At 46.0% G+C, this 129,777-nt stretch overlaps 6 protein-coding genes across 9 annotated transcripts; 5 read left to right on the forward strand and 1 right to left on the reverse strand.

The window, feature by feature from the left end:
- The first annotated feature begins 12,422 nt into the window (after window positions 1–12,422).
- Window positions 12,423–15,588, forward strand: LOC122466559 (beta-microseminoprotein-like). Its single transcript, XM_043551126.1, has 4 exons — window positions 12,423–12,435; window positions 13,028–13,144; window positions 14,340–14,439; window positions 15,393–15,588. Exons 1-4 carry the CDS (start codon window positions 12,423–12,425, stop codon window positions 15,520–15,522), a joined length of 360 nt encoding a protein of 119 aa, XP_043407061.1. The 3' UTR covers window positions 15,523–15,588.
- Window positions 15,589–28,134: 12,546 nt separating this feature from the next.
- On the forward strand, window positions 28,135–42,568 carry LOC102936917 (beta-microseminoprotein J1-like). The gene is made up of 4 exons (XM_043552371.1): window positions 28,135–28,216; window positions 30,875–30,965; window positions 37,579–37,684; window positions 42,256–42,568. The coding sequence occupies exons 1-4, from the start codon at window positions 28,142–28,144 to the stop codon at window positions 42,383–42,385; spliced, it is 402 nt and encodes a 133-aa protein (XP_043408306.1). The 5' UTR covers window positions 28,135–28,141; the 3' UTR covers window positions 42,386–42,568.
- Window positions 42,569–44,587: 2,019 nt separating this feature from the next.
- On the forward strand, window positions 44,588–52,150 carry LOC122466560 (beta-microseminoprotein-like). Its single transcript, XM_043551127.1, has 4 exons — window positions 44,588–44,653; window positions 48,093–48,186; window positions 49,135–49,240; window positions 52,021–52,150. The coding sequence occupies exons 1-4, from the start codon at window positions 44,588–44,590 to the stop codon at window positions 52,148–52,150; spliced, it is 396 nt and encodes a 131-aa protein (XP_043407062.1).
- A 28,158-nt stretch (window positions 52,151–80,308) lies between these two features.
- Window positions 80,309–97,768, forward strand: LOC122466737 (beta-microseminoprotein-like). 2 transcript variants are annotated; one of them, XM_043552153.1, is made up of 4 exons: window positions 93,666–93,734; window positions 93,908–93,995; window positions 95,528–95,630; window positions 97,408–97,768. In XM_043552153.1, exons 1-4 carry the CDS (start codon window positions 93,666–93,668, stop codon window positions 97,535–97,537), a joined length of 390 nt encoding a protein of 129 aa, XP_043408088.1. In that variant the 3' UTR covers window positions 97,538–97,768. The 2 variants fall into 2 exon arrangements, 1 of the variants encoding a protein (XP_043408088.1); XR_006292492.1 differs by lacking the exons at window positions 93,666–93,734; window positions 95,528–95,630; window positions 97,408–97,768 and adding an exon at window positions 80,309–80,369 and having other exon boundaries at window positions 93,908–93,996.
- Window positions 83,192–90,321, reverse strand: LOC102936684 (elongin-B). Of its 3 annotated transcripts, none has more exons than XM_007069116.2 (2): window positions 90,238–90,321; window positions 83,192–83,758 (listed from the first exon to the last, which is right to left on the reverse strand). In XM_007069116.2, exon 2 carries the CDS (start codon window positions 83,685–83,687, stop codon window positions 83,322–83,324), a length of 366 nt encoding a protein of 121 aa, XP_007069178.1. In that variant the 5' UTR covers window positions 83,688–83,758; window positions 90,238–90,321; the 3' UTR covers window positions 83,192–83,321. The 3 variants fall into 3 exon arrangements, with proteins under 3 accessions (XP_007069178.1, XP_043408087.1, XP_043408086.1); XM_043552152.1 differs by having other exon boundaries at window positions 90,251–90,308; XM_043552151.1 differs by having other exon boundaries at window positions 90,223–90,294.
- A 12,142-nt stretch (window positions 97,769–109,910) lies between the features above and the next one.
- On the forward strand, window positions 109,911–121,578 carry LOC102936461 (neuropeptide Y receptor type 4-2). Its single transcript, XM_027831217.3, has 2 exons — window positions 109,911–110,117; window positions 116,279–121,578. The coding sequence occupies exon 2, from the start codon at window positions 116,390–116,392 to the stop codon at window positions 117,512–117,514; it is 1,125 nt and encodes a 374-aa protein (XP_027687018.1). The 5' UTR covers window positions 109,911–110,117; window positions 116,279–116,389; the 3' UTR covers window positions 117,515–121,578.
- Window positions 121,579–129,777: the final 8,199 nt, after the last annotated feature.

Consider the following 129,777-nt stretch of genomic DNA (forward strand, 5'->3'; position numbering starts at 1 on the left):
ATCAGATAGCAACTGTGAAAAAACGGGACAGGGGTTGGGCACTGTCGGCAGACAGGATACTGGGCTAGATGGACCTTTGGTCTGGCCCAGTATTGCTGTTCTTATGTTCTAAGTAGTAAACAAGGCTGAAATGTCATTCAGGTGCGCACAAGAGCGGAATTAACAGCACTCTGCCTGCATAGACCTGAAGTTTATTCGCAACATGCACAGATATGCTGAAGGGGGGTAATAGGCGCCTATATAAAAAAAAGTCCCAAAAAACAGGACTGTACCTTTAAAATGGGACATCTGGTCACTCTACCTTAATTGTCTTCTGAGGAGGAGGCCCGGTAGCCTCACCACCCAGTCTGTAGGGGACGCAGTGGTGCACTTCCTAGAGTCTCCGGGTGGCTGCTCCCCCATCTTGCAGAGTGTTGCAAAGAGTGGCAGCAGCAGACACATAGAGTCGGTGCTTTTCCAGGTCTCCCGGGGCTCAGGGAATAGTCTGACTTTCCTATCCCCAGCAGGGTGCGAGAGAGGGAAGTGTAGGAAAGCGGTCGGTCATGATAGGGGTTAACGGGGTTATCCAGAATATTGAGGAATGGAGCTATGCCCCAGCTCTCCTTTACTTCCTGTTCAGTCAGTGAGAGTTTGCCCCCCACTCTGTTGTGATGTAGTTAAAATGAAACAGAAAGGTCCCAGCCTGCAGCCCTGAGCGATCTCTGTACAAAAGGATCCTTCTGCATCTTCATCTCTGCTAGAATGATCTGCAGGAGCCCACGGCACCAACAAGAATTAGACCTGTAGCCAGGAAATCCCCCCTTGTAATCCTACTGTGCGTGATAAGGCTGGATTCATGGGTTGGCGTGGTACCTAGCCTCAGGGTCTGTCACCGGGGACCAGACATCCAGAGGGCATGAGTCAGGAGTGTGTCTTGCACATTGCCTCCAGTGTGTACACAGTGGGTGTGTACCATGTGCAACTGGCATATGCAGTATCACCGTCATAGGGGTTTATTGTTTCCAGAGAGCATTCAGAATAGAAAACAGCTGCTCGAGTGAAGTGCAAGGGCTGAAGTTTATTGAAGAAGGGGAACAATGGGGGGGTGGAATTATCATTAAGGCAACAAGATCCGACGTTATACAGAGCACAGAATGAGACAGATGGTTCCCAGAACTCCCTCAGTCCTGGCTGGCCTTCCCAGATCCCAAAGTCCTCATATCTTACAAGTGACCCTATGGTTCCTAGCAGAGGCTACATGTACATGCTGTGGTTCTTTTGGCCTAATGCTGGCAGAAGTACGGCCACTGTGGCAGCGACTGAGTTAAACAATAGCCCAAATCTGCCCAAGGGTGAAGAAGAAGTTGAAAGATCCTAAGGCTGCAAGTCTTGGGGTCAGATCCCCACCTCGTATAGACTAGCCCAGCACCATGCTGAGGATCTGGCCCTTCATTATCACTAGTGGGGAGCAAGGGGGCAGAAACTCATTTCCGATAAAGATCCATGAAACATTTTGCAACTTTTCATTGAGCCCTGGTTTCTTTTATGTCAATTTCCGCTGCCTGAATTCCGAGCCTGTCTGCACGCCTTTAACGGACACACAGATACAAGTTACACTGTGGAGGTAGGAGTGGAAAATATATTTTGGATGCAAAAATACTCCTCCAAATCCTAAACTGCCAAAGTTGCACCTGAATTTGTTTTCTGACATTCAGCTCAGTGCTGATTTTTTGCCAAGGTCTGCATGAGCAAGGGCCAGTCAGGAACACTGATAGGAGGGGTGGGTGCTGATTTACAGGGAGTCTCCACCAACAGCCAGAGGGGTGAGATAGGGGCTGGTGAGAAGTCCCCGATAGTCTTCATCCTTGCTGTGGGCTGATTTTGGAGTCAGGTGTAAGATGCCACGCCTCCATGTATAAGAACTGGGTTCAGTCCATCAGCAACTGTGTGTTTCTGGTCCATGCTTGGTGTCCAGAGGACAGAACCTCCCCCCAGACTCTCCAGTCAGACCCCTCCAGTCCATAGACTTCCTTACGCTGTTCCTTCGTGGGAGGGTAGAATGCCTGTATGCATCTGCTGAAGTTCTCCCTACAGATACACAGAACAAGCACCCACCAGCAATAGCACCAGGTACAGGCTATATGGAAGGGCCTGCCAACTCCCACGATCCCTCTGCTGAACCCAGAGGGATCTCCTGGGTCATCAGGGGTAGGAAACCCCCATCCAAAAGAGAAGGCGCAGCCACTGTTTGGGAGGGGCTTTGGCAGTCCCCTGGCATCCACGACTGTGACTCTCGGGCTCTGGATGAGTATTTCCCCTGCCGCATTTCCTGTATTGCCATTGGCTGTTGGGATGCTATTTACCCCACGCCCCTTCTACCACTGCACCCCACCCCATGCTCCCTATTGTGCTTAGCCTCCCTCACCCCACTACTCTCTCTACCTGCTTCTTCCTGTACCTCTCCTCTTACCCAAACAGCCCTCCCCAACCTCCCCCACCAGGCAAAACCCCAACATCTTTGACAGATAAATACAAACCAACATCTGTCTGCACCAACAGAGACATGGCAGTGCCGTCCCCCGTGCTGCCATCATCCCGATCTCCCTGCTGCTATGCTGTAACCCAATGCTGCACCCTGGGTCTGGCTTTGTCTTCTTAGGCAGTCAGCTCTTTGCAGCGGTGGCCATTCCTCCCTTGGTGTTTGCTCCAAGCACCAGAGGGGCAAGATCCAGACCGGAGCTCTGCCAAGTTATAAACGGTACCTCAGGAGCAGGGAAGGCAGGGGAGCATCCCCGGGTTAGCTTCTATAGGCAGGAATCCAATAGTAGAATGTGTTATCGTTGTATGGTACAGGTCCCAGCCAACACGGGCCAGGCTCTGTGCAAAGACAGAGAGAGAGACAGGCCCTGCCTCAAAGAGCTTACAATCCACAAAGACACTGGCCAGGAAGGCGAATGGAGGTATGAGAAGCACCGCAATTTGCCCAAGCTCTCCAGCAGGCCAGTGGCCAAGGCAGGAATAGAAGCCAGGTCTCCGGACTCCCAGGCCAGTGCCCTACCCCCTAGGTCGCACTGCCTCCCTGGCGCTATCTGGACTTTTGCTCCTGTGACCAGGAGCTGAGTCCTATGCAGGGCAGAGTCCCTGTTGCACTGCCTTGGGTGATGGTCACCTTGCAAGTGGTGGTCACATTGTACATGACTTGGCTCCTAAGCTACTGTGCTAAGCTTTGTGCAGCAGCATCTGTCCCTGCCATACTGGGCTGCAGCAAAAGATGGACTCTTTCCCCTCATCTACCTATGAAAGGGAGGGGAGGGTGTCAGGCCCTTGCTAGACCCTGCAGAAGACCTTGATGGAGAGAAGCTCTACATGGTGGCCTCCCAAAGCTAGAAGCCCGGGAACGTGGCCACTTGGCCCACTCTGAGGAGTTTGAGGAAGGGGCCAGCTAGGTTCCATACACAGAATCCACGCTTCCAAGGACCCACCCCATCTGCAACAGCCTTGCGTTTTCCACAAGGACCCACCCTCCCGCTAGGGGGAGCTGTTAGAGGGTAATAAGGACGGGAGTGATTTCTTGGAAGTTTGGCTTCTGCAATGCCTGAAGGTCTCTGCCACAGAAGAGGATGTAGGACCAATCCCTGTGAACTGAGCCTGCGGAGTCCACTCTGTAATGCCCTACTCTGCAGGGCTTCTCAGCTCTAGTGACAAGAAGTCCCCAGCAGCCCTAGCTGTTCTCAAGTGCTGAAAAGGACACATGGCTTTTGCAGTGCTAGACACTTCCAAACGATACCACTGGTATTACGAGCCAGATTCCTCCAGCAGCTCTCCGTCTCACTGATAACAGCCCAGAGACAGAAATGCCACCACTCGGCCCAGAGGTGAATCTGTTCCCTGCGTGCCAGGCTCCATGGCACTCTAATAAATACCAGGCTTGCGAATGTGAGCCCCGGACTACAGACAGACCAGGAGGATGGAAGTTTGGGGTGATCCTTTCATTCACTGAATATTGCCCCCAGAGGCTTTTCCTAGGGCTAACCATTTGGCTCAGCTTGCTCATAGTCGCTGTATGACTGGATTCCTGCACGCAACTGCTGCTGCTTGGGCTGAAAGGTTAGTGCTTCATACAAGCCTTGAGGCCAGCGAAGTCTTGGCAATAAAGTCTGATATGAATCCTTACCCACACTTGCTAGTCCTGATAACCCTTGACTCAAAACCCCACACAGCTGCTGTCTAGCTCCGGATAGGGTGCACAGAAGTCTTGCCCATTCATTTCCGAACTAAGCCTTCCGCTGATAATTGACTAAACATTTTAATGGTGTCCACCCATATAAGATCATTCTGCAGAAACCTCTATCAGAGCTATTTACATTCATTGTGTTTGCTCAAGGATTGGAACTGCAAACCACTTATCTTCACACTGCATATAAGTTTATATAAATACATTACAAACATCGACTTCCCACAGGCTATAGCTCCTTTGAGGCCGAGGACTTTGCAAGAATGGTAAGTTCTTGTGTTTCATATTTTAAAAGGTGGCCGCACATTGCTACTGATTTTAAAGTAGATATTTGGGGCCCGATTTGCAGAAGTCCCGGGTGCTGATAGCTCTAAATGACATAAATAGAAGATTGCAGGTACATAGGAACTTGGAAAAAAAATCAAACCCCAGATGATTTTACCTGCCAGGGTGCACAAAGAGACTAAAAGGTTTTGAATCAGGCTTTTTCATTATAACCTTGTTTTCACATGCTCATAACTTTTGGAAAAATTCTCTTTGCTGGATGAAATCATCACTGCTTACTCTCAGCCCAGAGTTGAATTTTGTGTGTTTATTGTAGAGAGTTTAGCCCAAAGCTATCCAGCTGTTTTAGAGTTAAGGAGAGGAGAACATTTTCCCATTTTAAGTGCATGTTACTCTGCATTTTTTTCGTCACCCTCAGCTCAAATATAGCTGAACTTTACCTCTGGACATTTCCAGTTCAACTCCAAGCTAGGCCCTTCCTTTGTTTAAAAAAAAACCCCAAACCCTTGAGCAACAGAGGCTTCGAGTCTTAATTTCACACTTGCTTAACAGTATCATCCATCCCAAATGTAGGGAAAGTTACCAGGGGCCTGTCCATATTTCACTGAAATCAACGGGAAGACTCCCATTGACTGTAGAGGGCTTTGACTCAAATGCTTAGGGCAGCAGTAAGGGATAAATCCTGTCTGCTGGCTGCATGGGGAGAACCCCACTGCCATTTTGCTGTGCAAGGAGACTTGGGGGTTCCATGCGGTGTATGTATGACCCATATACGGTGAGAATCCAAGCTCCTTGGGGGAGACTGGGGATGAGGCAGGGCAGTTAGTGCTTGATTAATATCCTGCCTGTGTAAAGATATCTTCAATATTATTCTCTATCCCTTTCCTAATACAGTCTAGCACCCTGTTTGCTCTGGTTGGACTGCTGCTGCCCACTGAGCAAATGGTTTACACTGGACTGTCCACAGCAGCACCCAGTTGATTACATTTAATTAGGGACTCTGTAGGGGTGTTGTGACATATCAGGGTGCAGTCCAGACCAGTGAGAGGCTGTTTTACCCCTGCCCTGCACCCTTGGGTGCTTTAAAATGCCTTGCAGTAGTAGCTCCCACCTGGACCACTCACACACAGCCTTCCAGCATGCAGGATACACCCGGAGTGTCAGTGCATAACTGCAGCCTACCAGCCACACTTGGGTTACACTCTGGCTCTCACCGGTCTGGGTTATGCTGCAGGGTGACCACAACACACCCCCAGTCACGGCATTCCCCCCCAAAATATATATCTTGTATTGCCAAGATGGGAACAGCACAGATATTTTAAGTCCATTATTCCTTTAATGGAATAATGTGCCACCTTATCATCTCAAATAGTTATTCAGACACTTCAGTTTAAACACTCTGACTAGATAAAACAGTAAAACAAGTGTATTAACTACAAGGAGATCGATTTTAAGTGAGTACATATAAGTCAGAAATGGTTACAAGGAAAACAAAGATCAGATGTTTACTAATGTCTAATTTAACAAACTATATTAGAGTCAAGCAAAGTTTCTCACCACATGCTCCAGCAGATTACTGACCAAACTCTTGGGTCAGGACCAGTGATGAGCTGCCAAAAGCTGAAGAACTGGTTCCTTCAGTCGCTCCGGGTCTTCGGTGGCACTTCGGCGGCGGGTCTTTCAGTCACTCAGGGTCTTTGGCAGCATCGAAGGACCCGCTGCCGAAGTGCTGCTGAAGACCTGGAGCGCCGCCGGGTGAGTAAAAATTAAAAAGGGATTCTCAGGGGAGCCTCCCCAGCCAAGAGCTCAGGCAGGCTGGACAGGATGGTTTGGCAGGAGTTTGCCCACCCCTTTAACAACTGGTTCTAAACCGGCTTCAAAATTTAACAACTGGTTTGCACGAACCGGTGCAAACTGGCTCCAGTTCATCACTGGTCAGGACCCCTCCCCCAATGGCTGCTTCCTTTGTCTCTTCAGGTGCAGTGAATGTAATGTCCCTCTTGTTTATAGCTTCAGTCCCCCTCTTGACAAATATTTCCAGCTGAGGACTAGAAGCCTAAAAGTCTATGTGGAAGGATATTTCATGATCACTTTTTCACCTGTTAGAACTTCCTTTGTCTTCCCTTTCCTGCTTGATGACTCTGTTTACTGCTTAAATGCAGAATAAGGAGAGCACACATTCCTTTGTTTAGAACAGACCTGTCTGCCAACTTCTGTTTGGGCAGGGCTGTGGGGTTTGGAACATGTGTTAATAACACAGTCTTACAACTTCACATTCAATGTTGCCACACATATTTTACCAGAAAATTATGAGTTTCCAAAAGATGCCTCACAAGACATCCTTTGTACAAAGATGATTACAATCACATGTAGGGTGTGAATACAGGGGTGCATTCCATCACATGAGGTGCGTATGTGTTTTGTTTTGTTCCTGCCAATGGGCACTGCACTGCAATGAATGTTTGCCATCTTTTTCGCTGCATTTACCAGCTCCACAACCAGAATCAGAGGAAAATATTATAGTCCTCCGGAGACTAAACTATTGTGTGCCAGAGGCAGAGAACAGAAGAAACCTAGGTGTCCAATGCCTGAGGACCTATATTATATGAAATACACCCAGATAATCCCAGGAAGGGACCCGTCCCCCATGCTATAGAGGAAGGTGAAAAGAACCCCAAGGTCCCTGCTGATCTGACCTAGGGAAAATTCCTTCCTCACCCCAGATTTGGGGATCTGTTTGACCCTGAGCATGTGAGCAAGAACCAGTCAGCCAAGCATCTGAGAGAATATTTGGTGCCACTTCAGAGCTCTGGGGCGTCCCTATCCAGTGTCCCATCTTCAGCCATTGCCATCCCTGATGCTTCAGAGGAAGGAAAGAGAAACCAAAATAAAAACACCCCTTCTCCCCAACACCATAATACACTGCAGGGGGAGGGTGGGGAGATTCCCTTCCTAGCCCTGACAGGTGACCAGCTGAAGCCCTGAAATATGACATTTTAGGAACATTAAGCATGAACTGGAAGGACCCCTTAGGTTGCTGAGCCCTGCCCTCCACCATTACAAGCAGCCCCATCGTACAATTCCACTCAGACATTTAGCAAGATCTTAAAGCTCATTAGGTTGTCTGCCTCCACCACTCCTTAACAACCTCTTGTGAGTGGTTTTGTCCAAGGATTTCTGAAAGTTCCAACTAAAATTAATCAGCCAGTTCCCCCGCATCCACTATTAGGCTGAAAGGCTCCTACCCTGCACTACGGCAGCCATCTTAGAATTGCGTTTGTGAGGTTATTGTAGGAACAGGGTAAGTGGCAGTGTAGTGAAAGTGAATGAAAGAGTGAAAAGGGAGGAAGATTAGTGGGGGAGACAAGACTCGGACTCACTTATCTGTGGCAATATCCAGGGTAGGGCTACTGCCCTTCCTCTCCAGATCCTGTCTTCCATAAGTGCGGTGTTGGGATGTGGTCTGACAGTGTACCACCATCATGAGCACTGGGAGAGGGAAACAGCCCTCTTCAGCTGTAGCAGACACTGGGCTAAGCCCACAAGGAAAGGTCACACTTTATAAGGGCGTGATACTGTAGCTGGGGGTACTGTGCTGAGGGTGTCCCCTACAGTTTTCTAACCAAAGAAGAGTCTGCCCCAAGAGGAACCATCCCTGGTTTTAGACTGTGCCAGGTGCATGCTGGGAAAGGATTTGGGGCATTTAAATCAATGCTGCAGGAACACACATGCAGGGCAAACATGATCAACAAAGCTCAGTTCAGTACCTCTCTATCACATCCCAGTGCCTTGGTTTAAGGAGCACACAACTACCATGAGACACGCTTTGTAACCCTATATCTCAAAGCAGTGCTATGCATTGCAGCTAAGCAACTTCATTTCATTGGCTGGCATGACATTAGCTTGGTATCATCAGTTCACTGGAAACAGGACACCCGTACAGCAGTTATTAGGCATCATTGCACCATTCACAATATATTGCACATCAACTCCTACTGTAGAGCACTAGGGGACAAAGTTGAGGTGAGGGGACAAGTTCATTTGAAGACAGTCCCTTTGTTGAAATAATCCCTTCTTTATCTCAAGTTTTCTCCTAGTGCTAAACTTTCAGCACCAGGCGGGAAGGGACTGGAACAACTGCATTCCTGCATGCAACCTCTGCTCATTGTGCTAACCTTAGCATTAGGGGCGAACAGAGAGGTCTTGGCAAGGATGCTTCTTATAAAATCCCTGTTACCTGTGAGACAGCAGCATGAGTGACAGAAGATTGCAGGTGAAATGAAAGAGTAGGAAGGGGGCAAGCAACAAATGCAGAGCTTTGCAAGTAACTTGGTTTGCTGGACGTTTGGGGGGTTTGGAGGGGAAATTGAAAGAATTTTTTTCAGGTGAAATGAAATGGGAGAATTTTTTTTTCCAAGTCAAATGAAACATTTGTTCAACCCTAAAGAAAATGTTCTGTTTCCGTTTCATGCTTGTTGAGTAAAAGGAGATGAAATTTAGAAACGAAGGGCTAGATTCATAGAATCGCGGAGGGGCTGGCCGGCACTCACGTGAGAGAGGACACCTGCGTTCCAGTCCCTGCTCCAATGACTATTTAAATATCAATACAAAGTGGGACAGCTTCAAACAGCAGAGAGTGAGAGAGACCCACCTGCCAGGAGTCTGGTGGTAAGAGGACTCACCTGGGAAGTGGAAGACCCGGGTTAACGTCTCTGCGCTAGAGCAGGGATTTAATACATGGTCTCTCATATCCCATATGAGTGTCATGGATGCTGTGTGGGGGTGGGGATGGAGATATCCAGTTAGCTGCCAGCACCAGTAATAATAGCTGAGTTAGCCTGGGTGCAACCGGCACAGCGTGACAGTCTATGGACCTCACTCCTACAAGGGCTGTTATGGTTGTGGGAAGAAGCAGCATATTTGTTCCATGTGATGGAAACATCATTCTAAAAATGAGCAATTCCTGGGGAAGCCCGTCACCTGTGGAAAGGATCACACACACCATCACAGTTACAGTCTAAGTAGCTGAAAGGGAAAAACAGATTGTGTCAGATGTGGACAGAAGTGTTACTTCTGCTGGGTTTCCAGGTAGTTTGAAGAAAAGTAGAGATGTTTATAAAGTATTCAAGCTTTTATTGTGACCTGAAGGTTAAGAGCTTTTCGGCAGGATTCTAGACATGAGGGTTTTTTTTATCTTCAGCATCCACTAGGTACAGCTCTCTTAGGTTTTTCTATAGCACTCGTTGCTGTAGCATCTAAGCACCAACATGATTCAGTTCAAGAGCTGGCAATGGATTTCAGAATGCCTCATCCCCTGTTTCATGCTCTAACCAGTAGGCCACAACCCATCCCTTAATTCAACAGCAACTCTGTGAAAGAGGCAATTCCTAGCAATGATGTCTCATGTGAAATCTTTGAGGTCTTTCAGACAGCACTGCCGCTGAAGCAATGGAATGCTGCCACTTTTCTTGTCATTATACCACATCTGTCTCCATCTCCATCTCCAAGACATGTAAGCTTGTCTTGAAGGCCTCACACTGCTAGCACAGCAGCAGAAATGGTGTTTGCTGATTTCCGGTGTGAGAAGCACTGGCCAAAACTCAGAATTTCTGATTCGGGGGACATTTCAACGTACTAAAATTTGGCTTCATTCTAAATTGGAACAAAACCAAATTAAAAAATTTCCTGCGAACCAGAAATTCCATAAAATATTGATTTTGGAAACACTGACAGGTGAAGTTTCTGAAATGAAACATGCTCCCCAGGCTGCCTCATGACTCTCACCAGCCACAGACCCTGGTGTGACGTTATTGACAAAACCTGGGACTGTATAGATCATAGTTGCAACCAAGGTCCTGTAGTGGCACCAAATCTTGTATAAAGGGGGTCAGATAAGGTGTCTAAGACAAGGTTATTGTTGGCTGGTTATGATTATGCTATCTGGATGCATGTATCATTTTTGTATTTAAAACTGTAACTATTGGATCTATACTGTCTGTATGTCAAACTTATGCCATGCTTCTGGGTGACACCCCAGACAAGTTGGCGTCAGCTCTGCCTAACCTGGTTGGTGGCCCATTAAGGACCATCAGCTATACAACTGACCCATTGAGAAAAGGCAGATACACCTTGTGACTCAGCAAGGCATGCAGGGACATGCCCATGGACAGAACTCTGAGGTTTTTCCCTGCCATGTGATGGACAGCTTGTCTTTGGGACAAAGAAAGCAGAGACCACATGGCAAGAGAATATAAAAAGCTTCTGCAGCTCTTCCATCTTGTCTTCAGTCCTGCTTCTTACCTCTGGAAGGACTTTGCTACAAACGGAAGCTCTGAACAAAGGACTGAATGACCCATCCAAACTGTGGATGTACTCCAGAGACTTGATTTGAACCTGCAGCTTATTCCATCATTGCCACTAGCCTGAAGCAAGAACTTTGCCACTACTGTGTGTAATCGATTCCAGTTCACCAGTTCTAGCTCTCATCTACATCTTTTTCCTTTTATGAATAAACCTTTAGATTTTAGATTCTAAAGGATTGGCAACAGCGTGATTTGTGGGTAAGATCTGATTTATATATTGACCTGTGTCTGGGGCTTGGTCCTTTGGGATCGAGAGAACCTTTTTCTTTTACTGGGGTATTGGTTTTCATAACCATTTGTCCCCATAATGAGTGGCACTGGTGATGTGTCTAAAGGAATTGGAGTGTCTAAGGGAATTGCTAACTGGAGTGTCTAAGGGAATTGCTTGTGTGACTTATGGTTAGCCAGTGGGGTAAAACCAAAGTCCTCTCTGTCTAGCTGGTTTGGGTTGCCTTAGAGATGAAAAAAAAAACCCAGCTTTGGGCTGTAACTGCCCTGCTTTAAGCAATTTGTGCTGAATTGTCACTCTCAGTTGGGTCCCACCAGAATCAGTTTCCCTGCTGCACATCAGTGACTAGAGAGCCTCCAGGGTTTCTCGCTCCGAGCTCCATGGCAGAGATGCTGGAATCACAGAGGATCCCACTTAAGTCAGAGCTCTCAGGGCTTCCTGCTCTGCAGAAGGGAGTTGGGGAGCCCTGAGATTCCCCAGCCCCGGGGCAATCTGCATGATGGGGATACTCCAGAGCCACAGACCCTGGAAAGGTGGGCTCCTATGCAATCCACCAGTCTGGTAGGAAACCAAACCATTTTCTGTCAGAGCCATGCCTGTGGTTTATCCAAAGTACATCAAACTCAGCGCTTAATTTGTGCTGTGGCTTGCCAGCACTGATCCTCGGCACCTCTAGGTTTGGCAGTTTGTAATCCCAGACCTCTGGCCTTGTTGCATCAGTTACAAACATAAAACATTGCTTGAGCCCCAGCACTCCATTGCTGAGCCCCAACACCTCTTTCATTTCAAATTAAGCACTGATCAAACCTGATATGTTTCCCCAGAAAATTTTGGGGTCAACTATTGGCAGTTTGATCAGAACATTCCCAACCAGCTCTAGGCGTGAGACCATCAGAGAGCTTCCAATCCAGCCAAACAAACAAAGTGAAACTTTATTTGGTGCCTTGCCGAGCCAAAACTTCCTATTACCAACTGGACAAATTTCAGGAACTTCTGCAAAATTCTCTCCAGAACAGACTTATATATATTAAAATTGCTCAATATTAGGCCTTGCAAAATACTTGTTTTCACACAGTGTATAATTTCACTGCAAAAAAATTCCCACCAGCTCTTTGGAAGCACAAATTTTACAATGGTAAATCAAAGATTCAGATTTCCAAAATTGATAGCCCTATCATGCACTATTTGTTTTAAACTTGCTATCTGGGTGCATTCCAGAGAACCACCTGACTAAATGTGGGTATATTTTATTGAATACCTGCAGAAATCCATCATGAGATTAAGACACCGGCTATAATTTTATGAAAATGACAATGAATTCTGTTTGTTAGCTATGAGCTACACAGGTAAATCTGTGGGTCTTTTGTCAATTGTTATTTTACTCTTGGGAAAAGTTACCTTTGTAAAAGCCTTTCCGATTCTGGAAATATTTAGAACCATGCGATCAGAAGTTACAGAGGGAAAATACATGAGGTTGTAAAAGCTGGCCAATGTTTAGGCATTCTGCAAAAGATGGATAAAGAACAGAGGCCAAATTCTGCTCTGCTTTGTACTGGTGCAAATTACAGGTGTAATGACAGGCAGAATTTCACAGGGTCTTGATGAGCACAGGTTTTGCAGGCCATGTGGCAGTTTCTGTGGTGTATGTAGATTTATAAATGAAGGGGAAAAGTTATGATTCAATTTTTTTGTGCACTGCATCTTTAAAGGGCACACATTTCTCTGCCTGCCTACTGGGGAGTGGAGGGCTGGGAGATCATTCAGAGTAACACTGATCATTTGCTTACTGACGTTTATATTATTATTATTTGTGTGTCCTCTTTGGAACTGTCTCCTTTTTGAATTTTGTTTTGTACCACGATTTTTCCTGTTTGTTTCTATAGAAATGAACCAGCTTTAGCTGGTAACCATTGAAAAGCCACCTAATCCTTGCCACAGGCCTTATCTCCCTCTTACAGAAGTGCTTCCTGGGTTTCCTTCTTGCCGTTGGCATCCTGGTGACACTATGTGATGCAGCCTGTTTTTATGAAGCTAGCCCACGGAAATCTACCAGAGGTGAGAACCACAACAACTCTAAGGATTGCTCTATATTAGCTCACTGCCACTGTGAATAGCCAGGAAGCGTATGAAAGAGGAGAATGTAGGGTACCCCACAAAATTATGTTTTTAGAATGGCAGGTAGCTGGCAAGAGGAGTGCACAGAAGGCATCACACATGGCCAATTTCTAATGGATTTAGCTCAAGCAAGTAGCTTGTGTGCATTCTGATTCTGCATAGTGACACCATCCATTCTAGCTGGAGTCTCCCAACTGTGTTCTGTCTCCCAGGAATCAAAGACACGAGCCCCCAGTGTGTTCCTTCCAAAGCTGTGGGTCTCCAGAGGGTTTCTGCTGATTTTGGAAAAGATGGAGCGATGCTGCCATCATTTTGCATGTGACAACTTCCATTGGAGTTGATCATAGAATCATAGAATATCAGGGTTGGAAGGGACCTCAGGAGGTCATCTAGTCCAACCCCCTGCTCAAAGCAGGGCCAATCCCCAACTAAATCATCCCAGCCAGGGCTTTGTCAAGCCTGACCTTAAAAACTTCTAAGGAAGGAGATTCCACCACCTCCCTAGGTAACGCATTCCAGTGTTTCACCACCCTCCTAGTGAAACCTAAACCTAAACCTAAACCTCCAACCTAAATCCAACCTAAACCTCCCCCACTGCAACTTCACTGTAGTTTTGAATGCACTACAATGGCAGGATATGATCCTAGCTAGTTGACTGCTTATTGTCACAAAAGATTCATCCCAGAAGTGCAGAAAATGGAGAAAACAAGCTCATGCTCTTAAAGATAGATAAATTCACAGAGGATAGGTCCATCAATGGCTATTAGCCAGGACAGGCAGGGATGGTGTTCCTAGCCTCTGTTTGCCAGAGGCTAGGAATGGGTGACAGGGGATGGATTAGTTGATGATTACCTGTTCTGTTCATTCCCTCTGAGGCACCTGTTATTGGGCACTGTCGGCAGACAGGCTACTGGGCTAGATGGACCTTTGGTCTGGCCCAGTATGGCTGTTCTTATGTTCTAAGTAGTAAACAAGGCTGAAATGTCATTCAGGCACAAGAGCGGAATTAACGGCACTCTACCTGCATAGACCTGAAGCTTATTTGCAACATGCACAGATATGCTGAAGTTTTTAGTCCAATGTTGAAGTTTAAGTGAAGGTTTGGGTTTTATTTTGTTTTATTTGTGTATTGTAGGTTGTATTCAAGATGGAAAACTATATCATTATGGTGCCACTTGGATTAAGAACTGCTACAGCTGCAGCTGTGACAAGGGAGGAATAGGGTGCTGCTCCATGTAAGTTCAACAGAACCCAGTAGCAATGTTTTCACCGTGAAAACGACAGTGACACGCTTGCCATCCATACTCAGAATAAACAAACTCCCCAAGTCACAACTCCACCAAGGGCTGTTTTCCTGGCCTTCATCATAGCCCTGGGGAAAGTCACTTGATCACTCCTAATCTTGTCTTGAGTGTTGGCTTTGCCACCCATTAGTCCTATGGCTGCATTCTCCTTAGCTTACATCTTACCACCTGGTGTTGGAGGCAGCCTCGCTGGACACTCATCTTGTTGCATGGCTGTATGTTACATGGCTTTTTTAGAACTTCTTGTGACACTGACAAATCCCTGGTTTACATTGGGGTAGAAGATAGTCACAGATGGCTAAAACCACACAGGAAGTATTGAGACATAATTTGTCCAGCTGAAATGATATGGGGCATTTAAGCTTGAAGATTGGAGTTAATTGAAATTGGGTCTAGTACTGCTCCCTCTGTGAAAAATGCCCATTGGATTTTTGATAATCAGAGGGGATGTAATACCTCAGTTTTTCAGAGAAGCAGGATGGTCCTGTAGTTAGCACGCTCGTGTAGTACTTTGGGAAACTCACATTCAATACCCTGCCCTGACGCAAATTTCATGTGTGACCTTGGGCAAAGTTGCTTGGGCCCAGATCCTCAAGAAGTCACCTAGGTTCCATTGAAATAATGGACTTTAAGAGCTTAAATACTCTTGAGGGTTTGGACCTAAGTCTCTGTGAGCCTCATTTCCCTAGCCATAAGATGAGGCTAGTAGCACTTCCCCAGCTCTCTGGGGTGTTGGGAAGATCAGAATGTTAAGCGGTTGTGAGGTTTTCAGATGCCATGGGGATGGAGGACATCTAGAGTTCCCACTGAAGTAAAACTCTTCTCTGCTGTTAGCCTGACATGTAACAACTCACACCAATGCTTGTTTTCCTTCCCAATGCTAGCTTTTTTCGTCCTCATGGCTTTGACGAAGAGAAATGTAAACTCACCTTCCATGAGGAGTCCTGCAGCTACTCGTTGGTGCAGAAGGCCAACCCCTCTAAAACTTGTCCATTCACGGGCATGGTGGGTTAAGAAATACCCTCCTTGGAAGAACTTTCCTTCCAGGTTTAAGTGACTCATGGAATAATTCCTTTCTTGAATCCTAGTAATTGTAGATGCTGTTTTAAGATTTGCCACAGCATGCTGTACTTTCCCTATCAACTGTGTAACCTTTATTCTCGTATCTCAGAGATCAGCATTGTTTTTATATTATTCTAGGTGTGTCATAGTAACTGAACTCTCCCCAGAGATCTTGGCTGATGAATCATTAAATAAAACAGACAGATAAAGCATCAAAAAAGTCTGAGTTTTTTCATTCTTAAGAAATGATGGGGTCCCTTCTTCTCCCTCCTTGCTATTAGACGGCCAGGGAGTGACAAGGGGAGCACCAGCATTCCTGGAACGCTTTTAATAATTGGTGAGCTGCTTAGGAAGATGATACTTAGAATTCCCCAGAAAACATCATCTGTACTGTTTGTCAAGTTCAGCTGCGACTGTAAAAGAACCAGAAGTGAAACCCAGCCTCCAGTGATGCCAACGCAAAGCGTCCATTGATTTCAACAGGGCCAGGGTTTCAGCCTGGGAGACATGGGCTCCTGATGTGACTATCGTGTCTACTGGTACTTACCCAACAAAAGGACAATATGAGGAACCTACCTCGGCCCACTTGGGTCCCAAGTAACCATATTTACTAGCTATATAGAAACGTGCAAGGTCCAGCTAGATACACACGGCTCTGATTGGGGTCTGGCAGCTTCTAAACCAGAACACAGTAAGCGCCATGAGAGGGCTCAAACAATTTAAAGGGATAGTTCTTGTCACAGGGTGACAAGCCTCTATGAGGGAGTAGGGCCAGTGCTCATGTGCTGCATCAGCTGACCCAGATTAGGTTTTATAAGACACTGAGTTAGAGCGAGGGAGCTGCAGGAAGCAGGACTGCCAGAGATCTCTGGGAGGGGAAAAATCCTCCATGTACTGTAGGCCAGACTGAGCTGAGGAACTGTCTGTTTTGCTCAAGACTGGGACAACAAAGCTGCCTAGAGGAGGCTTTGGGCATGGCTGCGGGTCTTTGTGGACTGGGAGAATGTCTATGTTGTTATACTGCCCTATTCCTGTACACTACGATGGCAGGCTCAGACGACTCCTTGCAGCCCCCCAAAGTCAAATCCTGCCCAGCTGCTTGCAAGAGCTGTACCTCTCCAGACCCAGCGCTTCTTGCCACTTGAACCTAGAAGATCTGAAGGAGCCTACAGTGGAGATAGCTGGGGCAGGTGCTTAGTCTGGAAGGCTGGAGGAGAACGATGGTGCCTTGTTGGGTGTTTATCTTTTGACAGTGACTAACAAACCCATTCTGCTTCCACAAGCATAAACTCGAAAGTTCACCAAATTTCAGCCCCTTTCCCCCTGACACTCATCCAATATCAAAGCATTGTAGCGTGGAAGAGGATAGCAAAGCCTGTGAAATGCCTGTAATGCAAATCACAATGTACACAGTGACATCCGTAACATACAGAACAAAGGTAAACACAAGGCACATACCAAACTGGGCAAAGAACAGAAATGCCACAACAGGCAGAAAAGATCAGAAGGTCCACGAACGTTTGCAGAGCGGGGCTCAGGTGTTTGCATGGCCCTTTCCCCCTTCTCCAACCATACTCCCTGAGCCCCCTCTCCCTCACTGCACTCACACACTAAGGTTACCTTAATTTAGGGTTATCAGATAGCAACTGTGAAAAAACGGGACAGGGGTTGGGCACTGTCGGCAGACAGGATACTGGGCTAGATGGACCTTTGGTCTGGCCCAGTATTGCTGTTCTTATGTTCTAAGTAGTAAACAAGGCTGAAATGTCATTCAGGTGCACACAAGAGCGGAATTAACGGCACTCTGCCTGCATAGACCTGAAGTTTATTCGCAACATGCACAGATATGCTGAAGGGGGGTAATAGGCGCCTATATAAAAAAAAGTCCCAAAAAACAGGACTGTACCTTTAAAAATGGGACATCTGGTCACTCTACCTTAATTGTCTTCTGAGGAGGAGGCCCGGTAGCCTCACCACCCAGTCTGTAGGGGACGCAGTGGTGCACTTCCTAGAGTCTCCGGGTGGCTGCTCCCCCATCTTGCAGAGTGTTGCAAAGAGTGGCAGCAGCAGACACATAGAGTCGGTGCTTTTCCAGGTCTCCCGGGGCTCAGGGAATAGTCTGACTTTCCTATCCCCAGCAGGGTGCGAGAGAGGGAAGTGTAGGAAAGCGGTCGGTCATGATAGGGGTTAACGGGGTTATCCAGAATATTGAGGAATGGAGCTATGCCCCAGCTCTCCTTTACTTCCTGTTCAGTCAGTGAGAGTTTGCCCCCCACTCTGTTGTGATGTAGTTAAAATGAAACAGAAAGGTCCCAGCCTGCAGCCCTGAGCGATCTCTGTACAAAAGGATCCTTCTGCATCTTCATCTCTGCTAGAATGATCTGCAGGAGCCCACGGCACCAACAAGAATTAGACCTGTAGCCAGGAAATCCCCCCTTGTAATCCTACTGTGCGTGATAAGGCTGGATTCATGGGTTGGCGTGGTACCTAGCCTCAGGGTCTGTCACCGGGGACCAGACATCCAGAGGGCATGAGTCAGGAGTGTGTCTTGCACATTGCCTCCAGTGTGTACACAGTGGGTGTGTACCATGTGCAACTGGCATATGCAGTATCACCGTCATAGGGGTTTATTGTTTCCAGAGAGCATTCAGAATAGAAAACAGCTGCTCGAGTGAAGTGCAAGGGCTGAAGTTTATTGAAGAAGGGGAACAATGGGGGGGTGGAATTATCAATAAGGCAACAAGATCCGACGTTATACAGAGCACAGAATGAGACAGATGGTTCCCAGAACTCCCTCAGTCCTGGCTGGCCTTCCCAGATCCCAAAGTCCTCATATCTTACAAGTGACCCTATGGTTCCTAGCAGAGGCTACATGTACATGCTGTGGTTCTTTTGGCCTAATGCTGGCAGAAGTACGGCCACTGTGGCAGCGACTGAGTTAAACAATAGCCCAAATCTGCCCAAGGGTGAAGAAGAAGTTGAAAGATCCTAAGGCTGCAAGTCTTGGGGTCAGATCCCCACCTCGTATAGACTAGCCCAGCACCATGCTGAGGATCTGGCCCTTCATTATCACTAGTGGGGAGCAAGGGGGCAGAAACTCATTTCCGATAAAGATCCATGAAACATTTTGCAACTTTTCATTGAGCCCTGGTTTCTTTTATGTCAATTTCCGCTGCCTGAATTCCGAGCCTGTCTGCACGCCTTTAACGGACACACAGATACAAGTTACACTGTGGAGGTAGGAGTGGAAAATATATTTTGGATGCAAAAATACTCCTCCAAATCCTAAACTGCCAAAGTTGCACCTGAATTTGTTTTCTGACATTCAGCTCAGTGCTGATTTTTTGCCAAGGTCTGCATGAGCAAGGGCCAGTCAGGAACACTGATAGGAGGGGTGGGTGCTGATTTACAGGGAGTCTCCACCAACAGCCAGAGGGGTGAGATAGGGGCTGGTGAGAAGTCCCCGATAGTCTTCATCCTTGCTGTGGGCTGATTTTGGAGTCAGGTGTAAGATGCCACGCCTCCATGTATAAGAACTGGGTTCAGTCCATCAGCAACTGTGTGTTTCTGGTCCATGCTTGGTGTCCAGAGGACAGAACCTCCCCCCAGACTCTCCAGTCAGACCCCTCCAGTCCATAGACTTCCTTACGCTGTTCCTTCGTGGGAGGGTAGAATGCCTGTATGCATCTGCTGAAGTTCTCCCTACAGATACACAGAACAAGCACCCACCAGCAATAGCACCAGGTACAGGCTATATGGAAGGGCCTGCCAACTCCCACGATCCCTCTGCTGAACCCAGAGGGATCTCCTGGGTCATCAGGGGTAGGAAACCCCCATCCAAAAGAGAAGGCGCAGCCACTGGTTGGGAGGGGCTTTGGCAGTCCCCTGGCATCCACGACTGTGACTCTCGGGCTCTGGATGAGTATTTCCCCTGCCGCATTTCCTGTATTGCCATTGGCTGTTGGGATGCTATTTACCCCACGCCCCTTCTACCACTGCACCCCACCCCATGCTCCCTATTGTGCTTAGCCTCCCTCACCCCACTACTCTCTCTACCTGCTTCTTCCTGTACCTCTCCTCTTACCCAAACAGCCCTCCCCAACCTCCCCCACCAGGCAAAACCCCAACATCTTTGACAGATAAATACAAACCAACATCTGTCTGCACCAACAGAGACATGGCAGTGCCGTCCCCCGTGCTGCCATCATCCCGATCTCCCTGCTGCTATGCTGTAACCCAATGCTGCACCCTGGGTCTGGCTTTGTCTTCTTAGGCAGTCAGCTCTTTGCAGCGGTGGCCATTCCTCCCTTGGTGTTTGCTCCAAGCACCAGAGGGGCAAGATCCAGACCGGAGCTCTGCCAAGTTATAAACGGTACCTCAGGAGCAGGGAAGGCAGGGGAGCATCCCCGGGTTAGCTTCTATAGGCAGGAATCCAATAGTAGAATGTGTTATCGTTGTATGGTACAGGTCCCAGCCAACACGGGCCAGGCTCTGTGCAAAGACAGAGAGAGAGACAGGCCCTGCCTCAAAGAGCTTACAATCCACAAAGACACTGGCCAGGAAGGCGAATGGAGGTATGAGAAGCACTGCAATTTGCCCAAGCTCTCCAGCAGGCCAGTGGCCAAGGCAGGAATAGAAGCCAGGTCTCCGGACTCACAGGCCAGTGCCCTACCCCATAGGCCGCACTGCCTCCCTGGCGCTATCTGGACTTTTGCTCCTGTGACCAGGAGCTGAGTCCCATGCAGGGCAGAGTCCCTGTTGCACTGCCTTGGGTGATGGTCACCTTGCAAGTGGTGGTCACATTGTACATGACTTGGCTCCTAAGCTACTGTGCTAAGCTTTGTGCAGCAGCATCTGTCCCTGCCATATTGGGCTGCAGCAAAAGATGGACTCTTTCCCCTCATCTACCTATGAAAGGGAGGGGAGGGTGTCAGGCCCTTGCTACACCCTGCAGAAGACCTTGATGGATAGAGGCTCTACATGGTGGCCTCCCAAAGCTAGAAGCCCGGGAACGTGGCCACTTGGCCCACTCTGAGAAGTTTGAGGAAGGGGCCAGCTAGGTTCCATACACAGAATCCACGCTTCCAAGGACCCACCCCATCTGCAACAGCCTTGCCTTTTCCACAAGGACCCACCCTCCCGCTAGGAGGAGCTGTTAGAGGGTAATAAGGAGGGGAGTGATTTCTTGGAAGTTTGGCTTCTGCAATGCCTGAAGGTCTCTGCCACAGAAGAGGATGTAGGACCAATCCCTGTGAACTGAGCCTGCGGAGTCCACTCTGTAATGCCCTACTCTGCAGGGCTTCTCAGCTCTAGTGACAAGAAGTCCCCAGCAGCCCTAGCTGTTCTCAAGTGCGGAAAAGGACACGTCGCTTTTGTAGTGCTAGACACTTCCAAACGATACCACTGCCATTACGAGCCAGATTCCTCCAGCGTCTCTCCCTCTCACTGATAACAGCCCAGAGATGCCACCATTGGGCCAAAGGTGAATCTGTTTCCTGTGTGTCAGGCTCCATGGCGCTCTGATAAATACCAGCCTTGCGAATGTGAGCCCCGGACGACAGACAGACCAGCAGGAGGGAAGTTTGGGGTGATCTCCGCAGAGGGGGGTAATCCGTCCTTCCACTTAATATCCCCCCCAGAGGCTTTAACCATTTGGCTCAGCTTGCGCATAGTCGCTGTATGACTGGATTCCTGCATGCAACTGCTGCTGCTTGGGCTGAAAGGTTAGTGCTTCATACAAGCCTTGAGGCCAGGGAAGTCTTGGCAACAAAGTCTGATATGAATCCTTACCCAAACTTGCTAGTCCTGATAACCCTTGACTCAAAACCCCACACAGCTGCCTCTGTGCCTGGTGTGCAGAAGTCTTGCCCTTTCATTTCTGAACTAAACCTTCCTGCTGGTAATTGACTAAACAATTTAATGGTATCCACCCACATAAAATCATTCTGCAGAATCCTGTATCAGAGCTATTTGCATTCATTCTGTGTATAGTACCAATCCTTGAGCAAACTACATGTCATAAAAAAAGCACACTGCGAACAAACAAGCTTCCCAAAGAAAGTCCACTCCTTCAAAGCCAGAATATTTGCAAGAATGGCAAATTCCTTTGTTTCCTATTTCAAAAGGTACATTGCTACTGATTTTAAAGTAGATATTAGGGGCCTGATTTGCATATGTGCTGGGAGTTCACAGCTTTAAATTGTGTCAATAGAACAGGAGTGGGCAAACTTTTTGGCCTGAGGGCCACATCTGAGTGGGGAAATTGTATGCAGAGCCATGAATGTAGGGCTGGGGTAGGGGGTAGGGGGGTGGGAGGGAGTGCAGTGTGCAGGAAGGGACTCAGGGCAAGCGGTTGCGGTGCAGGTTGCAGGAGGGGGCTCAGGGCAGGGGTTTGGGGTGCAGGAGGAGTGTGGCAGGGGGTTCAAGGTAGGGGGTTGTGGTGTGGGGTGCAGGAAGGGTTCAGGGTGCGGGATCCAGCCCAGTGCTGCTTACCTTGAATGGCTCCGTGGTGGCAGTGGTGCACAGCGGAGCTAAGGCAGTCCCCCTGCCTGCCCTGGCCCTGCACCGCTCCTGGAAGTGGCCAGCACATCCAGCAGTGGCTCCTGAGTGTGAGGTGGACAGGCAGCTCCACCCCGCGCTGCCCTTACCTGTGGGTACCAGCCCCAAAGCTCCCATTGGCCACGGTTCCCCATTCCCGGCCAATGGGAGCTGCGGGTGGCAGTGACTGCAGGCGAGGGCAGCGCACGGAGCCCTCTGCCCCCCTCTCCCCCAGGGGCTTCAGGGATGTGGTGCTGGTCTCTTCTGGGAGTGGTGCAGGGCCAGGGCATGCAGGGAGCCTGCCTTAGCCCCGCTGCGCCATGGGACTGGCAATCCCATGGGCCAGATTGAAAGCCCTGACGGGCCAGATCCAGCCCGCGGGCCGTAATTTGCCCTCCCCTGTAATAGAAGCTGCAAGTGCTTAGCACCTTTGGGGGAAAAAATCAGACCCCACTAGGATTTTACCTGCTGGGGTACACAAAGAAAATACAAGGGTTTGTATGACATTAGATTCCTGAAAAAAGAAAAGGAGTACTTGTGGCACCTTAGAGACTAACAAATTTATTTGAACATAAGCTTTCGTGAGCTACAGCTCACTTCATCGGATGCATTCAGTGGAAAATACAGTGGAAAATCTCCCCACTGTATTTTCCACTGAATGCATCCGATGAAGTGAGCTGTAGCTCCTGAAAGCTTATGCTCAAATAAATTTGTTAGTCTCTAAGGTGCCACAAGTCCTCCTTTTCTTTTTGCGAATACAGACTAACACGGCTGCTACTCTGAAACCTGTCATTAGATTCCTGGTAGCATTGGCTATAGGTAAAACCCTTTTCTTATAACCTCCTGTTTTCACACATTCATAATCTTTGGAGAAATTCTCTTTGCTGGCTGCAATCATTCCTGTTTACTCTCAGCCCAGAGTTGAATTTTATTTGTTCACTGTAGAGAGTTTAGGCAAAAATCTTTCCACCGGTTTCAGAGTTATGGAGGGGAGAAATTTTCCCAATGTAAGTAAATGTTACTCTGCTTTTTTTAGTCACCCTCAGCTCAAATATAGCTCAACTTTACCTCTGGACATTTTCAATGTCACTCAGAACTAGACACCCCCCCCCTTTTTTTTTTCTTATTAAAGGAAACAAAATCCTTGAGTGATACATGCTTAAAATTTTGATTTCCCATCTGCTTGACAGAGTCATCCATCCCAATGTTAGGAAAAGTTACTAATATGAAATTTGTAATCTAAAAACTTGTAATAACGTGAACAAACAAGTGTGTAAAAATCAAAGCCTGGGCACACAGAAAGTAGGGCTAAATTAATCCATTAGATTGTGTTTTAATTAGAGCTATTTGTAATGAACAATGTCTTTAGAAAATGAGGATTGCTTTCATCCTTGAGGACTACATACATGCATAACACACTTATGTGATGGTTGCCATCTTGACCAACACAACAGGGACTGAATCGGGGATCTCTAGAGCTAAAAGCATGAGCTGCTGCATCTTGAGTGAAGCCACTCTAGGCACTGATGAAACAGGCTCTCATCTTCTGCGGATAGAGGAGGACTTGTCTCTCATGCACATGCACAGAGATGGGCCTGGGATAAAAAGTAGATGGATCTATGGTAAGTCTGAGTTTTCAAAACACAGCTGGTTTGGATTTAGCTGAGCAAAAGCAAATACTTTTTATTAACCTTCAAGATCACATACAGGGATAGATCTAAAATAAGTCTCCTCTTTCTCATACAGAAGCATTTCTTGGTCTGCTTTCTTGATTATGTCATAAATGTGACATTATGCAATGCAGATTGCTACATGCAGCCAATGGAACCATTGGAACCAGGTGACCATTCTGCAGGCAAGAAATCCTGTTTTTCTTCAGCTTGGTGCATGCCCCTGAGAACAGATCAACCTGGTTTGACCCATTTTAAGGGATTTATGCTGACATGAGCCAGGAATGGATTTAGGTGGAGAAACAAGTTGTAGGAAAGTGGGATATTTGGAGAGTTGTGGATTTGTAGTTTAAAGCAGGAGAGAGCTAGCAAGGTGGAGCAGTGAGGGGAGGAGGAAGCATCACACATGCCAAACTGCAATTCGATTTGGTTCAAGGAAGTGGCTTGGGTTGATTTGTCCAATTGTGTGCATTGATGATGTCCATTTAAAGTGGAACCTACACACCCTATTATCTTCTCAGAGCCAAAAGGTATCAGGAATGCAAATATTTCCTTTGCCAAAAATTAGCTCATGTTCAAAAATCACAGCTTTAAGATTTAGGAGAAGAGTTAAGACTTCTGAAGTTCAATTTCCATTTTCCTAGCAGTGATGTCTCAGATAAGGACTGACACAAGTGACCTGGAAAGGGGAAGATATAATGTTCTAAACACTGCCCAAAGCTTCTGGCCTAAGTCCTCCTTTCTCCACAGATGGCACTGCCATCTTTCCAAAAGAGAGACACAAGGGCTCAGTGGTTTGACTATACTCTCCCCCTGAAGTGCAGTTCCATCCATCCACTCAGAGATGAGAAACAGCACCCTGTGACTCAAGTGACCAGACAATGGTGAGAATGAAAATCTTACAGTAAATAAACAAAACAGGCACATTTCAAGAACAAGCCATTGGGTGAAATTAGATTTCAGATTGTTTGTTGAACGACAAAGAATGAAACAACCTGCAAATGTCAGACTTTGTTCATGAGCAATAAAAGGGGCTCAATTAATCAAACTATTAATTTCAAATAGCTCGCCAGCTCAAATCACTCAACACCGTCTTTTCCTGTCAAAAATGCAGATACTATCTTTACTGGAGATTGTTTGCTTCCCACTCTCATGGCCTGGTATTTGCTTTTTTCTTTCCCAATGGCAGCTTTCCTTTGCCTGTGACAGAGAGAAACGTGAATGCATTTTCAACAAGGACACCTGCAACTTCAGTGGAGAAAGCCAACCCCTTGAAAGCTGGCAAGGATCATACTTGAGTGGGGTAACAACAAACCCACTCAGAAGTACTCTGCATAGTGCTTCCTCTTTCCCTTCTACAAGATGATCACCCATGGAACGAGTCTGTTCTTTGATTAGAGAGAGTCACGGTGGTGTTTTAAGCATCACTATTAACAGCTGGCTTTCCTGTGCCTTGCTGAGTAGCAATTCAATGTGTGAGACTACACTGTATCTGAGTCTGTATTGTTTCTGTTATTCTCTGCATTGATATAACTGAATATAATCAGTTGAGTAAAATAAACTCAGACAAAAGTCCTTCGGTGTCTTAATAAAAGCATGTTTTATACCCAAATAAATATGGGCCCTTTCTCTTTGTTTTGAAAGTACACAGATTTCTGCAGTTTTTCTAACTGGGATGGGTGAACCAGGTCAGGAAAACAGTAAGAAGCAGCCTGTATTTCCTGAACCACCTCTGTGCCCTTTATCCAGGATAATATCGGTTCATGAAGGACTCACACCCATCCTTCTCAGTTTGCAAAACAGTCATGCTTCCCTACAAAACCACTTCCATTCACCTAACTGCAAGAACTGTTAGGACCCGGCCCTGGCATTATCCTCTCTATGCACCCAGAGCACATGACAAAGCTGGCTTTGAAAAATTAATGGCAATTTTATTCTCATTCTCCAGTGAGAAACCAAACCAGCAAGCCGGCCCAGTGTCAGCAATGTGAACAGCTGGGCTATGACCCCAAACCTAGCCAGAACCAGGGCAGATCCTAGCCAAACCCATGCAGAGCCAGCCCCGGTGGGAACACAAGTCTTCCTGCCCACCATTACCTGAGTCATCTTCAGAGGTGATTGTACAGGGTGAGGGGGCAGAAGCCTGACTTACCAGCACCCACTGTGCATGGAACCCAGTTCCCTCATCTCCAGGGTATTCAGGTGACACTAGGTGACTTCCTTTCCTATTCTCAGTGGCCAGTGACCAGAGCAGGGCCACCACCCTTCCCTCTCACCTTCCCTCCCCCACAAAAACCAACCAAAGAAGCTTCTGCCCCAAGAGAATGCATCCCTGCTTTCCGACTGTGGCCAGTGCATGCTGGGAAAGGGCTTTGGAGTTTAAATCAATGCTGCATGAACAGACAAGCAGGGCAGGTGTGATCAGTACAGCTCAGGTCGGTACCTCCCTATCAAATCCCAGCGCCTGGGGTTCAGGATCAGCCCTGTTAGATGGGGACACAGCACAGCCACACTTTGTAACCCCTGTACTGAGGCGCTAGTCTTTGTAACTCAGTGGCCTCTGTTCACTGGCTGGCATGACATTGGCTTGGCATCATGTTCACGGATAATGGGACGTGAATACAGAAGTTCTTAGCAGGGACCAAATGACCTTTCCCCGGACATCTAGTGACGAACTGGGGGAAGAGACTTCAGGAGCAGCCCACACTAGCATGGATGCACCCTCAACTGAACCTCACTTGCTAAGCATGAGGTAGGGACGCCAAATCCCAGTGAAAGTCAAGGGGATGGGGACAGGTGTTCCTGCATAGCCAGTGGAGCTGCTGCTTAAAGAGTCCTAGACAGCCTTTGACCCTCCCCTCTCCAGTGATTAAAGACAGAGCTAACTGGACTCTGCTGAGATTCTTGTTTCTGTTGGGCTATTACCAGAGCTGAAATCACTGACAAGCAAGTCTAGGTGCTAAGCCTTAGATCTGGTGGCGGGGAGACAGTGTTGCGGTGAAAGACAATGCAGAGGCTGCACTAGCGGTGAGGTTCCGTACTATCCAGGAAATCGCTAAGAGCCGGGCTAAGCGGTGAAACCTCAGAGCATGGCATCACAGCAGTGCCAGTGTCAGTAGCGGAGCCAAGCAGCAGCAAACAAGAGCCACTTGCAGAGGTGGTAGCAGCAGTGGAATCACTGCTCAGTGAGCTTTCCCTGCGTTTTCCAGGGTAGGGGGGTGAACCCACCTCTGAACTCAGGATTCACTGATCAAGGACAATCAGCTGTGGGTGGGGAGCAGCGCAGGAAAAGGGGCGTGCCGTGTTGAAGGGACTTTCACAGTCCAAGGTGGGAAACTGAAGCAAAGGACACTGCCCAACATACCATAGGGTGGGTGTTTGCTTATGGTTACACGTTGTTGAGTCACGGTTGTGGTGTTTACCCACATTAATGCTGGATTCCCTTTCCCTTGTATTAAACATTTTCTTTTGTTACACACAGACTCAGTGCTTGCCAGTGGGAAGCGTTGCCTCTTAGAGGTGCCCAGGGGTGGGATTTACTTTTCCCAGATTGCTGGGTGGAGGCTCAAGCTAGTTCTGTTTCGTACTGTCAAGAGGAACCTCTAGATATTGTTGCTACCAACACCACTGACAGAAGGGTTACACACTCAAGTGACCATTTTGAACATACTATATCACAACTCCTACTGCAGGGAGCAAGGGGACAAAGCTGTTGGGGGAAAGGGACAAGTACATTTGAAGACAATCCATTTGTTGAAATAATCCTTCTTTAACTTAAGCTTTCTCCTGTGGCTAAACTTTCAGTACCAGGTAGGAAGTGACTGGTACAACTACATTGCTACATGCAACCTCTGCTCACTATGCTGAAATGTTAGCCCTTAATGCCAGCCTTTGCAACAGGGAGGTCTTGGCAAAGATGCTTCTTTTGAAACCCCAGTGACCTGTATGAAGGCAACAGGAACAATAGAACCCTTCCCTCTTCCTACTTTTTTGTTTCACCTGCAAGCAACCAAGTCATCCACCAGACCTCACCGTGCTGCTCCCCAGACCTGCCCACACACTTGCTCTGCAGGAACACAATAGGTCTGTACTGTTTGGATGCAGAGGAGCCTGGAGTCCTGCAAGGGCATCCCAAATCTTGTCTGTTTGCACCAATTCCACTACATCTGGGCTCTCTGCAGCCACCAAGAAGGGGCAGGACCAGTCCACTGGTTCTACTTTGAACCAAACCTTCTTCCTAAACGTTATCCAAATCTTAGTGATGCCTATATATGTGAGGTCTTTGCATAATAGGCAACTGAGCTGCTTCCGTGTGGTTTGTTTGTGCAGGGCTCAGCTAGTCTGTCTCTAGACTCCAGTGCTATATGATAATTCACTGCAGACAAAGGTGTTACTCAGGCTGGACGTGTGCTTTGGAAGGAAAACACTCTGGAATAATGGTGAGTCAACACACATCTTTCCTCTTGTAAGAACAGGAGGGACACATTGCAATTTTAAAGTACAGATTTTGGGTTTTCTTAGGGAAAGCTTCCCAGTTGCTACATAAAAGAACTTCTTGTCTGACTTGTATACTTCCTTATCTGAGGGGATTTCAAGTTTAAATCAATTATAAAATGACAATGAATTTAAAAGAAAACTGACAGGTGCTGGGAGTGAGAGACACAGAGAGGGAGACTCAGTGTTCGTTTGTTTTTTGCCAGCACTGTAAAAGTCTGTCTGATTGTAGGGATATTTAGAATCCCTCTCTTCTGTCTCATGTAAAGGGATCTAAAAGGCTGGCTGCTGGGAGATTAGCTCATATTATAAATGAAAGCAAAGAGCTAAACTCTGCAGCCTTGACATGCTTTTAAACACTCACAGACTTCCAATGAGAATTTTAGTTGATACAGCCTGTAGTTACAGGTTTCAGAGTAGCAGCCGTGATAGTCTGTATTCGCAAAAAGAAAAGGAGTACTTGTGGCACCTTAGAGACTAACCAATTTATTTGAGCATAAGCTTTCGTAGTGAGCTGTAGCTCACGAAAGCTTATGCTCAAATCAATTGGTTAGTCTCTAAGGTGCCACAAGTACTCCTTTTCTTTTTCCTGTAGTTACAGTGATTCAACTGAAGATTCCTCGAAAAACACCTAGCAGACTAGATACATTAAAATAAGACTCACTTACAAAAGTTACCATTGGGCTCTAATGCAGCAGCCGACATGTCACATCAGAAACGTGCATTTGTTCAGCTCTACATAAAGACATAGTGAAGACTCAGGTGGAGTTCTCTCTAGGTTGCTGATTTCGCTCCCTCCCAGGGAAGTTGGGAATCACAAATGGCTAATACCACCTAAAGGCTGTTTGCCGCCTGTGTGAATTGAGCTGGGAGTCTCTACTGGAATCATTCATTTGTAAAAAAAACCTGTTGGTGTGGGGGAAAATGCCCACATTTGTGCAGAATATTGTTTGCAGTGAATTATTAGGCCAGCTCTAGTCTCAATGCAGCTCCTAGTGGAAGAATGTCTGCACTATAACCACCACTGATTGTCACTCTTGGCAATTTCAGCAGAGGTCATGTATTCTTTGTTTGGCCAGCACTAAATTCACTCAGATGATGAGAGGTGACCCAGCCTCCAGCCCTCCACCTCTAAAATGGAACCAGAAGGAGCTCAGCCTAAAATGACCATCAAATTCAGCCTTCATGATTAAGGACACAAGAGGAAAAAACAATAGATATTGCTGTTCTAAATTCATTCAGACACACAAGGTCTCAGGGTCGGATTCTCCTCTGTGCCCAAGCTCTGGAGGGGGAGCACCAGGAAACCAGTTATGGCTCCCTGATTTGGATCAGTCTCAAAGCACAGAGCAACTGAGGGGGTGCTCAGGTTATGGCTCCATGCTAGTGGAAGACAAGTGTGACCATCCTGATATTTGCCCTACACTGGGGTTGGAAGGAAGCTCCTGCAGTACTTGGCTGCAGCATCTTTTTGCCAGCAGAAAGTTTGCCTGTTGCCAAGGGAATTCCCTGCTGCCTGTATACAGCCAGTTTCTGGCCCCTTTGTACCACCCTCAGTGATACGAAGAGGCTTAGAATCAGGTGACTTTTGCACAAGGGTGGTGTGAGTCACTGTGATTGTATAAAGAAAAGGAGTACTTGTGGCACATTAGAGACTAACAAATTTATTTGAGCATAAGCTTTCCTGAGCTACAGCTCACTTCATCGAATCTTATGCTCAAATAAATTTGTTAGTCTCTATGGTGCCACAAGTCCTCCTTTTCTTTTTGTGAATACAGACTAACACGGCTACTACTCTGAAACCTGTGATTGTATAGCAAGTAAAATGCTGACACAGGGACTGGGCCAAACAGAGACTAATGAGCTAAATTTCTCTCATGTAGACAGGCCAAAAGATGTATCTAGTTCTGGGACTAAACTGAAAGGCACTCATGCATGACTACATCAGACTATGATGAAAAGAACACACCCTCTAGGCAAGGTGGCAAGGTGCTATTATTCCTTTGACCGGCTGCAACGAGCTCTCTCTGACCCGAATGCAGTATAAATCATTTCTACAGCGCAACAGTATGGAGGGAGCGTTCCAAGTCTGATACTTTTTATTAGATGGTCAAGTGCTATCCCCTGGGGAATTCTGAAGCATTGCCAACTGCTGGAATATTAATAGGTGGAAATGAAGAGCACAGAAAGCTGATCTCCTGGTATGGGTGTCAAGAAAGGTGGGGCATAACTAAACAAAGAAATAGTGCGGGTGGAGTTAAATTCTCCAACTGGGCAGAATGAGATGTCACTATAATAAATGGACTACTTATATGAAGATAAGGTTCATACCCACAATTGCTCCCAGGGATTTCTACCCCTGTAGAAAAAGCCTCCACCTGATTCTAAGGCTTTGATCCAGCAGAGCAAGTAACCATAGGCTTAAATAGGTTAAGTAAGTTAAATTAAAATTAAGCACATGCTTAAGTGCTTTGCTAAGCAGTAGCTTCCCTCTGTGAATGTATTCATCAATAAGGAGATTTGTCCTGATGATTTCTATGCCAATAAGCGATTTTTGAGCTATGAACCTTCAAGTGACTAATTGAGCCGTCTATCTTTTACAGATGCACATGTTGGGCCTCCTTATCGTTGTCTTCTCAGTGACATTATGCGATGCACAATGCTGGCAGAAAATAATTGGATATGATGCACAAGGTAAGAAATCCTGCTGGCTGTGCCTAAGCTCTGGCGAGGGAACATCGCGGATCATAGAATCAAAGAATATCAGGGTTGGAAGGGACCTCAGGAGGTCATCTAGTCCAACCCCCTGCTCAAAGCAGGACCAATCCCCAACTAAATCATCTCAGCCAGGGCTTTGTCAAGCCTGACCTTTAAAACTTCTAAGGAAGGAGATTCCACCACCTCCTTAGGTAATGCATTCCAGTGTTTCACCACCCTCCTAGTGCAAAAGTTTTTCCTAATATCCAACCTAAATCTCCCCCACTGCAACTTGAGACCATTACTCCTCGTTCTGTCATCTGCTACCACTGAGAACAGTCTAGATCCATCCTCTTTGGAACCCTCTTTCAGGTAGTTGAAAGCAGCTATCAAATCCCCCTTCATTCTTCTCTTCTGCAGACTAAACAAGCCCAGTTCCCTCAGCCTCTCCTCATAAGTCATGTGTTCCAGTCCCCTAATCATTTTTGTTGCCCTCCGCTGGACTCTTTCCAGTTTTTCCACATCCTTCTTGTAGTGTGGGAACCAAAACTGGACACAGTACTCCAGATGAGGCCTCTCCAATGTCGAATAGAGGGGAACAATCACGTCCCCCGATCTGCTGGCAATGCCCCTACTTATACAACCCAAAATGCCATTGGCCTTCTTGGCAACAAGGGCACACTGTTGACTCATATCCAGCTTCTTGTCCACTGTAACCCCTAGGTCCTTTTCTGCAGAACTGCTGCCTAGCTATTCGGTCCCTAGTCTGTAGCTGTGCATGGGATTCTTCCGTCCTAAGAGCAGGACTCTGCACTTGTCCTTGTTGAACCTCATCAGATTTCTTTTGGCCCAGTCCTCTAATTTGTCTAGGGCCCTCTGTCTCCTATCCCTACCCTCCAGCGTATCTACCTCTCCTCCCAGTTTAGTGTCATCTGCAAACTTGCTGAGGGTGCAATCCACACCATCCTCCAGATCATTAATGAAGATATTGAACAAAACTGTCCCGAGGACCGAACCTTGGGGCACTCCACTTGATATCGGCTGCCAACTAGACATGGAGCCATTGATCACTACCCGTTCAGCCCGACAATCTAGCCAGCTTTCTATCCTCCTTATCGTCCATTCATCCAGCCCATACTTCTTTAACTTATTGGCAAGAATACTGTGGGAGACCGTGTCAAAGAAATTCAAGGAACAACACGTCCACTGCTTTTCCCTCATCCACAGATCCAGTTATCTTGTCATAGAAGGCAATTAGATTAGTCAGGCATGACTTGCCCTTGATGAATCCATGCTGACTGTTCCTGATCACTTTCCTCTCCTCTAAGTGCTTCAGAATTGATTCCTTGAGGACTTGCTCCACGATTTTTCCAGGGACTGAGGTGAGGCTGACTGGCATGTAGTTCCCAGGATCCTCCTTCTTTCCTTTTTTAAAGATGAGCATTACATTAGCCTTTTTCCAGTTGTCCGGGACCTCCCCCGATCACCATGAGTTTTCAAAGATAATGGCCAATGGCTCTGCAATCACATCCGCCAACTCCTTTAGCACTCTCGGATCCAGCGCATCCGGCCATATGGAGTTGTGCTCATCCAGCTTTTCTAAATAGTCCCGAATCACTTCTTTCTCCACAGAGGGCTGGTCACCTCCTCCCAATGCTGTGCTGCCCAGTGCAGCAGTCTGGGAGCTGACCTTGTTCGTGAAGACAGAGGCAAAAAAAGCATTGAGTACATTAGCTTTCTCCACATCCTCTGTCACTAGGTTGCCTCCCTCATTCAGTAAGGGGCCCCCCTTTCCTTGACTTTCTTCTTGTTGCTAACATACCTGAAGAAACCCTTCTTGTTACTCTTAACATCTCTTGCTAGCTGCACCTCCAGGTGTGATATGGCCTTCCTGATTTCCCTCCTGCATGCCTGAGCAATATCTTTATACTCTTCCCTGGTCATTTGTCCAATCTTCCACTTCTTGTAAGCTTCTTTTTTGTGTTTAAGATCAGCAAGGATTTCACTGTTAAGCCAAGTTGGTCGCCTGCCATATTTACTATTCTTTCTACACATCGGGATGGTTTGTCCCTGTAACCTCAATAAGGATTCTTTAAAATACAGCCAGCTCTCCTGGACTCCTTTCCCCCTCATATTATTCTCCCAGGGGATCCTGCCCATCAGCTCCCTGAGGTTGTCAAAATCTGCTTTTCTGAAGTACAGGGTCCGTATTCTGCTGCTTTCCTTTCTTCCTTGTGTCAGGATCCTGAACTCGACCATCTCATGGTCACTGCCTCCCAGGTTCCCATCCACTTTTGCTTCCTCTACTAATTCTTCCTGGTTTGTGAGCAGCAGGTCAAGAAGAGCTCTGCCCCTAGTTGGTTCCTCCTGCACTTGCACCAGGAAATTGTCCCCTACACTTTCCAAAAACTTCCTGGATTGTCTGTGCACTGCTGTATTGCTCTCCCAGCAGATATCAGGGTGATTGAAACCTCCCATGAGAACCAGGGCCTGCGATCTAGTAACTTCCGTTAGTTGCCGGAAGAAAGCCTCGTCCACCTCATCCCCCTGGTCCGGTGGTCTATAGCAGACTCCCACCACGACATCACCCTTGTTGCTCACGCTTCTAAACTTAATCCAGAGACACTCAGGTTTTTCTGCAGTTTCATACCGGCGCTCAGAGCAGTCATACTGCTCTCTTACATACAGTGCAACTCCCCCACCTTTTCTGCCCTGCCTGTCCTTCCTGAACAGTTTATATCCATCCATGACAGTGCTCAAGTCATGTGAGTTATCCCACCAAGTCTCTGTTATTCCAATCACATCATAATTCCTTGACTGTGCCAGGACTTCCAGTACCCTGCTTGTTTCCCAGGCTTCTTACATTTGTGTATAGGCACTTGAGATAACTTGCTGTTTGTCCTGCTTTCTTAGTATGAGGCTGGAGCCCTCCTCTTTCGGGTTCTCCTGCTTGTGCTTTCTCCCAGTATCCCACGTCCCCACTTACCTCAGGGCTTTGGCCTCCTTCCCCCGGTGAACCTAGTTTAAAGCCCTCCTCACTAGGTTAGCCAGCCTGCTTCCGAAGATGCTCTTCCCTCTCTTCGTTAGGTGAAGCCCGTCTCTGCCTAGCACTCCTCCTTCTAGGAACACCATCCCATGGTCAAAATCCAAAGCCTTCTCTCCGACACCACCTGCATAGCCATTCGTTGACTTCCACGATTTGACGGTCTCTACCCAGGCCTTTTCCTGAGGGCTCATTGGCCACTCCCAATAAAGCTCAGAGCAACTGAGACACTGCTCTAAGCCACTAGTGTAGCCACTGGTGGATAGGTGTCACAGTCCCCTGGGGAGGGAGGAGGCTGGTGCAAGCCAGCAAAAAGTTCCCCTATTCCAGGGGAATTCCCTGCTGGCTGTATGCAGCCCTTTCTGGCCCCTTTGCAGTATCTCAGGAGATTTCAGTGTGAGATTTCAGTGTGAAATCTGGCCTTTTCCATGCACATCACTGAGAACAGAGTTGTTCGCTAAATTTAACACCTGTCTGTTGAAACCTAACCAGGGACAAGAAACCAGGGAAGATGGGGAGGGACGTGGGATGGCTGGTGAGTCATGAATACAGATCTACTGTTGGAGGAAGGTGGTAAACTGAGGCCATGAGAGAAAGGGGGACTGGGAAGTGTTAGTGATGCCACACATTCCAGGACAGTTTTCTGAAAGCTTGCACAGCCAAAAGAGCCCTTACACATATGGATTTTGAGGCACAAATGGCATTTGTACAGAGATTTTCAAAGGAACAGCCAGACATGTGTTCATAAAAGGCACAAGTGGGCGAACGCTGTGGGGGGCTGGCTTCTGGGAGTTGTGCAGCTCTTATTTTCAGATCTGGATGGGATGAGATTACGGTAATTTACACAAACACGAGCCAGTCATGGGGCCAAGAAGGTTCAGGGCCCAACAGCCAATGGAGGGCTTCCGCTGCAGTTCAGAAGAGGCAGTCTCTGACACAAGGACTTTGATGGGTGTGGGGATGTGGGAGATGAAGGCTAGCAGGTTTCTTGGGGGACACCCAAGAACAAGCATCAGTTTGACAAGTTTTTGCACTCTGGTGGGTAAGGGAGAAGAGGCAGGAGAGGATGAGAGATGCAAGAGCACTGGGGACACCACAGAATCAGCCAGGCTGTAGCATGCACAAACCTTTTGCCTGGCGTGTCTTGCCCAGTGTACTGGTGGTGAACACTGTTCTAAAATGCACTGTGTCCAGGCTGTGTAGGGGTGAATTCCAGCAGCACCAAGGCCTGCCACATTGCACACTGGCTGCTCTCATGACTACCAGGAGCAGGCTGGGCAATGCCCCTGAACACGTACAGAGACAGCAGGGAAGCTAAACACATCAGGCAAGAGTCCACGGCTGGCAGGGCATTGGCAACAAGAAGGAGGGGTTTTAAAAGTATATCTGGAACAAAAGAAATCCAAACAATAGTACCGGTTCCTTAGTAGATGAAATGGTAAAGTTGCTGATAATGATACAAAGAAGGTGTTCAATACATATTTCTGTTCTGTATTTGGAAAGAAACAGGATAGCGTATTACTAGAGGAGGAACTACTTTCAAGGCCATTCATGATTTGTCCTCACCCTACCTCATATCTCTCATTATTCATGAAGATATCAACTCCGACCTCCAACTAGCCCATGATGCCAACCTCTATTGCTCACTTGTTAAATTTGCAAACAAGCCCCTTTGTGCTTACTCCCATGCTGGCCCACACACTTTGGAGGAACTCCCTGTAAACAGCCACAAAGCTACTTCATAATCCACTTTCAAATCCCTCCTCATAACTCTACTTTGCCATGATGCTTACAAAAAACTTGACATTGGGCTAGGGTGCTAGTGTGCTGAGACCACTGCCTATCATGTTGACCAATATTGTCTCATTGTTTCCTTATACTCCTGTCTGTATCTGCTGTCTCTTGTCTTATACTTAGATTGTAAGCTCTTCAGGGCAGAGGCAGTCTTTTTGTTCTTTGTTTGTACAGCGCCTAGCGCAATGGGGTAAGCACTATGGTAATACAAATGATAAACAGCAACAACTAAGGAGAATGTTAAACAGCATCTGCTAGGGATAAAAGTTTTAAGATCAGCAGGCCCAGATAACTTGCACCCAAGACCCGTAGGAGAGTTGGCTGAGAAGATCTGACCAATTTTTAATAAACCTTGGAATACTGGGGAAATTCCAGAGGACTGGAAGAGTGCAAGTGCTGTGCTAATATGCAAAAAGGGCAAGTGAGATGACCCTGATAATTATAGGCAGAGTGAGCCTGATATAAGTGCTGGGCAAAACAACAAAGCTGATGTGGGATTCCATCAATAAAGAATTAGAAGACAGAAATATAATTAATGCCACTCAATATTGTTTTATGGAAATAGGCCTTATCAAATAATTAACTCAGGTTTGAGATTACAAATTTGGTTGATAATGATTCAGAAACATCAAAACACTTCATTTCAGCTAGTTCAGCCTTAATCCGTGTCCTCCTGAGATGCTATTGAGCCTCAAACCTCCATCTGTAGTTCAGTCTCCCCAGATGGACTACATCTCCCATGATGCACCATGGCCATGTGCCACTGCAGTGGTTCAACCAATGGGAACACTACAGTGCAGCATGGGAGATATAGTCCAGCTGGGGCATCTGACTCAAAGAAGAATGGGAGGCATGAAGCATCCAAACTACAACTCCCATGAGGCACTGCAGAAGCTCAAGACAGACACAGATTTGGGTCAGTTTGACATTAAATGAAACATTTTGGTTTGGAAAACTAAATCATTTCTATTTGGCTTTGCCCAGCCTAATGGGAAAAGAAAATCAATTTTTTTTTTTGGCAAAGTTGAAATTTTTCCCATGGAAATTTTTGATTTTTTTTGGTGGGTTCATCCAAAAACCATGTTGATAGAGCTGCTAGAAAAATTTCTACTAGCTGGCTCCTATTATTTCAGTGCTTTGCAAACATGAATTATCTTCACAACTCCCCTGTGAGGTAAGGAAACTGACCCAAAATGAAACATTACCTCCCCGGTGATGAAGTAATTCCCATTTTCCAAATAAGGAATGGAGGCAGAGAGAGATTATTTGACCTACCCCGGGTCACACAAGGGATCTCTGGAAGAGCTGGGAATTGAACTCACATCTCCTGAGTCCCAAGCTAGGGCCTTAATCACAAGAATTTGAAATGTACTAGGGACTGAATCAAAGGCCACTGAAGTCAACAGGAGTTTGTCCATTGACTTCAATGGGCTTTAGGTCAGGCCTTAAAAATGTGTGCCAATAATGTGATTCAGTGGAATCTGAGCAGAGAATTAGCTTTCCAAGCAATCCCGCCTTATCTGCAATCCTCTCTGTCCCCTGAATTGTCCAGGGTCTTACATTGGTCTGTCTCCTCTTGTTTAGATTGTTACGTCCTTTGGGCAGGAAATGGGTCTTAGCAGGCTGAGAGTTTATGGTGCTATATAAAAAACTTAGAACAAACTACACTCCAGCCTCATATTAAATATACAAAGACCAAACCCAGATTTCATAAACAATTTTAAGTTAATTGTACTATTGGCATGTACCAGCAAGTTGGATATGTCCTTTCAGGTTGCACTGATGAGAAAGGAGTGCTACATGAATTTAACTCCAAATGGAAAACGAAGGATTGCCAGAGCTGTAGCTGTCACAAGAAAATAATGCGCTGCTGCAGCCTGTGAGTATAAAATATATGCACAGTGATTTTTCCTGCAGGGTTCAGGCCACACGCTCAGATTTCTCTGTGGGGAAAAAAATGCAAAGCTGTCGTGGGTGACGTCGCAGCCAGTCTATCCCCTTGCAGTCCTGAGTGGCATTGCAGCAACTCTGCCTCAGGTTTCCCCCACCAGACAGCTGTTTGGCCCTGCAACAGTCCACCTCACCTCATCATGCCAGCCCTCCAGTCAGGTCACTTATAATCACATCCCTTCCAGGGTAATAAAGAGTCCCACAGGCTGAAAGTCCAGTGTCCCTATATAGGGTCATCAGCCCCAGCCCTGCACCCTCTTCCTCAGGGAGGCTTTATGTCAAGGTTCCTTCCCCACTCTGAACTCTAGGGTACAGATGTGGGGACCTGCATGAAACACCCCCTAAGCTTATTCTTACCAGCTTAGGTTAAAACTTCCCCAAGGTACAAACTTTTACCTTTTGTCCTTGGACCTTATGCTGCCACCACCAAGTGTGTTAAACAAAGAACAGGGAAAGAGCCCACTTGGAGACGTCTTCCCCCGAAAATATCCCCCCAAGCTCTACACCCCCTTTCCTGGGGAAGGCTTGATAAAAATCCTCACCAATTTGCATAGGTGAACACAGACCCAAACCCTTGGATCTTAAGAACAATGAAAAAGCAATCAGGTTCTTAAAAGAGAATTTTAATTAAAGTAAAAGAATCACCCCCGTAAAATCACGATGGTAAATACCTTACAGAGTAATCAGATTCCAAACATAGAGAATCCCTCTAGGCAAAACCTTAAGTTGCAAAAAGACACAAAAACAGGAATATACATCCCATTCAGCACAACTTATTTTATCAGCCATTTAAACAAAAGAGAATCTAACGCATATCTAACTAGATTGCTTACTAACTCTTTACAGGAGTTCTGACCTGCATTCCTGCTCTGGTCCCGGCAAAAGCATCACACACACAAACAGAACCTTTGTTTCCCCCACCCTCCAGCTTTGAATGTAACTTGTCTCCTCATTGGTCATTTTGGTCAGGTGCCAGCGAGGTTATCCTAGCTTCGTAACCCTTTACGGGTGAAAGGGTTTTGCCTCTGGCCAGGAGGGATTTTATAGTTCTGTATACAGAAAGGTGGTTACCCTTCCCTTTATATTTATGACACTTTACTATCCCCATTTCTAGAGAACCCAGGCCCAGCCTTGTCTCTAGGGTTCCTGCCCAGGAACTCTGTGTTTAAGGAGCTAGGACCTGCTCCTTACAATCACTTGCTGCTTCCCTTGCTGTTGCCCTGCCTACTTCCTACCTGCTCCACCTGCCTACATCACTACGCTCTCCAGACCCCTCTCTGTCTCTCTCTGGAAGTCCAACTCCTGGTGCAGCATCTTGCCAGTCTGCTTGCTGAGAAGTCTCCTCTCCAGAGTTCCCAGCTTTTCTAGCAGCAACCCCTTGTCTTATCTGCTGCCTTCTTATTCCAGCTGTCCATGTCCCAGCAGTTAGCTGCAGCGGAGGAGGTAGCTAGCCTACTTGTTAAGCCCTTAGTGGCTATGGTAGGATGTGTTCTATACACTCCACTCAAATACCGCAAAGGCACAGCTCTCCTGAGAGAAATTTTTGCTGTTACATCGACTCAACAAGTCATTATACTAAAGAATAAATAAATGAAAAGTGGGTTTAAGCCACAACAATTTGGATTGAGAGTAAGATTTATAAACCCCCCCAAAATTTGAGGGGGATTCGGATCTCAGATTTGGGTTCAAAGATGGACCCCATGTACAAAATGTGCATCAATTGAGATTTCAAACACTCTGAGCATGAACAGTCCCCCTGCTCCAACTACTAGACTATCCTAATTTACTCATCTCACAGTAATTTACATCACAGTACTACTACACAGTAGTTGTAGCTGAGATAGAGAAGGCACTGCCATTCTAACTCCACACACCACCCATTTTTAACTGCCCACCTTTGAAATATGTTCCGTGTGAGTGTGCATGCGCATGTAATATTCTTTGCTTGGTCTCAGCCTAAAGGTAAAATTTAACCTGAAATAATTTGATCCAGAACTTTTTGAGTTATGGTCATAGAATTGTAGAAATCATAGAATCATAGAAGACTAGGGTTGGAAGAGACCTCAGGAGGTCACCTAGTCCAACTCCCTGCTCAAAGCAGGACCAATCCCAGCTAAATCATCCCAGCCAGGGCTTTATCAAGCCGGGCCTTAAAAACCTCTGTGCAGAGCTAGAAGGGACCTTGAGATAGCACAGAGGGCTGGACTTGATGATGAGGCAGGGCCAAGTAAAGCTAGATCATCCCTGGCATGTGTTTGTCCAACCTGTTCTTAACAACCTCCAATGATGGGGTTTCCACAACTTCCTTTGGAAGCCTATTCCAGAGCTTAACTATCCATATAGTTAGAAAGCTTTTTCTAATACCTAACCTAAAGCTCCCTTTCTGCAGATTAAACCCATTATTTCTTGTCCTACATTCAGTGGACATGGAGAACAATTGATCAATGTCCTCTTTGTAACAGCCCTTAAGGTATCTGAAGACTATCAGGTCCCCCCTCCCCCAGCCTTCTTTTCTCAAGTCTAGACACGCCCAGTTTTTTTAACCTTTCCTCATAGGTCAGGTTTCCTAAACCTTTTATCATTTTTTGTTGCTCTCCTCTGGACTCTCTCCTCTGCACTCTCTCCAATTTGCTTATATCTTTTGTAAAATGTAGCACCAAGAACTGGACACAATACTTCTGCGGAGGCCTCTCCAGTGCCGACTACAGAGGGACAGTTATCTTCGATGACTTACATACAACACTCCTCTTAATACAGCCCAGAATATTAGCCTTTTTTCCAATCACACTGGCGGCTCATATTCAATTTGTGATCTACCATAACCCCCAGATCTTTTTCAACCTTACTACCACCTACCCAGTTATTCCCTATTTTGTTACTGTGCATTCAATTTTTCCTTCTAAGTGTAGTACTTTGCACTTTTCTTTATTGAATTTCATGTTGTTGATTTTGGACCAATTCTCTAATTTGTCAAGGTCTTTTTGAATTCCAAAATTGTCCTCCAAAGTGCTTGCAGCCACTCCCAGCTTGGTGTCATCTGCAAGTTTTATAAGCGTACTCTCCACTCCATTATCTGAGTCATTAAAGAAAATACTGACTAGTACCGGACAAAGGACTGACCCCTGTGGGACCTCAGTAGATATGCCCTCCCCATTTGACAGCAAACTATTGATATCTACTCTTTGAGTATGGTCTTTCAACCAGTTGTGCACCCAACTTATAGTAATTTCATCTAGACCACATTTCCCCAGTTTGCTTATGAGAATCACATGGGACTGTGTCAAAAGCCTCACTAAAATGAAGGTATATCACATCTACTGCTTTTCCCCATCCCCTAGGCCAGTAACCCTTTCAAAGTAAAAAGTTCCAGTAGTCCATGTCTCACTGGGAGCTAATGAGGGTCCCCTAGAGATGCTTGTTTGTAGGAGAATCTGCTGTCAGAGAAGCTGTGAATGTTTTAAGGAGAAGTGTTTTTGCAGGTCACCTGTTTCAATACACCTTGGGGACACTCTTAATAACATATATGAGAATTTGGAGTGAGAAAAGCTCCTGAAATACACTTCTCTAAATAGAATCATAGACTTTAAGGTCAGAAGGGACCATTATGATCGTCTAGTCTGACCTCCTGCACAACGCAGGCCACAGAATCTCACCCACCCACTCCTGTAACAAACCCCTAACTTATGTCTGAGCTATTGAAGTCCTCAAATCGTGGTTTAAAGACTTCAAGGTGCAGAGAATCCTCCCTTTGAACCACTCGAAATGTCTAGTCACACCCAATATACATTTCCACACAGGGCATTTCTAAAAGCCCCTCTTAAATTCATTTCAGTGTGCTGACACATAGAGCTGCAGTTCTACCCCTAATAATAATAACCCCCTATTATGATTTATTTTTAAATTGATGATTAACCCTCACACAGTCCCAGTGAAGCTCAGTATGTATGTGTAACTAGCTCCCTTCCCCTGTTCAGTGGTGCATAGAAATTTGGCAGTGTTGATAGCAATGACGACTGCCTACCAACGTCCAAGGGAAGCACTGTAGGTGCTCCAAATGTCAGAACCTAACACTGGGTGGGTTTGCCCAGACATGACACTCGTACGCAGGGATCATAAAATAAAATGGACTTTTGCTCTTGGTTTGCCAGAGAGATGATAAAAAGACAAAATGTCTATCAGAATGTAGAGCAGCTCAATTCGAGTTCCACTAAGCATCATGAAATAGCGTTAGGCTAGGACACATAGCACAATGACAATTCTAATAACTGCCACTTGCCAACAGTTAAAGCTTTTGGCCTGCACACAGGTACATGACAATGTATTAAGGGCCTGATTCTCCACTCCACTACTTTAGCGTAAGTCCCCCCTGGCTTCAGTGAATTGACGCTGGCATAAACCCAGAGTAACCAAGTGGAGAGTCAGACCCCACATTTGCTGTCTCTCTGCAGTATCCTGACATATCTCACACACTTGTGTTTGCTTTGCCTTTCCCACTGACAGCGTTGCCACCCCTACTGACTACGATGAAGAGAAATGTGAAAGTATATTCTATGAGGAGACCTGTAGCTACGAAGTGGTGGAGAAGGCTGACCCCTCTAAGCTCTGTGAGGTCCATGGTCTCGTGGGTTAACAAACAACCCATTCAGAATCAAGACTGGCATCCAGGCAAATCTTTTTGGACCACAGTTGTTTTTAAGAATCCTTAAGCAATTCAGTGTGTGAGAATACCAGCCCTATATTTGATTCTAGGGTGTTTCTGTTACTATCTGCGGTGGCATAATCAAGCTATGAGCACAGGTCTTGTAAATTCTTTTCTGATGACCATTAGATTAAAATAAACTCTGATGCAGAATCAAAGGTCTGTCAGAGAATCTTCTTGATCTTTTCCCTCGCCATCACTGTTGCTGGAACCACTGGACGCACGTGGAGGAAGCACGCATGCTATAAAGGACTCTGAAAGAGCCTTTACTTTCTTTCCAGCAGGGAACTCAAGCTGCTGGAGGTTCATGAGTAATCAGGGGATATTTGATGGACAAGCTCGTCTTTCCCAAACCCTCCTTGAATGCATGGCCTGGTGTTGTCCAATGCCATAGCACCCTTTGTATCAGACTCAGCGAATGGTCTGTAAGTAGCAGCAGTCCATTACAATATCCAAAACACAGCACAATGCTGATGGAGGCCCCCCATGCCTGCTCTCACTTTCATCTGGGTAAGTGTCCAGTAAGAGGACGTCATGCATCCAGGAGGCCAGGCACCGTAGATCAATTCAACAGTGCTGCAGCAGATGTGCGCAGATGCAGGATGAGGAGGCAGCAGAAGAGTGCGCACATCTGTGAGGATCAGTACGTCTGGTGGTTGTGCTTTGTGCCAGGAAACTGTTCAACACAGGCAGAGTGCTGCACACCAAGAGATCACACTGATCCTTGGTATGCCAGGAGGGCAGCCTCCATTTCTCGGCTGGTACAACAACTGAGTTTGCATCATGGCTCCAATCCGGACACAGTGAGAGACAGAGTGTTCCCAGCCCCCAGGGCCTCCAGCAGTGTCTGGCTGCCTGGGTGACTTTAGCCAGCAGAATGTGCTCATGGCACCTTCAGCAGCCCCAAGCAAAGCACTCTGTGGGGTTCCAGAAAATCACTCCATGCATGGTGTAGGCAGCTGTCCCTGTCCCAAGTGGTGGGCCATGGTCCTTCTGGGCTTAGGAAAGCCCCCATGTGGGTGGGTAAGGTGACTTGGAAAGTGTACTGACATGTCAAATCTGTCCCTAAGTACTAGAGACAAAAATACCTGGGATAGTAGGTAGATGCTAAATGAACAAGTCATGCACTGCCACAGCAGCAAGATGCCAAACCATTATCCTAACTGTACACCTAACTTAGACATCCTCCTGGAAACTGGAGGGGGGCATGTACATCTGCAAGTAGATGTTGGTGACGTTCTCCTGAACCCTGCTCTCAGAGCCGGCCTGCCCCCCTGCAGCTAAAAGTTCAATGGTTTATTGGCAGGTGAGGTCACCTCATACACAACTACAAAATGGGGAATACGCGGATAGGCAGTAGAACTGCAGAAAACGATCTGGGGGTTTTAGCGGATCACAAATTGAACATCAATCAACAGTGTGATGCTGTTGCAAAAAAGGCTAATCTCATTCTGGGGTGTATTAAGAGGACAGAGGACACAGGAGGTAACTGTCCCACTTTATTTGGCATTGTTGAGACCTCAGCTGGAGTACTGGGGTTTTAGGAAAGATGTGGATAAACTGGAGAGAGTCCAGAGAAGAGCAACAAAAATGATGAACGGGTTTAGAAAACATGACCTATGAGAAAAGAACTGGGCATGCTTAGTCTAGAGAAGAGAAAGCTGAGGAGGGACCTGACAGTCTTCAAATACATTAAAGGTTGTTATAAAGAGGACAGCTCAATTGTTCTTCATGTCCACTGGAGGTAGGACAAGAAGTAATCGGCTTAGTTAGCAGCAAGGGAGATGCGGGTTAGATATTAGGAAAACCTTTCTAAGGCTAGTTAAGCACTGGAACAGGTTACCCAGGGAGATTGTGGCATCTCCATCATTGGAGGTTTTTAAGAACAGGTTAGCCATACATCTGTCAGGGATGGTCTACTATACTTGCTCCTGTCTCAGCACAGGGAGTGAGGATGGAGTAGACGATCTCTTGAGGTCCCTCCAGTCCTACATTTCTATTAGTTCGCTGATAGAATGGGACTGCTTGCCTTGTCAAAAAGAAGTGCTCTAACTTTCTTAGCAACGGGACTCTTCATTTAGGAAAAGGTGTGTGAAAAATATGCTGTGCACCAGAGGCTGGAAACACACCAGAATGTTACCTGGAAAAGGATCTGCGCACCACAGAGTGAAAAGCATCAAACATGGCCTGCCCTACAAGGTGAGAAGAGGCAATCCCAAGAGGTATCCAGATAGTTAATATTAGGCTTGCATTATCTGGCCAGATGAGGCTTGCTAATGCAAGGTCATCAGCAAGAGTAAAGGACAGTTACACAACATAGCTCTGGTAAGGAATGAGAAAACATTTAGTTTCAGATATGTGGACAGCACCATGCAGCCACAGGAAGACTTAACTGGATTTTATGGCCCCAAGCTAGCTGCGGGCAGGGGAATAGGGTGTGACTGGCAGCAGCACTAAATGCTTGGGTGGTGGTGCCCTCACTGTGAGATGAGCAGTTGTTCTGCCAGAGGTCATGGAGGAGAGAGAGGAAATGGTTTGCCACCCCATTTCCCTTGAAGGCTGACATACTTGCTGCTGAGAACTTTGGGTGGTCTCAACCCCCCACCCCCACCCCACTCCGCAGCATCTCCACTTCAGTAGGACTAATGCTATGTGCAATAATTAAGGATGACCCAGTAGGAAGAGGTAAGAAGCAGAGGTCGGGCAGAGGCAGAGGCAGGAAGAGCCTGTTCTGCTTCTGCATACAGAAGAGGAGGACTCATTTCCTGGTGTGATGAGCTCTCACCCCAGGGCACAGAGCTAGGACTGCTATGCAGTTATTAATTGTCCAAATCTTAGTAGCACCTATATATGTGAGGTCAGTCTGTATTAATAGGTAACTCAGCAGCTTCCATGTGGTCTGTTTGCTCAAGGTTTGGCTTTGTAACACATTTGCCTCTGCACTATATAAAAATTCACTGCAGCCAAAAGCTGCATCCTACAGGCTGGATACATACGCTGGAAGTGACACACTTTGTAGAAATGGTAAGTCAATACCCATTTTTCCAATGGTAAAAACAGGATGGACACATTGCTCTTTTAAAAATATAGAATTAGATTTTCTTAGTGAAAGCTTGCCAGGTGCCACAGAACTACTTGTTTCAGAGGAGCAGCCGTGGTAGTCTGTATCCGCAAAAAGAAAAGGAGGACTTGTGGCACCTTAGAGACTAACACATTTACAAACTACTTATGCAACTTGTATATTTCTTACCAAATACTGAGAGGAGTTTAAGGAGAATAAGAATCTATACATATTAAATTAATTATGCCATGAATATGAATTGAAAAGAAGGTTGCTAGATTCTCTCCCCCACTGTCTATGTATACAACTCAGTGGGTGTTTTGCCAAGTGATTGTTTACTGCTGGGAGAAGTCAGGGCTATAAAAGTGTCTCTGATTCTAGAGAAATTTAGACTCACTCTCTACGGATTGATGTAAAGGGTTCCAATGGACCAGTTCATCCACCTCAATGCTCTGATTTCGTGACCCCCAGATCAATAGTATTCAAGAATGGGAAGCTCTCTCATTCCATCAGCATTAGCCAATCGAAACACATTTTGGTGAGTTCAAGGATACACATTTCTTCTGGTTTCTAGAATCTTTTAGCTCATTGTCATGCCAACCCATAACTTTACCCAGACTCTTAAAGATCCCTTAGCACAGTTCTTTAACCTAAATAACCTAGGTTGTCCTGGTCTATTTGCCTTCAACCTTTGACAACTTTTATAAATAATTTGATGTAACAGGCTGAGTTGGATTTTTGTTACCTTGGACAACCTAAAGCTCAGGCCTCTGCACAACAAATCTAAGTGTTTCAAACCTGATGAGCAGACCAGCTACCAACAGCTGTGGTGGTGAAGACGGCAATGGAATAAGGGAGCAAGAGCAAGCCTTGGTTTGGCTGGATAGTGGCTGGTTCAAAAATACTTTGAAAAGCTATGAACAAATAAAAAGAGACGCCTTAGAATGGTAGTCCCATATCAACTTTAGCTACAGCATCGCTATCTCCAATGCTATGTCAGCAGAGTTCTGTCTAACATAGGCAGTTATTAAAAGTTCCCATGAATGGTCAGCTATTCTGTAACCTAGTATTAAAGCATGCCGAGCTAGGGTCTGCAGACTCTGGGAACCACACATTGCTAGTGTCACCATGTAATATTTCCTGTTCAGCAAATCAGCACTAGCAATAAGGTGAGAAACTCTAACGGTAGCTTAGAGAGGTCTTTTCAAATATAATTCACAGATTGTTCATGCAGAGATAACTCTTACATTTCAGATTACTATGCTAAGAAAAAGATATGCCACTATTTTTTTTTATAAATAGGCTATTAAATAAAAGCAGAATCCAAGTTCCTATATTTACAGGAACAGCAGAAGAAACCCAGACAAGGAAGAAATGATAATTTATTGTAATTCTAAATCACATTTACATGAAATTCTTTACTGTCAGGTGCCTGATTTTGCTCTGAATTTATGATCTCCACCCTGTTTTCATTTTGAGTGCCTCTCCTTTTGCTCTGTAACTATTTCTTGCATTGCCATTTCATTCAGGAAGGAGGGTAGCAGTCAGAACTTCTCACAAAGCGATCACTCTAGATCTGACCAATCAGTCCTCCTCCTCAAAGGAAACCTGCACAACAAAAGACGAACCCAGGTGCTTCAATTCATAGCTTTGCTAGACACTAAAAACCACGGGCTTAATAAAGACACTGGATTTAGGGTTTAATACAACAACCTATAACCCACTAACCCCCCTTTTTATCCTATGACTACAGGTGTATTAACAGGCCGCTTTACCTTGAATGGTTCCTTAGAATATGTGCCAACTACTTGCGCTCAACTATCTGTTCAAACTGATATTTAGCTGGGTACCTTTCCCAGACCTGAGGAAGAGCTCCGTATAGCTCGAAAGCTTGTCTCTCTCACCAACAGAAGCTGGTCTAATAAAAGATATTACCTCCCACACCTTGTCTCGCTAGTCACATTAGAACCTCCTAATGCCCACTGATGTGCCAAATTGCTGTGTTCCTCTTTACGTCCATCTTGCTGAGAATCTGAAAGCCAGCACCACGTGAGTGTTCCTCAAAAGATGGATTAAGCACCTGATTCTAGAATAATAAATCAGTCTGCACCCTGCTGCACTGTATGAATGACTTGTATTTGCATTCGGGTTGGAGAGAACTTGGTGTGGCAGGTCAAAGAAACAATAGCATATGGCCCTTTACTCACTGCTAGCATAGGCACCTTAGGTGGCTGTGCGAGTGTAAATGTTGCCTTTTAACTCCAGAACTAAAGTCACCTTTTTGGCCTTGTTTACACTAGAGAAACCTGTCAGGCTGACTGCTTGATCCTCTCGCATGCCTTTAATATCCAACCTGTCCACATACTAGATTGTTTCCAGTGGTGCACAGCTTTCAACACGATTACCATGGAAAAGGCAGCTGACTCCATGACTGGGTATTTGGCATGCTGGGGAACAGATTTCCCGTTTGAATTTATTCATGAGTAACAAGATTCCTCTTGATTATTTCTATGCAAGTCAACTATTTTAGCTATTAACTCTTTAGTTACCATGATGAGTCTTCTCCATGTTTCATAGAAGTGCTTCTTGAGTTTCCTCCTAGCCTTTGTCCTCTCCACGACATTATGCGATGCACAATGCTATGCAGAAATGATTGATCCAAAGGCAAAAGGTAAGAAAATCCTGTGGATGATTTTTGAGAAGCAGAACCAAAATGGTGGGGTTTATAGGACATTAAACTCTGGCTCTGAACAGATCTTTTCACAATGATAAAAATATGAGGCCCACATGGTAATTGATGGATTTAGCTTCACAACACCTGTGTGAGGTAGGGCGGGGCTATTATGTACAATGTGGAACTGAGGCACTGAGAGGCTAAGGCCCAGATCCTTAAAGCATAACAGCTGCCACACTGGGTCAGACCATGGTCCATCTTGCCCAGTTTCTGACAGTGGCCCATCCCAGAGTTTCTGTAGGAGTGTACAGAACAGGACAATTCTGGAGTGTTCCACCCCTGGCTTCCACTCCTGGCTTCCGGCAGTCAGAGGTTTAGGGCTGCCCTGAGCATGGGCATCCTATTGATTTCAATGGGAGTTAGATGCCTAAATACCTTTGAGGATTTGGGCCCAAGTGATTTGCCCAAGATCACACAAAGAAGTCTGTGAATTGAACCCAGGGCTCCTGACTCCCAGCCCAGTGCTTTAAAACCCCAAGAATTTAAGACATGCTAAATCCAGGGCCTGAACCAAAGGCCACTGAAGACAGGGGAACGTTTCCAGTGATTTCAGTGCCTTTGGATCAGCCCATGAAATACGTGCCTAAAATGTGATTCAGCTTGATCTGAGAGGAGAATTAACAATCCTCATCTGTAATCCCTCTGCTCCCTACCCTTTGGCTCATTCTCCTATGCCATATGTTTAGATTGTCAGCGGCTTTGGGCAGGGATTGGGTCTTATCCTTGTTTGTAAAGCAATGTGAGAGAATCTATGGGGAATATATAGAAATAAAAACAAACAAACACTTATCCTCCAACCTCACACCAAATCAAGACCGGGTAAGAGACATTTGAAAATAAATTGCACTATTGACATTTAACTCAACATTGCTTATGTGCTTATAGGCTGCAATGATAGGGATGGAGCCTTTCATAAATTTAATACGAGATGGAAGACCAAGGATTGCTTCCGCTGTACCTGTCGCAAGCAAACAATAGAGTGCTGCAGCCTGTGAGTACAAACTAAATACACAGAATTTTTTTCTGCAGGATTCAAAATCACAAATGTTAGATTTCTTTGGAAAATCCTAAATAATACCCTGAAAAAACAGCTGGCTCAAGAGACGTTTTCACTGCTATCCCGGTAGATGATCTACAGATCTTTAACACTAAACTAAACACTAAAAGATTTGGGGGTCATGACTGATAATCAGCTTAACATGAGCTCCCCGTGCAGGGCTGTGGGCAAAAGAGCCAATGCAATCCTGGGATGCATTGACAGGGGAATCTCAAGGAAGAGGAGAGAGGTTATTTTACCTCTGTATTTGGCACTGGGGCAATTGCTGCTGGAATTGTGTGTCCAGTTCTGGTGCTTACAATTCCAGAAGGATGTTAATAAATTTGAGAGGGCTAAGAGAAGAGCCATGAAAATGATTAAAGAATTAGAAAATGTGCTTTGTAGTGATAGGCTCAAAGAGAAGGCTAAGGGATGACTTGATTACAATCTAGAATATTTATTAACGGGCTCTTCAGTGTAACAGAGAAAGGTATGACACAATCCAATGGCTGGAAGTTGAAGCTAGACAAATTCAGACTGGAAATAAGACATACATTTTTAAGGGTGAGGGTAAGTAGCCATTGGAGCAGTTTACCAAGGGTCATAGTGGAGTCTTTATCATTGACAATGTTTAAATCAAGATGGGATGTTTTTCTAAAAGATCTGCTCTAGGAATCATTTGGGGGAAGTTCTATGAACTTTTGTGTTTTACAGGAGGTCAGACTAGATGATCAAAGATTCCAAGGCCGGAAGAGACCAATGAAGAAACAAATTAAAATGGTCTTTAAACAACAAACTTTGGAACCAGACCCAGATTTATAACACTCCAAACTTCATGAGGTGTTTACCTCTGGGATTTTGGTTCAAAGATGATCCAAATTTTGCAGTTGGCGCTAAGAATCAGATTTGAAACACTCTGACTTAAATAGTCTCTTGTGTCAGAACACTAGACTATTCTACCTTATCCATAATGCTCTAATTTACACTATATGGTAGTTACAGTTCATGGTAGCAATAGCTGAGATTGAGAATGCACCTCCATTTCCCTCCTCCCCTCCATACACTTTTTTTTTTAGTTGCCAGAGTTCTTTAAAATACTTTTCCTTTTGGGAGTGGAGTGAAACATTCTTTGTATGGTCTCAACCCAAATTTAATTTCTGCTAAATTGATCTAACCATCTTTGAATTACGGAATCAGGGCTGGGCAAATAACTGATGTTTTCAGGCGGGTATCAAACCAAAAATGACATTTGTTTGGGATTGAACAAAATATTTCTGAAATGAAGTTTTTTACTTTTTCATTTCATTTCTTTTTTGGGGTCTAACAGCCTTCTAAATTAAATGGAGGCAAATCCCCAAACAAAAAGATCTTTCTGGAACAGAAGATTTTGACATTTCCAATTTTTCTTCCCCCAACCTTTTTTTTTTCAGCTGAAATTATTTGCCAAATTTGACTGGAATTTGCAACAAGTTTCGGTTGATCTGAATCTGCATATTTCAGCAACATATCCTAAAAAAAAAAAATCCCAACAAAAAAACCTATTTGCATGAAAAAATTTGCTCATATCTTTGGGGAACCAGGAGGAGCCCTATGTTTCTAGGTGAAGCTGCCGCCTGTGCAAGCCATATTTTCAAAGGTCATTTCTTTAGGCATCCCTGGGAAACACTCTCGATAACAGACAAACATCTGGCACGAGCAGGACTTCTCAGACACAGTGCAGCAAATGAAATGTTTTAAACCTCTAATCACACAGAAGCATATGTGTAAATATACATTTCAATGCAGGTTGTTTTTTAAAAGCACACCTCACATTCATTTCAGTGGGTATCTAGTTATAATAATAATGGCTCCTACTTATAAAGTGCCTATTAACCCTCACAGCACCCAAGTGAAATATGAGATCTAAGTGACTATTGTAATTAGCCACCTTCCTGATGAAAGCACATGATCAGTGGTGTGCAGGAATTTACTTAAGAACGGCCAGACTGGGTCAGACCAATGGTCCATCTAGTCCAGAATCCTGTCTTCCGACAGTGGACAGTGCCAGGTACTTCAGAGGGAATGAACAGAACAGGGCAATGATCCATCCCGTCATCCAGTCCCAGCTTGGCATCACTGTTAGTTTCGACACCCATAGACCTGGAAGGGAAGCATTCTAGATACTCTGACCGTTAGAGACTTAAAGGAGCCTAACACTCAGCAAGGCACAGGAATAACACATACAAACTAAGATAATCAACTAAAGATCTATCTTTGCTCTTGCTCAAGCAGGTAGCGGGGACAGGACACATATTGGTTAGAATTTAAGTTAACAGCGCTCAGTAAGACTTGAAGAAGAGCCATTAGTGCAAAAGCTTGTCTTTTTCACCACCAGAAGTTGGTTCAATAAATCATATCACCTCACCCATCTTGTCTCTGATAGTTTAGTAAAAGTTACACCCAGGAACTTGGCATAGTATTAGGAGAGGACACAAGAGGAAGTGATTAGAATTCTTTTTGTGTTAACCATTAACTCATTTGGTCTGCAAATTGTTACACTGTTAAGGGCCTGATTCTCCACTCCGTTACATGAGTTTTCCACATGCATAGTCCCCCAACCCATTGATGTCAGTGAATCGACACTGGCACAAATCCAGAGTAACTGAGTTGAGAGCCAGGCTCTATATTTGTCTTCTGTGCATGTTAATGTGACTAATCTCACGCTCCTGTGTTTGGTCTGTCTTTCCCAATAACAGTTTCGCTATACCCACTTCCTACAATGAACAGAAGTGTAAACGTATTTTCCATGCGAAGACCTGCCGCTACACTGTGGTGGAGAAGGCTAACCCCTCCAAAACCTGTAAGGTCCAGGGTTGGGTGGCTTAACAGCCAGCCCATTCAGAATCAGTTCCCTGCTGATCTCTCCTCCTTTCAAAAACGTGACCAACCTCTGTGTGATTCCTTTTGGATCACACACATTCGTGGTGGCGTTTCAAGCAGCATTTTACTCCAGCTTCCTCCCTTTCCTCTCCATATTAATTGTGTAGCAACTGAATGTAGGAGAATACCAGGCCTGTGCTGGATTTGATTCTAGAGTGTTTCTATTACTATCTGTCAGCATCGTTCAGCTAGGAGCACAGATCTGGTCAATTCTTTTCTGATGATCAGTTGATCAAAATAAACTCAGATGAGGCATCTTAATAAGAATCTGTGTTTTTTAATCTCAAGAAATGGTGAGACCCCCTTCTCCCGCCTTCTATGCAATCACTGTCACTAAGAGCCCAGGGCTCACATCATGGGAACACACCTACTGTAAAGAACTCTACAAGAACCTTTATTTTCTTTCCAGCAGGGACTGTTATAATAATTGAGATGGAATATATGGGCCCAAAGAGTCAAAGGTATTAACATAACCCAGTCCCTGTCCAACATTAATCCATTTTCAACAAGGTTCAGGGTTTGAGATACAGGGAGCTCAGTCTGCTCAGTTCTGTGGCAAACACATGAGGAAATTCATGCTGAAGGTTAGAAATGTATTGACAAACACATAAAAGGAAAAGAATCAAAACGAGGCAAAGAACATTAAAACTGGAATTGAATCAAAACCTATCAAAGTCTCTTATCTTTTTGGAGACGTTGAATATTGGTTAAAATCTCTTATTGAGTCAACAGTCCTTCTCGGTGGGGAAGAAAGGGGTTAGCTCTGTTGATCTGGGAATTAGAGTCACTTTTCTGTTTAGACAAAACAGTCAGGCACTTAAGGGAGAGAAGAGATAGGATAGTAATGATGGGGAAATACTGCTTTTATTAAAAAGAAAAGGAGTACTTGTGGCACCTTAGAGACTAACCAATTTATTTGAGCATAAGCTTTCGTGAGCTACAGCTCATCACGAAAGCTTATGCTCAAATAAATTGGTTAGTCTCTAAGGTGCCACAAGTACTCCTTTTCTTTTTGCGAATACAGACTAACACTGCTGTTACTCTGAAACCTGCTTTTATTAATGTTCTCAGGGATACAGGGCATCTGGTCAATTATGGATTGATGCTTTGGGCTGGCAGGAGGCCACAACAGCTGTGGCTCTGGAACCCAGGTCACCTCCCTGGTCAGGAACATCATCTGGTTGGTCTGATCAGATCCCTCTCCATCATTGTTCCTTCTGAGGCCAAGCTGTGTGGGCAGTCTCATCTTGCTATGCTGGTGCCGTGCAGTACAGTTGATTTCAGAATCAGGTGAAAAACCAAGAGAGAGGATCAGAGGAAGATCGTGGGGGACAGAAAGGAGCACACGAGGGAGAGGAGGACAGAGCAGGATTTCACATGTATCAGGCTGGGGTTCTTACTGGTGCACTGATGTTAGTCAAGAACCCCCACGGGAGTATCACGGTCTGGTGTCATGGCAACAATCCTTCTGCCACAACTGTACTATTTCCTTCCCCAACATCTCTTTATAAAGGCCTCAACAAGGCAATGGGTGGAATGATCCATCCTCTCATTGTCTGCCATAAGAATGGCAATACTGGGTCAGACCAATGGTCCATCTGGCCCAGTATCTTGTCTTCCGACAGTGGCCAATGCCAGGTGCTTCAGAGGGAATGAACAGAACAGGCAATCATGGAGTGATCCATCCCCTGTCGTCCACTCCCAGCTTCTGGCAAACAATTAGGTCTAATTTCCAGTCTTCTACTCCTCTTGTTTACCAGCCATAATCTTAACATGGCCCTTGAGTGGTATCAGTCAATGCTTACTATTTAAATTAATGTGGTCTTTCTGTCTCCATTGTCCACCTTTTCTTAAACAGTTTTCTGTTACAGATCATTGAAACAATTCACAAACCTTCGTTCACTTTTCACTAGTTAAGCTAACAATTAAAATAGACCCATTTATTACAACACCTCTGAGCCGCGGCTGCACGTTCAGACCTGAAGAGGGGATATTTTATTGACAAGTCTGTCCTCTCCATAGGCTGCTGTTGTCTAATGCACCCTTTAGAACAGACTCAGCCAATGACTAAGTAGCAGCAGCCCATTGCTATGTCCAAGACACAGCACAATGCTGAGGGAAGCCTACCACACGGCTCGAGCCAGGAAATGAAGCCGAGTCTCTCTCACCAGCTCAGGGTTGTTAGGCTGGTTTTAAACAAGGCAGGAAGAGGGGAGGTTTTGTTTAACACTGCAGGAATTTCTGGGTGTAATTCTATGGCCTGCTTGCAATGGTTCCTTCTGGCCCATGACAGAGTGCTGGGCAACAGCAGCTGTACCAGCACTCTGATCACTGGCTCACCAATTAAATCTGTGGGGCAAAGCTGGGCCTAATTGATAGCTAGGGGACAGGCAGGAGGGAGCTGCCAGGCTAGTCAACCCATTAGCCTAGAAATTAGAAAAAAGGCACAGGAAGGAAGTGGTCGGGGGAAGAAAGAGGCTGGGGAGGCTCTTAGGAGTCAGAGCCAGGAGAGATCTCCCATGGGGAAGATACCTTCTGGCTCCCCACTCCTTGACTGAGTGAACTAAGGAGGATATGCTAGTGTAACTACAGAGCTGCATGAATTTGTAAAGGTGGTAGGGAGAACACTAAATAAATTGCACTAGGTGTTTGATCAGAATGAGGTCGCTGAGCAGTTTGTGGCTAGAAAAGACAGGAGCAGGATGCCACCTTGTCACATGGTCTTTAAATCTATGAACTCCAGTAAATTATAATGTTCTTTTAATATACAACAGAAGGCAGAAATGCAGTTTGTTGTGAAACGGAACATGAAGAATAAGAGGGCTTATGTATCAAAGCATCATTAATGCCTATTTTGCTTCACTCTTCACTAAAAAGGTTAATTAAAAAGGATATTAACAAGGGAGAAGGAATGAATGCCAAAATTAGGAAAAGAACAGGTTTAGGATATAGTCAAGTCAATAGGGCCTGATGAAATTCACCCTAGGGTATTTCAAGAACTAGCTGAAGCAATCTTGGAGCTGCTAGCAATTATCTTTTAGAACTCCTGGAGGACAGGTAAGGTTCCAGAGGACTAGAGAAGGTCAAACGTACCTATTTTTGAACAGGGGAACAAGGCGAACCTGAGGAATTATAGACCACTCAGCCTAACTCTGATGCCTAGAAAGATTCTGGAACAAATTATTAAACAATCAATTTGTAGAGGACATTAGGGTTATTAAGAATAGCCAGTATGGATTTGTTAAGAACAAATCATGTCCTAATTTCCTCCTTTGACAGGATTACCGGCCTAGTGGATAGGAAGAAAGCAGTAGATGTGGCATATCTTGATTTTATTAAGACTTTTGACACAGTCCCACCTGACATTCTCATAAGCAAACTAGGGAAATGAGATCTAAATGAAAAAACAACAAGGAGTCCTTGTGGCACCTTAGAGACTAACAAATTTATTTGGGCATAAGATTTTGTGGGCTAGAACCCACTTCATCAGATGCATCAAGTGGAAAAATACAGTAGCAGGTATAAATACACAGCACAAGAAAAGATGGGAGTTGCCTTACCAAGTGGGAGGTCAGTCTAATGAGACAATTCAATTAACGGTCGGATACCAAAGGAAGAAAAAATCACTTTTGTAGTGGTAAAGAGAGAGGCCCATTTCAAAAGGCTCCTCCATGACAGGCAGGTGTCCCAAGGCTGCTTTATCCTTGTCCCAGGGCATTGCACCTCTGGATAAGGCAGCCCTGGTTGGCAGATGTCCCGCCCTGGCTGTGGTTCCCAACACGCAGCTGGTGTCTCCGATCCAGATCATACTCAGAATAGTTATCAATGGTTTTCTGTCAAAATTGGGAGGATGTATCTAATGGGGTCTTGCTGGGATCAGTCCTGGGTCTGGCAACATTCAATATTTTCATTAATTACTTGAATAATGGAGTGGAGAGTATGTTTATAAAATTTGTGGATGACACCAAGCTGGGAGAGCTTGCAAACACTTTGGAGGACAGAATTAGAGTGCAAAACAATCTTGACAAATTGGAGAATTGATCGGAATTCAGCAAGATGAAATTCAGTAGAGACAGGTGCAAAGCACTTCACTTAGGAAGGAAAAATCAAATGCACAACTACAAATTGGGGAATAACTGGCTAAGCAGTAGTACTGCTGAAAAGGATCTGGGGGTTATAATGGATCACAAATTGAATATAGTCAACAGTGTGATACAACAGTATGATATTCTATGATCTGTGTGTGATACAATTGCAAAAAGGTTAATGTCTTTCTGGGGTATATTAACAGAAGTGTTGTATGTAAGACATGGGAAGTAATTGTCTCTCTCTACTCAGCACTGGTGAGGTCTCTGTTGGAGTAATGTGTCCATTCTGGGCCCCACACTTTAGGAAAGATGTGGGCCAATTGGAGAGAGTCCAGAGGAGAGCAACAAAAATGATAAAAGGTTTAGAAAACCTGACCAATGAGGAAAGGTTAAAAAAATTGGTCATGTTTAGTCTTGAGAAACAAAGACTGAGGGGTGACTTAACAGTTTTCAAACATGTTAAAGGCAGTTATAAAGAGGACTGATCAGTTGTTCTCAATGTCCACAGAATGTAGGGCAAGTTGTAATGGGCTTAATCTACAGCAAGAGAAATTTAGGTTAGCTATTAGGAAAATGTTCTAACTAGAAGGGTGGTTAAGCACTGAAACAGGCGTCCAAGGAAGGTTGCAAAATCTTTGGAGGTTTTTGAAAACAGGCTGGACAAAAACCTGTCAGGGATGGTTTAGGTTTACTTGGCCCTGGCTCAGTGCAAGGGACTTGACTTGATCACTTCTCAGGGTCTGTTCCAGCCCTACATTTCTATGATTCTACATGCAGTTCATCTTTTAAGATTGCAGGCATTATGTACCTGTCCCTCGAAGTTCTCTTTCTATTGTTCTCAAAGCAAAGAGAGTTTGTATTGAACAATTACATTCTTGTGCTACAAACAGCCACAGAAACACGCACAGAAATCAGAGCCCACCAGTAGTTGTAGCCTGCAGCTCTCTGTTCAGATCAGTAGCTGCTTGGCCCACATTCCAACACGGGGAGTGATCTTTCATCTATTCAGCCATTTTCCACAACCCCAGCTGCTTCTCAGGCTCATGGTTAGAGGCTCACAGGAGTATATGTACAGTATTGTATCACAGTGGATCTTAAGTGAACAGCAGGAGACAGCACGCCCCTCGCCCTTACATTGGCATTGCACAGAAATTTTAAAACCCTTCAGAGGGCTACATAAAGAAGGGGCAATATCTGCTCTCAGCTGCCAAAGCTTGGCCAGTTATCCAGTGGGTTCATGTGCTGGGGATTTAGTTGGAGCCCATGAGGAAAACCCAATAGCATCCAGAGCCAGTAAGGAAGCCAAATCTGAGCTGTCGGTAGAGGGACATGCATTTGGGGGATTTGGGGAGTATTATTCTGTCAGCTTGTCCATGGGCCTGCTGCTAAGCCAATATCTATCTCATGTACTCAGTGCCCATTGGGTTCTCACAGCCTTTTCTCTCAATACAAGGGTATTTTCCTGTGGGCATCCCAAGACATGGAGCTGCAAGGGGAATCAATGAAAATGACCTTTGAGGAGGCAGCTAGAGAGAGAAGTCCTGCATGTTGCCCATCCCAGCCTTGCGGCCCAAAGGAGACAGAGTAGCCTCCCTGGGGAAGCCTTTTTGCCAGAGAAGTATAGAACTAAACTAGACAATACAGTGATGGCAAAAGAACTGCGCTGGCTGCAGGGGTGGATTAAGGTTATGAGGGGCCTAAGGCTAATGGGAGGGAAGGGCCAAAGTATGAATTACATATTGCAAAAAAATTATGAAGTCATAGAATATCAGGGTTGGAAGGGACCACAGGAGGTCATCTAGTCCAACCCCCTGCTCAAAGCAGGACTGATCCCCAATTAAATCATCCCAGCCAGGGCTTTGTCAAGCCTGACCTTAAAAACTTCTAAGGAAGGAGATTCCACCACCTCCCTAGGTAACACATTCCAGTGTTTCACCACCCTCCTAGTGAAAAAGTTTTTCCTAATATCCAACCTAAATCTCCCCCACTGCAACTTAAGACCATTACTCCTCGTTCTGTCATCTCCTACCACTGAGAACAGTCTAGAGCCATCCTCTTTGGAACCCCCTTTCAGGTAGTTGAAAGCAGCTATCAAATCCCCCCTCATTCTTCTCTTCCGCAGACTAAACATCCCAAGTTCCCTCAGCCTCTCCTCATAAGTCATGTGTTCCAGTCCCCTAATCATTTTTGTTGCCCTCCGCTGGACTCTTTCCAATTTGTCCACATCCTTCTTGTAGTGTGGGAACCAAAACTGGACACAGTACTCCAGATGAGGCCTCACCAGTGTCGAATAGAGGGGAACGACCACATCCCTCGATCTGCTGGCAATGCCCCTACGTGTACATCCCAAAATGCCATTGGCCTTCTTGGCAACAAGGGCACACTGTTGACTCATATTCAGCTTCTCGTCCACTGTATCCCCTAGGTCCTTTTCTGCAGAACTGCTGCCGAGCCATTCGGTCCCTAGTCTGTAGCAGTGCATTGGATTCTTCCATCCTAAGTGCAGGACTCTGCACTTGTCCTTGTTGAACCTCATCAGATTTCTTTTGGCCCATTCCTCCAATATGTCTAGGTCCCTCTGTATCCTATCCCTACCCTCCAGCCTATCTACCTCTCCTCCCAGTTTAGTGTCATCTGCAAACTTGCTGAGGGTGCAATCCACACCATCCTCCAGATCATTTATGAAGATATTGAACAAAACCGGCCCCAGGACCGACCCCTGGGGCACTCCACTTGATACCGGCTGCCAACTAGACATGGAGCCATTGATCACTACCCGTTGAGCCCTACAATCTAGCCAGCTTTCTATCAACCTTATAGTCCATTCATCCAGCCCATACTTCTTTAACTTGCTGGCAAGAATACTGTGGGATACAGTGTCAAAAGCTTTGCTAAAGTCAAGGAACAACACTTCCACTGCTTTTCCTTCATCCACAGAGCCAGTTATCTCGTCATAGAAGGCAATTAGATTAGTCAGGCATGACTTTCACTTCGTGAATCCATGCTGACTGTTCCTGATCACTTTCCTCTCCTTTAAGTGCTTCAGAATTGATTCCTTGAGGACCTGCTCCATGATTTTTCCAGGGACTGAGGTGAGGCTGACTGGCCTGTAGTTCCCAGGATCCTCCTTCTTCCCTTTTTTATAGAATAGGCACTACATTAGCCTTTTTCCAGTCATCTGGGACATCACCTGATTGCCATGAGTTTTCCAAGATAATGGCCAATGGCTCTGCAATCACATACGCCAACTCCTTTAGCACTCTCGGATGCAGCGCATCTGACCATATGGAGTTGTGCTCGTCCAGCTTTTCTAAATAGTCCCGAACCACTTCTTTCTCCACAGAGGGCTGGTCACGTCCTCCCCATGCTGCGCTGCCCAGTGCAGCAGTCTGGGAGCTGACCTTGTTCGTGAAGACAGAGGCAAAAAAAGCACTGAGTACATTAGCTTTTTCCACACCCTCTGTCACTAGGTTGCTTCCCTCATTCAGTAAGGGGCCCATACTTTCCTTGACTTTCTTCTTGTTGCTAACATACCTGAAGAAACCCTTCTTGTTACTCTTAACATCGCTTGCTAGCTGCACCTCCAGGTGTGATTTGGCCTTCCTGATTTCACTCCTGCATGCCCGAGCAATATTTTTATACTTTTCCCTGGTCATTTGTCCAATCTTCCACTTCTTGTAAGCTTCTCTTTTGTATTTAAGATCAGCAAGGATTTCACTGTTAAGCCAAGCCGGTCGCCTGCCATATTTACTATTCTTTCTACACATTGGGATGGTTTGTCCCTGTAACCTCAATAAGGATTCTTTAAAATACAGCCAGCTCTCCTGGACTCCTTTCCCCCTCATGTTATTCTCCCAGGGGATCTTGCCCACCAGCTCCCTGAGGGAGTCAAAGTCCGCTTTTTTCTGAAGTCCAGGGTCCGTATTCTGCTGCTTTCCTTTCTTCCTTGTGTCAGGATCCTGAACTCGACCATCTCATGGTCACTGCCTCCCAGGTTCCCATCCACTTTAGCTTCCCCTACTAATTCTTCCCGGTTTGTGAGCAGCAGGTCAAGAAGAGCTCTGCCCCTAGTTGGTTCCTCCAGTACTTGTACCAGGAAATTGTCCCCTACATTTTCCAAAAAACTTCCTGGATTGTCTGTGCACCGCTGTATTGCTCTCCCAGCAGATATCAGGGTGATTGAAGTCTCCCATGAGAACCAGGGCGTGCGATCTAGTAACTTCTGTGAGTTGCCAGAAGAAAGCCTCATCTACCTCATCCCCCTCGTCCAGTGGTCTATAATAGACTCCCACCACGACATCACCCTTGTTGCTCACACTTCTAAACTTAATCCAGAGACACTCAGGTTTTTCTGCAGTTTCATACCGGAGCTCTGAGCAGTCACACTGCTCTCTTACATACAGTGCAACTCCCCCACCTTTTCTGCCCTGCCTGTCCTTCCTGAACAGCTTATATCCATCCATGACAGTACTCCAGTCATGAGAGTTATCCCACCAAGTCTCTGTTATTCCAATCACATAATAATTCCTTGACTTTGCCAGGACTTCCAGTTCTCCCTGCTTGTTTCCCAGGTTTCGTGCATTTGTGTATAGGCACTTGAGATAACCCACTGATCGCCCCTCTTTCTCAGTATGAGGCAGGGAGCCCTCCCCTCTCACGCACTCGTGCTTCCTCCCGGTATCCCACTTCCCCACTTACCTCAGGGCTTTGGTCTCCTTCCCCCGGTGAACTTAGTTTAAAGCCCTCCTCACTAGGTTAGCCAGCCTGCTTGCGAAGATGCTCTTCCCTCTCTTCGTTAGGTGGAGCCCGTCTCTGCCTAGCACTCCTCCTTCTTGGAACACCATCCCATGGTCAAAGAATCCAAAGCCTTCTCTCCAACACCACCTGTGTAGCCATTCATTGACTTCCACGATTCGATGGTCTCTACCCAGGCCTTTTCCTTCCACGGGGAGGATGGACGAGAACACCACTTGCGCCTCAAACTCCTTTATCCTTCTTCCCAGTGCCATGTAGTCTGCAGTGATCCGCTCAAGGTCATTCTTGGCAGTATCATTGGTGCCCACGTGGAGAAGTAGGAAGGGGTAGCAATCCGAGGGCCTGATGAGTCTCGGCAGTCTCTCTGTCACATCGCGAATCTTAGCTCCTGGAAAGCAGCAGACTTCTCGGTTTTCCCGGTCGGGGCGGCAGATAGATGACTCAGTCCCCCTGAGGAGAGAGTCCCCGACCACCACCACCCGCCTCCTTCTCTTGGGAGCGGTGGTCGTGGAACCCCCATCCCTAGGGCAGTGCATCTCATGCCTTCCAATCGGTGGAGTCTCCTTCTGCTCCCTTCCCTCAGACGTATCATCTGGTCCACTCTCCGCATTAGTACCTGTGGAGAGAACATGAAAACGGTTACTTACCCGTACTGGCGTTGCTGGTACATGGATGTTCCCTTTTTTTCTTCTGGAGGTCACATGATGCCAAATTTCTTCACCGTCCTCCTGTCCCCGATGTGCAGCCTGCTCTGAATCTTCAGAACCTTGTGCCCGTAGAAGCATATCCTGACGTCTCTCCAGGAAATCTTCAGTTTCTCTTATGCAACGCAGGGTCGATACCTGTTGCTCCAGACCTTGAACCTTCTCTTCCAATATGGAGACCAACTTGCACTTTGTACAGACAAAGTCGCTTCTGTTGGAGACCCCAGGGCATGGCCACTAGTTAAGTCGAGGGGATGGAAGGCCATAAGGGTTGAGGAGGTCTCCCTGCTGAAGGCCTAAGGGCTTCTTCTTAACCCCCCTTAATAGAATTCAGGCCTGGCTGGTTTGAATAAGCTCTTTTGCTCTTAAAACAATGTTGCAGCTGCAGATAATGCCTTATAGTGTAAGGTTTGCTGACGCCAAGTTAAAGATAATAGGAGATAGTTACAAGGCCAGACAGAATGTGCTGGTTGTTTAAGTTGCTAGGAATGCTTGTTAGAGGTTGCAGGAAATAAACATTGTTGTAACCCATATAAGGAAGGCAGAGTATTTTTGTAAAGTTTTGATTGGCTAATGTGTAGTGCAGTAGCATTAAGGAATATAAAAGTGTGTGTAATGACCTGCTCTGGTGTGCAGGATTTGAGATTCTATTCTCCCTGTACCTTGTTTGCAGCTGCAAATAAACTTTTCTGCTTCTCCACCCCGTTGTGATTATTAAGTAAAACACACCGGGTAACAAACCCCTGCTGTTGTTTTGCCTCTCGGCACTGGGTGCCGGCAACACCTCTGTCCAGTGGAAGAAAGACAAACATAGCACATCCAGTGCAGGTCACAACAGCTGAACACCCCCCATCCATATTACCTTCCTTCTACGAGCTTCCTCAGGAGTTGTAGTAATTACTCAGAGAATCCAGCAAGATGTAAGCCTCAGTGGGCTCTCCCCAGGCGAACTCCTTCTGTTCGCTGCTGAGCTGGTTCACAGCTGACTGGCTTTTTATACAGTCAGGCCCACTTAAGGCTCACCTGGAACAAAGCACTCCCAGTTCCCGCCCTTTTCAAACAACCAATCAAGCACACAGTCAAACTGTCCTCACAACAAACACTCAGATACTCACCAACACAGCCTCCTTAATGCAGCCTTTAGCGTACCTCCTCTCAGGCAGATCCCAGGCAAACTCCTTCTGTTAGCTGCTGTGCTGTTCGCTGTTCAAACATTTCTCTACATACGTATTTACATATTATTTATTTATGTAAAATTAACAAGTTTATTCCACTCTCACGACACTCAATTCTTTAAGCAGATACTTCTGAGTCAGAGGTAGCACAAGGAATGCTACACTGTCCTTCTCTTAGGCCTCCCTCCTCCTAGGTAGTGGAGTGCTCATCTGCATGAGGGTGAACACTGCAACATTCCCCATCCTGCTCACCTCTTCCAACCTTGTGCTTCTACCCTCAGCTCTCCACACGGCACAGTGCAAAGCCAAGACCTGTTTCCCCCAAGCTATGGCCTCTACACCACATACCCTATCTCACTCTGACTGCAGTCTAGGAGGCAGCCAGCTTTTATTATGCAAAAAAAAAACCCCCAAAAAAACCCCAAAACACCCCCCTCAGGTGTAAAATCCACTGAAGTAGAGGAAGTAGTAGTAGGAAAATTACATTGGGTGGCATTGTATTTTAGGCTGTCTTACTCTGAAAGCTGCCTCCCAAAGTTGCACTGGCTGAGGACAATGAATTACTGTTTTCACATTTAACCCAAATATTACTTGTGGGATGATACCCAGTTTGTGTAGTTAATCTCCAGTGATTCACCACATCAGGCCATTCTGTCAGCAAGCTCTTCCACAATTAGAATAATAGAATAGAATCACAGGACTGGAAGGGATCTCGAGAGGTTATCTAGTCCGGTCCCCTGCACTCATGGCAGGACTAAGTGTTATCTAGTCTAGAATGTGTGATCAGCAGCTCTGACATGAGGTTTTTTAAGCATGAGTTCTGTGTGCACCAGCCCCCTACAGTTTGCATTTGTTTGTTTTGAGCTTTCTGTAAGAAAAAGGTAACAGCTAGAAGGGACACAGATCTTTAGATGGGATGGTTGCCCAGTCATAATATTTAGCACTTCTGTACTATGTTAGCTCTTCAAAATCACTGCACAAACATTAAACAAACTGAATCTAAAGCCTTTCAGCTTTTGAATGACTAGGAGTTGACAAAACAGAGCTATTCCCTGTTGTGGTCTCTGCCCCCCTGAACAAAAAGACTTAACTGAAAATCAGCATCTTAAAAGAACCATTAAGGGTCTTTCAGAAGAACAGTCCAACCAGAGCTGCTATAGTGACACTCTTGTTACACCAAGTCTGGTGTTTGTTTAAGGCTGGTGTAGAATGAAGGGAGAGCTTCCTGTTTTGTTTGCATGTATAAATCAAACAGACCTTGCTTATTTTTTTCCCTTAAGTGCTCAGAGTTTAGGGGAGGAAAGTGAATGAGATTTTGCTTGTATCAGGTGTGAAAAAGCAGAAGAGACCAAAATCTATTCTTGTGCAAAAATCTATTCTCTCTGAAGTCAGTAAGGCTACACAGGTGTAACTGTCGGCAGGAATTGGCCTAGGTTCTCATTTCCTTCTCGAATCACACACATTCCATGCTCACCCAACATTTTCCACTCGGGAAAGAAGTTAGTTTGAGTTGGGGCAGAAAAATGACGACTAACTTCAGATGTATTTAGTTTTAAGTTTTTGGAATGAAACACAAAAGAAATCAAATGTGAGGCACTTTTATGATGGATTGAACTGCTAGAGAACCAGCAACTGGACAGAACCTGCCTTTAGCCTATTCAGCCAGTCTTTCTATCACAGCCTGCTAAGAAGTGGATTTAAAATCCTTGAGGGAGAGGGGAGGGAGAAATCTACAACATTGTGTGTTGGGCTTCCTCCAGTGCTTTGCCAACCCCTTACAAGTACAAAGATGTGTTGGCCTGTGGAACTAGGCTGAGCATAAGGAAAGAACTTGGTTGCCTTTGCATCCTAGTACAGAAAAATACATCAAAGAAAAATTGTTTTGCAGTGATGACTATAGACCGCTACAGGCATAAGTAAATTACACTTTCTCACTAACAGGATCAGTCACTTGATCATTAAGGTTGTAACTAGTTTCCCATTACAAGCTATTTTTGGGTCCTCCTCTTAATTCTTCACCGATGTCATTTGTGCTTAAACGTTTTCACGTGTTGCTTGCAACCCCAGAGTACTTTGGGGGCAAAGCTGGAGGCCAGACAGACAAGCCACTTCTGAGGTTTACGAAAAATAGGTGTAATTCTCTATGTCATTCTTGTTTGTCATTACTGAGGTCTTGCTGGAGCCCTAAGCATAAATCCCACTATGATCAAAAGACTGTGAACCAAAGTAGGCCTGGCTTTGGCAAAGTAGCAATCTATCAGGGGAGGGATAGCTCAGTGGTTTGAGCATTGGCCTGCTAAACCCAGGGTTGTGAGTTCAATCCTTGAGGGGGCATTTAGGGATCTGGGGCAAAAATTGGGGATTGGCCCTGCTTTGAGCAGGGGTTGGACTAGATGACCTCCTGAGGTCCCTTCCAACCCTGATATTCTATGATTCTATAAGCAAGCACATTCCTGAGCTGAGAGGATGGTACAGGAACAGCCAGAGTTCTCAAGTAACTGCATAAACACATTCCTAGGAGATGGTAAAGGGACACACAGACCCATTTTAAGATAAGGAGCAGATGACTAGATAAGGGATGAGGAAGTTTTGTTCAAACTAGCAGGTACAAGGCACAGGATAGTAACAAAAAGTTACGGAATGTAATATGACAGGTTTCAGAGTAGTAGCTGTGTTAGTCTGTATTCGTAAAAAGAAAAGGAGTACTTGGGGGACCTTAGAGACTAACAAATTTATTTGAGCATAAGCTTTTGTGAGCTACAGCTCACTTCATTGGATGCATTCAATGGAAAATACAGTGTGGAGATTTATATACATAGAGAACATGAAACAATGGGTGTTACCATTCACTCTGTAACGAGAGTGATCACTTAAGGTGAGCTTTCCTCAGACGTTCTTGTCAACTGCTGGAAATGGCCCACCTTGATTATCACTACAAAAGGTTCCCACCCCCGCTCTCCTGCTGGTAATAGCTCACCTTAAGTGATCACTCTTGTTACAGTGTGTATGGTAACACTCATTGTTTCATGTTCTCTATGTATATAAATCCCCCCACTGTATTTTCCACTGAATGCATCCGATGAAGTGGAATGTAATATGTAAGTTGCTTGTATCGATGTATAAAAGAAGTCATAAGAGGGGTATCTTTGCACTCACCGAGGGAGCAGCATCCTGGTGCACTGACTGAACGGGTACCATTGTTGCGGGCGTATGTATGTTAGTGTACCTTAGGGTGACCAGATAGCAAATGTGAAAAATGGGGATGGGGGTGGTAATAGGCATCTATAGAAGACAAAGCCCTGAATATCGGGACTGTCCCTATAAAAATCGGGACATCTGGTCACCCTAGTGCAGTGCTTCTCAATCTTTCCAGACTATTGTATCCCTTTCAGGAATCTGATTTGTCTTGCGTACCCCAAGTTTCACCTCACTTAAAAACTACCTGCTTACAAAATCAGACATAAAAATACAAAAGTGTCACAGTGCATTGTTACTGAAAAAATGCTGACTTTCTCACTTTCTGTGTATGAAATTGTAGTTTGTACTGACTTCGCATGTGCTTTTTGTGTAGCCTGCTTTAAAACTAGGCAAGTATCTAGTATCTTGAGTCGGTGTACCCCCTGAAAGACCTCTACGTGCCCCCAGGGGGAACACGTACCCTGGGTGAGAACCACTTCCCTAGTCTACCTGTAACCACAGAGCCAGGGCGCTAAGACCATGCTTCATAGACCATAAACCTGGCCAAGTGCCTCTGCCACTAAACCGAGCCCCTGTGGTCTTTCTAAATGAACAACATCGAGTCAGCCGTTGCACCCGCCGCTAGCACAGCTGACATCGGCGCACCAGAAACTGAGCAGCCATAGCAACGTTGCAGCAATAACAACATTCCGCAGCGTGAACAACAGTTATGGTTCTCAAAAATGCTGAGGCCTAGAAATGTCAAACATGTATCAGTCGAGAGTCTTTGATGAGATGTAGTGCATGGGGCTAGCTCGAGCAAGCCTGGATACCTGTTTAGAAGTTCTGCCTTCTGAATCTTTGAATGCTTCATCAGGTTTTGGCAGACTTTACACAGTTCACCAGTCCCCCACTCCAAAAAAGGACTAAGTGTATATTTAAGCCCATGATTAACAGTTGAAGTCAACAGGACTCCTCTGCTGGTTAAAGTTATGTGCTTTGCTGTGTCTGGTTAACTTTATTGAGTTCACCAAACATCTGATGGCATTTATAAAGGTCTTTCTAAGTCTAGCAGACTAACACACAGGAGTCCAGGTTATTAAATTCCTTAACTGTGCTAAAGTCATTGGTCCCAGAGCAGAAAAGTAATTAATGAAAAACTCAATTGATTAAATAAAACAATATATACAGGGTAAACGACACGCTGCAGGATATGGTATGTCTCAGAGGTTCCACTGGACCTACAGCTCTGCATCCACTGACTTGTAAGGTACATTGGTGGGCTGGTAATAACATGTTTCAGAGTAGCAGCCGTGTTAGTCTGTATTCGCAAAAAGAAAAGGAGTACTAGTGGCACCTTAGAGACTAATCAATTTATTTGAGCATAAGCTTTCGTGAGCTACAGCTCACTTCATCGGATGCATAAAGTGGAAAATACAGTGAGGAGATTTATATACACACAGACCATGAAAAAATGGGTGTTTATCATACACATTGTAAGGAGAGTGATCACTTAAGATGAGCTATTACCAGCAGGAGAGTGGGGTGGGGGGAGAGAAAACCTTTTGAAGTGATAATCAAGGTGGGCCATTTCCAGCACATTTCCAGGAGTTAACAAGAACATCTGAGGAACAGTGGGGGGGGGGGGGGGAGGAATAAACAAGGGGAAATAGTTTTACTTTGTATAATGACTCAACCACTCCCAGTCTCTATTCAAGCCTAAGTTAATTGTATCCAATTTGCAAATTAATTCCAATTCAGCAGTCTCTCGTTGGAGTCTGGTTCTGAAGTTTTTTTGTTGAAGAATTGCCACTTTTAGGTCAGAAATCGAGTGACCAGAGAGATTGAAGTGTTCTCCGGCTGGTTTATGAATGTTATAATTCTTGACATCTGATTTGTGTCCATTTATTCTTTTACGTAGAGACTGTCCAGTTTGTAACTCTTACAAAATCCTATTGAAAAAGTTAAGGAAATTCCTCCTTAAAAAATAAAAAAATATTGACATGCTTTTTTGGCACCTAGATACCATAGTGATGGAAGCATTTGAAAAGCACTAGCCTGGCACACAAAAACAGATGATGAATGGGAAGACAGATACATTTGTAAGTTAGTAATAATACCATGAGGACAAAAGTATTAAAACCTTTTCTCAGAAAGCCAAACAATTCTGAATTCAAAGTATGCTTACAAGACTGCAGGACCATCAATCCATCAAGACAGAGAACAAACAGACACCTGAAAACTTATAGTCTAGCAGAAATTCTGCCTTAGCTGTGTACAGACTTAAAGGGGGAGACAAAGAAAGACCTTTTCAGTGGGTTGTATGAACAAAAATTCTTCTTCCAGAACCCAGGGAAGAGGGTCAATTTAGGTGTGTCAGTGGACACAAAAGCCAAGAAATTGATTAAAGGGAACCCTTTAAACTCAAAATTCAGATTCTTAAAAGGACAACCCAGTTTATAATTGCCACAGACCAAAAAGTGGAAGCTTAGCCCTACTACTGAATGGGAAGAGCTGATAGCATAAAACTGCTCCAGATGACTGATAGGACAAAACATCAAAGGGAAAATATTCCGTCCACCTGAGACATGTCATAGGATGGCAAGCTAGACAACAGGATCAGGACAGGACCGTCTGGTATTTGCAGCGAGATCATTTGATGACTGGTGCCTGGTGGGAAAGAGAACATTTCCTGAACACACAGATTGTAACTGAAGGAGTTTTACGCTCTGATGGTGGGCTGGCCTTACGGCTATGGATACAGAAGGGTGTGGTCAGATGTTTGGCTGTGTGTGTGTGCGTGTGTTCTTTCTGCATGCTGTACTGCCTCTGCCCAGATAGCCTGTACAGCAGGCTCCAATCAAACTGCCCAGTAAATCCACAGACTCGGTTCATAGCAAAGGAACTTGGTCCGTTTCGTCATCAATGAAGCAGGGTCCTAATGTCCTGGCTCAATGGTTACAGTTACACTAACACATGTATGCCTGTTGCAATGGACTAGCTCAGTTAATCGTGGGACTTTCCATTATCCCCGAGGCCAGCCAAAGACACTCCCTCTGAGATACATATTTATACACAAAAACAAACAAGTTACATATCACCCTGGACATCTCTAGGTGCCACCCTCTGATGTATTTGTTGGTTTGATCAAAACATCCCTATCCATCATGCTGTCATCCTGACCTTATTAGGATGGGTCAATGTGTTCCTGTTATCTTTGGGGAATGTGCTGGTATCGAGGTGTTCTGGTGCCACCCTTCTGGAATGTGCTTGTATGAGTGCTCTGTGCCCAGCACCTCTCAGGAATATGTGTTTTTGCAGTATCAGCCCTGTGCTCACCAAATTCTGTGAGCAGGGCCTGCCTCTTGCTCACAACTTGACTTTGCTTCAGCAAAGTTTTGACCACTGCTTTAGTTCAGGCCTCATACCAGGCCTCTGATACAAGGCCTTACGTTTCAGGCCCTCTTCTTACTACAAAGGGTATGAATGAACTGATCATTTGAAGTGCAAGCAAGTGGGAGAGGGTGTACCTCTCTACTGCTTACATTGCTGGGGGTTGTCGGATTTTGGTGAAATGACAGGAAGTGACAGTCAGAAGTCCAAGATCGGGGCAGAGAAAGTTGAGCAATGATGAATAAAAGGGACACTGGCTTTTGTTAAAGCCTAATCCAAAGCCCAGACCCAAACTCAGAAAGTGCAAGTGGGGATGGTTCAGAAAACAGGCCAGGATTTGAAATTCACAGCTGGTCTCTAGCTCAGTGAGTCCCCAACTCCATACACCCTTTATACATGGGAGATTCCAGACCTCATTTTGAATTTGGCAACAGTGACCCACCTCTATTCTTGCTCTAGGTTTGGGAGCTAACATCTAATTGAATGTTGTATCAAGCCATGAAACAGCCACCTCTGATTGTTTTCCGCCTCGATTCTGACTTTCAGCTGCTGTTCTTGGTGGATGTGAATGTGGAAACAAATAGAAAGAGTTATCGGTTTAAGGCTTTTCCCCTCACTACAGTTACTAGAGACCCTGAAATTGTCCCTGAATCCTGGAGCAAAGTGGTGTCCCTAGGGACTAGTTGCTACACTTCTGAGCACAAAGATAAGTGATTTTGTGCAAGCGTGGATTAATATTCAGGTGGCTCAAAACGAGTGGGGGGGGTGGGAAGAAGGGAAGTCCTTGAAATAGACTCTGCAAACACAACTGTGTGCTCTTTGGAAGAGATGCACTTCGCAGAGGGAAGTCAAAGTGTGCACTCCAGATTTTAAAGGTATGATGGGAGGCATATGCTGTTATTTATTTGAATGTTGCAATACGGATTGATTAGTGAAAGCTAATGTATTTAATATCTTACCAATGAGTTTAAAAAGTGTTTGCTGAAGTAGATACATTATATGTGTGTAACTTGATGGGTTTTAGGAGACTTTAGGCTGCTGAAAGTATCTCTTATTCTAAAAAAACAGATCTAGAAGGCTATGGAAGCTAATTACAGGCTGGCTACTGTAACATTAGCCTATATTGATCTAGGGCATATTCACTCCAAGTCAATGCAGCTGGGTCTGATGGAGGACAAAGGGTCAAAGTCTGCCTTTGATAATACATGTACAACTTTCACTGTCTTTGGTGGAAATTATACACACATAAGTGGAGGGAGAATTTGGCCCTGAATATGAATGTGAGTGTGTGTGCACGCACGCACGCACACTTACCAAATATTCAGGATGTCACTAAGCTTTCTATCTCTTGGTTACTGGTTTAAATTCAATTCTGGATGAGATGGTACGATGAAAAATCACTACCCCCTGATCAGCAGTTTATTTGTCTCTATGTTGGGTGATCTCTGTCCATTTCTTAGTACACAGGGATCCACATAACTAAAAGACACCATCATGATTGGCAGTCTCAACAGCAAGGCTAAGTTTACTTCTTTCACCATGATTCATTTATAGCCTGAATTCAGAGGTGCTGAGAATTTGTAATGGAAGTCAAGGGAAATGCAGATGCCACGCACCAGGAAAAATCAGACTTTTCTTTTTGCTTTAAGCATCTATTATGTGCAACAGCTATTAAGCATATGGTCTGTAGGACTTCTGTGTCTGCCTGAACTTTTCCCCAGTACTGACTGCTATGGACCCTTTCACACAAGCACTGTAACATCAGGGTTGAGAATTTAACTCTTAAATTTAAAAGGTAGGAAGTTCAAAGCTACAAGCACACCAGCTTCACCAGCAGTAATTCAGTACCACGCCTTGCACATATTGGGCCAAATTCAGCCCTGGCTGTAAGTAGGAACAACTCCATTTACTTCAATAGGAGCTGCAGGGGCACTCAGCACTTAAAAAAAATCAGAACACTGACTTAGGACCCCAACTATAAGTTTAGGAGCCTAACTTTAGATTTGAAAATCTTAGGCATGAAATTTTATCTGTCTTAGGTACTACCATTCCCATGGTATCTGAGCACCTCACCACCTTTAAAGTATTTATCCTCACAACACCCCTGCGATGTGGGGATGTGCTATTATTCTCATTTTACAGATGGGAAACTGAGGCACAGAAAGACTAAATGACATGCCCACAGTCATGAAGGAATTCTATGGTGGAGAAGGAAATTCAACTCAGGTCTCCCAAATCCCAGGGTAGAGCCCTAACCATTAAACTATCCTTCCCTCTTTATGCCTTAATAAAGTTCTGTCGTGTAGTACTGTGGCTGCTAAATGCTTATAATTTTAAATTCCTGTCCCTTATGCATTTACATCCTCAGTTGTATCAGTGCATTAGCATCACTGGATGCCCTTGTTTTCTTTTTAATGGTGTTTGTACTGACTTGGGATTCCACAACTGTACTGAAGGGGTCTGTTTTTGATCTTAGTTTGACACCAGTGTAATTCCTTTGGGCCAGATTCTCATCTCCATAACATTGACTTCAGTGGAGCCAGTCCAGATTTGCACCAGCAAAATGAAAAGCAAAATCTGAGCCCACTGAACTTGAATCTGCTCTCAGTCACCCTGAGGCACATGAGGAGGAGCTCCCTCAGGTAACAAGACCTCTTCCAGGAGGATCCAAACATGCAGACCTGCAGCTGTGATGGGGCACTTCTTTGTTTAAGCTGCAGTTGTTAGCAATGCCACGCCTCACCTAAGGCTTCACCCTGCCTGCAAATGGACTCACTTTGGCTGTGCTCTCATCCTGCCTGGGTTCACTGTCCCCGAACAGCTGGGCCGTTGAATTTAACTGGCAGGAACGTTCAGGGAAAGGGAAGGTCAGAATCACACAAACTGGATTTTAAAGCCATACACCTATATTCCCAGTGCTTGTGCTGCCCCCATATGAGTGTGACTCACCACCTGGCACTCCCCCTTGTGGCTGAGCACACCAGAGTGGGTGCTCCTCCTTTTGCATCCACGCTGACAGCCATTCCAGCCCTGCAGTCACCCACCTCTTCTTGCAGCTCAGCCTTCTGGCCAGGTCACATGTAGCGTCCCACCCCTCCCAGGGTAAACAAATAGCCCAACAAACAATAGTCTGTCTGCCTCAGGCTGGGTCCTCCGTCAACTCACTAGTCCTTACCCCTGCTATAAGGGGTTTCAATAGTCCATGCCCCTTGCCAAGAGGATCTGCTTCACCTTCCTTGGTGGACGCATAGGTGAACCCAGGCCTTCCCTCTCCTCTGTGTTCCTATCCAGGGACCGTTTCACAGGCCGTCGAGGCCTGGCTCCGCTGCCTCTTGCTGCATCTCTGGACCGCTTCCTACTTTGCTCTGTCTTGGCATCATGTGACAGCCAGCCATCTGCTCTCCTTTCTAGTCAGCCCCTGACCTGAGCCAGTTAATCCCTTTTAACTCCTTGGTCCAGACACCAGGTGTAACAGGGAGGATTGTGTTCTCAGGCACTCATTAACCCCTTCTGAACATAAGAACAGCCATACTGAGTCTGACCAATGGTCCAGCTAACCCAATAACCTGTCTGCCAGGAGTGGCCAATGCCAGGTGCATTCATCTATTCCCAGCATCTGGCAGTCAGAGGCGAAGGACATGCAAAGCATGGGGTTGCATCCCTGACCACCTTCGCTAATAGCTTTTGATGGACCTATCCTTCATGAACTTATCTAGTTCTTTTTTGATCCCCCTTAGAGTTTTACCCTTCACAACATCCCCTGGCAATGAGTTCCACTGGCCCAACGTGGGGTTCGCCTATGCCATCGCACACACCCTTCCTCCACTGAGCTGTAGGAAAAGGGCCTGGTCAGACTGGGACACCTTGCACCATAGGTGCCAACTTCTTCTGGTGCTTAACCCCCCTCTGCCCCCTGCCCCGCCCCGCCCCCATGCCAACCCTTTCCCTAAAGTCCCTGCCCCAACTCCACCCCATTCGACTCCTTCCCCAAATCCCCACCCCCTCCCCTGAGCACACCACATTCCTGCTCCTCCCCCCTCCCTCCCAGCGCTTGCTATAGCTGTTTGGTGATGACAAGCACTAGGAGGGAGGGTGGAGTGGAGATGCGGTGCTCTGGAAGGAGGCAGAGGAGAAGGCGAGGTGGTGGTGAGCTTGGTTGCTGGTGGGTGCAGAGCACCCACGGGCTGGAGCACCCATGGAGTTGATGCCTATGCCTTGCACTAGTGCGCACATGTAGAAGGCACATGCTCATCTGAGTGCAGTTGAGATCCTGTGTCAGCTTCTTAGTTGACACTAAGGCTACTGATTGGTCAGTGCAGAGCCACTGAATGCGTTATGTGCCTCTGTGATTGGTCTGAAGCCAAATCTGACAAGTTACAGGTAGGATGCCGGTTAGATAGAAAATGGATTGTAATTCACCTTGAATTTGTACCATGTGTGTAGCAGTTGTAGGAGGGGGTAACTATCGGTGAGAGGAAGATCTCTGCTGACACTGGCTCTGAGCAATGGGATTTTAGTGGCAGTCTTACAACCTACTGTCTTGCTCCTGTGACTGCCCAAGATGTCTTCAGCTTTGTCTCACTAGAGATGGTCACTGGAAAGAGTTGGGAGTTCCTTTTCCCTACATGGAGTCACAAGGACTCAGGAACAGTGGGTTTCAGCATGATATCACTGTTTTGTTTTCCCCACAATGAACTCTCTAAGAAACCATGTTAAATGTCTTTAAAAAAAACAAAACAAAAAAAACCACACTCATAGTTCTTCTTTGAGTTCAGTGGGTGTGATCCTTTAATTAAAGAGTTTGTCATTTTGGCTGATCAGTTTTACCCAGCACAGTGGGATTGGAGGGATTCACTATGCCAGTGATTAGTGAAATTCAATGCAGTTGTGTACAGCAACCTGCTCCTCTGCTATACTTTCTGGCTCAGGGACCAGAAACAAGATCAAGCAACTTATCTAGCCAGCCTTGACTAGCCAATGCAGATCAAACAGAGAATAAATTCAGCGAGCTCCTAGAGATAAATCACCAAACCCATTGTTGGATAGTTTCATAACAAGTACATTTGAGGAAATTGAGATCTGGTCATGGATACATTGCTGGCAGAAAGAGGTTATGTTAAGCGGACAAATTATTCATTGCAGGTTACTCAACTTTACTACTAATTATCATTGTTAGCTTCTGCCTAATTATTATGATGCTGCTGCTTCTCTCTCTTATACAGATGCACTTCTTGAGCTTCCTTCTTACCTTTGTCATTGCAATGACTTTATCCAGTGCCCAGTGTTTTTATGAACCCATCCCAGACAGCAAGTATCCAACAAAAAAGGTAGGAACTGCAAACCCTCAACTATTCCATGTTCAGCATTGTAGAAGGCACTTACAATAGAATACAAGGCCAGGCTGGTTTTGTCCATTTTAGACACTGTCCATTCACTGTAGGTGGGGAGGGAAGGAGGGGCATGAAACAATGGGATGGAATGAGGGTAGGGTAATAAATTCAACCTGGCAGGGAAAAAAAAAAAGGGAGCAACAGGACAAGCATTCAGAAAGGTTCCTCCCCCCACCCACACTCCAGTTTAATGAAGGCTCTCAGGGGGGTCAGAATCTCAGGGGGGTCTGGTTCAGGATCCTAGCTTTGGTTCACTGGCAGTAATGGTCTCCAGATTACCTGGAGTCAATCCCCTGTGTTGCATTTTCCTAGAGACAGAAAACAACCTTAGAAACAAAATCTTCAGGTCCATCCATAGAGCTCCTGGCGCTGCTCAGGCTGGATAGGGGCAAAGGTGAGCTATTAGCCACCTGTGCCATAGGGTCATCTTGTCTTGGGCTATGCCTGAAGGCTGCCCCAATTTGTGTAGGCTGCCTATAACTGCTGTTCTGGCAACCAAGGGATCCGGAAACACAGGGAAACTGGTGGCCCAGAAGGGGCTGGTGTAGGAGCCACTATGCAAGCTGAGGATTCCATTAGGCAATTAACAAATGTCTGTGCCAGTAGGTGGGGAAAACTGGACTAGTAGGTTTACCACGATATACATTGGATCATAGGTATGCCATGTCATGTCACACTTTAGTAAACTTATTTGCTGCTAAATGGTCAGGTGTGCAACACCTGCAGCGGGAGCCCTTTGAAGAAGGTAGTTGGGGCTAGGACGGAGGGTGAAATTTCCAGGTAGGTTATTCTTATTTATGCACCAGTCTGCATGCAGATTTTGGCACAAAATTCAAGCTCAAGGGATATGCACACTAATATACATTTTTAATTCTGTATTTTCACAAGTTGTATTATGTTTCATCTATCCAGGTTGCTTTAGGGATGGAGAGATGCATGATTTTGGTGTCTACTGGTACACCAAGGATTGCTTACGCTGTTTTTGCACCCAAGAAGTAGTGTCCTGTTGCAACATGTGAGTGCAAAAAAATTACTGGGTTATTTGGTTTGGACAAATACTCTTCATGTAAGTGTAACTTTAGTGCCCTTGTGGCCAAGATGGAGTCTGCTCTGCAGGCAGCTCTGGCCAAGAGATGGTACATGCAGGAATGCAGCAGGAAAAATTCCTTCCACCCCAGGGGCACCTGTTCCAAATCCCCCTACAGTGAACACACACACACACACACACAGGAAAAGTGCAATGGATATAACAAAGGGAGATATTTATTTACAGAGGGATGAGAGGAGAAAACCAACAAGGGGAAATGTAGGGGGAGCAGTAGAACAGGGTTGCATCCAAACCAAGGCTCCACAGACCCAGTGGTAGCATAGTCTGAAAGGGCAGACACCGAGCAATGTGTCTGCACAGAGAGTTCAGGAGTCCTGAGCAGAGTTCCAGTTCAATGGCGAGTCTTGGGTGCTCCTGGTAGTCTTCGGCGACAGTGAACTTTCCCCAACAAGCCCCTCTGGTGCCCTCTTCTGCCACTCTCTGCAAAGTCACAAGGTACGGCAACCTCCCCACTTAACTAACTAGCAGCCTCCCTCCTTATTCCCAAAGCAGAGTCACAAGCCCCAGTACTCACAGTCCCATGCAGCTCTGGGCAGCAGTGATACTGGGTCCAGCTCTGGCCTGTCCTCAGGCAATTCCTCCCTGGCACAGTGCTCCTCGTGGCTCCTGTGCTGGGGTGTCCCCGATCGGCCGCCCTGTCCTTCCCAGGCTTCAGGCAGGTTCTCTCTCTCCTTCACTTTGTCCAGCGCTTCCCGGCTGAAGTCCTTTCCCTGGGCTCCAGAGCCACACCTGCAATTTTCCCTCCTTTCTCCCACTGCTCACCCTCCCCAGAAGGAAAAAGATTTAAAGGGGCCATGCTCTCTACACCCGAAGGGGTTACATACACACCCCAGAACCCTGCCCCCCCCCAAATACAGCTCTACTGCTTAACATACTGTATTTATCTGGTCCTATTACCGTAGTATCTGAACACCTCACAATCTTTAGTATATATCTTCAGCTACCTTTCACTCCTGGTGAGGTAGGAAAATACTATTATCCCCATTTTACAGATGGGGAATGGTGGCACAGACAGACAAAGTCACAGAGGCTAGCCCTTCCCAATCCTAGCCCTAGCCCCTGGACTGTCCTTCCTCTCTGCCCTCACAGAGTAGAAATGAGGCTGAACCAACCCTGAACTTTTGCAGGAGCAGGCTTCAGGCTCAGAAGCAAACTCCAGATCAGAATTTCACAACTGGCTTCTTTCTTCATAAGAGGCTGAGCCAAAACCCAGGATCAGAACAGCCATAAACATCGGGGGTTCAAAACCCAGAACTGGGTCCAGATCCAGCTTTTATGGCTCAGATCCATCTCTAGTGAAGAACATGGAAAGACACTTCAAAAAAGAAGTCATGAGGGGCCAGCAGACTGAAATATGCTCAGAGTCCTGCATGATTCTGGCTGTCCCCCACACCTTCGAGAATCACAATCTGGTCAGAACAGCAAGACCTGAACCATTGTTGTTTGGCATTTGTATTACCATAGCTCTAAGAGGCCCTAGGTAAGACCAGGCTTCTTTGCACAAGGTGGTGTACATACATAATCACATGGCCTATCGCCCTGATAATAAATGCCATCCCAGAGTTTGCCTAGACTTGTTAATCCCTCATGGGGAATGATTACCTGCAAGGGGTTTCAGCTACATTCTCAAGCCCTAGGCTCTTCATCCTGCATGGGCCTGGCTGGCTGAGGAAGGATGGTTAAAACTGAGAGATCCCCCATCTCAACTCAGAGCCATGATTTCCATCTATAGTCCCCTGATTCTCATATGCAGGGTCAACGTCCAGGATCTGAAACCAGAGGATAGCCTCTACATCATGGGAGGGGAGATGTTGCAAACGGCCCTCCAACTGTCAAGTTGGGGCCTTCTCCTGTGATGCTGTCCCCCAGTCACAGCATGGAGAGAAAGCCAGGCCGCTCCAGTGCATAGTTACAGAAACTCCATGAGCCAAAGAGAAGTCTGTTGAGTCTGGTCCAGGATCTACGCTCAAGTTGACAATGAGGCAGGATTTCAGAGCCCAGTCTCCACCTGAGTGGGAACATCTACACTGCTATTTTTAGCTCTGCAGCCCAAGCCCCACAAGCCTGAGTCAACTGACCTTGGCTCAGACTCAGCAACACAGGTATTTCTTTGCCATGTAGACATACCCTTACTGTGTTAGGCCCTCTTTCCCACCAGTGCTTCCACTCTAAGAATGCAGCTTTTCTAGCCCCCAATAGAATCATGACTCATCAGCTCCCCTCTTCTGGCTCCCCCTGTGGATGGCCATTCCAGCACTTCAATGGTGTGCTTCTTCTTGTGACAACCCCCTAGCCAGGTCATGCTCTGTTCCACCACTTCTGGAGGTAACAGGGCCCCCTTCTCCCTCCCAAAAAACCAAACAGTCCACAAGGCCTTCAGAGCATGTTGGTCCCTAATCCACTTATATTAGGATACTTTCACACCACCATCCTGAGTGGCCTGTAGGGGAGCCCAGGCCCTGCCTCCACTGTGGGTTCCAGCCCCGATAATGGCATAGAGAGTACACTTGTAAAGTATGAGGAGGATACCAAGCTGGGAGGGGTTGCAAGGATTTTGGAGGATAGGATTAAAATTCAAAATGATCTGGACAAACTGGAGAAATGGTCTGAAGTAAATAGGATGAAATTCAATAAGGATAAATGCAAAGTACTCCACGGAGGTAGGAGCAGTCAGTCGCATATATATAGAATGGGAAATGACGGTTTAGGAAGGAGTACTGCGGAAAAGGATCTGGGGGTCAAAGTGGATCACAAGCTAAATATGAGTCAGTAACACTTGCAAAAACAAACCAAAAAACCAAAACAATTCTGGGACGTATTAGCAGGAGTGTTGTAAATGAGACACAGGAAGCAATTCTTCCACTCTACTCCACACTAATCAGGCCTCAGCTGGAGTAGTATATCCAGTTCCAGGCTCCACATTTCAGGAAAGCTGTGGACAAATTGGAGAAAGTCCAGGGAAGAGCAACAAAAGTGATTAAAGGTCTAGAAGGGGAAGACTGAAAAAATTGGGTATGTAATCTGGAGAAGACTGAGGGATAGGGGCATAACAACAGTTTAAGTTCATAAAAGGAGGGGGGTGAAAATGGTTACCCTCTGAGGTTAGGACAAGCAATAGGCTTAAATCATAGCAAAGGAGGTTTAGGTTGGAAGTTAAGAAAAACTTGCTGTCAGGGTGGTTAAGCAGTGGAACAAATTGCCTAGGGAGGTTGTGAACTTTCCATCAGTGGAAGTTTTTAAGAACAGGTCAAACAGAAACACCCGTCAGGAATCATTTAGATAATACTTAGTCCTGCCTTGAGTTCCGGGGACTGGACTAGATGACCTCTCGAGGTCCCATCCAGTCCTACACTTCTATGATTCCATTGCAAGTAGCTAAAGTCTGCTGCCTCCCTGGATCACTTTCTGTTCTGCCTGACTGTAGGCCCCTTTTCCCCAGCCCCTTCCTGGGTTCACTCCTCTGCCGACTCTTCACCCCATCCTGGGCTCTGTAGCACTTTCCTGCTCTTCCAGCACTTTCCTGGGGGAGGCCCAACTCCTTGTCTGCCTGTTCCCAGGCTGCCTCCAGTGTGCCCAACCCTGGGGTGAGCCTGGACAAAAAGGAGATCCTTCCTCTCCTGTCCTTCCCCAGGGGCTCTGCAAGCCCTTTTGCCAGAGCCCCCTTCTTGAGGGAGCATCCCACAGCCTACTCTCCCTCTGGGCCTCTTGCCTCCCTTCTTCTGCCTTAAAGTGCTTCCCTTAGCAGTCACCCTATTCCTTTCAGTGGGGACTAATCCTAAATTGGGCATGGCCCCAACCTGCGGCACTAATTGCTCTGACTCCAGTTAATGTTTTCCCCTCAAACACTGTAGGTTATACACACACACACCCTCACACCCCATAACTGCACCAGCGCTGAAGTTGATAATCACCTGAAATGCAGAGAAGGAGAGTGGGGCAGAAGATAAGGGCAGAACAAAGAGAAACTGCAAAAGCTTACAGTGACCCTACTCCAAAAAGGTAGAGGAGTTTTAGTTTCAGATGTAAAACCACCACATCATAGGGGCACACAACTAATCAAGAGGGTGAAAGGAATTTATTGGGGGGGGGGGAGGAAGAGGGAGAAGAGAGAGGAAGGATGGAGAAAAAGAAGAGGTGAAATCTCAAGGCCCAGCAGCAGCTCTTAGAATCTCTCTCCTGCTGCCAGAGTACCTATAGAGAGCACAGCAGCCTGGGGGGCTTTTCTCCCAGCCTTTGGGGGGAGACGGATGATCCAGATGCTCTGTTGCTCTCACCCTGCTGTTTGTTCTTTCCCCATGGCAGAGCTCTCACCCCCGTTGGCTACAACCAAGAGAACTGCAAGTCTGTTTTTGACGTGGAATCCTGCAGCTACCAGGTGAGGAGGAAAGTCAACCCTCTCAAGAGCTGTGAAGTTAAAGAGCTGGGTGATTTAGCCACAAGTCCCTTTTCTGAGGCATATTTATTATGACAAAATATGCCTTATAATTTTAAGGCATAGTCAACCCTTGAGAATCATATTGTAACAAAGCAATGCATAGCTCTTAAGCCATAATAATTGATGTATGATGGGATCAGTCCTGGATGACAGTATTTTGCTTCTGATGGGTGAACTTGCTTCCTCACCGCCTCCTTTGTAGAGGAGTCTATTGCTAGTGGTCCACCCCTCCTTCCAGTGCATGAGGGAATAGGAGACCGTTTCATCCCAGCAATGAAGGGCACACTGGCTCTGGGGAGCCAGAGAAAGGATAAAACATGAGCCATCAAATGCAATAGGTCTCAAGCCTCACTGGCCTCTGTATCCATCTCTGTTTTAAATATTTGAACTGCTATCTATAGTTATATATAGACTGGGAATGGCTGGGTTATTACCCATATTGAATCTATTTCCCCCATGTTAAGTATCCTCACACCTTCTTGTGAGCTGTCTAAATGGGCCACCTTGATCACTACAAAAGTTTTTTTCCCCTCCTGCTGATAATAGCTCATCTTCATTAGTCTCTTACAGTTTGTATGGCAACTTCCACCTTCTTTGTATTTATCTTCTTACTATATGTTCCATTCTGTGCATCTGATGAAGTGGGTTTTAGCCCATGAAAGCTTATGCCCAAATACATTTGTTAGTCTAAGGTGCCACAAGTATTCCTGTTCTTTTTGCAGATACAGATCAACACAGCTGCTACTTTGAAACCTATATATAGTTTGAGAGCTACTTCCCTCAGAGCCACTAGATGGCACCTTTGCTCTGTACTGTAGTATTTCCCAAACCCTACTTGCAAACCCAGACCCTGCTCCTGCTGACATGCAAATAAAACTACCATGTGCTCAAAGTTAAGCAATTGCAGTTAGATACAGTTGACATGGGTGAATGCTTGCAGGATCAGGGCCTGCATTTTTTTTTTTAAAGATATGTTGAGCTGTAGCTCACGAAAGCTTATGCTCAAATAAATTGGTTAGTTTAAGGTGCCACAAGTACTCCTTTTCTTTTTGCGAATACAGACTAACACGGCTGTTACTCTGAAACCTGTACTTAATAAAGCCTCCAAGCAGATATAGGGGGAGTTGTGATGACTGTTCTAGCCCAGAAGAATGACCAGGATGAATTGCACCTTAGAGCAGAGTGGGAGGCTGACAAAGCAGCAACATCTCACTTCAAAAACTTAATTCAGGAATTAAAATATTAGCACAAAACTCAGCCTAGGACAAGGAGAACAGAACACAATTAGAAGAGTCATGGTTCTAAAAAGCAAATTCCCTGTCATACCAATCTGAGTCAAAGGAAGAGAATGAAATCCCATTATACTACTTAAATCAAGTGAGCACAGCTAGAGCTGTTATGGTTTCATTCTGCCATCCCCTTCTAATTCAGACCCCTAGAGGTGTAGTTTCCAGTGTCTGCTCTAGGCATGAATGTGCCAAGTCATAGGTCTGTCACCACTTCCTTTAGAGAGAGTTCCATAGTCCTGTCAGCCTCCCCCTTCAGGGATTTTCTAAGAAAACTAGTCTGCTTCTAGCTATGTCTCCCCCCAAAGCAGTTAAAAGGTCTCCCCTCCCTCACCCCAGAGCTTTTACACCCAGATACTTCTATTAGAAGGGGGCTCCAGACAACTTTAGACCATCTCTTCCCATCCCCCCTGCCCCCCCCCCCCCCAACCACCTGGTTGTAGACTTACCACATTACATCTTCTCCAAGTAAAGAGCAAAGAAATGCTAAGCATTAGGCATGTACAAGTGATTCCCTCCAACCTGCTAATGAAGTGTCTGTCTCCTCGGAGCTACCTCCCTTGGCCAGTGAGATACCAAGAATGTCATTCCAGAGGTGGTTCTACCTGAGCCATCTAGGAGATGCTCTTACCCTGTCACACCAGGCGATGCCTCTACAGCCCCCAGCTGTACTGACCTTTCTGCTGCCATCATTACACACTCTCCGGTCTAATTTGCAATCTGTCATCTCTAGCTCTCTCATTGAATGCTGATATTTTTCTTTTTCCCTAGATCAGCACCAAGCTAGAATAGCTGCATTTCTGTCAGAGGCTCATCTCCCTGGATAGCTCTAGGGTGGGAGGATGCACGTGGATTGTTTTTCCTATCATTTTAGTTTAGGATCCCCTGTTAAACAATGCTGGCTACTCTTCAATGGTTGAATAATTTTGTCAAACAGCTCCTCTCAATTAGGAGCTGACCTTTAGAGTGAAGAGTTATTTGTTACCACATACATTGTACTGGTACAATATTACCACCTGGGTGCTCCATGAGTCCTGAGGCAGCTTCCAGAATGTCAGGAGATGGGCTTGAAAATTATCATGAGGTTTGGTGGTGGTTTGCCTACTATTTCAGCCATCAGGGTTAACCTTTTTTCAAGGTGTCTCTCCACAATTTGAAGTCTAGAAGATTCTGATGTAGTCACATGATTCCAGAAGTTGGGACTTTAGGAAAAAAGACACCAACTATAACAAGACTCCCCATAGGAAAGCTGGCCATGCCAGTTGTCTGTAGAGTTTGTTCATGTCATTGTTCTTGGAAGAAGTAAATGTTGAGGTTAAGTCTATGGACATTGAGCTGGACAAGGAGGTTTAAGAGTTTGCTGCCTAGACTGTCACACCCCACCACCTCTCCACAAAAGTTAAGACACAAGGAAGCCAAACAATCATTGTCAATTGGCTCTCTAGAGACTGAGACAGAAGATGTTGGCACCCCAGAGAAGTTTAAACAGCAAAGCTTTATTAGTCAAGGCATAATGTTTTCAAATGCTGCAAGTGAAATGAGCACACAGTAGTGACTGGTGCATGATCAGCACCATGTCTATGTGATGGAACAGCGGACTCTGGTTTCACTGCATGGGCTGCTCGCAGGAGCTGCTGCCAGAATCTTGAGGCTTCAAAACATCAGGCAGCTCAGGGGTGCTGGAGAAGGGGTCAATGTGCAATGGCTCAAAGGAGCCCTCACTGGCTCTGAATAAGGCCAAGCCCACCATGGCTGGCGCATGGGGACGGGAAGTCTGGCTGCTTAACCCACATTCTATCAAGGTCCTGTCACCATCCTCCAGCAACCAGTCATCCTTGTATAGCTGCTGCTCCTCCGGAGGCCTCTTCAGGATGCCCCCCACAATCTTCTTCAGCTCCTGCACAGTGGTAGTCTCCTTGGCATCAGCAAAGATGGTCATTTTGTGGCGACGGATCATCAAGAAGACATCCATTGCTGCTATGGGAGTTCAACGGTCTGATGCGAAGGGGCCCCACGGCCTTGTGTGTTGAAGATATGAGACAACTGAAATGAGAGAACAGAGTCACATCGCTGGAAGGGATCTTTTGAGGGGGCCAGGAAGAGATCTACCTATCACAGCCAGATGAACAGCTTCACTCCTGTTCTGCCAGACAGGCTCACTATTGTTGTAAGGCATAAGCAACAGAGTCATTTACTCACAAGCAGATGTTTCCAAGGCATGTTCTGTTCATTACTCTCCGGTGTTGCTCATTTTAGTCCTAGAGTCCCCTACATTCCATTGAAATTTGACATTGTTTGCATAAGTGAAAGGGCACCAAACAGATGCTCATGATGCTAAGACAGTAGAAAGTTATTCACCCTAGAGGCAAAAATGCAATCACTTTTATGTTTTCTGAGTGAACATTTTGGGCCTCCCACATTTGGCCCCAGACAGATTGAGTGTTGGACCTATGCTCCCCTTGTATGAATGGTCTAGAAATGGATGGAGACAGTCAGTGACTTAAGTCAGCTACAGCATTAGAGTTCCCCTCCCATCCTCCTCCATTTCTGTGCCAGGTCAGATCTTATTCATGCATTTTAGTCAAAGAGCAGAGTCCCACCTTTGTACTTACTATTAATTAAAATCAAGGAGTACAAAGTCAAGTGACAAGCAACTTGCAGACCAAGTCCACATTTACTGACCAGCAAATCTGTGCTTTTCAGCTCTGAACAGCACCAGACTTCAGAGTGTCAGGGTACATTTATACTTTGAGCAGAATTTCCAGCTCAAGGTGCCACACCTGTGTGCTAAATATAACACTGAGCCACTGCAGCAAGGGCTAGCTGCCGTAAGTATATATCCAGCAGAGATATTAGATATCTACACTCTGCATGGCTAGCCCCTTGCACTGCTCATGCTTCTATACCTATATTCAGTTTAGTCCACTGGCTTGATCAGAGCTAACATGGATATGCCTCTGGCTCAGGGATCCCTTAGTACCAGCTGACAGAGGGGTTGCATTGTGTTTTACAGGGATCCCTGGGTCAGATATCTGCATAGTCATTCATCAAAGATTGACGTGGGAGGTTTCTACTGAGAGCCAGCAACCTGCTGGTTGTCAATCATTGCAAAATGTATGTTTGGATAATAGCTATGGGATGTAAAACTATTCTGAAAATAGTGTTCTTAAGGTCTTGGAGTTAAAGCAAGACACCAGGAGGGGGGACATACCTTGGCGATGTCTCTTCCGGGCAGTAGAGACCAGACACCTATCTCCATGTCTGGCTATTTGTGTATCATGCTGGAGGGTGTCTGCATACAGAGCCAGGGTGAATTGAGTGCAAAGCCCTTGAGATGATATCAACAAGAAACAACAAAACGGCTGGGGTGGGCGTGACTTGTTTATGAATGAAGAGGAAGGATTGGTCTGGTATATCCTGGAGTGCAAAGAGACACACTGAATCCTATACCTGGGAGGCAAACTGACAGCATATCTGTCTCATAAAAGGAGGGTCACAGCAAGCTTGGCTGTAAAGCGCTACAAGGCTTTTGGGTGAGTGATGATACTCTACGTGACAGAGTAACCAATTAAATTGCTCTAGAATGCTTTATGATTGTGACATATGTAACCATTTGTTTCCAATACTTCTACCTGCATTCTTTGCTAAATAGACATACTTCATTTCACTACAAGCAACTCAGTGCTGTGTGTTAAGTGGAGTAGTGATCTGAGGTGGAACTGGTAAGCTGCAATGAATGGTTTCTTTGGAAGCAGTGAATCAGCATATACCACAAACGTCCACCGGGGTCTACGCCAGCGGCTGGACACTACAGGTTAGCGATGAGCACACCCCAACCTCAGAGTAACAGTGCAGCCTGCATAGGCCTAGAGGCATGTGCTTGTGTTGCTAGGGAGTTGACCCACAGAAGATTCAGGACTATGGACACGTGGAAGCAAGGTGCTCAGAAAGTCATAACCTCCTTGAGCTGGGAACCCCACCCCCAGCTTGAAGCCTAGACATTTCCTTAGAGGCCAGCGTCAGAGTTCATCTCTGGTGTCATGGCCCCAGATCCTCAAGAGATATTTAGGAATCTAACTGCCATTGAAATCTTGGCAGTTTGGAGTCTAAGGAGGAACTGGTACAAAGCTCTGTCGGTTAAGAGATGGATGCATAGCACCACCACCTCTCTACTTCACCTCCCTGGAAGCCATAGAGTGAAAAGTTTTGCAAAGTTTGTGCCTATTTGAGAATTAAGCCCCCAGCTCTATGCTGGAAAGAGAAGCATTTTAATTAGGCTATTTAAAAAGTTGTATTACCAGCTCCACTGATAAATACAGTAGCTGTGTAAGGGGAAAACTAGAGCCAGACCTGAAGTGCCTCTGTTTTCCCCTGCACTCCCATCTAGCAGGCTTGTTAGAACTGAAGCAGCAGGCAGCTTAAGTCAAGGTTCATCTAGAGAGAGATTCATTTGGAGCCATTCCAATACTACACATCCAGAAAGCATAAGAGTAGCAGCAGGCAGGCGGGGATATCACAAATAAAAGGAGACGCAGCTTTAGGTTGCTTGGCCATCACACTACAGCCAGTTTGCAGCAGAGAGCAGACAGGCAAGCTGTGTCAGGAAGAGTTGTTTGAGAGACAAATTTTAACTCAAGCCATGTTCCATTAACGATGAGCACTACAAAGGGTGCATTGCCAGCTCACTCATGCACCCCAGGGGAAGAGGGTGCAGTGTATGCACACTGGTGCCACAGGGCATCCTGTTTTGATTTGTTTCTTGATCACAGTGGATTGATCATGTGTCAGCTAACATACAGAGTCCTGGAGAGGTGTATTTAGGGGTTTGTCTACACAGGGCATGAATGCCCACTGTAGAGGTATGATTTCTAAAGTGTCACACATTAACTGGTTTGTGTAGACCCTGCTGGTATGCACTAAGAGCCTTCTACTGTGCTTTAACAATCAGTGTTATGAAAGGGTGCAGAGCATGGATTCTGGGTCTCCTGCCACAGTGCCCTAACCACTGGGATAGATTTCAGAGTAACAGCCGTGTTAGTCTGTATTCGCAAAAAGAAAAGGAGTACTTGTGGCACCTTAGAGACTAATCAATTTATTTGAGCATAAGCTTTCATGAGCTACAGCTCACTTCATCGGATGCATACTGTGGAAGATAAAGAAGGTGTTTTTATACACCCAGACCATGAAAAAAATGGGTGTTTATCACTACAAAAGGTTCTCTCCCCCCACCCTACTCTCCTGCTGGTAATAGCTTATCTAAAGTGATCACTCTCCTTACAATGTGTATTATAAGGAATGTGCCATTTCCAGCACAAATCCAGGGTTTAACAAGAACGTCTGAGGAACAGTGGGGGGGGGGGGGGGGGAAGGGAAGGAATAAACAAGGGGAAATAGGCTTGAAGAGAGACTGGGAATGGTTGAGTCATAATAAAAAGTAACCTAAGTTAATTGTATCCAATTTGCAAATTAATTCCAATTCAGCAGTCTCTTGTTGGAGTCTGTTTTCAAAGTTCTTTTGTTGAAGGATAGTCACTTTGAGATCAGAAATTGAGTGACCAGAGAGATTGAAGTGTTCTCTGACTGGTTTTTGAATGTTATAATTCTTGACATCTGATTTGTGTCCATTTATTCTTTTATGTAAAGACTGTCCAGTTTGGCCAATGTACGTGACAGAGGGGCATTGCTGGCACATGATGGCATATATCACATTGGTGGATGTGCAGGTGAACAAGCTTCTGATAGTGTGGCTGATGTTATTAGGCCCTGTGATGGTGTCCCCTGAATAGATGTGGGCACAGTTGGCAACAGGCTTTGTTGCAGGGATAGGTTCCTGAGTTAGTGGTTCTGTTGTGTGGTATGTGGTTGCTGGTGAGTATCCGCCTCAGGTTGGGGGGCTGTCTGTAGGCAAGGACTGTCCTGTCTCCCAAGATTTGTGGGAGTATTGTGTTGTCCTTCAGGATAGGTTGTAGATCCTTGATGATGTGTTGGAGGGGTTTTGGTTGGGGGCTGAAGGTGACGGCCAGTGGTGTTCTGTTATTTTCTTTGTTGGGCCTGTTCTGTCGTAGGTGACTTCTGGGAACTCTTCTGGCTCTATCAATCTGTTTCTTCACTTCTGCAGGTGGGTATTGTAGTTGTAAGAATGCTTGATAGAGATCTTGTAGCTGTTTGTCTCTGTCTGAGGGGTTGGAGCAAATGTGGTTGTGCTGCAGAGCTTGGCTGTAGACAATGGATTGTGTGGTGTGGTTAGAGTGAAAGCTGGAGGCATGTAGGTCGGAATAGCGGTCAGTAGGTTTCCGGTGTAGGGTGGTGTTTATGTGACCATCACTTATTAGCACTGTCGTGTCCAGGAAGTGGATCTCTTGTGTGGACTGGACCAGGCTGAGGTTGATGGTGGGATGGAAATTGTTGAAATCATAGTGGAATTCCTCAAGGGCTTCTTTTCCATGGGTCCAGATGAAGATGATGTCATCAATATAGCACAAGTAGAGTAGGGGCGTTAGGGGATAGAGTCACTATTTCTTTCTGGCCCACTGAGCAGAGCACCCCCCTGAGGGGATCTGAACAGGGGTCTCCCACATCCCAGGTGAGTGCTTGAAACACTGGGATAAGCTTTATAAGGGAGCACCACCACTGCCTGTTGCTGTTTTGTGGGGGGCAAGGCAGGCTCCTAACTTATTACCCCAGGAAATGCTGGAGGTGCTTAAGCCCAGAGGGGGAGTGCCCATTCCCTACACAGAGTGAGTTGCCTCAGTCTGCTCTGCAGGGAGGCATCTATCTCCGGGAGAGGGGCAGGGCTTAGGACATATCCCTCATCAGCACCTCCCAGTGCCTACCTTAGGCAGCCTGAGCCCCACCTAGTATGCTGCTTTGGTGGCTCACAGTCCAAGGCTTTGACTCTCACTGTATTGGAGTCAAGGTGCCTAATTCAGGACTGGTGGATTGCAGTGTTGTTCCTGTGATTTTTCTAGGAGCCTAGAAGGATGTCAACACCTCAGGCCCTTTGAGGAGTGAGCCTTTGCCTCTGCCCTACCTCACAAGAATGTCATCTGAAAACCCCAATCTTCACTATCATAATGGGGTACAATTACCCTAGCTAGAAGAGACAGTTATTTAACACACCATGCTTAAGCCTACCATGTCAAAAGCTAGTTTTATATCATGAGTGTTAGATTTAATTTCAGCCATTAAGTAGCACAACTCTCATATCTTGGTGATGGACAGCACCACAAGTTTCAGCAAGAGCTGGAAAACCTGCACATCTACCAATGTGATATGTGCCAGCAATGCCCCTCTGCCATGTACATTGGCCAAACTGGACAGTCTCTACGCAAGAGAATAAATGGACACAAGTCAGACGTCAAGAATTATAACATTCAAAAACCAGTCGGAGAACACTTCAATCTCTCTGGTCACTCGATTAGAGACCTAAAAGTGGCAATTCAACAAAAAACTTCAAAAATAGACTCCAACAAGAGACTGCTGAATTGGAATTAATTTGCAAACTGGATACAATTAACTTAGGCTTGAATAAGGACTGAGAGTGGATGGGTCATTACACAAAGTAAAATTATTTCCCCATGTTTATTCCCCTCCTCCCACTGTTCCTCAGGCATTCTTGAGAACTGCTGGAAATGGCCCACCTTGATTATCACTACAAAAGGTCTCCCCCCCACCCGCTCTCCTGCTGGTAATAGCTCACCTTACCTGATCACTCTTGTTACAGTGTGTATGGTAACACCCATTGTTTCATGTTCTCTATGTATATAAATCTCCCTACTGTATTTTCCACCAAATACATCTGATGAAGTGAGCTGTAGCACATGAGAGCTTATGCTCAAATAAATTTGTTAGTCTAAGATGCCACAAGTACTCCTTTTCTTTCAACTTACATCAGCTCCCAGACACCGAGGAGCATAATCCAATAGAAGAGAAAAAGCGATCCCAGCCTTTTATATTTTAAAGGATGAGAACAACTTCAGGCAGAGTTGTTTTGTGAGCCATTGTCTTAAGCTGCTGACAGACAAGGAGTTTTTAGATCTCTATCATTACTTCTGGTCACCAGCTGCATGTCTCTCCATTTAAGTAGTCGAGTCTATAAGTAACCAATTTCTTAGTGCTGCAACATCAGGGTGTCAAACACTGCAGGAAAGGTTTAATTTAAAGAGGACTGTTTGCATTGGAAGGTTTCAAGAACAGTTTGTAAAGACATTTCACCAAGCATTTGGCTCTATAGAGAGCTCGATTTGAAAACATAACTACTTACCACCACAAGGTTTACACCAAGTTTAACTGATGTTGTCCCTCTACAGTTTAGAGAGAGAAGAATTGACAAGGCCCTTCAGAAGAGCTGTTGCTCAGAACAAAGCCAAGCACAGGGAACAAGCCACAAAACACCAGCACAATACAGAGCTGCTAGCCTCACCACACACTGCAAGAGTAAAAAGGCAAATAACATGGAGGAGCTAGAGCTTCCTTCTTTAATCCTCCCCACCTCCTGATAGACTTACAAAAGCTGCACACACCACTAGCTCCTACCACAATTCTGTCCTCCTCTCTGCTTCCAGTCCACCAGCAGATATATACCTGCCCCCAGGCACTGCTTTTATACAAAGCCTTACCTCCACCACAGCTCTTTCACCTCTCCCCTGAACGGCAGGTTGGCCTAATCTCTTGTCAATCATATGGGCTCTAATGAGCTCAGGTGTCTCAATCAAAGCCCCCAGACCTGCCGGGCCATGCAGGCTGATGGGAGGCGGGCAGGCTATTCTGCCTTGAGCTACCCAGTACCATGGAAAATGTGTTGCACCAAAGCCCCCATACAGCAAGCTGACTGAGCCTGGCAGCCACACAGACTCCATTGCTGTCCCTCTCCCCTACGCTGAATACCCTCCCTGCTCCCCCGCCCTGTCCCTTCACTCCCCCCAAACTCCTTTCCTTTGTCTTCAGCTAATCTTCTCCGAGCTAAACCCCACCCAAAGAAGCTAAAAAACAAAAGCAAACAAACAAAAATCTCCCCAAACCCTCCAACTTTGCCCCCAAATGGTGGCACTAATATGCTGATCACTCCGCCCCCTGCCCCCTTTGCCTGTCTTGTGTATTTAACCTGCAAGCTCCTTGGGGAAGGGACTAGCTAAAGTGCTATGGATTCAGCAGACATGGGTTCTAAGCCTCTGGCCTGCTGAGTGACTGTGGGAAAGTCATGTCACAGCCCCGTGCCTCAGCTTCCCCATGTGCAAAATGAAGGTAATGATACTGAGTTCTTTGAGAGCTATGGGTGAAAAGCACCATACAAGAGCTAGGTGCTAGTGCCTTGCACAGTGGGGCCCTGTCCCCAGTTGGCCCTTAGGCAATACTATCGTAAACATAGTGGTGAATATTTATTTCTATTTAAAAATGAATAAAATGATGCCTAGCCAAGGCTCCAGGCTGACACACCATTAACAATACACTGTCCATCCCAGCGGCATTCAGATGACCAGTTCAGAAGAAGCTCAGTCAGCCAGTTACCTTTAAAACTCCTTTGCACCCCTTCATCATCTGGGAATCACCACCTCGGCCCTCTCCAACACCCGTCTCACACAAGTGTCTTCTGCAGTGTGCCCAGAAAGTCACCAGATCCAGGCTATTTCAAACCCAGGGGTGGGGAACATGTTCCAGAACTGGGGAACCATCCCAGCAGACACCTTGCCAGCTGCCCCTTCTCTTTTATAAAGAGGGGAATCCGGCTCATGCACAGCTGCTGACCCCAGCTGTGGCAGTATGGCCTGGGGAGAGTAGTGATCCCACAGCCAGGCTGGTGCCAGGCCATTTAGAACTCTCTAGGTTACAACCAACACCTTAAACTCCACCCAGAGACTAAGGTGGCCAGATGTCCGGATTTTGACCAGAATCTCCTGTTGAAAAGGGGACCTGACAGTGTTTGGTCAGATCTACCGGCATAGGGAACAGGGCATCAGACCAGACGCCCAAAATCCGGTTACTGCGGGCAGGGGAGGCAGGGAGGCACTGGGTCATCACCTGCGCCTGCCGCTACTCAGCCGGGGCCGCCTCCTACCTTTGTCGGGCGGCTGCAGCTCCCAGCCCCGGTTCCACAGGCAAGTCCCTCCTGACCTGGAGTGGGGGTGGTAGGGGAAAAGCAGCAAGTGATGGGGGAAGGGGGGAAGAGGAGTGGACGGGGGGCAGGGCCTCAGGGGAAGAGGCGGGACAGGGGTGAGGCTTTGGGGGGAAGAGGCGGGGCAGGGGAGGTTCCGGCACGCCTGCTGGAGTGTCCAGCTTTTAAATATTACCAAGTTGGCAACCCTACCAGACAGTGATGAATAGCCAGTACAGCTTCTGGAGCATGGCTGCCATATGCTCTCCCATGCAGGTGGGAGGTGCCTAAAAGGAACTGGGGTCACCTCAGTTCAGGGGAGAAAACAAAAACGACTGGGGTTAAATGTTCAACATGAGTGTCTGTCGGGGGAAGCTAGCAGAGAGCTTGCCCTGCAGAGTGAAGGCCTCCCTTTATCCCACAGCCAGTACGATGGTCCTGCCAACATACCGGTATCTCCTTCGGGAATGACCAGCTCTATGGGAGAGAGCTGGGAATTTGGGCTCCGCCTCTCTGCTGTGATTGGCAGGAAGAGAGCCCATTGTGACTAAGGTGAGCACCTTTTCAAAATGCACATGCAGGAGTCCTGCCCCCTCTGTGGCCACACCCCCTGCTCCTCCTCTTCCCTGAGGCCCCACCCCCTGGCCAGGCTGGAAGCCAGAGCCGGGCCATGATAAGAGCTGCCCAAGGAGCCCAGGCTGCTTTGGGAAGTCCTGAACCCTCCACCTGCCCTGGGCGGGGTGCTGGGATGCCCAAGAGCAGCCCCGGGCCTGTGTCCCTGCCCCCAAGGGTGTGCCACCCAGGGCAAGTGGAGGATCTGGGACTCTGGGGCTCCCTACAGTGGCCCGGGCTCCCTGGTTGACTCTTACTGCTCAGGTCTGGCTTCTGGCCTGGACAGGGGCGGGGCTTCAATGGGGAGAGGAGGAGCAGGGGGCAGGACCTTATGGCAAGGGGGCGCTAAGGTCCATCTCAGCAGCCCCCCCCTCCCCACTGGGAAGAGGCTAGCACCATCCCTGAGCCTTGGGTAGGGGCAGAGCAGCACCACAGGGAATCCAAGACAAATGGTGTTCCGGAGTCTTTCAGCCGGGGTCTGGGACCTGAAATGTACATTTTGGGACTGTCCCACCCATTTAGGAGTGGGTGGTCACCCTAATTGTGACAGCTGTTTCTACTGAGGTAGTTCCCTGGCCCTGAGGGGCTGAACTGAGACTCACCGCTCATCTCACAGCCATCAACTGGTAATAATTGTCAGCCACTCTCAACCCAGCCTGGCTTTGAATCAGTGACCTAGCAGTGTCAGGCTCCACCTTTCCAGGTCCTGGCGGAGTCCGGCCTTTCAGAGACAACTCCACTGAAGCGCCATATATAAAAGAGCTGAGAGGTGTAATCAATAAATCCGTCATAGAACAGAGGTCTCTCCACGCTACTGCACCGCGTGAATGCCTTGTTCCCTATGCTGGTCAGTGCAGCTCTCACTGTGTCAGGTCAATGGAACAATAATAAACCACCTTGCTTAATATGTGCTTTCCTCCCCTCTGTTTCTTGATGGCTGGCCAGGGCGGGGAGCATTGCTGTGCAGGGACAGGCTCTGTTGGTTACACCGGGGTCATTTCAGAGTAATACTGTTGTAGCCATTGGCGTTACCCCAGATTTACACCACTGTAACTGAGCTCAGAATCGCGCCCCTGCTTTATTTGTGAATGGGTAACACTTGCCTTCAAGTTCATGTCCAAAGACACCTCTCAAAGCCAGACCTTCTGATCAGTGATTGGGACAGGTTAGAATGGCCATTGGCATGATTTGGCCTCAGCAGGAGGCTCATGTTTTCATTGCTTACCCTTGAGCAACCATTGTTTCTGCATGGACTATAAATACGCACTGCTCCTCACAGCAACCTGCCAACAGCCCATGAAGCTTGCCTACGCCATGGTAAGTCAGTGGCTGGGCTGTCTGCGTAACTGGAGGCTGCATGCTTGGGAGCAGTTCTCCTGTTTATTTGTAAATAATGAGACTTGTCCTCCTTAAATCTGTGTGAATGAACTGGTCAACGTTATTATTGAAAAACCAGCCAAGTTTGCAGTGAGTTTCCCTTTCTCTTCCAGAAGTTCCTGCTGTTCCTCTTCCTCATCCTTCTCACCTTGGGGTCCCTGTGCACTGCCCAGTGTTACATGAGATCCGCAAACAAATACGGTAAGAATGGCAAATTCTCCACCCATGCTCAGGACTTCTATTTAATGGACTGAAAGGATCACTTGCTTAGAAATGTGGGGATTGTGCTGTCAGTTGCAATGTGATGAAGATGCATAGGCAGTTAGATGCTATGTCGTATAAGAGTGTCTCCAGCCAGACAGCTAGCTAGCTACATACTCCCAAACTGAAAGGCATGGCAGACTTCTCTATGGAGTCTGGGGTATGAGGTTGTTGCCTAAACAAATAGCATATCACATGGGAGAAAGAGGAAGATATGCTAAAAAGCTGGCACCTCTCTGTCCTGGCCTCACTGTTTCTATTACTACTCATTGTCAGACATGGAAACCAGAATGGAAGGACTACTTGCCTGCTTTATTGTGTTAGGAGGGGGGGATGCCCTAGTAGTTAGAGCAAGGGGGGGGGCTAGGTGGCAGGAGACCTGGTTTCTACTCCTAGCTCTGCTACTGACTTGCTGCGATAGCTTGAGTGAGTCTTTTAACTGCTCCATGGCTCAGTTTCCCAATCTGTAAAATGGGCATGGTATTACCTACTTCCAAGGGTTGCTGTAAGTATTCATTAGATTTTCAAAAGCATCAAAGAGTCTTAGGCATCCAAGTCCCATTAAGTTGCCGTAGGACATAAGACCCAGATTCTCAAAGTATGTAGGCACCATACTCCCATTGATGAGAGGTGCCTAAATACCTTTAAGCATCTGAACCTATGTGCCTACCACACGTAGGTACTTTTCCACTGTTACCTAATGGGTAAAATCCTAGACTTATTGAAGTCAGTAGCAAAACTCCCATTGACTGCAGTGGGGCCAGTATCTCACCCAAAGTCTTTAAAGTGCTTTGAGAACTTGAAAATCACTATGGGCTAGATTGTGCTTTGGGGCCCAGCTCTGAGCAAGGGGGACTGTGTAATCCGCACTACTCTCACAGTGGCCATGGGAGGTGCTGTGATTTGGAGAAACCCCTCCCAGGCCAATTCCCACCCTACTTCTCCTTTGCTCTGGGAAGGGGCGGGGATAGTGATTTGATTCTGTCTTACAGGAGTAAATTATGACACCCCAGAGACAATAATCTGTCCACCCCCCACCCAGCTGCTTGGGGGGCACAGGGGTAGGGGGTCAGGCCTGCTTATTCCTATATGCCTAGGATTGCGCAGCATAGTTCAGATGTGCAGTCCAAGTCACCATCTAGCCCTATGAGAGGAGTATCAGTAGTAGCAGAATGATGCTCAAAGTAGTACTAGCCATAAACTAAAGCACTTCTCAGCCTCACGCCATGATTTGAATAGCATTTCTCTGCTAAAGATGTGTGTGCAGCAGATAACATTTCACCTTGCTAGTCCACATCCTAGCCACTGCAGGAGCAATGGCGTTGCATCCCATCACAGAACACAGCCCATATTCGTACCTAGTGTAATTCCACCCAAGTAGTCAGAGCTTTAACTGACAGCACCCAACCTGTATTTTACCTCTAAATGTCACCATCCATCTACTGGGCATTGTTTTTGTTGTGTGTATCCAGGCTGTGTTGAAAACAGAAAGCTGTATCACTTCGGTGTAGTGTGGAAGACCAAGGATTGTTTCAGATGTGAATGTCAGCCACGAGCAATGATCTGCTGCAGCCTGTAAGTCCAAGCAGACTAGGGCTACTTTTGTACCAAGCCGAAGGGCAGGTTGAAATTTTCCAAATTCAGAAATTTCAGTGAAAATTTTGCATTCACATTTCAACAAATTGGAGCAAAATCCTGTCTCCGGGTTTTCATCCAGCTCTACCTCTGACAAAGCAGAACGATATTCTTTGTATCCAGGCTTCTTTGAAGAAGAACAAAAAAAACCCAGCCACAAACTTGCAAACACACAGCTCAGAGCTTTTCCCTATTACTCCTCCTAACCCTCCTCTTGACTTTGCCACCAGCAGGATCTCAGATCCCCTTTCCCCCAGATGTTTAGCTCTCCCTCTCTATGGCAGCTTGTCTCATTTCTGGAGATGCATTGCCTCATCACTCCAGCTCTGGAGCCCTAAACATGTAATAAGGCACAGATATTTAGTGCTGACCCTTGCAGTCTATGGGGCACTGTACAGCCTCAAGGTTCTGTCTGTATGCATCTCTCAGGCCTAATTGTTCTAGATCAGTTCTTCTCAACCTTTTCCGTACACCCAGAACACCTTTCCTATCTAGCCAGTATGTAGCCGAGACTCTGTGCCCCCCAATATAAGAAGGGCAGGGAGATTATGGCCCCTAGGTTGAGAACCCATGTTCTCGATCCCATTGTGAGTCCCTGCCCAGGCTGACTGTGCCCTCCAGATTTATGATTATGTCCTGGGCTGGTGATGCTATCAGAGGACTGGATGGTCCTGTCCTGTGTGTGGAGAAAAAACCCTGGAGGGGGCTTGTGGTAGGAATACTGAGCAAGGTCACAGCTGGTTGAGAATTTTTCGACAAATTGTTTTGTGGCTGAAAAATGCCAATTCTGTGCAACCAAAACTGTTTGCAAAACAGGGTTGAGTTCGACAAATTTCCCCAACTCAAAACAAGGTCAAGAATAAAAGTTTCCAAACTCCTGAAACATTGCTCTTTGCCATTTAGAAACAAAAAATTCCAGTTTCCTGGTTCAAATCACCTTTAAAAATTTAAGCTAACAAGAATGAAAAGAAGGTTAAAAGAACAAAAAAATTGGCATCAAAACAAGACGTTTCAAAATGATTGAAACAAAATGTTTTGATTGACCCAAAAATGGAAAAAACCGGGGTTTTTGGTGCACAAATATTTTTGAAATTTTGACTTTGTCCCGATTCTAGACAGGAAAATGGAAAATGGTCACTGGATGGGAAAATCATGTCCGCCCCAGCTGTAAGTGAGGACCCGCTCACAGACAATTCCCCCAACCTTCCATCCACTGGAGGGGGCAGGGAGTTAGCAAGGGCAGGAGGGGGCATGCCTGGGCAGTTCTTATGTGCTGGCAGCTCCGTGTCCCTGCAGTGGCCCAAAGACCTCAGGGCTGAACCACTCCCTGGCAATCTCTGAACAGGGCAGGCAGATGCTGTTTCCACTCTGGCCCTGCACCAGGTCTGGGGTGAATGTGGCTCTATAGGTTTAATTCCTAGCAAAGCTACTACAGAGAATTACATTTGAGTGAAAAAAATATGGGAAAAAAATCAGTTCATTTTTTTTTTTTTTTTACTCACCTGCTAGGACTGGAGATCAGAGCTCTGTGTTTCCATAGCACCAGTCAATACCACCAGCAAGTACTATGGCCTAAATTCATCCCTGAAGTCACTTCCCCTGAAGTCACTGGAGTTACACCAGGGATGAATTTGGCCCAGTAAATATGATTTCCCCGCCCCGCCGCCCCGACCTATATCTCGTGTCCTGACCTCATCTTCATTTTCCTCACTGACAGCGTTTTCAGACCCACCAACTACGACCGAGAGAACTGCATTGCCCTGTTCCATAGGAAGAGCTGCTCTATGCGCGTGGTGTGGAAGAGTGATCCTCAGGAACCCTGCAACGTCTTTGCCGGAGTTGGTTAAGACTGCTTTGAAGTGGTCTTCTCATTAATGCAAGTTGAGCAGACCTAGCACCACTCCCTTAGAGGAAAGCAGCGAATCAGCATGGCTTCAGAAACAACAGGCTTGTGTCCCCCTTTTTCACACATGCTCTGCTGTGACTTCTCTTGTTACGTACAGATTTGTGACTGAGATTTAATCAAAGATCATTTACGGTAACATCATCTCTGATGAAATCTGGGGTTTAATAAAGACACAAGCATCAAACTCTTTTCCTTCTAAGCAGTTAATAAACAGTCATGTAGAAGAATCTATGAAGTTCACTAGGGACCTAGGTATGCAAACCTAATTTACTTGGGAGTCGCTTAGATCAGTGGTTCTCCTCCAGGGGTCTGTAGCCCACTGGGGGACCAAGAGCCGGTTTCAGGGGGGCCGCCAAGCAGGGCCAGCATTAGACTTGCTGTGGCCCAGGGCAGAAAACCAAACCCCCACTGCATGGGACTGAAGTCCGGAGCCCCGAGCCCCGCCACCTGGGGCTGCAGCTGAAGCCTGAGCAATATAGCTTCACAGGGGCCCAAGCAATTGCCCTGCTTGCTACCACCTAACACCAGCCCTGGATTTTATATGCAGAAAACCAGTTATTGTGGCACTGGTGGGCCATGTAGTTTTTATAGCACATTGGGGAGAGAGGGGGGCTCAGAAAGAAAATGGTTGAGAGCCTGGCTTAGGTACTATTTTGGCAGGCATTATACAAACCAGATAGATAGATTAGATACTTTGTGGTATCTCCCTCATTTGATGTTTCCTTCAGTATATGCAAGGATGTATTGGAAGAATGGTTGAAACAAAGCAGCAAAGAGTCCTTTGGACACTATTCCCATATCCTGTGAAAACCAGGTCCTCTGTACAGGTGCACACAAGCAAAACAGATTTGCCAGGATACGTGTTGTGTATTGGAAAGCAGGAGCGAGCTCACACCTTTAAGTCCAGCCTAGGGGAAAAAGATGCTATCTAATTTTTTCTATAGCCTTACATACATGTGTAGCATCTCACAGATTCATAGATATTAAGGTCAGAAGGGACCATTATGATCATCTAGTCTGACCTCCTGTACAGTGCAGGCCACAGAATCTCATCCACCCACTAATCTGGTTCGGTACAAAGTCCAAAGACAAACAAACTCCATGAAAGTCTTTATGAAAAATACCCCATGTAGACACTATACTAATGATTAAATGTAACAATGTTATTCGCAATAGTGAAGAATATGCTGGTGCCGACTGGTCTTTAGAATCAATTACAGCATCATTTCAGTCAATAATTACAACACTGGTGCTTTGTTCATCCATGCAACTCTAAATACACCATCACAGTGTAATGCAACCGCACCTGGAAACAGTGCTACATTTTTACGTCTGCTTATTTAGTTGTACTTGTCCATTTCAAACTATAGCACTAGTTTTGAGGCCAGGAACATACAAGTCTGTACACACATTCTCACTTAGTAAAGAAACAAATCTTAAAGAAAGTCCATCCAGCCAAAGGAATATTGGAATTTAGTTGGTTTGAGGAGGAGAAGTCACATGAGAAATACCAATGATTGCAGCTACCTAACCCTATGCCACCCAGCTCTGCTGTAAATTAGAGCTGCTTAGTGACAGCTGTACAAGAGTAGGGACCCTCTATGATCTTATGTCAGAGGTGGATTGGGCATAGCATAGCTCTCTGTGCCCCTCCTAACCCACACCCAGCATGCCCTTGCCATGGCCCCTCCTTTCCCTTGTGCTGTGGGTGCACAGGACAACTGGCACAGGAGATGGGAACTCTCCACTGACCAGTCTGCATCCACTTTATGCCCCTGGAGCAGTGCATAGTGGACTTAGTGGGCCAGAGAATCTGGCCCTGTATCTTAACGCATGTGCACAAGGGGGCAGCGTTAAGGCGGACAGGAGGTCTAAAACTCTATGAAAAGGCCATGCATGCAACATCAGCTTTGGTGTTTCCTGACTTTAAGGTGCCACAAGTACTCCTTTTCTTTTTGCAAATACAGACTAACACGGCTGTTACTCTGAAACCTGACTTTGAGAGTGTTTCACTCACAGTGATCTGTATGGAATATTACTTCTGAAGTATAGGGTGACTTGAACTAACTTGAGTTCCAGAGTGCAGAGAGAAGCAGTGCTAAGAAATTATAGCTAAGAGCATGTTATTTCTGCTAGCACCTGGCATCATTCCACTAACATGGTATTACTGCGATTGCAATAGCAGAGGTATTAGGAAGCCCGTGGCATGGCTCATTATCGCAGAGTCTCAGAGCACTGGGAAAACAGCAACAGTAGGAGGTGGTGGCATATAGTGGTTAAATCACAGAAGTAGGAGTCATAAGAGCTGGGTTCGAGTGCTGTCTCTGCCACTGACTCCATGTGACCTTGAGCAAATCATTTCTGCTCTGTGCCTCAGTTTCCCCATTAGCAAAATGGGGATAATGATACTTGTCCCCCTTGTAAAGTGTGTTGAGATTTCTGATGAAAAACCCAGGAAGCATTATGGTATTGTCACCAACATGGACTAAGCCTCTGGGTGACTGGGATGATCTTCCCCAGCATTACAAAGAACTGCTCTGGGTAAGTACCATAAACCAGTCTCGATACATTTCAGACGACAGTGGCAGAAGTCCTGGAGAATATGCTGAGAGGAGAATTCTGCACTGGTGGTGCTGGGAGATGGATTAGGAATCCTATTCAACTCCCCTGACGGCAACAGGAGTCTTTCCATTGACTTCAATGGGAGAGGGAACAGAGCTGAGTTAGCCAAATGATGCTCACTGAGACAGAACAAAGTCAACAATAAAGGCTCAAGCTGCATTTGGGCAGGACCCACAAATCATTTTGGATTTTGAATAAAGACAATTACTCTGTTTCAGTGACAGCCTATTGAATGTTAGCAACGTTGGCATGGCCTGGCCCATTTGTTCCAACCCCCTGGACTAGCAGTGGTTTAAACAGAAGTTTTGGGAGCCAGGAGCTGCCAATCACACATTTAAGGACCCGGGCACATCACTAGATCAGGCCCTAGGCCAAAATATTTCCCTACAAACTTTTTGCTGCAAATGTTGCTTTGATAATTTTCTCTTAATTTCTTTCCCATTTCTCAGAGAATCACATTTGCACGAGTCTCCTTTCTCTGTCAGCAAACAAAATATCCCTGGTATGAATGTCCATGGGAAAATGCCAGGTTCTTAGTGGAACAAATGTTCTCAGGGTTTTTCTCCCTGCCCTGCCCCCACAGTATCTGCCCATCTATAGTTTGGTATGAGAGGAGATCCTCACCCAGAAAGCCCAACCCCCTTTCCTCGCAGGCACGGGAGAAGTGATCCTGGCTCGAGGAGCCCAAATCATGGGCAGTGGCAAAGTGAGGGCCTTCCCCTAATACGCTGTATGCGGAGTCTCTTCTACCTTCAGGTGTGGAGCCTAGGCTCATCATGCTCCTCCTTTAGCCTTGGCCTCAGCCCAGACCCAACATGCTCCTTCTTTAGACCAGGGTCCTCTTCTCTCCTCCCCTCACAGCCAGGCCCCTCTGTTAACCCAGAAAGGTGAGGACATATGTACCCTTCTCATAGGAGACCAAGGAGGGGGCACACACCACTGGAGGAGATTGGGGGTGTAGCTTTGGTCTGAAAAAGGTTTGTGATGCTCACATGGCCTCGGATATCTGCAAGTTCCCTGGTCTTCATCACCAATAAGAGGTGCGACCTGGAATAGCACTGCAGGCCTTGGAAAGCTTCAGCTGCCCCAGGGAACAAGATATCTGATACTTTTCTACAAGAGAACAGTTTGGCAGCTGTTTCATTTACTCAGCATTGACTTTCGTAGAAACTTTGGCTTTAGGCTGTATATAACCCTCCCCTGTCCCAGGAGCAACATTATTCCACGCAACGATCAGTTGAAACATATTCTGTGTTTTCTACTGCCAGGGTAGCAGATGCAGCTGGTAACTGATTCCACATTGCCAACTTGTTTCATTTTAATTAAGGAAGGCTAACCAGCTATGGTGTATGGTCCCTGTGAAATATCTCCCATTCTATTAGTCTATTGCCTAGGGCAGAGATCCCCAAAGTGTGGGGTGTGCCCCCCAGGGGGCTCAGAGGAATGCTGGGGCAGTGCAGCAGGGCCAGGCCAGCCCTCATGGGAGGCGGGGAGGAAGCGCCACCCATCCCCTCCCCGCCCCCAGCTCTGCTCCGGTCCCACCCCCAGCCGCACCCCTAGCTCCCACCCCCGCCCCCCAGCCTTGGCTCTGCTCCTGGCTCCACACTAGCCCCCAGTCTCGGCTGCTGGCCATGGCTCTGTTCCCGGCTGGGGCTAGGGGTGGGGGCGGGGCCGGGAGCGGAGTCGCATCTGGCCGGGAACCTGGCTGCTGGCCACCACCGCAGCCCGGATGCAGCTCTGCTCCGGTCCCTGCCCACAGCCTCAGCCCCTGTGCCAGCAATGCCCCTCTGCCATGTACATTGGTCAAACTGGACAGTCTCTACGTAAAAGAATAAATGGACACAAATCAGATGTCAAGAATTATAACATTCAAAAACCAGTCGGAGAACACTTCAATCTCTCTGGTCACTCCATTTCTGATCTCAAAGTGACTATCCTTCAACAAAAGAATTTCGAAAACAGACTCCAACGAGAGACTGCTGAATTGGAATTAATTTGCAAATTGGATACAATTAACTTAGGCTTGAATAGAGACTGGGAATGGTTGAGTCATTATAAAAAGTAACCTATTTCCCCTTGTTTATTCCTCCCCCCCCCCCCCCCACTGTTCCTCAGACGTTCTTGTTAAACCCTGGATTTGTGCTGGAAATGACCCACCTTGATTATCATACACATTGTAAGGAGAGTGATCACTTTAGATAAGCTATTACCAACAGGAGAGTGGGTTTGTTGGGGGGGGGGGGCGGAGGGAGAGAAAACCTGGATTTGTGTTGGAAATGGCCCACCTTGATTATCATACACATTGTAAGGAGAGTTATCACTTTAGATAAGCTATTACCAGCAGGAGAGTAGGGTGGGGGGAGAGAAAACCTTTTGTAGTGCTAAACACCCATTTTTTCATGGTTTGTGTGCATAAAAACATCTTCTGTATTTTCCACAGTATGCATCCGATGAAGTGAGCTGTAGCTCATGAAAGCTTATGCTCAAATAAATTGGTTAGTCTCTAAGGTGCCACAAGTACTCCTTTTCTTTTTGCGAATACAGACTAACATGGCTGTTACTCTGAGCCCCTGGCCGCAGCTTCATCCCTGGCCCGCTCCCAGCCCAAGACCCACCCACAGCTGCGGCCCCAGCCTTGGCACCTTTACCCCTGCCCGTGTCACCTCCCCTCACCGAGCTGCCGCCCCACTCCAAGCCCTGGCTCTGGGAAGTGGAGGGGCATGGACGGAGTTATGAGGGGGAAGGACCCTCAAAAGTTTGGGGACCACTGGCCTAGAGTCTATGGCACACCAAAAAACACCACCATAACTGGTAGTATTGTAGGGCCATATAACGAGGCCAAGACCTGAGTGGACCATGGAGACCAAATTCCACGTCCTCCCTTATGCAGTTTCTTTCCAAGTAAGTGATGAGCTATATTGGCAGGAAAGTGTGGAGTGATGGCCAGTGCTGCTGTGTTTCATCTGTGGATCACAGCAGAGCTCCAGCCCCTAGAATTATTATTAATTTAAAAGAAGAGGCGACAACAGTTGAATACAGATGGACGGGGAGCACAAGGAAACAACAAGACCGCTACGGAGATAACAACAATGGGGTTGTTACTCTGGCTGTTGAAACATATCAAGGAATGTGTGGTCGTTTTGCTGGCAGATTTATGGAATATGAAGAAAGGGCTAATTAAGATCAGTTTCAATGTGGGAAGTATTCTTCTGAGATGCAGAGAAGAAACCAACAGGATGACTTTAGGCTGTCTCCTGGCAGGCTACATGTTTACTGGAGAGTGGTCAATATTTTTTTAAAACTCTAAAATGTTGACAATTTTTTGAATAAGAAGGTGGGTGAGGTAAGAACTTCTGGTTGATAAACTTCCATTAGTGAGAGAGACAAGCTTTCATGCCACACAGAACTGTTCTTCAGGTCCGGGAAAGGTACTCAAAGGGTATGCCTGCACGGCAAAGAAAAACCCACAGCTGGCCTGTGCCACCTGACTCGGGCAAGCAGGGCTCGGGCTGTTTAATTGCAGTGTAGAGGTCTGGGCTTGGGCTGGAGCCTGGGCTCTAGGACCCTGCAAAGCGGGAGGGCCCAGGGCACAGGATGCAGTGCAGGCCAGTCATGGGTTTTTCTTTGTGTCTAAACATACCCAGAGTGTCAGAAGGTGGAACACTATGCCCTGGTTGGTACCTGCAGCTCTGTCTCTGGGCTCAGTTCTCAGCCTCTTCTGGCCCATCCCTGCCCTGGTATGGAGCAGTGCCTCCAGTACCTTTAGTGGTCCTGTGATGTCCCCAGCTCTTCACCTGAGTCACTCCTTCACTTCAGTCCCCTTCTGGGGAAAGGGGTAACAAAGTTCAATGAATGGTTGGCCCTCTATAGGGTCTTCAGCCCCATCCCTGAGCCCTTTAAACTCCAGCCCTAGCCTTCTTAATTAAATTTGTCCCCTTCCCAGGGCTTTGGCCACCCTACCTATGGCTGGTAGGGGGACCTGGGCATGCACTCTACTCCGGGTCCTGACCCAGGAACCCTACAAATAGCAGCTCCCTGCTGCTTCCTTTAACTCCATCACTGCTGCTATTCCCTGGGCTGCTTCCCACTTAGCCTCTTCCTCTTCACCCGTACCGCAGGGTTCACCATCTGTTCCCTGCTTGAGCAGGGTCTCTCTCAGGCCTCCTCACTTGGAGAATCTCACAGTCCTTCCTCCCACTTCTGGTTCCAGCCAGTAACTAACCTGCTCAGGCCCTGCAGCTCCTTTAAAGTGAACCTACTGCGCTCTGATTGGCTGCTTCCCTGCAGCCTTTCTAGGCAAGCCTGGAGGACCCACCTTCACTGCTCCTTTTCCCAGGGCAGGGTGTGGCAGGACTGGAAGACCTCAAGCAGGGGGCTTCAAAGGGCCTGGCACACCCAGTCACATGTGGGAAAGGAAGAGAGGGAGAAAGAAAAGGCATCTTGGGTGGGGTGGTTAGTGGGTTACAGATTGTTGTCATAAACCATAAATCCAGTGTCTCTGTTCAGACCATGAGTCTTAGTATCTAGCAAGGTTATGAACGGAAGCTCCCAGGCTTGTCTTTTGGTGGTGTTGTGCAGGTTTCCTTTGAGGATGAGGACTGAGAGGTCAGATCTAGAATGATTGCTTTGTGATAAGTGTTCACCCACAGGTGATAGGGTGTTTTTGTCTTTTATCATTTTCCTTGTGAGTTCATTGGAGTGTGGTGATTGTCTGGTTTCACGGACATAGCTGTTGCATTTAGTGCATTGGATGAGGTAACCGCATGTTATGATGGGCATGTGTAGGACTCATGGGTTGTGAAAGGTGTGCTGGGGCAGGGTGTTGATCATTGTACCAGTGGAGATATGTTTACAGGTTTTGCATCTGTTATTCTGGCAGGGCCTGGTGCCGCTTTGAGTTGTGTCCTGGTCTGTGGGGAGCTTGCTTCTGATGATGAGCTTGGAGAGATTGGGAGGTTGAGGGTCCAGGAAACATTTCTTTCAGGATGAGGTCCCCATTGAGTATGTGTTGTGATTGTTTAATGGTATCACATAGAGGTTCCAGTGTGGGGTGGGAGGTGACAACTCAGGGTGTGCAGTCAGAGGGTGGGGGGCGGAGCGGTTATTTCCAGATTGAAAAAGGTTCTTTTGGGTGGCCTGTTCCATGATGAAGTTCCAGGATATCATTCTCTGGTGGAGTGTCCTTGTTTGGTGAAGGCACTTTTAAGCGGGTTAAAGTGTATATCCAGGATTTTCTCCTCAGAGAATATTCTGTGGTATCTGAGTGCCTGGCTGTAGATAACAGATTTTGTAGTGTGTTTGGTGGTTAGTGGATCTGCGAAGATAGGTATGGTGATCCGGGGGCTTCTTGTATACAGTTGTCTGTAGTGTTCCATTGCTGAAGTTGATTGTGGTGTCCAGGAAGTTGATGCTAGTGTGGAAGTATTCCAGAGAGAGTTTAATGAATGGATGATGGTTGTTGAGGTTGTGGTGGAAATCTATGTCGTCTGTCCAGAGGATGAAAATATCATTGATGTATCTCAGGTATCATTGGTTTTGTGGTGCATTTATCCATAAATTCTATCTTGAGGTGGCCTAAGAAGAGGCTGCCAGTTTGGGGAGCCATCCTAATATCTAGGGCTGTTCCCATGGTTTGGACAAAGTGTTTGTTGTTGAATGTAAAATTGTTATTGGTGAAGATGAAAGGGATGAGTTTGGTGATGTGTTTGGGGTGGAGAGCTGAGGGTTGTCTATTGTCTTGTAGATAGTTGAGGCAGGCAGCAATGCCGTCATTGTGAGGGATGTTGGTGTATAGGGAGGTGACACCCATGGTGGCAAGGATGGTGTTCTGAAGAAGGTTGTTAATGTTGTGGTGTTTATGGAGGAAGTAGGTTGTGTCTGTGTGTGGTGAGTGGTTTAAGGATGGTTTCTATGAGTCCTGATACTGCTTTAGTAAGATCGCTGTGGCGAGATATGGTGAGTCTGTCTGGGTTCCCTTGTTTGTGTATCTTGGGAAGCATGTAGAAGGTCCCGAGGGGGGGGGGGGGGTTTCATGTGGTTGAGGTTATAGAGTTTCTCTTGGAATCATTGTATTTAGCTGTGACACTCTGAGTCCATTTCCCAGACCTGAAGAGCTCTGTGCAAGCTCAAAAGCGTGTCTCTCTCACCAACAGAAGTTGCTCCAATAAAAGATATCACCTCACCCACCTCGTCTCTCTAATATCCTCAGACCAACATGGCTACAAGAACACAGCAAACCACATTTTTTTCCAGCATTTTCCTCACCAGCTCTAGCTACTATCCAGACTGTGTATTTGAATTTATAACATTCTCATGGCTATAGAATGTGAGCACCGCCCAAGTTATGAAAAGGCCAAGCCCTCATCCTTATCTTCCAGGGAGTTGGTGGATGACAGCCGATGCACATTTGGTTCAGGAGGTATTAAGACCCATGGCCATGCTAACATCTTGCGGAAGGGAGTTCCAGACCCAGTGCCAAGAAGGTTTGATTTCTCATGATATGCAAATTGCACCCCAGGACATTGTCTGGGGAGTGCAGCTGTCATACAGAGGAAATCACAGAGAAAGAGGGTCAGTTTCTGAGTTCTCAGGTTCTGTCCTATTCAGGGACCTTAACCAGGATCTGAGATTGTTCCAGGAGCTCATGCAGTGTGCGGAGGATCAGGGTGATGTGTTCTCATTGCCTTGTGTTGGCTTCTTTTTCACATTCACTGTCAGCTGCAAATAGGGCCTGATCCATTACCCATTGAAGTTGATGGGAATCTTTCCAGTGACTTCAGTGAGCTTTGGATAAGGTCCAGGGCTTGCATTGTAGTAGCCAAGCCTACGGTACTTTCACTGCGAATCACAACAACAGTAGTGTATGAATGTTATTATGCTTGTAGTACATACAAAATGGGAAATGACCACCTAGAAAGAAGTACTGCGGAAAGGGATCTGGGGATCATATCATAGCATACACAAAGTAAATATGAGTCAAGAGTGTAACATTGTTGCAAAAAAAGCGACCATCATTCTGGGGTGTATTTGCAGGAGTGTTGTAAGCAAGACACGAGAAGTAATTCTTCCGCTCTACTCTGTGCTGATTAGGCCTCAGTTGGAGTATTGTGTCCAGTTCTGAGTACCACATTTCAGGAAAGATTTGTACAAATTGGAGAAAGTCCAGAGAACAGCAACAAAAATGATTAAAGTTCTAGAAAACATGATCTATGAGGGAAGATTGAAAAAATTGGGTTTGTTTAGTCTGGCAAAGAGAAGACTGAGAGGGGACATGATAACAGTTTTCAAGTACATAAAGGCTGTTACAAGGAGGAGTGAGAAAAATTGTTCTTAACCGCTGAGGATAGGACAAGAAACAATGGGGTTAAATTGTAGCAAGGGCAGTTTAGATTGGACGTTAGGAAAAACTTCCTGTCAGGGTGGTTAAGCACTGGAATAAATTGCTTAGGGAGGTTGTAGAATCTCCATCATTGGAGATTTTTAAGAGCAGGTTAGACAAACGCCTGTCTGGATGGTCCAGGTAATACTTAGTCCTGCCATGAGTGCAGGGGACTGGACTAGATGACCTCTCGAGGTCCCTTCCAGTCCTATGATTCATGATTCTTTAGCATGCTTGTTTGTTCCCTGTTACACAAGGCAAGTGGGTAGAAGACTATGGTCCCAACAGGCATCCTCAGTTTGTGTTGTCTGCTTATGAGCACGGACCAATTCTGTCTGTACAAGGCCAGACTGTATAAATGATATGCAGTGTAGGAATCATTTCATTCTCCACTCAAGTGCAGCCCTGCATCAGCTGTTTAACAGCACCCAGCCACCCATGCTGCAGGAAGTGGAGAAAAGTACCATAATCCACTGAAAAGTGCAAGGGAGTGTGTGAGGAGGTCGGATGTATTACCCCAGTGAGAATGTGGCCAGGACACCAGGGTTAACATGACTGATCTCATCAATAAGTGGTCAGGACCTTGTTTCTGCTAAGACTTAAGTCCCAGATGCAGAGCTAAGATTTTCAGGCTGCAGTGGTGGTACTGCAGCTGTTTTATGCTGACTTTAAGAAGAGAGCAGATGCTAGTTGCAGGCTCTGCCCACGGGAGCCTGGGCAGAGAATATGGGCAACATGGCAACCACCTTGCCAGGTGTGGACACAGGGGAGATAAGATTGGTTAAGGAATAACCCAAGTAGATGGGGATAGAAAGAGAGAAGAACAATTCAAAGAAACCCTCATGTCTGAAGACCAGCTTCCAAAGTCTCTTTTTACTCCCTTAACAGGATAGCCTGCGTTCTAGAACAGTGTTTCTCAAGGACAAGTCCCTGGACTGGCACCAGTCCCTGAGAACTCCCTGACACAGTTTAGGAAGGCAGCAAGCCAGCCCCGGGTAGCAAGAAGATTGAGAACACTGCTCTAGAATATCTCCACTTTATTTATGGCTCTGAACAGTAGCACAATAAACAAACAGACACTGAATAAATAAGGGAAGAATTAACAAGCCCATTAAATAAACCATCTCAGATTCTCTGGCTTCAGTATCTTTGGACCAGGCAGACAGGAAACCTCAGCTTCTTTAATAGCCAGCAGGAGAGTCAGTATCTATCTCTCTATCACTGTGCCCAAGCTATAGCACAGGTGTCTCCTAAACCAGTGACAAGATCCTAGGACATTTTTCTCATGACTCAACAGCTGCTAGACCTGAACTTACAACAGTGGCATTACTGTATTTGAATTGGCCTGGCTTAGAAGGTTTGAGGACACCTCCCTCTATTGCACATTGATCTGATCCAAAGTCCACTGAAGTAAACTGGCAGACTTCAGTGGGTTTGGATCAGACCCTATTTGCAGCCATGGGACTCGAACCCATGGACTTCAGATATTCAGGGCTGGCTTATGTAGTGAAGAAGAATGTAATGCGATGGTCCCGTGTGAATGGGCCTGTCCCCTGCTAATGGCCAGTCCCAGAAAGTATAAGACCCTGCAACTTAATAACCACTCCGATAGTTATCCTGTTAGCTCAAATAACAGAACCTTGTGCATTTTGCTGCTGAAAGTCTGTAGTTCACTCCCTGGTGCAAAACTGCGGGTCCGTATATGGAAACACAGAATAGCTACAATTCCTGTAATGTTCATTTATGAGGGTTGCCAGATTAGTTGAAGAGGAAGAGCAGCCACTGGCAGCCATAATGCCTGAGCGCTGAAGGCCCAAACTACGCTGCTCTGGATGTAGTACCACTCCCGGCACCGGCTTTTGGTCAGGAGAAGACAAAAAGAAGCCAGTGGGATTTGTGCTCTGAGTCCCCATAATTTGCAATTCCTTGGGGCCCCAAACCTACGGGTACTTTACCCAAACAATCCCCTCTATACACACTGAATCAGGAAGGCTTTGAAGCTTGGGCTTCTCTGTAGTCTGAATACACAGCCAGGCGGTAGTGGATTGTGAAATTGGAAAGTGTCCAATACCGGGGGCCTGATCATGCACCTTAGGAAAAATCCCCATCGAATCCAAAGGGAGGCCTGCCTCAGTAAGGAACACAGCATCAGGCCCTAGAGCTTAATTTTTATTCCTTGTGTGTTAGTATATCTGCCACCCATCGCGCAGGAGCCTGTAGCGCGCTTCAAATAGTTTCATATCTCTTTTGCACAGCTGCTGTTTGTCTTGACTATCAGCAGAACACATACATTTCTAAATCAACAGAGGGAGCTAGCACTTCAAAGCTGGGCCGTCAGCAGAGAACAAAACTCATTGGCTACATTCCCTTTGCAGAAAGAGAGAGAGAGATGCCTTCCAAATCTCCCATCGCAACAGAGCGAGGACAGCAAATCTCTGCTGCTCCTGAGTTCCTCTATTCTGCTGCTGCACAGATACCCAGCACGAGCAGCTACCTTCTTAATCAGTGTGGATGTTACCAGGTGAGAATTTTCTGAATACTTTGTTTCAACTTTGCAGGAGGTCAGACTAGATGATCATATTGGTCCCTGCTGGCCTTAGAATCGATGTATCTATTAAACCGCCACTTGGGAGGCTGTCAGTTTATGCTGTAATCATGATTTTGTTACTTGTTCTGATCTACCTCTTTGTACTAGGTATTTCTGTCTGATTTCCTATCAGAAAACACTTACCAAGAGATCTAAACTCAAGTCCATGGGCAAGTGGTATTTTGAAAGAGCATTATGATCTCTCTGCCTGAGTGAAATGATTGGATTTGAAGTAGGAGTTGTTGCCATATTGGGTTATTGTTTTATTAGAGGCTTTTAAGAAAGAAAAAGTTTTAAAACAGGAGAATCTAGCTGGAAAATGTTAGAGTCTAGACTGCTTTGCAATACAGTGCTCTGTGAGTGGCGTTTTTAGCAGTCCAACTGTACCTCTATGCCTGTTTGCTCTAGTTGTCTAATTTGATTTGTATTTCAGTTAGAAATAGAGCCATGTTTGCTGGCTGGGTCGTGCAGCCTGAAATCAAGAGATGCTTGGGGAATGCAGGGTTTACATAAGTCAGATTCCCAGAAAAAAAGGACTCTTCTGCAGCCCTTTAGTCCCTTGTGTATATGTTGCAGGTTTTTTTAGGATTCAACTCCAATCCAGAGGCAAAGGTGAAAACCATCGGTGGTGCATGAACCACTGGCTCAGGGAGGCTAGCCCCCAGTCCAGCCCCTTCTGCCTGAGCCCCCAGACCTTCCATGCCCCCCGCTGGAGCCCAGAGCCACCCCCTGCCCCCCACCGTGGCCACTGGCCCATGCCCCAGCCCAGCCCCGCCCTCCCCAGCCCCAGAGCACTGGGAGGGCAGGCAGCACAGCCCCAGCCTCCCAAACAGCATCCGCCCCCAGCCACAGAGCACCGGGTGGGCAGGCAGTGTGGCCCAGCCCCAGAGCACCCAGAGAGTGGGCAGCTCAGCCCCAGCCCTTGAGTGCCTGGAGGGCGGGCGGCACGGCCCCAGCCCTAGCTGGGCCACAGCACAGGGGAAGACAAGCAGCAGAGCTGGGACAGGGAAAAGGACTGGGAGGGGGGGCGGAGTATGGATGGGACATGCCTGGCTGTTTGGGGAGGCTTAGCCTTCCCCAGCCTATGATACCTGACACCCATGGTGAAAACACTCCTGGAGCCTGATCCAAAGCCTATTGCAGTCAATGGAAATACCCCCATTGGCTTCAACGGGCTGTGAATCAGGTCCCAAGAGAGTGACATGAGTGGGAAAATGGCAATAGATGTTGTTCTCCTTCTATGTTACAGCCGTTTCCCCTGGCCTTTGTCTGTCTTGCTCGTTAGATTGTAAGCTCTTGGCAGTATGGACTGTCTGCTACTCTCGATTTGAGCAACTTTTGAGCAACGGGGATCTGTCCTAGGCACTACTGTAATAAAGACAATTATTAACAATAAGAAATAATGGTGCAGGCAAGACTTATGATAGTAAGGGAGTGCTTAGTTATAATTCCATGTGTGATGCATGAAGCAATGCTTGTGAATAGGTGATAGAGCCTTGAGATCCTTTGTGGGAGGACGTAGGACATAAATATAAGGTCACTCTATTGTTCCCTATTTTCCCTGAACTACTTTTCCCATCATGGTCAGTGGAGGAAGAGATGCACCGAACTGTGAACCCAAGAGATACGGGTTTTATTCCTGGCTCTACTACACACGCCAGGCTGATGGGCATGTGAACCTGGGTAGAATGAAACTGATGCCCTCTGGATAGTGGACAAATCATTTCTCACCTCGCTGTGCCTGAGTTCCCGCCTCTGTGGAATGAGGGTAACAATTCCTCTTACCTCAAAGGCGTGTCGTGAGAGTAAATGTCTTGGAAGCGCCCTTCCAATGGAAGGTGCTATAGAAATGCAAAGTATTAAAAACACTGGACTTTTAACACAACAAAATACGTTGCAGAGCCTTCTGATACACTCCATGATAACTTTCTTTATCTCCATCTTACTAGCTCTCTGTCACAGATCTACAGGGCATGCTCTGTCTCTGACCTTTGTATAGACCCTCTGGGAGCATCCCCCTCTTAGGGTATGTCTACATTGCAATCAGGAGGTGCAAATGCAGCATGTATACACATATCTGAAAAAAGAAAAGGAGTACTAGTGGCACCTTAGAGACTAACCAATTTATTTGAGCATAAGCTTTCGTGAGCTACAGCTCACCGCATCGGAATGCATCCGATGAAGTGAGCTGTAACTCACGAAAGCGTATGCTCAGATAAATGTGTTAGTCTCTAAGGTGCTACAAGTACTCCTGTTCTTTTTGTGAATACAGACTAACATGGCTGCTACTCTGAAAATAGCAGCAAAGCTGCAGCAGCTCAGTCAGCAGCATGGGCTGGCCCTGGGTATGTATCTGAGGAAGTAACCCAGAGGTGTTTACACATGCTCCAATCACAAAGCTAACTAGGCTACCTCTACATGTGCTGCTATCATACTTCCCAATTGCTTTGCAAACATACTCTTAGTGATAGTCCTGGGTCTCCACTTTTTACAAGGGGAAGGCCTGTGTCCCAGCTATCCTAAGACTGGGGCCTTAGCTCCAACAACCCTATTTCTCACCATGCCTCTTTCAGCAGGTCCAGATGAACCTGGACCCCCACTGGAGACTTACCCTTTTGGGAGCTATGCAACCAGCAACCTGCAGGAACACAGGACAGGCTTCTCAAAAAACAGATGTCATCTATTAGTCACCTGGACTTCAGTATTGAGGGTCATTAGATTAGAACAATAATGCAAGGCCTACAGACCCATGTGCATGCTGGCAGCACGACCTGCCTGTCTTGCTCAGACATCCACGATTTCATCCCTGCCCTGGTACGGCAGGATCTTCCGTTCTATGGTCTCAAGTCCTAGCGATGCTGTTTTCACATGTCCTGCCCCCTGTGGCCAATAGTTGTGAAAAATCAGTGGTCTGATGGTTGGCCTCCATGGTATCTACAAGGGAGCTGCATTCACAGGCTGTTTGCAGTGTTGTTGTAGTTGTTGTAATATCCTGCTGCTCCCAGGATATTAGAGACAATGTGGGTGAGGTCATATCTTTAACTGGACCAGCTTCTGTTGGTGAAAGAAAAGCTTTTGAGCTACACAGAGCTCTTCTTCAGGTCATGACTTGCACCCAATCACTGCCTTCCTTTCTCCACCATCCCAGAAAGGAAATTAACCCCTTTACACCCAGGTGGTAACAATACAAAAGCGAATAGGGGGAAACTAAGACATATGTATTCTTCCTAGAAATAATATGGACATTTTCCCCATTCTCCACTCACTCAAAGACTGAATTATCCAAACACCTAATCTGTCAAGGAAAAGAAAGGTAGAAAGAAAGAGAGAAGGAAAAGGAGGGCGGGGGGGGGGGGGAATCTAGATCAAAGGTTAACATCGCTTTTAAGCCAAATCAGAGTCAAGAACACCAACTCTTACACGTGTGATTGAATATCGCAATTAGACACTCCTACATGTTTGTCTTATAGAACATTCCACTTTCTTGCTGCTTTAATTTTCTCCGATCAAGCGGAGAAAAGAGATTGAAGCTCCTTTTACTTTATTTTTGATTGAAACTTTTCTTTTGGGTTCTTGAGGGCAGCAACTTCTGACCCAACTGATACAATGAATAAAGATGAAAAAAAAATAGCCCTCCTCCACACCGCACTGGGCACCTGTGCACATGCTGTTCCTCAGCAATAAATGCTACTCAGACGACGAGATAAGCTTGCCATACCATTTTATTTACATGGTAATATTCCAACGATTGCTTTTCTGCAGCCGTAAAAAGTTTATCTCAAACTCACAAGCCTGTTTGGGTAGCAGTTATTGCAGAGTAAAGATTTATGCAATCAGGAAATAATGGCTTTCGGTGAGTATATATTTACCTTGCACGTTGCGAGCCTCAATACTCCACGTAGCAGCCTGCTTATTCAGGTGAGCTCCCTGCAGGGGTGATGTCTGCTCCTTCCCTGCTTGGATGCATCGAGGATTTGAACTCCAGCACAGGACCATGGCACTGGCTCTGTGGAGGATAGGGGTAAATGCCTGCAACAATGGAATGCACAGTCCTGTGCAAAGCCGGAGTAAAAGGGACTTGCTCTGGGGTCGGGGGGAGGGCTGTGGGTGGAGTATCAGCAGAGTTGGGCTACGGACACTGCTGGAGCCCATGGCTGGGATTTCCATTGACTCTTAATGGGCGTTGTGTGCCCAGCTCTCCTTTGACAATAAGTTGCAATAGTAGTCAAGGACTACTGTGCCCTGTCTATCCAGTTATTACAATGCTGGGCCAGCCTTGACTAGGGACTTCCCATTGTGCCAAAATATGCGGTGGTTTCACAATGGGAACTAATACAAACCTAGAGCTGGGTGGGAAATTCCAAGATCTCAACAATTGTTGTCATTCCAAATCAGGATTAAAAGTCAAAATATCATTTTTTTTCACATAATGGAAGGTCAGTTCAACATTGAACTGTGTCTGCCTGAGTAGCTGCATTGCATCATGGGAGTTGTAGTTTGAGTTACATATACCCCCATTTTTCTTCTACAGGCAGGGCTCCCCAGCTGGAATATATTTCCCATGATGCACCCTGATGGGAGCATCCACCATCGGGGGGAGGGGACACTGCTGTGCATCATGGGATATGTAGTGCAGCCATGGCGCCTAGCCCATAGAGGAGTGTGGGGGCATAATGTACCTGAATTTAAACTCTCAGGAGGCACTGCAACAGCTCAAGCAGAAAAAGGTTAATGTAGAATTGACCCAAAATGAAATGTTTGTATTTGGTTGGACAAAGGAAAGCTTCAATTTGAGCTGGCCCATCCTGAAACAAAATATTTCATTTTTGGTGTTTCCTAATGGGACATTGAAAAATTCTGGCAAAATTGAAATTTTCCCACAGAAATTTGCAAAGGAGAGAATGAAATCAGCTATGCAGCTCTTGTTACTACTGACAAGAGTCCAATTATCTACGCAACTCACTGAAAAATATACCTTTATTGGCTTCTTTCTATTACTTCTCTAAATAACAATGGGAATGACAAGAAAAATCTAATGTATATTATTCCTTCAAATGAACTAATCTGATGAGAACTCCAGCTGTGCCAAAAATTAATTCCACCTTTGAATAAAGGATTTAGGGTCTGAATTTCAGAAGTGCCAAGCAGCCAAACTGCTGGAGTCAATAGGAACAGTGCATACTCAGCACCTCTGAAAATCAGGTCTTTATTGTCTAAATTTATTTGAAAATAAAGTATTGGTTGGATTAATAATAAAAAAATCCCTTCAGCATCCCATTAGTTCATTAATCCGCCGTCTCTTTCCTTCTGACTTCACTCATGGTCAATTTTCCTTTGCAGCATCCAAAACTGACTAACAACCTTTTACCAGGCTGTGTGAAAAAAATATTCATAATTTCATTCGGATTTTGTGACACGGCAATTTCAGTCTTTGTGAAACTCTCACAAAATTGATGATTTGATACTAGACCCTGCACAAATGAAGGGCCATTTCCACAGTTGGAATAAATCACATAGTCCTTTTGACTTTGGTGGAGCAAGGCCAGTTTACACCAGGTGAGGATTTGGGTGTGAATATTTGTAAGGTGCTGCTGTCCAGTTCAAACTGGAGGTAGGGGGTGTTAAGAATGCAATAGTGTGTTCCATTCATGGACAATTCATGCCACATGTTTTTTTGACTCCGCTTGATAGAGTTTGCCAAAGCCAACTAATTCAGCCTGGTTTGGCATCAGAACTTTGCAACTCCAATGAGTTTCATGTGGTTTTCACCCCAAACCATCATTTGACCCTGGCTTACTTGAAGTGAAACTCTGCAGTGCTACTGACTTTCAGGAAATTATTTTGGTTTAACCTCCCTACTGGCCCATTCAGTCATAACACTGCTGACTCCAGTGGAATTAAACCTGCTTACTCCAGTAGTGCATTTGGTCCCATTTCACTGTCCAGCAAACTACTACAGTTTATGGTCTAATGCAGTGAACCAAAGGAAGATGGAAAAGTGTTCATGGGGGAAGAAAATGCTCATCACCCCCAGAAAATTCTGTTTCTTTAATTTTGCTAGAAGAGATGAACTAATCTCTCTCTTTCCTTTGCAGGCATTTCCAGAATCTCTACATAACGGAACAGAAGAACTTACGGTAGGGCCCTGAAGACCCAGATCCTACTTGTTTCCCTGCATATTTGTGGGCTCTCTTTCTGATTCCAGCATGAGCAAGACTGAAGATCTTAACATGGTCCCTCCCTTTCCATTCAATAAGAATTGGAGTTTAGAGCGAGGCTTCCTTACACATATCCCAGGTCACTGCAGAAACACAACTGACCTTACTGTCTTTTTAGTCACCTCATATAGCTTAGAAACCATCCTAGGCATCCTGGGAAACGTTTGCCTGATTAGTGTCATAGTCAGGCAGAAGGAGAAGGCCAACGTCACCAGCATATTCATTACCAACTTGATAGTTTCTGACTTGTTCATGAGCATCGTCTGCCTGCCTTTCACCATCGTCTACACCCTGATGGACTACTGGATATTTGGTGAGGTCATGTGCAAAATGACTTCCTTCATCCAGTGCATTTCTGTGAGTGTGTCAATTCTCTCCCTTGTCCTCATTGGTCTGGAAAGACACCAGCTCATCATAAACCCAACTGGCTGGAGGCCAAGCATCCCCCAAGCCTATCTAGGGATTGTAGTCATTTGGACATTAGCTTGCCTTATGTCTCTGCCCTTTCTGACGACCTCCGTCTTGACATATGACTTGTACAAGCAGTTCTCCTATATTACGGATTCTTCTGCCGACAAGGCCATATGTATGGACTCATGGCCTTCTGACCAGCATCGACTCATCTACACCACTGCCTTGCTGCTGTTCCAGTACTGCATCCCTCTCTCCTTTATCCTGGTTTGCTACCTGCGTATCTATTTACGCCTGCAGAAGAGAAAGGACATGTTTGAGAAAAGTGCATACAGTGGCCGGGTGGTTCAGCTGAGGAGGATAAACATTTTGTTAGTATCCATGGTGGTTGCCTTTGCTGTTTGCTGGTTACCATTGCACGTTTTCAATAGCATTGAGGACTGGGATTACAAAGCCATTTCCCCTTGCCACCACAACCTTATTTTCTCATTGTGCCATCTAGTAGCCATGGCTTCCACCTGTGTCAACCCTGTTATCTATGGGTTCCTAAACAATAACTTCAAAAAAGAAGTGAAGTCGCTGATACTGAGCTGCCAGCATAATTCGTCGACGGAAGAATATGAACATTTACCTTTATCATCCATGCAGACTGAAGTCTCCAAAGGCTCCGTGAGGTTGAGCTGTAGACATAATTCCATCTAGGTCACCAGGGAACATCTTCTGAAGTCTCCACTGAAGAGACTTCAGGAAGGTTATTACACATGGATGATAAAAGCAATAGATGGTACCATAGTCTGACTCCAACACGTGCACCATGGCCAGCTGCTGTCCAATTTTTGGAAGAACAATCATTGACTGCAAGGAAAGATAATCAGTATAGATAAGTGAGGAAGATCAAAGGAGATACCGAATTGTATGTATTGGTGAGGTGGCGCAGCTCTGAAAACAGACTTCATGCAAACAGGACATGTGCACAAGAAGTTGCTTTGTTTCTAACTACTTAATAGACATCTATGGTTGCACACAGACAGCAGGGTCATCAGCTAAGCTGCAGACCCTTATCACTGAGGGTAGAACCTGGGAATTCCAACTCAAACACTTGAGTTTGTGGAAATTCTCCTCTGTCAGTATTAGTAGGAAACGTACATGCGATAGGCTGACCACTAAGTTTACGAACAGAATTATAAGACAGGATTGCCTGCAATAGCAGGGGACTGGACTCAGTGACCAGGAGGTTCCTTCCAGCCCTAAGTCCTCTCTGCCTACATTCCTCTAGGAATGTGGGTATATATGATGTGTACATTACTGACCCCCTCTCACCCACTATTAGGAAACACTCATCTTCTCAGCTGATGAGGTTCACAGTAGTTCACATCCAGCAGATCTGTAACATATCTGTAACTACTTACATGCAGACACTGGTGGCAGTTAAACCTGCCCATGCAGCATGGGGATACAGCCATGAACCTGTCACTTCAAAAACCCCACAGGCTTCTACCACTTGAGCTTCAAGGAAATCTCTAAAAAAGGAAAAGGAGGACTTGTGGCACCTTAGAGACTACCAAATTTATTTGAGCATAAACTTTCATGAGCTACAGCTCACAAATCTCTGTTCACGCTAGGGCTTCTCGTGTACCCTCTTTTGGCCAGCTTCTTGATGACAATATTCCAGAAAACTACACCACATGGCACACCGAACTAGCACAAATCAGAACCATTGCTCAGTAACAAGGTGCATCGAGAATTAGCACCATCTATGGATGACAGACAGCAGTTGGAGGTGTTACACTATTTGTTGCCTCTGTTACCCTTCATGGAGACTATGCAGATCACTTCCCTTTTCAGATGATGCAAAACCAAACAATCCCAGATTTACATGGGAACTTGGTCAGATTGACTTGACTGTCATTCTTCTGGCTGTAGATCCTACGTCTCCATGCTACTAAAGGTAGAGTCACAGATGCTGGTACTTTAAGATGTTTGGATCATTGACGTCTTTGACAGATCTCAGATGGGGGATTGAGGTGACACTAAGCCAATGTCACATCCATTCTTTGCTTAGCATCTCACTCTGCTCACAGGCTCTCTCATGTGGAAGGACCAAATGGCTAGGGAGAAAGGCTTCTGATGTAGAAATGCCAGCTGTAATGAACAGTGACACTTCCAGTGTAGTGAAACACATTTTGAAAACAGGCACCAAGGCTTCAGGTTTACCCCAGAAGAGAAAGGACCTTGGAAGGAGTGATGCCAAAACTGTGAAAAGTCTATGGAAGACCAATGAAAATACATGAAGGGGATTGAGTCACACACATTAAATCCAAGCCACATGTAAATCAAGTGTGTTGTCAATTGTGTCATGGAAGCGAGCTTTGTGCTTTCTCACTTCAGTGATATTTTTTACCCTTTGTCTGGGCAACTTACCTGCAAACCATAAGAAACATAATACTTATTCTTCTTTAGAAAAAAACAGTACATCATACTTCTGGAGTCTGAGTTCCTCTCTTTATCAAGACATTGCTCTGCAGCTACTGCTGGGAAACCAAGATGGAAGTCAATATTAGGCACTGTTGAAAGTGAAGGCAAATCAGAAAGGACACCAACATTTTCATATAAAAGATACTAGGACAGTTTTAAAGACCTAAATGGGGTCATGTTTTGTCATGACTTGACATTCTGTGCAATCTCATCCAAGTCAGTGGGCTTGCACACGGTGGAAGGTATTCAATGCATAGATACTAGAAATACAATAGCTAGGTAGCTACCTCACTAGACAAAGTGGTAGGTCAGAGCAGAATTTGACCCATGCATATTCTCCCTCAGACCCCAGCATATGGGGCAGATTTTGTGACTGCAGTGTAGCTTTAGCCATGTCAGTCCGGGGTATTAGAGAGACAAGGTGGGTGAGGTCATATCATTTGTCGGACCAACTTCTGTTGGTGACAGAGACAAGTTCTGTAGCCACACAGAGCTCTTCTCCATGTCAGATTTTGTGAAGACAGGAGCTAAACCATCTCATGCTACAAAGTAGCAAGTTCTATTAATATCCAGTGGGCTAGATCCTCAGGTGATGTAAATGGGAGCAGCCCTACTGAGTTAAATGGAGGCAAGTTACATCATCTGAGAATCTCACTCATTGATGTAAGTGGAAGTTGAGGATGCTCATCAGCTTACGGACTTAGACCCCAAGTTCTTGACCATGCCAGAACTGTCTAGTGGCAGCTATCCTTTTGATTCCCTTCAGAAATCTGCATCCTGCAGTCAGATGATCTATGCATAATTTCATTTTGTATCTTTACCTATTGATCTGACATGCATTTGTGCTCCTTCCCGATGAGCTTTCTGCAGTCTTCTTTAGATATTAGTTGCCATGACGATGAGGAGAATTTGTTTCTCTTGATTAGTGTGTAGAAGATGCCACTTCTGGGCTAGAGTTAGACTCCACTAGAAGACTTTGTACCTTTACAGACCAAGTGGGCTGTAGGCCACATCCCTAGATCAATATTGGTACAGTAACTGAAACCAGAATGGTCCTACCAATCAGTGCTGAGAAGCACAAAATATATTCATTCGGACTGACCTCCTTGACTTACAGGAACTTTGTATAAACTGTGTTTTATTCAAGGGCTTTGAGTAGAGCACAGGTCTCACACTGGGCTTCTTCCTAGAGATGAGTTTCTCCCAATTAGCCTTGAGTAATTCTGCTTGTTTCCTGCACTTGTTAGAATTCTAATATTTAATTAACAGCTGCATGTCGAGCTCTGATCACACATCAGCACAGAAGATATCTGATCTGTAGCCCTTTGGAAATAGGTGATCCTGTACTCACCAGTCTGTTAAAGGGAACAACACAATTAGTCATGGAAGTTTTGCTTCCAAGCAGAGTGCATGCACATAAGGCTTATGTTTGTCACTGATTAGCATGAAAAGCTCCAAGAACATAATGCTAAATGAAGCCTATTTGACAGAGAATTTATTATATGGCTGTAACTGTGATACATCAGCGCAACTATTTGCATTGTACAGCATCATCAAGTTCAAGCTGCATTCTTGATGGGTGGAGTTAGCTGTTGGGTCTGATTCTTCTTTGCCCTGCACTTTGTGCAGTCATTTACAGCTGTGAGTGCAAAGTGTATGTAAAAGGCTAACAGATCAGAGGGGGTAGCATAAGCCATGCTAACACACTGCGGTTTTGTCCCACTCTGGTGGCTAGATGAAGCATAGAGGTCTATGAGTCTGCTCTGAGCTAATGGACTTGGACCCAGATCCTCAAAGGCATTTAGGCTCCTAGTTTCCTTGGTCCTTTAGCTCAACCAGTAGCAGTGAATGCTTTTTGCTGCAGAGGTCCTGGGTTCTGTCCCCAAAACCACCCTCTGACTTGGGGTGTCATTACAGCAGTGTTTTAGCTGACTCTGCACAGGTGTAAATGACTAACGAGGTTCAGGGTAATGGAGCATTGGGCCCTATTATGTTTGCTGTGTATTGTAGTGATGCTTTGGGAAACTATTACCAGCTTTATTACTGTGAGAATGGGGAGGACGTGCGTACATGCCTTACTAAGTAACCATGAGCTCTTATTATTGTCATCTTTGTCCGTCCTGTCCATTTGCCCCACTTTGTCTTTTTATGTCCCCGCTTGTTGTGGCACAATGAATATAAATTGTAAGCTCGTCAGGGCAAGGATATTATCTTTTCTTGTGTCTGAGCAATGCCTGGCACAATGTGGGGACCTCAAAATAACAAATAAAATAATAATATTGGCTAAATCACGTGCTCTGTGTGTGCCTCAGTTTGTCCATCTGTAAAATGGGGATAATACTACTTACTTCATTAGTGACTAACAACTGCTTTGAGATCCTTGTATTAATTAAGGGGAAATGTTATATATGGAAAGTGCCATTCATGTGCAGAGTATTCTGACTGATTAATTATAGCTAACTGCCAACAGTGTGCTTGACACTGTATGAGACATCTCAGAAGGATAGTCCCTGCATCGTCTCTGCAGCTTAGTGTCCCACTGCTAATGCTGCTGGAAAAGTGGCAGTAGCAGCTATTTAAAAGGTTTGCACACAGCGGCACTGAGACAGATCACAGGCTGCTGGTTTCATCAAGGCCTTCATAGAAAATCAGTGAGGGGAGAAGCTAAGTAAATTCAGGGGAAGAAAACACCCAAAAGTCAGGGTGCTGGAACCAGTGGGTGTGCCGGGGGGGGGGAACTCACCACGGTGCCCCCTCCATCCAAGAGGCAAACGCTATTGGCTGCTGTTATGGTTGTCCAGCAGTGTGCAGCTTTCGTGGCCCAGGTCATCTCTCAAGTTCAGTCCCCTGTCCAGGGTAACAGGAGTCCAGTCAAAAGATCATCTAAACAAACGGTTCTTCTGCTCCTGTTGGCCTCCTCTTCAGCCTGACATCTGGGCTCAGCTCTCAGACCCTTCTGGGCTACCTTTAGGTCCTTCCCTGCCCTGCTACAGAGCACCAACTCCCTGGCTGCTTTCCCTGATGTCCCTCTTGCAGTCCATCACTCGCTGAATTTCCCTGCTCTTCACCCTACTTGTGGGCCTCGCTTGTTCTTCTTTGCTTCTTTAGCGGAGCACTGCCCCCAGGCTTTCTCACTGGACGCTCTTTATCTTCCCAGGTTTTCACTGCCTGCCCTCCCAGGGGACTCCCTACAGACCCTACCTTTGGGCCTCCCGCAGGAGCCCAGCCTGCTCCCTGTTAGTTTTTCTCCTTTAACTGAGTGCTCACAACCCTTTTTATGAGGCCCAGATGTTCATCAGATTATGACCTGACCCCCTTAGTCCCGCCCCCTCAGGCTGGGAGGCAGCTAATTATGGCACAGTGGGGCTGGCCCCATTTTCCCTGCAGGGGGCTTGTCACCCTGTGGCAGGGAGGAATAGGCAAAGGTAGCTGTATGCCACTTTTCTGACTTCTTGGAACCTGCAGTAGCTCAGGCCCTGTTCAGTCCCCAATGCAACTTAGAGCAGCCTCAGGGTTGCTATGTTGTGCCTAGCTGCTTATGGCTGTTGGGGTCATTCTAGCAGCAAAGGATTGCCACATCCTGAGAACTCACCCCTATTCTGCTACACCAGCCAAGCAGGGCAATCCTCTGGGAGCCTGTGAAGCTGGCAGCACAAAGAGGCTTGAAATCTGTCCTAGGATGGTCATCTGAACCTCTTCGGGCCTCTCATGATGTGTCTGTGCTACTGCTTCCGGCTCTGGCTGGATCCTGGGAGCACAGAAACAGACATGGCCCAAACTTTATTGAACGTTTTGGTTCTGGTTGTGCCTGAAGGGCCGGTGACATTTTAGCCTGGTCTGTTTATCCCAACTAGGTCACCCATCCCCATTTGAAATACAACAAGGTGCTTCTGAAAGACCGCAGAGCCGAGCTGTCGATGGTTCATGCTTCTTACAATGACACTGAGGAAGCCAGTGGCAGAGCTGTCCTGCTATGGCTAGACCCTTGCAAACTGCTGGGCAGCCTCTTGCCTTCAGGCACTGTGATGTCACGGTAGGCTGGTGGGAGCGATGTCAGAATAGGATCCAATCAGCATCTGCAGCATAATGCCATCCCCAGCAGCACTATGTTCCAGAGTTTGCAATTTCAAGAGGAACAAAGCACGGTCCTCACTGCAGGTAGGTAACTGGCAGAGATGGAAAATGAGGGGCTGTCTGATGGCTTTTAATGCCATGAGCCACACTTGGGGGTGGAGGAGGAGCAGTCGGTTCTACACCAATAGCACATACCTGAATTCAGGGCAAACGCAGCTGTTGGGCATGGTAGGTGAGCACAGACCAAAGTAGAGGTTGTTATGATGCTGGTGTGCTCACCCATGCCACTCTCATGACCAGGGTGGACACGTCCACCCTATCCCTTCCCCTGAGGCAACCTGCGGCTGGTGTGACTCCCTCTGTCTCTCATCCTGTCTTTCCTCCTCTTGTGCATCCATGCAGGGCCAGACAAAATTTGACTTTACATATTCACCATGGACTCTTGGGCCCCCACGTTGTATTAGGAGGGACTTGAATGTACAGTTGTGATCATAGGATGTGGTTGTCCCTTTCACCTGGAGCCCCATATTTCTCTGCTAGCTCCATTTTATGGCATGGAGGAGTCAAGGATTGCCATGAGTCAACAGCGCGTCTGGGGCCAGCTGCCAAGAAAAGCAGAACGCTGCTGCACTGCTCCTTGGTCGAGGTGGAAGCCCAGGTTCCATAAGGAAGGAGAGTCCCTTAGGAATGTGTTTAGACCCAGTAGCCCTGTGGCCACCGTTTGCTGTTCACATTCCTAAAGGCGTCAAACAAGGCAGCTGGGTCTAAGGCGAATGTGCAAGAGCAAAGCTACTGCCCGTCTGCACTTGCTTTAGTTTGGGGCTCACCCTTTCATCCCTGCCCCAAGCATATCTATAGCAAGGGGATCATGGGCAATGCAGGCCTTGGCCTCTCTGTTCCATCTGCCAGGGTGGTGAGTTTCTGATGGAAGAGCTGGAACTGAGACTCACCAAACTCATCTCCTATGGGGCCACCAGATATTCATTAGATGGGAATGCCTTTTAAGCCCTGCTGAACTGGTCTGGATTCCAACTGGTGACCTACAAGTGAAAAGCTCACTAGCCCAGCCCAGAGGCAGCCAGTCCCAATAAGAGTTAAGGCTACCTCCTTTGAGAATAAGGCTGCTTTCTGGTAAGGTAAACTTGTTGAATCAAGTTCTGAGCTTACCCAGACAGAAGGGCTACCATTCTCTGCACATGGGAAATATCTAGAGAATATAATAGAGTCATCATCTCGAGCAAGGTAAGCTCCCTACACTCATTGGGATTTGGTCTGCTTCAAGAAGATATATGCTGAAGACCCACCAGAGAGACAGACCAGATGATCTAAGACAGAGGTTCTCAAACTGTGGTCTGTGGACCACTGGTCATCCGCGAGCTCCATTCAGGAGGTCCGCAGATAGTTCCCTCTAAGGTACTCACCTAGGCGGCCACACAGGAGAGAATGAAGGGCCACCCACCTAATTAGTGGAGCCGCGCAGGTGTGGCTCCACTAATTAGGTGCCTGGACCCTGGAGAAGATGCACATGTAAGGTGAGGTGGTGACCTTGGGAGAAATAGGGGGGAAGTGGGAGGGGGAAGTGGGGTGAGAAGAGGGGGTGAGGGGAATTTGGGACGTGCAGGGCTGTGACGGTTGGAGAAAGAGGTGACTTTCCCCAGCTCCAGGGTGGTGGCTGCCGGGGAGAGACGGTCCTCCTTCCCAGCCCCAGCTCTGGAGCTGCCGCGGTGCGGGAGAGACCCCCATTTCCCAGCCCCAGCTCGGGGGCTGCCGCAGCGGGGGAGAGAGGGCACATCCATCGCATTAGAAAGGTAAGACTATTGATATTAAAATATGAGTTGTGTGCTTTTATTTGTACAACAAAAAACGTTAATTATTATTAAGGTTTTTTTTATATAGCACTTTTATCCAAAGCGCTTTACATTAGTTAGCTAACGGTACAAACAACATTTGGAAAGATCATTAAGTGGTCCGCCAAGACCCTCAGCAATTTGCAAGTGGTCCTTGAAAAAAAAGGTTTGAGAACCACTGATCTAAGAGGACTCTTCTATCCCCAGGACTGCTATGAAATATTTTCTCACATGTTCGGCAGTGATGTCCCTTCCCCAGAGCTTTCCAGTTCATGTAGTATTGGCCTGATTTTCGGAAGTGTCAAACACCTGCAGTTTCCATGGACTTCAGTGGAAGTTGTTGCTCTGCAACCTTTGAAAATCTGGTCCTAGATCTTTATAAACCAACACCCATGTAACTTTTATGACTCTCCCACCTTTCTCCCAAACTATCATAGTTTGTTTTCTAAAGGGGGTGCTTTGCATACCCTAATTCATAAAGACGACAAGGTTGAGATGTGCACTTTGTTATGTTATGTTTTTCTGCTAGACAACACCCACTAGGTCTATGAATCATAACTGTTTCGTTGTGTTCCTAATAGTCAGCAATCATGCAACCCAGTCCCAGTGCAGAGATTATTTGGTAGTTGCCTGGTATGGAACTAAACCTCAGTGTTTTCTGCTGGACTGAAATCGATAGAACTGTACAGGCCAGTCTGAACATTTACAAAAGTTGTCCAGCTGAATGATTTATATCATTAGTCATATACGTATTGTGTTTTTCCCTGGCTATTACAACACAGGATAATTGTTTTAGTAATAACAAATAACCCACAGGATATATACACATGTGTAGCCCTACACACTTATATGTAAAAAGTAGTGGGTTAAGTCACTTAAGCAGAAGTGTAGAAATAATAATAACATGAATGTATATCTTTTACATATGATTATGAATAAAGATTTGCTATCTTGTACTGGGCTAGATGGACCTTTGGTCTAACCCAGTATGTCCGTTCTCATGTTCTTATGTACATTCATAGCCTGTTTCTACTAGGTTCAAGATTAAATGTCTGGCAGCGGACACACATCCTTTGTTACATGGTACCAAATGGAATGCAGAACTTTAAAGATTAATATTTGAAAGTCAGAAATAATCTCTGGCAGCTCGAATTCCAGGTAAACATCTCTGTATCCTTAGAATACACCAGCTTTAGTTCAAGTCTAATTAACTCCCCTGGCCAGAACATGGTGATAAGAAGGCTTCCTGCAAACTAGAGCTGGGTTAATGATGCCCACAATCATTCATGACCATTTGTGTTGGTTACACTTTCTAATACAGTAGTTGTAATGACAGTGTAATTACACTGTGTTTATGAATTTTTTACAGCAATTACCATTAATTCATGTTCCTGGAAGGTTAACTAAATGCTTGTGGGTAATTGTAGTGTAATATACTGGGATTTTTTAATTTTGGACTTTGGCGTCCAAATCACTACACTTTAAAAGGAGACACTGGTTGAAATTCACTGGTCAGTGCCAGATGATCCCGGTGGTCCCTTGTGGTCTTAAAATGTATGGATCTATGAAAATCTCTTGTCTCTAACTGAATCTTTCTTTCTCTTTTAGTAAACACAGAAATAGCTCCATACCTTGCAAGAAATCCCCAGATGTATTTACACTCAAGTACTGGGTCGAGTTCAGGTTTCAGTTACATGGAGGAAATCCAGTGTAACTCCAATAAGTCAGTGGAACTACGGCAACGTCTTGGCCCTGTCAAGAGAGCATCTGACATGCAGTAGCAACCACTGCAGAGATCTAGCAAGAATATGTTTAAAATGATCACGACCATGTATTAGAACAATATGGCTGAGATACTCAGAGCTGCCTAAGGGATTTGGATACTCATTTCCCTTTAAATCTCAGCCTATATCAAATTCCACGTTAGACAGACAGCTAAACTGTTGCAATTATAAAAAAAAAATTCCCCACATAATAGGTAAAAATTACACAATGTTCGTGTCACATAAATTCCACCATGACAGACACCAGATATGTCACAACAAGTACACGTGTCCTTTGAAGTACAATAATATCACTCCAGACAACATAAATTAATCTTCTGGAGTCTCCTGGTTTATTAAGGTTGCAATTGGCAACTCTACTTCCTCTTTCTCAGGGACACCCTAAGGGGCATGGGCTTACTGAGAAGGTTAAGGGGTGACTTGATTACAGTCTGGGGGGAAATATTTAATAATGGGCTCTTCAATCTAGTAGAGAAAGGTCTAACAAGACCCAATGGCTGGAAGTTGAAGCTAGGCAAATTCAGAATAGAAACAAGACCTACATTTTTAGTGGTGAGTGTAATTAACCATTGGAACAATTTACCAAGGGTGCGGTGGATTCTCTATCACTGACAATTTTTAAATCAAGACTGGATGTTTTCCTAAAAGATCTGCTCTAGGAATTATTGTGGGGCAGTTCTCTGGCCTGTGTTAAACAGGACAGGTCAGATTAGATGTCCGAATTAGCCCTGCGGCCTTGGAATCTATGCATCTAGGAGATGATTGTGTCCTCTATGCATATACCTGCATGGAAAGCTTTGCATTAATGTAATTGTGTTCCAGATCTGGGTGAGCGGCTGCTGCTGGCCAGACAGAGGATCACTAGCAATAGAGCTCACCTATGAGTATTCCCTTGTGCTCTGGAGGGAACCCACCGTGAGCAGAATCAGAAGGTAGGTGCTTTGCCACTATAATAAATAATAATAATAATTAATAGTAATAAGCACCATGTCCAGAAGTAAGGCCCTGATCCTGTACATGCTTAATTCTATGCACTGTGAGTAGGTCCATTGACTTCAATGTCTTTGCAGGATCGGGCCCTCAGTGTTTCCTGGATTGGGTCCCTAGACGGCAAGCTTGTCTGGCAGAACACTATTCACTTCTACAGTTTTCTATAAATCACAAGGGGAACAGCAACAATAAATAGGTTACTCTTATTATTACAAATCTAGCCAGGTTTCGAGCCTCTCTCACAATTTGGCCCAATAAATAGTATTTTAGAAATATTTCTGGTTTTTAGTTTGACTGTCTCCCAGTAAGTAAGAAACAAAGTCCATCATTCAGCAAAAAGGTTGAACAGAATCAATCAAGTGTTCCCTAGAAAATAATGATGTGAGACACAAATAACGTAGCTCATCTTCAGCCAAGTGACTGTACTATAGTTTGTATGTTTAAAAGGGTAAACAGTTGCTTTCACTGGAAACAAAATCACAAAGAAATTGGGAGACATTTATAATATTGCAGGATAAAAGGGATCTAAATGCAGTCATGTCCCTGGATTTTAAGTAAATGGCATGGTTTTGTGCACTGTAGCACAGCTAATCCTCATTCCCTTTAATACAATAAAATGGAATTTGCTTTTTGATTAGTGCTATCTTAAGTAAATATTCATTTTTACAAACACAAGTCATTACAAAAGCAATAGTTGAAAAAAAAAATCACATTTGGTTACATTTTTCTTTAGGATTAGTTAAGTGTAAGACACCGATTTAAGATCCTGTAAAAGACTCTCCTGTATCCAGGAGATTACACGGGGTGCTTATTAGCTTTTTAGACCAGGAAACAAATGAATTGATGCGGTTGCTATGATTCCACCATCAGCTGGGCTGGCTGTGTTTGTGTTGATCTCAATAATCTCTTATTGCTAATAGGGAATGGAAATTTGCACTGGCCTAGTTACCTCGAAATATCCTTGTGACAAATCCCCATTTAACACTGAGAATAAAAAGGTGAGACACTGCAAGCCATCTACATCATAGGCTGCAATTCCCACTGTCTCTCGCAGACGAAAGGATGCCAACAATGGAAAAGCTGAAGAACATTTATTTTTGCAGCTAAATAAACACCACAAATATTGCTACCAATACTTTCAATAAATATCAATAAAGCCAAGAAATAATAACAAATAATAATAAATAATATTCACTCTTCATAGACCATTTTTTAATCCGTAGATATTATCTTGGTTTTAAAAGTGGATAGCTATTATCTCCATTTTATGGATGGGGAAACTGAGGCACATGAAGGCTAGGTCAAAGCTGCATAATCAAATGCAGGTGTCTGTTCTTCTGTGTTAGTCTCTACAGGGATGCACCTCTGCAGTCAGTTCTGTTTCACTGTCGGGCATCAGGGACCCTTTGGTTACCATTCTGGGGTGCATGGTCAGCTAGGGCACTGAGAACCAGCATGACTGGGTTCTGTTCCCAGCTCTGTCACTGTGCCCTTGGCTCAGTCCCTCAGGCCCACACCCTCAGAGGTACTTAGTTGTTGCTCTGCACAGCATTGCAATGCCTAACCCTCCTGGCCCCTCAGCCCCAAGCGAGGCGCTCCATACAATGCATGGAGAGAGTTAGGCGCCTAAGGAAGGGATCCCCAGAAGCCAGCAAATTGAGTGGGGAGCCACTGAAACAAGCCAGGAGTGAAAGGCTGAGCAGAAGCACTTAGACACCTGAGTGGCTGACTTGGTTTGCCTGGCTGATGGGTCAGAGGGAGGTAACCTCAGCCGCGACTCCTCTCCCAGAGTTTG

The sequence above is a fragment of the Chelonia mydas genome, chromosome 7, assembly GCF_015237465.2.
Source record: "Chelonia mydas isolate rCheMyd1 chromosome 7, rCheMyd1.pri.v2, whole genome shotgun sequence".
NCBI classification, from domain to species: Eukaryota; Metazoa; Chordata; order Testudines; family Cheloniidae; genus Chelonia; species Chelonia mydas.

Excerpts from the sequence above, each read along its gene's own strand:
- LOC122466559 (XM_043551126.1), top strand. Across the intron at positions 13,145-14,339 it reads CCCACGGAAATCTACCAGAG|GTTGTATTCAAGATGGAAAA; the intron begins GTGAGAACCACA and ends TGTGTATTGTAG. Across the intron at positions 14,440-15,392 it reads GGAATAGGGTGCTGCTCCAT|CTTTTTTCGTCCTCATGGCT; the intron begins GTAAGTTCAACA and ends TCCCAATGCTAG.
- LOC102936917 (XM_043552371.1), top strand. The coding sequence starts at position 28,142 with ATGATAATTCACTGCAGACAAAGGTGTTACTCAGGCTGGACGTGTGCT. Across the intron at positions 28,217-30,874 it reads GAAAACACTCTGGAATAATG|ATGCACATGTTGGGCCTCCT; the intron begins GTGAGTCAACAC and ends TATCTTTTACAG. Across the intron at positions 30,966-37,578 it reads AATTGGATATGATGCACAAG|GTTGCACTGATGAGAAAGGA; the intron begins GTAAGAAATCCT and ends ATGTCCTTTCAG.
- LOC102936461 (XM_027831217.3), top strand. The coding sequence starts at position 116,390 with ATGAGCAAGACTGAAGATCTTAACATGGTCCCTCCCTTTCCATTCAAT.
- LOC122466560 (XM_043551127.1), top strand. The coding sequence starts at position 44,588 with ATGTTACCTGGAAAAGGATCTGCGCACCACAGAGTGAAAAGCATCAAA. Across the intron at positions 44,654-48,092 it reads AACATGGCCTGCCCTACAAG|AAGTGCTTCTTGAGTTTCCT; the intron begins GTGAGAAGAGGC and ends CATGTTTCATAG. Across the intron at positions 49,241-52,020 it reads ACAATAGAGTGCTGCAGCCT|TTTCGCTATACCCACTTCCT; the intron begins GTGAGTACAAAC and ends TCCCAATAACAG.
- LOC122466737 (XM_043552153.1), top strand. The coding sequence starts at position 93,666 with ATGGACTATAAATACGCACTGCTCCTCACAGCAACCTGCCAACAGCCC. Across the intron at positions 93,735-93,907 it reads TGAAGCTTGCCTACGCCATG|AAGTTCCTGCTGTTCCTCTT; the intron begins GTAAGTCAGTGG and ends TTTCTCTTCCAG. Across the intron at positions 95,631-97,407 it reads GCAATGATCTGCTGCAGCCT|CGTTTTCAGACCCACCAACT; the intron begins GTAAGTCCAAGC and ends CCTCACTGACAG.
- LOC102936684 (XM_007069116.2), bottom strand. The coding sequence starts at position 83,687 with ATGGATGTCTTCTTGATGATCCGTCGCCACAAAATGACCATCTTTGCT.